We start from the raw sequence: 144,179 nt of genomic DNA on the forward strand, positions 1-144,179 counted from the left end.
AACACCTCTTGAAGCAGCTTCTGGAGTTGTTTTGTGTACCAGATTTTCCATGGTCCTGACTTTTGTGGAAAATGAATGTTCTTTGTTTAAATTGAGGCTCCTGTACTGTTGCCTTCTGTCCCTTTGGATAAACAGTGCTTCTGTGTTGTGAGGGAAGATTCACAACGTCCTATTTGCCTTTTCTTGGTTTTGTTTTACTTCATCTTTCTTTTTTAATTCCTACTGGGAAAACCTCATTACAAATACTATTTCTTTCTTCTGTACTGGTTCAGTGTGTGCAAATTGGACATGAGAGTCCCATTAATGGCAACAGAAAATGTACACCTTAGTGTCCTTTCCCATCAAGCTGCAATTTGTCCTGTCCCTTTCAGTTTTCCTGTTGATAAACTCTGCTTTCATAGCTAGCATTCCAAAGCCCAGCTACCTGAAGCTTAGCAGCTTTATTCACCATAGTTAAACTGAATTTGCAACTATATATGCTTGTAGTTAGCAGAACTGCAGGCATGCACACAGGATTCTGCTCTCTTCCTTTGACATAATATGCTGCTTACATTTCAGGACCCCTGCTGTCATACCACTAGTCATTCTTTCTAGTACTTCTTATTGTCCCCGTCCCCCCTGGTCTTTTTTATCTCCTCCTCTTTCTTCTGAATAAAGCAACATTTGCCCACCAGCAAACTTGATTTAAATGGGCAGTGTATCAGGTTTGCTCACATTTTCAACTACCATTTAAAAGCAATACAAACAGTTCAGTTATTACCTGACTGGAAATGACTGCAATTAGTTCTGCACTGCGTACTGGGTCTCGGGACTTTGCTCACTGCCTTTTCAAGGAGTGCAGCAGTCTCTTCACTGCTTTGGATTACCATCATGAGCAGTATTTGCCTAAATGCAACTCCCTTTCTCTAATCTGGCAGCCAGTGCTGGAAATAGCTTGAAGATCCTTCTATTTCACAGGCTAGCACTGATCTAGCACCTGCTGACTTACACTGACTGTGTGGCTTTCTTTTTGTGCCAGCAATTTCAAGGCACTATAAATTTCCAGTAATATTATGCTTCAGATACAGCCGTGGAGGTTCTCAATGTTGTTCAATAATTCACATTTTAGCAGGTGATAGTGAACAAAGGAGAACTTCATATGTTACACCTCATGTCGGGGGTTGTGGGGAAAGAAACCACAGGTTCACTTTGGTTAAATGGCTGATAAAATATGAACTTGTCTTTGTTAGTCATCAAAATACATCGAGCAAGAATAAAAGGGAAGTGGAAAACCAAAACCAACATCTGTATCTAATTACTCTGTGAAAGCAAGAAGAGTTAAAACAATATTAAAAACAAACTGCACAAGAACAGCAGATCTCTTGGCAGAATGATGCTTTCCTGTCCTTGTTTGCCCTGCAAAGAGACAGTTTCCTGGCAGTTGAAGTCACTGGGGGATTGATACTTCTTGTCAACAGTGAATGGAAAATGCAAACATTGCTTTCAGTCAACCCATATTTTTGTTTGGTTGTATGGGTGACTTACTGCAGTTTCCATATGGCAATGTCCCCTTCATGATGAAGGATTTAGGGGTATTTTTAGCAGGTTGTCCTGCAGCTGTGCTTTCTTCTCTGCTAATTCCAGATGCATCTCCTTAAACGTGATATGCAATATGGAGAAGGAAAGTGTGTGATTTGGAGGGCTTTATTTTCCCCTTTCACTCCCCATCTGTTTCTTTCAGTAGGGAGGATAATGGAAGATGGTATTCTGCATCACGGAACTCCTACATCCCAAATGTATTCCCTGGGGAATACTATTTACCAATAATATTCTATGCTAGCACACACTGAGGGGTCAGCATGACAGATCTGGTAAAGCAACCTGCAGCCATAACTACAAGATAGCTGGAATACAAGCCGCAAATCACTTCTACCTTGTAGCAAGGTGTCCTGGGTTCAGCTGTAACAGTTATTTTCCTTCTTAGCAGCTGGTGCAGTGCTGTGTTTTTGACTTCAGTAGGACAACAGTGCTGATAACACACCAGTGTTTATAGTTGCTGCTCAGTAGCACTTACCCTGACCAAGAACTTTTCAGTCTCATGCTCTGCCGGTGAGGAGGGGCCCAGGAAGCCAGGGGGAAGCAGAAGCAGGACACCTGACCCAAACTAGCCAAAGGGGTATTCCATACCACAGCACATCATGCCCAGTACAGAAACTGGGGGGAGTCATGCAGAAGGCCCAGATCACTTCTCGGGTCAGGCTGGGTATCGGTCAGCGGATGGTGAGCAATTGAATTATCTCCCTTTGTTATTTCCCTTATCATTATTATTACTGGTGGTAGCAGCAGTGGTTTTGTGTTATACCTTAGCTACTGGACTCATCTCAGCCTGTGGAGTTTACTTTCTTTTGATTCTCCTCCCCATCCCTCTGGGAGCAGGGGGGGAAGAAGGTGAGGAGTGAGCAAACGGCTGCGTGGTTCTGAGTTACCGGCTGGGCTTAAACCACAACACATGCTTAGGTTTAAGGGGTTTAAAGAAGAAGAGTGGATGATCACTGTGAGAGGATTTGGGAAGGAAATGTCATCAAGCAACATTCACAGGCAAAATACAAAGTAAAAACAAAAAAGACTACTGAGCATTGCTGATGGCAGATGCTGGTTGAGCAGGATGCAAATTGCAATCAACCCCTTACAAAAATAACTGGAACAGACTTTGTCTTCTATTTGGAGAGTTGTCTTTTTGCATTTGCTGCTCTCTCTTTTTTCCTCCCCCTTCTTCCTAGAGTTTTCAAAAACTCTGTTTTCTTAGCAGCACTTCAGGATGATCCATGCTTGCACAGGGCAATAAATAGGAAAATGTAGGCAAAGATCCTCCATAAATTTGCAAGGAGAAGTGCAAGCAGGGTGACTGTTTCACTCTTCATTTCACTCTGGAGTGAAAGAAACCAAACCCACCTTCTTTCAGCACCAAATACCACTGACCCAATAAATAAGTTTAGAAACACTGAACAAGAGTCAACAAATACTTAACAGGACATGAAAAGCTTAATGCTTCCAATGGAAAAGGTAGAATTTGAAGCTAACGTCTCATTATTTAACTAAAAAAGGAATTCTTGACTTTAGGTGTTTCAGACTCCTGGTTTTATGCATAGAAATGTCTTCAGCTTGCTGACTTAACCCTTGCATCTTGTTTCTTTCTCCCAAAGTATTAATACAGAGGATTAAGAGGGTAGTTAGATTTTGGTTTCAATTATTTAAAAGATTATGATCTAGTGCTGAAGCCTTCTCCTCACATTGCCAGCAAACCTGCCACAGGCTCCAGCTTGGAGTTTATTTGCAGGGAAATTGTGACTATTTCAGGACTCTACCACCAAGAATACAAACAGGGTACTTTCAGCCACAACCCTTGGCAGAACACGTTGGGTCTTAGCCAGCTGCCACCAGGTAGCATCATTTCATTGTAATCATGGATGTTCTAGGCAAGGAGGAGAACTTTCCTTACAGAATAAAGTACAGAGTAAGTTTGGGATGGTGGCATGTGGCACTTGAGAAAGGGGCCAAGTTCAGGTCAGCACTCAAGATAGCTCCCAGCAGAACAGCAGAGGGAATTCAGGCGCTGAGCTTCCCACTGAACCAGCAGTTACAGATCTGGCTGTTGGGCAGATGGTGCTGTCTGGAATAGATATATTTGCATCTGCCTGAGCTCCTCATCATCCCTAGAAGCAGTTCTGCTCTAGCTGTGACCCTGCCACATCTGGCAGAGTACAAGAACTATTAAGAGGCAAGATATTCTATATAGATGATCTGCTTGTTGGTGTTTTGCTCATTTCAAAGCCACTTGTAAGTAAATTTTGCGTGAAATTTGCCAAGTAGATTATTTTCTTCTGCCATGGTTTACAGGAATTGAATCCTGGCAGAGTCCTAATGATTGATTTTTTTACCTTTTTCCAAAGGTTTCAGTTAGAAGCTTTAGTTAGATCTGTAAAGGGTACTTTAAAAGTAAACAAAATTACCTGCCTGGATCCAGAAAATAAATAGCTTGACCCAAACTAGCCTTTGCTGAGTAGTGCAGGTGTGTGGCTCAGAAATGACCTGCAGACTCTGCAAGCCGGTAAGACCTCTTCACATTCAGAATGCTTTATAGAGCAGCTGCTTTATACAGCACCTTTAGATAGCACCAGCTTGGAAGATACTAAATTCTTTTTACTAAAAGCTTTGCAATAGCAAATTTCACTGACTGAAAGCAACTATCTGGTGGGGGGCAAAGGGAAACTGGAACTCAAATTCCCTCCCCACTTTCTGTCTCACTGTGTCTTCCTGCCAGGTCCTGAACAATCCATACTACTATAAACTGGACTACTTATTCTATTTCTTCCTTCTCTCTTGCACTATGTTATGTTACATGGTGGTTCCTTATTGAACAGATGTTTGTCTAAGTATCCATGATATTAAGAACACAGATTGCACTTGCTTTAAATAGGAACTGTGTGTGCCTAAACTTCTTGAGCTTTCTAGGAAAACTTCTTACAATGTAACTTCTGAGTCTGCAAAACAATGTAAGAGTTATGTATTATTTCCAAATGAAATGTGCAGTTAGCTTGGAACTTGAACATTAAGGCTGGTCACAAATGCACTACAAGTAACAATAGGGTAATATTTATATACAGCTTTCTACTGATCTGGGTGTCTTCTGCAGTGTTTCAGTCCCTCAGCACAGTTGATAGGTAGCTGTGTCTGGCTTACCTTCATGTTCTATACAGTCAAATGAGCAAAAAGCTAAGTGATGTGACTAGCAGTTTGTGATGAATAGAGGATAAGGAACTCAAAGGATTAAATCCTGCAAAGCTTATTTATGTGAGTAACTCTAACTGGTCTGGATCCTGATTTCATGCCTTACTGCCTTAATCACAAATGAGCCTTTCTCTGGGTAACAAAGCAGCTCCAGAGAGAAAAGAGAAACATAAAGCCTGTCTCACAGAAGTCATAACTTGCATACTGACAGCCCTCTAAGGGAGAGGGCTTTTAGCCCTCCTTCCCTAAGCAGCCATTTTGGGACCACGGTTGGATTCACTCAGACAGCTACTTCACTCTTCCAGCAGGGAATGTTTTATCTTTTGGCTGTTGATTTTGCTGTGATTGTGCACAGTTTGTTTTCAAATGAAGTTCACAATGTGGAATTAAAATCCAGTGTGTTCAGAATGTAGGACAGAATGGTAATTTAAAGGCAAGAAAAGGTCTGGAAAGCCTGCAAGGGATATCAGAGAGGAGAAGTGGTTTCCATGGCAACAAATCCACCAAAATTTTTGCATTCATATTGATTCTAGTGATGGATGAGCCAATTTGGGAGCAGGGAGGAAAAAAAAAGGGGGGAGAAAAAATATTTAACCCTGATGAAGAATGCATTTTCCTTGGGAAAAGAAAAAAAAGAAAAAGAAAAATAGCTCCAGAATCCTTGCTTCCTGAAGCCCTTACCTCAGATCCCAGCTACAAGAGACTTCCTGCAAAGTATGGCTAGCCTGGCTTCTTTCCCGGGCATCAGGTGCAGTTTGTAGGGTGTTTTGTCCATTTTGCCCCCCAGCTGAGCTAGGCGGGGGAGAATGGCACTGAAACTGCCTGGCTGAAATCCTAGGGGGTGAGGGGACATGGCTTCTCCGGCTGTGAGGGAACTCGACGCTGTGTGGCTCTTCTGAGTAGCGAGTGCTGGCGCAGGCAAGGAGCAGGGTAGGTGCGAGCTGTTTGTGCTGCAGTGAGCGACCTCAGGATGGCTCTCTGCTGTGCTCTGTTGTTGTAGAAGACATCCTTTTTTCACCTGTGGCTTAGCTCACAGCAGGCAGTGATCGATACACTTTGCCTGTGCCACTGTGAGTATTTCTGTGGCTTTCGTGGTGGTGTGAGACAGACACTCGGAAGTGCTCTGGGAGCACAGACTCGCAGCTGTTTACCCATCCTTCAGTTGTTTTTCCTTTTTCATCTTTTCATCCTTTTTCATCCTTCATGCCACTGGAAATGAGCCCCTTGCAGACTGTTCCATCCTTCAGCGCTGCTTAAAAGCTGCACTGTGCATGCTGTCTAAACGTGTGCTCCTGTAGGTCTGAGTTGTGTATAAGAGGAGAAATGAAGAAAGGAAAGTGAACGAACGGGCCTATAGCCTTCAATAAGAAACTTATCAATGGACAAAAAAAAAAGTATGTTGTGCTGTATGAGCTCATCTGGACATCATCTACACTTCAGTTAACACATGCTTCTTGCAGTCACTGACACAAAGCAACCTGAGCTTCACTAACCTGCTTAGCTACTATAGTTATGCTGGAATTTTGTGAACAGCTCCGAAGAGAATCCTTTAATTCTGATCATTTCACATTCTGTGCATGCCTCAATGTCATTGCTCTTTTAAAGAAATGGCCACAGTTTCTTTTTAATGTATTAAATGCTGTTGCAAAGGGACTAAAACCTTCTGGCAGTCAGTGGAGCTTTAGGGAAGACTGCTTGGCTTATCATTTCCACCCCACATAGAAAAGGCAGGAAGAGGTTTATTCTGCCGTAGTGCTGAAAGCAAAAGCAGGAAAGCAGAAAATAGTGCTACTATTGCTCAAGGCATCCAGCAAAAGCCCAGTGCAGAATGCAGCAGCTCACTGCTGAGATCTCTGACAACAGTTTCCAGTGTCGTCAGTGAAATCAGCGCCCTGCACACTAACCTCCAGTTATAATAACTGCCTCTAACAAGGCAATACATGCACAGATTAAGGGAACTAACTTGTGGCTACAGGCTACTGTGTCAGCAAGACAAGGCAAAGGTATAAACAAATGGGTCTTATTAAACTTTTAGGTCCTTCTCAGTCCCTGTGAAAAAGCCAAACATAGCATTGCATAAACAGCCAGCATTACATCTACTCTTTGTAGTACAGCAACAGTTAACATCATTTAGATTTAAGCACAGAATATGTTTTAAGTAGCTGTTTGCAGTATTCTTTCTGTCTTCCTGCAATATTCTTCCAAATCTCTAGACAGTCTCTGTGGATTAACTGAGTTCCACATCATCTCCTGTTACAACAATGGAAAGGTAACAAAGCAGGTAGATGAGGGGACTTGCTGAATACCCTGGTGACAAGTCAATGTCAGTGCCCTGCGTGCACCATTTAGACAACTTTTAGGGGGGAAATGTCTTCCCCATTCAAACAGGGAGAGAGAGATGGAAAAGCAAGTCAGGTCCCAGGTACAAGAGAACTCAATGCCTGGACACCCAGTGTATAAGTAAAGCTGTGAATATGCTTTTTAGTGCCTGCCTGCATACAGAGATGTTCACCTTTAAGTAACAATTTCTCAGTTTCTGATTAAACGGATCAGAGAGCTCATCTGCTGCAACTTGACACAGTTTCCTTGAAGTCAGTGGATTTAACTAGGGGAGAATCTAAACCACAGTAGTTAGCACAGCTTTGATATTCACAAATTATGCTCTTGAAATTGATATAAAAATCACAGTTATCCCTCATGAGAATAAACAAGGGCTCTCAAAACTCAGCAGGCATTATGCAGTGTGTTAGAGTGCTTTCCAGCATGCTGTTGAACCTGAGTCAGTGATGAACTGACTCCAAGTCATTCTTCACAGGAGCTCAGAGATAACTGGGATAGGCTGTTGAGCAGGTTCAGTGGATTTCTCCATGGCTTTGGGTATGGTTTTCCAGTCTCCTCCTAGAGAAGCTGACAAGTGGTCTGTGCGACAGGGGGGACACAAGACACTGGCTGACCATACAACCCCCAGAGATGGTGGTGAACAGCTCCTTGTCAAACTGGTGATCTGTCACTAGTGGGGTCCCTCATGGATCAATACTGGGGCTAACACTGTTTAATATCTTCGTAAGTGATGATGGAATGGATTGATGGGACCAAATGTACCCTGATGAAGTTTGCTGATGACACCAAACTGAGTGGGAAGTGGACACTTTGGAAGGTAGAGCCACCCTGCAGGATGACCTGGATAGGCTTCAGTAGGGGGCTGACAAGAACCTTATGGAGTTCAACAAGGACAAGTGTAAGGTCTTGCACCTGGGAAAACACAATCCAGGAGTGCAGCAGAGGCTGGGATGTGCCCAGCTGAGAGCAGCTCTGTGGGAAGGGACCTAGGGGCACCTGGGGGACACAATCTCGATAGGAGTGAACAGTGTGCACCTGCAGCTGCAGCAAACCAAAAAGGGCAACACCAGCAGAGACAGACATGCCATTGTCCCACTCTACCCAGCACTTGTCAAGTCATCCCTGGCATACTGGGGTCAGTTTTGGTCCCCACTTGTACAAAATAGATGTAGACAAGCTCAAGAGGGTCCAAAGAAGGGCCACAAAGATGATCCAAGGACTGGAAACCATGTGAGGAAAGGCTGAGAAAGCTAGGCTTGTGCAGCCTGAGACATCTAGTCCAGGTTATGCTTTGCCTAGGAAGGCTGGACCAGATGATCCTGGAGTTTCCTTCCGACCTGGGATTATGTGGTTGTTTTGCACCACCATAGTAACCTGATACTGTTAGTGGAGCTGACTCTAGAAAGTGATCATGATATTGCTTCCCACTTACTAGAATTAATACCTTGTAGCACATCTTACCTTTTAAAGCACTCCTGGAAAGTGAGGAATCCCCAAACTTCCCTGTGAGGGAACAGTATTACACCTCCACTTCACAACTCTGAAAACTAGCTCACAACCATACTGACTGGTTTGTCAAAGCCTCTCAGTGCACTCACAACTGAACCCAGATAGGACTGAGAGCAGTTGCTGACCGCTGGGCCCACATGGCCCTGATTCCTCATGCTGTACGACTGTATTCCTTGTCTGTTTGGGCTCCATAGCAGGAACAAATCTTCTGTTACTAGCCAAGCAAACCATCATCTCTTTCCTCCCTATTTTATCTATTCTTTACTAAATTAGTCTTCTGTAGACAGAAAGAGTATATTCTGCCCATTTATTTATCTACAAATAGACATATTACAGGAAGCCTGAAGACAAGACTTTGCCTTAATAGTCAATGTGGGAAAGATTTGGCCCTAGGGAATCCTCTGTTCTCATAAAGACAATACAGCTGTGTCCTTCACTGGCTGCTGTGTGGGAAACAGCATCTGAGGAAGAGGAGCTGGGAGTGTGTGTACAAACAGAATAACTAAAGACAGCCTTAAACTAGTGAAAACCAGACATCAGAATGAGGAGCTGGAAGTGTGACACCCTTCACTAGTCCTAGAATGAAGCAAGGGATGCACATAAATTGTCATCTCTTCTCAGTGACAGTCATGTATGAAACAGGAGGGCTGACTCCAGGCTCTCAGAGGTGTGTGCTCCTTGGCAAATCAGACTCCAGCGAAAGCATTCTCATTGGCACCTGTTGCCTAAACACTGAACAAGAGCATAGCTGGCACACAGACCTTCAAAAATGTCCCAGGATGAGGAAAATACATATATGGAATACCTAAATGAAGGTGTAGCTACGTCAAAAACATATCAATAACAGTATCACTTTTATGTCTGTCATGTGGACTGATCATGCAATACTAATGGTAAAATCTTAGATATCAAACCAATTACTAAATTATATTCCAAAAGCTGAAATACTTGACCCTGAAGAACTTTGTGGGTTTATCATTTAATGTAGATACAGTGTGCCTAATATACATGTTTGGGCTAATATTAACTACTTTCTGTTCAAAATATGGCAGCGGACACTGTGCAAGTATTACCTCAGTAAATCCAAAGCGTAAGCACAATGCCAAGTCCAACCTAATTAAAACATATCAGGAATTAAACCACTTTTTTTAAGCTAAGTGCTAGTGGATTTGGGTTCTTTGCTAGTGGATAATGCTAAATGGATTTTAGTCCACTAAGCTTACTGTTTGTTACTTCAAAACATCTGGCTAAGACAGGCATTAGTGAGCCATGATCTATGCATACGACTGTTCCTGCTGCTTGTGTGCATGTTAAATACAGTGTACTGTGATTTCTTCCCAAAGAGTCAATTCTGATGCCTGCATATAGCTTAGGAAATGCTACCAGTTATGAGAAAAACAATAGGAGGAATAAGTCTAAACATACTGCATTACCAAAAGGAAAGTACTGCACATAAATAGGATTTTAAGATAGAAAGCATTATTGAAAAGTTTGAAATCTACAGAAATAAAGCCGTTATTAGTATTGATGATGAGAGGTTGTCACATTATGATACTTTGAATCACTGTATTTATAAACACTCTGCATTTCCTTTTAAAAGTGGGGTTTGGGTTGGATTAGGTTTTTTGCACATTACTATTGGTATCAGCAGTGTGTGTGTTGGCCATTTGTTTATGATTTCCATGAAGCCATTTGGAGCAAAGTGATTTGTCAATATAAATGTTGACTGAATTAGCCTAGAGCATAATGTATTTATGAGAAAAATAAGCAGGGTTTGTGTTATTTTGAAGTGTTTCTAAATTGCTTACAGGAAAGGAAAAGGGAATAGTAAGTCATAAAATTCCATGGAGTGCTGAAATCAGGAGATGATACCAAAACTGGGGTGATAGTGTTGAGGAAACGGCTGTGCAGCAGTGTGCTTTGCTGCTTTCTGCAATGAGAATTTCTAAAAGCCCCAAGCAATGAGCACCCTGTGAGGGGATGTAATTGCTACCTTCTGTGGTCCCTGAGGTTTTGCTATCAGTTGAGCAGTCATGTGTGGCCTCAGCCTATTGCCAGCACCTCAAAATTACATTAACAGGCTCAGCAATGTGCAGCACTTTGAGTAAATCCACACCCAAACCCCGGAAGACTATTTGAGTGGAAAGGCATTCCAGATGGGAATTTAAATGCTAAATTTCATCTCGTGTTATTTAGCAGGTTAGTTTATCCCTCATTTGTTTGCCATCTGTCATTATCTCAGGAAAAATGCTTGGAACTCATCAGCCTACAAAATCAGGGAAGATTTTTACCTCAAACCAAAAATGAACACTTAGAAGATGCAATTCCAGAACAATTCCAAACGACAATCAGGGAAAATTTTGCTTTGCAGTTATTGTTTGAGTTAGTAAAGGAAGGACCACTACTCCAGCCTGGAGTTGTTCATTGTGTTTCTGCATACACAAGTGATCAGACGTGGATACATCTGTCTGGCAAACCTGTGTTATGGACAGATCTGGACCAATAGACTCAAAACTGGACCAAGATTACAATACATTCTCTCCATTGGCAGAGTGTTTTCAACTACATTTATGGTTTAATTTCTGTCACTACCAATTTGGGAGTGAAATTCTGCACATAAAACCTTAGCATTTTTGGGAAAAAGAAAGCAGCTCTTCATCTGCCAGAGAACAATGAACTGCTCTTTGCTCACCTGAATTTCATTAGGGAGGGAAAAGAGGCTGATGCTTCCAAACAGAAAAAGAATGGCAAAAGCCCAAAATACAGTATAAAAGAAAAGCAGTGAAACAATAGTTTCTATTTAAAGGTATTCTTCTGCTAAAAAAAAAATTAAATATGGTAAACCTCAAAAGGTATCACCCGTTTTGAAAATGTACTTAAATAAGCATTCTTTTCCTCTCCTTGTTTTCTCATGGAATAGGCAGGGAAGAGCACAGTTTCTTAGGTAGCGAGGTCAGCATGTATTTTTACACCTTTCATTCCACCAAGCAAAGGTGAGAATCCTGCTGCGTTACGTTCTTGTCACTGATCAGAGAATTCTGTTAAATGGCTAGGACCAGAGGGACTATTACAATAACTTCACATGCAATTTTAGATTTTATCAGTTGATTCGTATTATTTCATGGACTGCTAGATTAAAAACCAAGTTCTTCTCAAGGCCATGGTGCCACTGCCAGCATCACTGTCCTCTGCTCTGGTGAGGCTCTGCCTTAAATCCTGTGTTTAGCTTTGGGCCCCTCACTATAAGAGAGAAATTGAGGTACTGGAGCAGGGCCAGAGAAGGGCAATGGAGCTGACGCAGAGCCTGGAGCACAAGCATGATGGGGAATGGCTGAAGGACCTGGGGGGTTCAGTCTGGAGAAGAGAAGGCTCAGGGGTGACCTTATCGCTTTCTACAACTGCCTGACAGGAGGATGGAGGTCGGTGGGGAGGGGTCAGTCCCTTCTCTCAAGTTACAAGCAAATAGGAAGAGAGGAAATGGCCTCAAGTTGTGCCAGGGGAGGTTTAGACTGGAGATTAGGGAAAATTTCTTCACTGAAGGTTGTCAAGCACTGGAACAGGGTGCCCAGGGCAGTGGTGGAGTCACCATCCCTGAAGCTATTTAAAAGATGTGTAGATGTGGTGCCTGGGGACACAGTTTAGTGGTGGACTTGGCAGTGTCAGGTTTATGGTTGGGCTCGATGATCTGAAGGGTATTTTCCAACCTAAATGATTCCGTGATTCTATTTGGGAGAACATATTGCAAGTGGCAAAAATGAATTGAGAACTCCTTACAAAATGCAGCTGTAAGGAAAGCAAGAAGCAGAAAAAGAAAGAAACTGTGAGGCTTCATTAGTTGTGTTTGTGGGGGAACATACGTACTGGTTTATCCTTTGAAGTGATCTGTATCCTCAGTGCTACTGGCTGGATACGAGAGCTACGTGCTAGGTGCATTACTTTGAGGTATTTTTGATCTTTGCTCTCGTCTGCCCTAGCTTACTCTGGCTGACTGTCTCCAGTTCCAGTCTGGGAGAATTATATTGTCTAACTTCTGCACTTCTGGCATGTATTTGGAATAGATGTAGTTTACTTTGTGTTGTAAAGTCTGCATATTCATAAGTCCCACAAAGCTGCTGTTAGAATTGAGGGAAGACAAAATGCTGGATCCCTTGCTACCTGCAAGGGATGAAGATGGTGTGCATCAGTCTATGCAAATGTCAAGGGTACAGAGACCTACTGCTTCCAGGGGAATTAATGGATAGAACTAATTCAGTCTCTTCAATTAATGGCCAAATCCTTCTCTGTATAGCACCATTTCAAAGAGGAGGAGAACCCCGAGAACCAGAATTTAGTGTCTTCTCATTTAGCAGAACTGCTTTACTCACTTTCCTCTTATTTGAATCATCTGTTTTGACACTCTGAGAGTTAAAAGGGAAATGAAGGAAGACTTCCTTTTCACACACAAAAAGCAGGCTTTTCCTGGGCCTTTGGATCTCAGACCCACAGATTATAAGCATGGGGCTAACAAGAAAGGGTTGATATTACATTTGCTAGAGAACTCATGTAAGGATATGCCAATTCTGTCACTCCTGTCAAAGCAGAACTCAAATGTGATGTGGTGTCCCTGGGAAAAGAGTACGTCTATGGATAAGGATCTGAACAAGAACTAAGACACAGGGAATCTGCTGGAGACTTGGCCATGTCTTCTTAATTCCTGAGTGCCTTAGTTTCCCAGTCTGTACAACACAAGGTTACACAATTTACCTGTATCAAGACTAAGGAATGGGTAAGACCACACCAAAATAGGTAAAATATAAATCTCTTCCTTGGGGTTCTCGTCTGCCCAGTTATATACATTACAGTAATTTCAAAATTAAGTTATTGAAAATACAGATGCCACTTGATAACAGTAAGACATCCACCCATTATGCAAGTGGCAAAATAAATGAAAGAACTGGAGAACTGAGAAGAACATAAAGTGACTGTGGTTTCGTGAGACTGAGCTATTGCACAGAGGGATGCAGAATTAGGGTGTTGTATTATTGTGCAAATAAAAAGGCAAAGAAGGGGGTCTAAGCTGTAATGGAAACAGTGCTTCAGGGCCAAGGACTGCTGTGACTCCAGATGTCAGTAGTTTGTTAAACATAATACAAAGCAACATAAAATGTAAAAAATGCAAGTGGAACAAAAGGTTAGGCTGTTTCTCTCCATGCCTCTGTGAAAAGAATGAGAAGAACAACAAAGTCACTTGGCAGCTGGAGTTGCTCAAATCTTGCTGGCGCTCCGCAATCTCCTCCATTGCCAAAGCACTTGTCTCACTACACAAGCAGCACCCTGCCACTAAGCAAATAGGGTCTCTCTCATCCCACCACTACATAAACAGCCCCCTACCATGGCAAAAGCATCCTTTCATTACCATGCAGCATCTCTATTTCAAACACAGCATCCCACTACCGCATTACGACTCCATTACACAACAAAGTGTCAGCAAAGTCTCTCATTAAGTGTCATGTTTAAGAAAGCGTTACTGAACTAAAGAGCCAGGCCTGTTACATGTTGTTTTGTTAAAGCTTCTCTAACTGTCTTTCATCTTCAAACTCTCCATCAAAGGGTCAAACTGAGTTTGTGTAACCCCAACGATAGGGGAACAACATTGCAGATGAACTTGGGTCACTTTTTTCAAAGGTCTGATGCCTCAGGTGAAAACAGACTGTGTGGCCTAACTGTCCACTTTGCTTTTCCTAGCTCTCATTTGGGGCCACTCTGATCACCCTGAGTAGGAGCATTCCTTCCAGGAGAAAGAGGGTTATCCCATCTCCATGCTGTACAGCGGGGCTCTTTGAACAGAGCTAGTACTGTTATCTCTAGCCTGGACCACTAGTGTGCACCTACTTTCCGGTAAAGGTACATCAACGACAGTTTTGGAATTCTCCCACTAAGAAATTGGGTAATGAGGTGAAAGGAGCAGGACTTCTCTCCTCTGAAGGATAATGAGGTTGCAGAACTTCAGCTGTACTTCTACATGGAACAAAATCCTCACATTTTGAAAATCATATTTTGAATTTGGCTTTTTAAAAATACCTATTCTCTTCTAATTCAACTAAAAAAAGGCAAAATTCAAACCAGCAAGCTATTGCTAGCTGTGAAATAAAATCTAGGCAAGCTTTGGAATAAACAGCAATGAATTTTATTATACCAGCTGCTGCTATTGGTAAACAAGTCAGGTTTGGGGGCATGCAGCTTCTGCTGCAGGTCTGAACCAGTCTTTGACTCCTTTCCAGATGCATCATCTGGTCTAATAAAAGATATTAAGTCTCCCATGATGCCTTGCCTTATTCGTAAATTTAGGCCTCTTCTGCTACAATAAATAGTAATAATAGGATATTTCTGTAAGAAAATGTCCTTTCAACAGTGTTAGGACTTCTTTCATCAGAACATCATTCAAGAAAAGTGGGCTGGTTTTGTCAAACCATCTTTTTCAGCAGGCACAGACTTTACTATTCTGTGTAACAATTCCGTTTAGCAAAAATTATCAGTGTTCCAAAATAATACATAAACACTGGTAAAATGCAATGATAACTTCCATTTGGGAAAAGCTTGAACAGGCTGGAAAAGAATCAAAAAGGAGAATAAAAATAGATACAGCAAAGGCATTGCACAGTGCCTAAGATCCTATGGCAGTCACAGCCACAGGACATGGCTGAGCAGACGCTATTATAAGAGTCAACTGGCAAGTTTTAATGTGTCAGCAATGGAACCATCTCTGGCTGAATTCAGTCTCATATCTTTGAGCACAAGCGAGTCACCAGCTATGATCAGAGAATGATTGGGCAGCAGTGTATCATAGGGAAGTCCTTTTAGTTTCCCCTTCATGAGGGACTGGGTAAGTCTAGCACAAGGCTATTTTCTGGGACATGTTGCTATGTGCTACATGCACACGGACATTGGCTTCCTGATCTGCTATCTGCCTGCTCCTAAAGGAGGAAGACATCCTCTTTGGACAGTTCTTCTAGTATTTAAGGTCTTTTTTACCAAACATTAGGAAAAACCAAAAACCAAACAGAAACTTTCCAGTTTCTGTTGTGGCCCTCTATACTTTAAAAAGGTCTGCGTTCATTTTTCCTGGGTTTCTCCATGCACATAGCAGGGGATCTCTGTCAGGATCTGTTTGTCCTTCACGACGCTGTTTTTTGCTCCTGCACTAACAGCAGTCACTTCTCATCCCCACCACCAAACCCTTACACCAACAAAACAATCCTGAGGCTGGATTGGGAAAAGAAAATGAGCTCTGAAGAGGGTTATGGGTTCTGCTGGAAAAGCATTACCCATCTACTACTAACAACAGAGCTTTCTCTTGTATAAAGGGCAAAAGGAAATTAAAATTAGCTATTTTCAGCTGATAGTGCTATTAAATCCATGTTCACATCCCAGAACATTTCATAGTAAAACTCTTATTTTCTCTGATTCCTATGACTAGTGTTGGAATGGAAGGATACAGGCTCTTCAGGAAGGACAGGCAGAGAAGATGAGGGAGCAAGTGTTTTTCAAAGGGATTCAGCCCCCATTATTGAGGTGTAGCTTGTATTTAGATTTAAAATGGGATCTTGTAATGGATTTGAAATGACAGACTGACTAGAAGATGCTTGATTGTACATTCAAAGAGATGGCTGAAGCACTACTAACTTTCTTATCTGTGTGATGTGCTCTAGTGAAAACTTCCAAGAAAGCAAGCTATTTCATCTGCTTTAAAGAATTCCATAATTGGAATAGCAGATATCTATCTGGCCTTCTAAGGTGGTTTGGAAAAGTTCCAATTTTTATTTCAGCATTTAGAAGTCACTTTAATGGAAACTGATTTCATGTATCTCCCCAAAGCTGAATCAGAATGTCTCCACTAGTTCTGCAAGATGCCACGCTTAGAAATGGTGTTGCTCTAGCCTGTTTGTGTTATCTAATTGCATTGCTCTCCACTGTCCCAGGAGACACTAACTAGGGAATGACCTCTCCAGTGGAGCCCTGCAAGAACAAAAAGCATCATTTCCAACATTCACTGTAATCAGAATTTTGCCATCTTCCTGAAGAGGTAAGTGCTTTTGGGCACTTCTCCTTTGCTTCAGGAGCACTGTCAAGGTGTCATGGTCAGCACAGATTCTGAGACACCTTTACAAAGGTGATACATGATGTAGCACAGATACTGGCACTACCTTTACATGATTAAAATATCTTCAGTTGTAAAGCTTCTGATTGCTATTGTCTCAAATGACAGTGCCTGTCAGGACTTTACAATCGTTCTTTATTATTATGCTTGTGATTTTGTGTATCCTCCTCCACAAGGTATTTTCTTACAACAGGAATGCAAAGTGTTCTAATGTTCCTGTCCTTTTGCTTGCAGCCCTCTAACAAGCATTTTTACTTGTTACATAGTGGTACTGTTCTTGCAATCTGCTGTTCCAGCCATTGATTTCATTTAAACCATTTCTTACCTGCCAGATTCACTTATATCATGCCTCCAAGTGCCAGGTCACCTGGAGAGGAATTCACAAACTTCTGCCATCCACTAAAAACACTATCAACCTTGACAATGCTGTTTTTAAAACTGACACCTTCTCACATTTGTTCTTCCATCACACATGCATGTCTGAGCGCATCTGTGTGTGCAGCTGCTGAGGTCAGAGAAGGGGAAATACACATTTTTAGAAACTAAGTATCTCCAGTTTCAAATTCCTTAACTAAAGACAGCCAATCTATGTGATGGCAAAATAAAGGAAGATAAAGCAGGAGATCAACATCGCAGCTGCGTTGCTTAATGGTAATAGAAGCAGCAGGACAATGGGAATTCACCTGCTGACATAGAGGGGACTGCCATTCCTTATCACAGCCAGAGGTCTTGGATTGAGCCAGCCTCAGGATAGTTTTCCCTAGGCAGGGGCATTCAGCAGCCTTAACTAAAACCAGGTAATTTCTCTCATCAAAAAGTTTCTTTAATGAAACTTAGGGTTTCAGTCATTCCAAATGATGCCTTAATCTGGGGTGAACTCAGGATATTTTCTACAAAAACAAATTGTATGTGAAAATAAATGAAAACAGTACTTTGATTTTCCTGTCATGAATCCTATTTGACACTTGAAATAGCCTAGTACGCAAGAAGGAGTCTAAATCAGGAGCAGAAATCTTGACTCCCTACCAATAACAGCTGATATTTGCCAAGGTGTCCTCCATCTCTCACCTTCCTCACCTTCAGGTCCAGAACTCACAGCAATATAAAAAACCCCAAACAACTGAAGAGCTCCCTCCCTGACACCTCTCACAAATGAGATGATGACTTACTACTACATTTCTGTTTCAGAAACTGCCATCACCCATATCTTGACAGGCATTTTCCATGTAGTGCTGGCAGGTAGGGAAGTGTACCCTTCTGTACAAAAGCTGCTATGTTATCTTAAATGACATCTTAGTAAGTCTAAGCCCAGAAGTAAAGTGAAGCCATCTGCTAGCAACAGTTCATAAGAGTGGCAAACCCACCACAGGACTGTGAACTGTGTCTGTGCAGAACACGCATTCCCAACAAAGCCACAGGGTAGGAATGCTATAGCCACTAATGCACTCTGAATGGTAGTCTTTGTCTAATGTTGCCACCTTTGAAGTCAGTGAACATTAAAATCTTATGAACACTAAAGTGGAAATATAGTTAGCACTTGTGCTCTGTGAAAACTCCTTGTCCAGAGCACAAAGGAGGACTGCAGTACTTTAGTCTCCTTCTGAACCTACTTTTTACCAAAAGTAAAGGCAGGTTCACAGCTTGGCCCCAGGAAAAGGGGAGGCTGGTTCATTGGCCAAAATTGTTCTGAATTCCAAACATCACTGGATAGCAGAAGCCAGACGTGGAACATAATTTATGTCCACTTTGAATCTGTTCTGTGCTCCCACGTGAAGCAAGAAAGTGTCAGCAGAAACAGCTCTGCTGCCTTTATCCCCTTCACTCATCCTTCTAAAGAAATAACTGCAGTTACAATATCTTTTGGAGTTTCAAGTTTGGGATTACAAGACTTTCGTGTATTCCTGACCATTGGTAAAGGTACAAACAATCACAGTATAAGATAGTCTGTATTTATATAGCTGAGGGATAGGATCAATCCCAAACTATTTGACTTTCAAAACCAGAACCACATTGCTTGTTTTTCTCTTAGTTATTAGTGTTCAAACAAAATGGGCTCATGAGAATTTCGTGCCATCCCATCAAAACTGGAAAACTGTTTGGAATCTCAAGCCTGCTCTTACGTTCAAGTTCTAATTAATATTATCAGCTTAGGCTTCAACTTATCTCTTACCTACAGGACATTTAGTTTAAATGTTCTTATCAGAGCAAGCCAGGAATGATCTTTACATTGGCAATCTCTTTACTATGGTGAAAACACTTCTATTTTCCTACTACAAATAGCTTCTAATAACTGTGCTCTTCCTCAATTTTGACTTTCTCAAATTTGACTTCCTCAAATAAGTCCTAACAACTACCTGGAACCTGAGCTTTTGAAAGTCATCAAAGAAATGCCTTTCTTCAGGAAAGACAGAGGAGGATACTCCACAACCTATGTCAGGCTGCAAGCCTTTCTAAAACAACATGTGAAACCTTCTCAAAAGAACATTGTCATTTTGGGTACTCAGCTTGAGAGTCCAACCAGGTTTTCAGAGCACTGCTGCTCAGCACTTCCTAGAAAGCGATCCTTTTCTGATTTGTTGAGGTTAGACACTAGAAATCACAAACCCCTTTTAACAATCTTAGCTAATTTTATACCTCACTAACAAGCTCAATTTGTATTACAGCTAGTGTCCCACTGATGCTTCTCTGGCAAGCATTACAATAAACGTCCATGACTGTTTGAAATTAGTAGTTTATAAAGAGGAGTAAGTATAGAGTTTTAACCAAGTAGCCAAGCTGCCAAGCAACATAGAGCAGTCCCAGTGTGTCCCATGACACTGGGGCTTCCCATGACCAGCATCAGCGCTGCTAGCTGATCTGGCTGTTGGAGAAGTCAGTTTAAAAGGCATTAACTGGATTGCCTGAAATCTGATTGCCAGAGATGAAATGGGTCTGGGAAGAGCTGGCTGCTCGTACATTGTTATTGGTGATAATCAGAATCCAGTGGTTTAACCTACCCTATTTTTGTGACTGGCTTCCCCATGTATTCAACTGCTGTGATACCTGCATGAAACCTACAGTATTAGCAGTATAACATTTGAACTCTCTAACACACTTGCTATGTGTGTCAGAATTGGACTGCACTGTCGCTACATGCCCATGCAAAACAAAAAGCTTCTGGTGCTTTCCAGAAGCATGGGACAGAATTCCTGTGCATGTGTAAGCCAGCTGCATAGCTGTCAGACAGACAGGCAGTCTGTGTTCCACAAAGTCTGCAAGGCACAGACCCACATGTTTCTGTCTGTGAATTTCATTCCAAATTCCTCTTGCCCTAGAATATGATACTGGTGCCACTTTGGAAGAGCTGCTCACACATCTGCACTGCACATTTCCTTGCTCTTTTTCTGTCATTGGCTTGTTCATGAGTTAGAATGAGAAAGTGGCAGGGAGAAATTTCCTTTTCCAAAAATTGCTGCTGCTGCTTTTGCAGCCACTGCTCCAGCACTGGAGTGTGTGGCTACCAGGAAGTTAGAGCGTAAGGACTGAAGAGGCTTTTAAAAATGAATTTTCTCAGTTTATAGAGAAAACCAGTGCTGGCTTCCAGTGTGCTTTTAACATTGACTGGGATGTGTGTCTGAATGTGGACACATGGTGGGTTTTTTTGTTTTGTTTTGTTTTGTTTCAACATATGAAATCAGTCTTTAATAACTTTATATAGACCTGAATAAACCAGCAAAATGTGGGACACTGTGCTAATAGAACATACAGTCACTATCAGCAGTAGAAAGTAAGTCAAAACAGGAATACATAATACCTGCTGAAAATCAATTCTCTTGTAGCTTCTTAATTGCTTTTCCCCTCTCTTTCCTGTTCTGCCAGCTAAAATTTATTTTAGAACTGCTTTTGCAAGGGGTCTCCCATTTATCAGGCACCCATGGCCAATGGAAAACAACATCAGTAGAACACTCAGGCTGTTCATAAACTGTTTTTCTGGTGGGATACAAATATTAGGTTTGGGGTTAGAGTTAGTTCCCAAAATAAACTGAAATTTCATTATGGAGGACTTGAATGTCATTGCAAGGATACAGCTTTGAGAACTTCAGAAGAGGACAAAAAATACTTGAGCACATTTTTGCCAAATGATAGTTTCTCACCCTCTCCCCAGGAAGTTAATCAGAGTGTAATCAGAATACATTTCCAGCTGCTGAAGTTCACTTCCTCTCTTAGAGATTTTCCTCACATAAACTGAACCCCAGATTCAGAGCCGTGTTAACTGGACAGCTGTTCTCATAAGCTGCATGAAGTCGCAGCATCTGCTTTTACCTCTGCTGTGCGTTCTGCAGTCCTGCTTGATGGAACTTCCTTATACAGAGATCACACATATTGGAGAGAGAAAAAAACATCAGAAATTCTTGGAGCTAATATTGACTACAAATCAAGCAGCAACTTCTGAAGGCACAGTGGAATACATACAGCCCTCACTTACTCTGAATAGTTACTTTTGCTGTGGTACTGCTACCCTGGAAACTAGGATCAATAGAGCTCACCAGTCCCAATCGTAGGTTAAGATAAAGATAGTTTCATAGGCAAAGCAACAGCTGTATGCACAAGGAAAGCAAAATAAGGAATTAATTCCTTGTATCCCTTTGGTAGGCAGTTTTCCAGAAAAGCAGGGCTTCCTGCAACAATGATAGTTGCTTGGGAAGACAAATGCCTTAACTCTGACTGTCTTCCACCCGTCCTCCTTCTCCCTCCCTTTAGCTTTTATTGCTGAGCTTGATGCTGTATGTTCTGAAATATCCCTTGGGTCAGTTGGGGTCCTGGCTGTGTCCTCTCCCAGCTTCTTCTGCACCCGCAGCACACTTGCTGGCAGGGTAAGAACAGCAATGTGAGAAACAAAAAGAGCTTGATGCTGTGTAAACGCTGTTCACCAGTAACAAAAATCTACCTGTGTTATCAAAACTGGTTTGGTCACAAATCCAAAAACCAGCATCGTACAAGGTACTATGAAGAACATTATCTCAGCCAAAACCAGTACCATAGGAAACGAAGAACAATTACAGCTGCAAGGAAAATAGAGGGCAGGCAGAATGTCATTATCCAGGATGGAATATGTCCAGAACACCAGGGCTTAATGTTCCCGCTCTTGTAAAAGGAACAACAAAACCCACTTGCACCACAGCAGCTAGGCTCTCTAGTTTTGCTTTATCTGAAGCACAGCACCTCCCATGGCACTGTTCCCAGCATTCTAGCAGCCATAGGCTAGTATTGCTCCTAGGGAACTAATCCCCATTGCCTTTTATGTTTATTGCCTTAAGTATGAAGACTGAGAAAGAGCCAAATCAATTGAGAGATGAAACCAAAACCCTGGAGGTGATTTAAAGGGCCATGCTGTCAAACCACTGAGCACCACTGGAACAGCTGGCTGCTGGGAATCCAGATTCTGCAGGTGACTTTCAAAGTTATTTGAATATCCTGTTGGAGGGAAAAGCACACTAGAGAGAGAGTAATACAAAGAAGCATCAAAATAGTGAAAATACTGCACTATTGAGCTAGAACTAATTGATTTGCCCAACTATCCTGAACAGGCATTACAAACACGGCACTGAATGTAGTCCCAGCACCAGGAGAAAATGCCAAATATTGGTAGGCTCCTCAAATGGCGCACTAAAATCAGAGTGAGATTTTAATATCTGTATGTTTGAACTGATGTTAATGCCTAACAGATGGATGAGGGTATCCCAACTCCAGAAATAGCATCCTAAATTACCAGAAGAAGATGGCAGATTTTGTTCTGATAATTCAAATTTAAAGCTGGAATTAAATCACTGACAGTTTAAATTTCTTTCAAAACAGATACATTTTTATGTTTGTTTTATAACTGCAAATCTTTTTATCATTCATATGAATGTCTAGTATTGCTTCCAATATTACTCAGTTCTTCACCTCAGCAAGTTCTCACAGCACAGCATATGTGTTCTTTGGAGAAAAAAAGATTGCCCTTTCACAGATTTGAAGATTCCCTTTTCAAAGTTCCTCTTAAACCCTTCTGACATGAGTGATTAAGTTGGTAACCTGTTAGGACGTAAGTGGGGGATGACATTACCTTGAAGCAGTCTGTCCTTGAAGAGAAAGATTGAAGTTTTGTTCTGCTGACTAACACAGATCTCAACAGAGACTCCATTTCTTGTTCTGCTTTCAGCTATCTTGCACTTTCTAGAACATTCCCTCTGAGTTGGTAGCACAAATGTTTCATCTCACTTCTCTTATTCACGTAGTTCCACCAAACAGTGCCACAGTCCCTTGAATGTAGTCCTTAGAAAACGTCCTTGGCTCAGAAAACCAGGTCTTATGCATAGACATGTACTTGGTGATGCTCCCCTTCTTTCAGCAAACTAGTCTGAAATGGAAACTCTTACATTTAAGATTTTGCATTACCTGCCTTATTGCATCGTAACAAAAGATTGAGAGGAGGACTTGATTGCTTTTCTATAGTGAACTTCTTGAGGTGTGAAATCTGAAGGCAGATTTCACTATCAGCTAATAGTCACGCATTGGACAAATAATACCTTTGTCTTCAAGGTACGCTGTAAACTGAGGGCTTGGATATACACAAGTGTTACAAGAATGAGAAGTCTACTTTCATAGGGAACAACATACTTCTTGACAGAGGAAAGTGTTGCTACTTGCAACCTTCAAACCTGTTCAAGAGCATGTGAAGAACGGATCCTGTGCTTAGAGAGTCACCCTTCCAGGGTTTAATTCCCATCTGTATGAGCAAGAAATCAAACCTCATCCATACCAAGCAATCTATATATATGTGGAGCTTAAGATCCTGCCCAGCAAGTCACACTGCCTCAATGCAGCAAGATACCAGTGGCAGACACAGGAGAAACCTGATGATGAGATTTAGTCAAGTGGTATAAAAGAACTCACTTAATGGACTTAGTGCATTTCTAAGCTCATTTCCCACAGACAAGATCCAGTTGCCCTCAAGAGTGCAATGATCAATGAGTTGAGTACAAAGTCCTTTGGATTTCTAAAGTTCTCACAATCTGAAGCAATAAGTTCTGAAAGATTTTTTCTTTTTTTAAGAGAAGGAAAAGAACTGTTTGCTAAAGACTGGAATAGTGTGTACAAGGCCAATTCCTGGCACAAGTGCCCTGCAATCAGAAAACTATATATTTCAAGCAATATGTATTATGTGTACTGTGTGAACCATATATTTTAAGTTTTGTGTGCCTGTATGGAGAAGAAAGCTAGAAGGTCTCATGAATTCCTTTGTGCTGTTCACTGTTAAGAAACAGTTTAAAGGTGAAAAAAACCCTCTGAAGAACTGCTCTCTTTCCTCCAGAACACAGAGAAATGAGTTCACCCTGTGCTCCATCCATCTAGTCCGTGAACTAGCTTCTCTCCCTAGGATTTGTGCTGTTGCAGCACAGTGGTGCTGGGGCGATGTGAAACGTCGCCATGTAGCAAAGCTCTGTAAGATAACATGTTTCTGTGTGAGAAGATGTCTTCCTAGACAGCAAGGTGCTGTTCTTTCCAGAAAAGCACCCAAACACACTGCTCTAGGATGAGGTAAAAATATAGATAGTCCCAGATCAATTTAACATGGCTTGCAGTATGAAAATAATTGCATTTAACCCCAGTCTCTCTCACTAATATCAATCAACTGCATAGATGAGTTAATGCTCCAATCCCATCCAATGCTGGTTTGAAGCACAGTGTGTTGAAGAAGAAAATTCTGAAAACTTTTTTGGATAAGAGGAAGTGTTGGCACTGCCACCATCTTCACAGCTATTGTCCCTGATGAAACTGGCTTTTGCTACTTCCTCAGCCATATAAGACCCTCTATAGTCTCTTTTCTCCTTTAGTTGAATGCTGTGATGAGAGGCTCAAATCTTTTGTCTCTGCTATACTTAGTATCTGTCCTTCTATGCAATAGTTTTCTTTCCCTTCCAGATGTTATCAAAGTCCAACAACTGCTCTTGAGAGCCAAGACAGATGTAAGCTATTTTTTAAATGACAATTCAAGCCAACTTTCTTTGAGATGTAAAAATATAACAAAATGTTATGAATGCCTTTTAATGCTATAGAAATGTAAAAATAAGTGCTGTAATAATCATTAGATTATTTATCATCATCTGTCAAGGCCAAATCCTAGCTCTAATAGCAATCGCCATGGCTAGGCTCCAATGCAATTATTATCAGGGACCTGCTCCAAAGACAATTGTCAAAGTCAATAAGAAACTTTTTCCCACTGAGTTCAGGGTACTTTGGATCAGGCTCCAAACTGTCTAAGCTTGCAGAAGCTGCCTTTGGTCCTCCCAAAGCCAACACTCACAACACAAAGGTTGCTGTTGGTGGAAATACTTCAAGACAGCAATCTCCACAGTGGAAGTTTAGCCAACCAGCTTTAAAAAGTAGCAGTCATTTCCTTGTTACCTCTTGTTGATATATCCCTTACTGCCACCTTAACAGCTGAGGTGGTGATGGTCAGCCTCAGTACTGTTTGTGCTTGAGGATCCTTCAAATGGGCAGTGACCATTAGTTGCCTATACTGACATGGCAGGTCAGAAATGCATTGCAGCTTAGGCTGCAACTTACTGAAAAACGGTAGCAAAACCTTTTATTTTCCCAGCTTCATGCTTGAAGGGGTAAGGTGCTTACATTAAAATGTAACAGCTAAATACTTCCAAACGACACCAAATTTGCCAATCCAATGTAAAGTTTTCATTGCTGTTTGACCCCATGAAAAGGGAGAAATGGATAGTTTTAGTAGTGACACACATTCCTGCTGGTTTTAATCAACAGATAATTAATAGCAAATTATAATCATAATAGCATATTTCATCCCAAAGGCTCCAAGAGCTCTTGATAAAAAGTTGGCCAAATGCTGTGTTTAATTATACTCGTGCAATCGAGTTCAAATGAGGGTGGATATTCTTTAACCTTTGCAGTGCGGCCGCTTCCAAGAGGGAACATAGCACCTGCTCATCAGAACACAGTGCTCTGTGAACTAAAAAAAGGGAGGGCAAGAAGGAAGGACTCTGAAAAAGCCAACTGAACCACCAGGGAATGCTTAGTAAGTATTACTCAGAGACCTGGTGAAGGAAATGTTAGCCTGTCCTAGTCTGTACTTAGCTAGTACACATAGAATGTTACGGGATCTTGTATGAAAAATGCTACCCAGAACCTTAAGATTCCACTGATCCATTTCCAACACTCCATGCAAGCACCCTTCGGCTCAGTACTGTCACACTGTACAGCATCTGTGTGGTGACATCTATTATCTGAGTCCTGGCTAGACATAACCTTGCTGAGCTTCTGAGATCTGATAACTTATACCCACAAGGGTAATGACCAAAAATCTTGACAACTTAGGGAATTCTTGGCAGCAAAGGCTAATTGATACTGCACGGTATGGTGCTTGAGTGTGGTACACTGCTCAGCACATGATCTTTGTTGCCTGTGAGCTAATTCCTACCTGGTATCAACCGTTAAAAGCTGCAGGATCACAAGAACAAAAAGCAAAGAAAAACCCCAAACAAAACCACCAAAACCCAACCAACATCGACCATGGGGCTGTATTTTCCTTTTGACAAAAAAGCAGCTACCTTTTGGAAAGATTACACTCTGGAATAGTTTAAGCAGTTGACAAATACAATGATGAGAACAATAGCCTTTATATTGTGTGATCTAGAATAGCATTAAAAATACAGCAGTGTAGCTTGTAAGATTTATCAGTATTAAAACTAGTGCAAACACAGCGACAGCAATATTTCTTAAACCTGCCAGAGTACTAAGAGTACTAAGAGTACAGAGTACAAAGTTGCTTTGTACTTAACAGTGCATCTGTCTTCTTCCTTCAGGCCTGCAAATAACAGCTTCCAGTTAACACTCCTTTTCTGTTTCCTCAACTGAACTATTACATGTAGGGTTTCAACCCTCAAACCCCTAAGATCACCCTTCTTAGATTGCTAAAACAGTGCCTCAGTAGCATTTGTTGCCTGCACATTGTCAGACTCTCCAGATCAGCCAAGTTACACTAAATTCCTGGAAGTGACAGTTCAGTCCCATTGACAAGCTCGTCTCACAGAGGAATCTCAGGTCTTTTCACAGACCCAATTAAGCAGTGGGGTGCTCCAGACTTACACCCTTTCTTTCTGCCAGAGAAATGCCTGCGTTAGCAATACACCCTCAGGGGAGTCAGTGCACAGTGACACCCCGAGAGAGGCAGGTCTGTGCATCCAGGAACCATACATTCAACAGATTCCCCTAAATATGTGCTTCTGAGTCATCAGCTTGCCAACACAGCAGGCAAAGCCTAGCACATTTATAAATAATCACGGGGGAAACTCGGGAAACCGTAGTTTTCCTCCACTACAGGAGCTTTTTTGAACAGGAGCTCCCTTTTCTTAGATGTTTTTAAGGAATTCAGCAGCATACAACAGCATTACAAATCAGATACTCAGTAAGTTCAGTGAACAGGAAGGGATCTTCACATGTAGCTACCATGAGTAGTGTGTCAAGAGCACCACAAGCTTGTGCTGCTTGTGCTGAAATCCATGCTGTATTGTCATTGCTTTCAGTCTGCAGTTAGCTTGGACATGTCCGCCTGCCTTGTAAGCCAGTATAATGCAGCCCCCCAAGCCTTTGAGTTGTGATGGAACAGCAACAGATCTTTTTCAAGTCAATGAACTGTAGTGTGACATCCAATTTTAAACAGAACTTTCCACTGGACCATGTCACAGCTCTCCTAGCAGTTAAAGCTTAAATAGTTAGAGAACATGACACTGCCTCCAAAATAAATCAGACTCCCTTTCAAGGGGTACAGTCAGAAAAAACCTGTAGGGGGGGAAACTGGGAAGGAGGGCAGAAGGAAGGCAATATGGGCTGGCATTTTGGCTCTGGGATACTACAGCACCAATTCCCAAGAACATATCATTTAGGTTGGAAAAGACCCTTAAGATCAATTTCAGCTGTTAACCCAGTGCTGCCAAGCCCAGCACTAAACCATGTCCCTAACTGCCACACCTGTACATCTTTTAAATACCTCCACCACTGCCCTGGACAGCCTGTCCGTGTGCTTGGCAATGCTTCAGTGAAGAAGTTGTTCTTAATCTCCAGTCCTTACCTCCCTGGACACAATTTGAGGCCATTTCCTCTTGTCCTATCACTTGTAACTTGGGAGAAGAGACTGACCCCACCTTGCTACAACCTCCTTTCAGGTGGTTGTAGAGTGAGAAGGTGTCCCTTGAGCCTCCTTAGTTCTCCGGTTTAAGATGCATCCTCAAGTGAGCTGAACATTCAGTAATACTTTGAGAGCAGGTCTAAACAACTGAATATATCCTGTATTTTAAAAATGTCAAGTCAATCCAAACCAATACTTGGCAGAAACACAAGGACAATAGGACTATGATGAAGACAAGGGCTAATCAAGAGCTAATCAGTAGCAAAATCTATAATCCTGTAATAACAGTAGAGGTGCCAAAGCAGTAGTCATTCATTGCCACTGTATGAATCAGATATCTAGAATATCATTAGCTATTACCTTTTCAAGCCACATGGGCAAAGGAAAATCTTGATTATTGTGGTGTATTACAGGACAATCCAGTTACTGGTCTCAGCATAAATACTCCTTGTAACTAGTGGGCAACAGAGTTAATTTCTGTTAACGTATTTTCTACATGAAAACTCACAAGCAAGTCATTGAAGATTTTGAGCAATCTGGCAATCCCTGCACAATTAGCTGGGTTTCAAAATGTTTCATGAGATGTGTGCTATCTGCATGTCCTGGTAATAAGCTTCAGTGTTTGCATTTCTGTTGTTGTATGATTATCATGTATTAAGCACTAGTTCACACATCATCCTTAAGTTCACATAGAGCAGTGCAGACTTTGAGAGGATGATAGAGAAACATCTGGGGTGGGTTCACAACTAACTGATGGGGTGAATGTTTACCAGAAAACCTCAGCAGACCTTGGGAGGTAAAGAAGGAGGCTGGTCTTCTCCACTCATCAAGTGCATGACGGTGCAGTGCACGTTGCTGGTTTTGTTACCAATTTTGTGTATGATAAGAGATGTTGGTAGAGATGTGAGTGCTCCTTCATCTTCTAAACCACCAAGGTTGTGTGAAACATACAGGTCAAGACATGGGATTGACTCTTCGACTGCAGTGATGGCTACTTTAGTCCTGCCACAAGAGAAACCAGCTTACCTTGGAAAACCCTCAAGAAGGAGTTGCTCTGGTTCAGACCTCTGGCCAGTTGTCACTGCCATTCACTCACTCCATTGCATCCCCTGGGCAGTCGAAGGCACCGCTGTGTTTTCTTCTACCTGTCCGTGTTCCTTGGTGCCTGGATGTGGCTGTACTTGTGAAGCACTGTGTGACGTGCCACCACAGCAGCGAGCTAACCCCGGCTGGGAAGGCGTCCTCTGGAGAGCCGTGGCCAGGGATTTCTGACTGCAAACCCTACACTGAGAAAACGCCAGATCCAAAAGGATCCTGGAAACGGGGCGATCCTGACCGTTTCGTTTCTGACATGTGGACATTTTGAGGGAGTTTGGGAATGTATCTGTGTCCCAGCACCTTCCAAACACAGTTCTAACTCTCCTGCTTGAAGCCATGTCCCGCTTGGAAACACACACTGCCCAGACCCTGCAGAAGCCCCTGGTCTGCCCAGCAGCTCTCGCTCTCGCCGTTCTTAACTTCTTTGTTCCACTTTGGACAGCTTGGGCCCCGCGGGGACCAGCGGCCACCGAACCGCGGCTCAGGGAAGCGGATCTCCGGCACGGGCCCGCCTTTCCCGACCGCCGCACCTCTCCGCAGCAGGGCCCGGGGCTAGAGGCGAGGGGCTAAGGCGGCGAGGCCCGAACCCCCGGCCAGCCGAGGCGAGCCGGGGCCCGGCTGCCGGGGCCGGGCCGTCTCCTCAGGGGCGGGCTGTGGGCGGGGCGCGGCGGGGCGGGGCGCGGCCGCTGCTGCGTGGGGAGGGAGGGCGCGGCGGAGCGGCGGGCGCCGAGCTTTAAATGAACATTACTATCGGCCGGGGCGGGCAGCGCCGGTGCGGCGGGACGGGTCGGTGCGCGGCGGCGGCGTCTCTCCTGCCTCCCGTCCTCTTGCCTCCCGTTCCTCGGCCGCGGCAGCAGGTAGGGTGCGCGCGTTTGAGCGCCAGCTTCGCTGCGTGCCCGCTCCGCGGCACCCTGAGGCGAGGCGAGCCGGTGGCGGGGGGGGGATACCGCGGAGCCCCGCGGGGCGGGTTGCTGCCGGTGAGACCGCGGGGCCACGGCCGCCCTCGGGGGAAGGAGGCTGAGGCGCCGTCTCCTCGGAGGGCGGTGAAGCGCTGTGTGGGGAGAGGAGAGGGGATGTGAGGTGAGGTGAGGCGAGGCGAGGCGGCCCCGCGCGGGTGGGTCGGCCGCGGAGCCGCTGAGGTAAATGGCCCCGGGAATGGCCTGTTGCGGCCGCACTCGCGGGTGGTGCCGGCGCCGGCTCCGCTCCCGACGCGCTGAGGAGTGCTGAGCTTCCCCCCTGCCCGTGAGGCTCGGGTCGGCGGGCGACGGAAGGGAAGGGAGAGCCGCGGCGTGCCGGCGGAGCCCGCCTGCAGCGGCGTCCTGCGGCGCCCGGCATCGCCCTCGGCGGAGTTGTTCCGATTCGTTGGGAATCTCACCCAGCCTCATCCTAATAAAAGTTATTTCCAGAAGATGGAGTGCTTTGTTTCCTTTCGTTTGGTGCTAAATGTGTTGTCGTGCTCTGAGCCGGTAGCAGAGCACGGGTTTGAAAACCTCAAGTGCGAAGCTAGTGCTGTCTGTAGGCGATTGAGAACGGATGTAAAGACTTACTTATGATTTCGGTTCACGTCTTATCTTTGCTTTAGAACTCGTCTAAACTGTGTTTTCAGCAGAGGGGAGTGAACTTTGAAGGAAATCAGGTCAGGCATAGATTGCGGGCATCAAACCCTATTCAGGTCCCAGAAATAGCCTCACAAGTAGCGTGACCAATTCTCTTTTCATGCACAAAGCTCTTTATTTTGTATTTTCGTTGGAATTTCTGACAGATCCTGGAGCATCTCGGCTGGATGTTTTCAGCTTACTGAAATAAACCCGCTTTCTAAGCTCCACTTTTCACACAATTATGTTGGAGCTCCTTAACTGTACGAGGTCTGATGGAGATTGTAGTTCTTAAAATAACAAAGTCTGTTTAGCACAAGCTTTTTCTGTTGGCATTTTTAGGGTTTAATTCTAGGAGAAGGTGAAAAGGAAGATGGGAACGTGGGCATTGGCTGTTACGGGGTAAAAATTATGCCTGAATGTTAATAAAAAGGGCAGAAAATGCTGTATTTGTAATATTCTGCACTCGAAATGGTAGGGTTCTTAAGTTCTGGTATGTCTTACTAATTCTTGAAACAAGAATTGACAAATACTTCTCTTGCAGTAAGTGGGTCAGGTGATAACATCTTCCACTGGATCTCTCACTTATGTATTGGACAGCTTCAGTTGCTAAGTAGCTATGAATTTCTAATCCCAAAGTAAATGATGTCATAATGACATCATCGTGTCCTTTCACTTGATTGATTCTCATAAGAGAACAGTAATGAGATTTGATATACATGTCCCATCTCTTTAATATTCTTCCTCTGCTTCAGGGGATTTCCTGACCTGCCTGGCAAATTCCAGTGAATCACACTGAGCTCTAGTAAAAAGACATTCTTTTTGGAGATGAGGTGGAATATTAAAGGGGCAGTGGCTGATCCTGGCTTCTCCAAAATCTGAGGAATTTAGCAGTTTATGTTTTAAATGTGGAGATCTAGATATGAAGGGCAGTGATTTAACACCTGGAGTTACTAAATTTGCCTGGAGGTGCAAAAGTGACTTGAATTTCAAAGACACTTCAGCACTGTTGAGAATCAAGCCACTTAATATGTGTGAAGCTAAATACTTTAGGTGGGGCAGGGGGAACGGAGAAAACATATGCTGATACCTTCTTTCAGTTGCCAGAATAAATTTTAATCCTAATGTTAGGTGGATGAAATCTTGTCAGGAATTGCCACGTTAATGCTGTGTTAAGCATTGACAGCTCTGTATTTCATTACTTACTTTTTTTTCCTAATAGGTGTAATTTAACCAGTGGTAAGTTTGAAGCATTTTAATATCGACGCTTGCATCATAGGGAACTCTAATTTTTTTAGAGTTTATAGAATGTATAAGAAAACAACATTTTTTTGTTTCTTCTGAGGTAGAAGGCACAAGTGATGTCATTTGGTGATGGTCAGCATGGGTTGCTAGATTTTACAGTTTATTTTGTATTATATGTGTTCATGTGAGCATGGGTGAACAAAAATTTTAGGCAGTTGTTTTCATGATAAATAGTTGTTCTGTGATCATGAATCACTTCATACCCAGTGAGTTGAAATATTCTAGGATAGGGCTGTGTGTGTGTGTTTTAGGTGCCTAAATCTTACTGTTTCATATGCATGTGAAAAAGGGACAAATGAAGCAATTGTCATGTTTGCTTTATTGAACACATGGTTTTGTTTGGTAAAGTTGAAAGCCAAGTCTAGTAGCCTTCAGAGGCTGCATATACCAGTCTCACTGGAGCCATGAGTATCATGGGCTGCTAAAAAGCATTTCAAAAGTACAGGATTTGTTGGGGTGGAGGAGTTGGTGGGTAATGTGTTTACTGAAGATACTGACTGCTGATGTGATGCTTCTATTACTGATAAAGTACTGCAGCATTGATGGCACTATTAGGTGTAACAGAATAGTAATTGAACAGGGAACAAGTAGGAAGGTGGTGCGGGAAGATGTTTTTAACTGTGTGTTTGAACCTATTCATGATGTAAGTGCAATAAGTGCAATTCAAGCCACAGATGCAAAAAGGGAAATTGTAAATAATCTGCAAGAATTCTGCACTCGTGCTATATGCAGTGACAAATTTCCACAAGCTTTAGATGCTTTCTGGGATGACTCAACTACGAACGAGTGATTTGGAAAAAAAATATTGTCTCTGAAGAGAATCCTTGGTGACAATTTCTTTTCAAGTTATCTTAGGATTTGCTGCTTACCATGATTCTTTCTAACTCATGCTTGCTTTGACTGTTGGAAACGAAAAATTAATTTGGACTTGGGGATATATCTGTGCTTTTCAACTGCGTGTTAGACGGTCATCTGTGATATTTGCATGGTTGTGCTTTTAATATGGTGACACATTTGGTTACATAAATTGCAGAAAGCAGTGCACCTCAGAGCCTGTCTGAATGCTTGTGATAGAAGGTTGATGCTGCAGTCCTGACCTCTTTGAACAGGCGACTTGGCCAAGTGGAGAAAGGCAGCAAATGCTTTCACAGTCATGACAGATCTTGCTTAAAAAGCAATGTCAGTTGTTGCAGTAGCTCAGTGAAGCAACAGAAAAGGGAATGAAGTCTTTGTACAAATAGCAATAAGAAATGTAGCCTTGAGATTTTTGTTACTCACCTCAAGACTAAGCTGCATTCAGATGGTGGGCGAATTATCTGATATCTGGCTTAAAACCCCCACAATTGACTGGCTTCATTGCTTTTAGTGACAGATACTTTGTGCCCCCATTTCCAGAACCATGTCCTTTGACTGTAGGAGGGTAGCCAGTGCTTCAGCCCCAGCTTCTGCTTTTATCACAAGCTTCGTGTGAGACTAGAATGGCATACCAAGTGGATTATAAGAGCTTCTTTTTATTTTTTTTCTTTTTTTTTTTTTCTTTTTTCTTTTTTTTTTTTCCTTTTATAAGGGCAACACCAACAGCTGGATATCTGCAATGTGTTCCATTCAGTCAGATTGGACGGTAACCTGATAGATAGATTGATCTACATCTGGATCTTCTTTGCTATTTGCAGAATGCAGACAGGGTTTGGTCCTTCAGGTACTAGGAATTAACATCATTAAAAAATATCATTTGTATATGTACTCTCCTTTCCATCACACAGGCATTTGAAGAAGGGAAGTCACACAGTGTGGCGTGAACAACAAACTGCTACTCTCCAAAAAAACCTTTATTGGTTTTCTAATTTTTGCATGAATGTGTTTTGCAACAATTTTAGTTGTTCAAGATCTGGCCAACATGCAAGCTTGTGCACGCAGGAGATGCTGACCATGTCCACAATAGAGTTGATGTAATCTGCAAACCAAGGACTAAATGCTACTGCCACTCACATGAGCGTTGCTGGAACAATGTCAGCTTGAGAGGTCCTGCCTTGGCTTTCCCCCAAGGAAACAGACCCTGGACATTTACATTAACATTCCGATGTTTCCACGTTGCTGCTTTAGTCAGACATAAATGTGCAGAAAATGCCACTCTTGACAATAATTCTGCTTTGTATTGCGTTAATGACAGTTCGATGACAGACAGACTCCATGGGTTACAGGGAAACCACATGTTCTAACAGGCACAAGTCCTTTGACTTCAGCTGTAATTGGTGCAGGGCAGTAAGTGATCACTTTGGTGTCTCACAAGTCTTCTGTTTGTCTGCTCTGTAGGAATTCCGGTGTGCTACTATTGTCTCATTTTGAAATAAAACAACAAATCACCAGCAAAAAAACCAAGAGAAAAAAGAAACCCATTAGAAGAAATATCAAACTCAGATGTGGGCCATCCACACCAGTAGCTAGCACTCTGTTAGGTATTAAAAGGCTTTCTATTTCAGACTTAAATCCAGCATATTTTGGTATTGATTGTTCAAAAATCACTTTTCCCCTCAAAATCATTTCTGAAAGACTTCATCATCCAAAAATAGAAGTTATTTAAGAATAATTGTGTGTGCGGGGGGGGGGGGGTATTATTATTATTTATTTTTAAGCTGGAAAATTTTTTATTTTATTCCAGTTTTGCTCTTTGTTTTAAAAGCTGTGATATGTTGCCAGCAAACTTATTGCCGATTTTAGTCTGAAGCAGTCTTGGAATAATCTTTGTGCAAATTGAACCTTTTCTGTGTAAAATAACAATTATTTCAAAGTTTAATTAGAATGATGTTATAGTGAATAGTACGCAGTGAAAAATCAGTACTTGGGAATACAGCTGGTATCAAATGCTTATTGAACAATGCCTGCACAGCTGAGGTTCTTTCCGTAACCTTACAAAATTGTGTAACAAAACTGAAATCTAGAAAGAAAATAAGAAAAGGTCCTGTCGGTGGTGAATGAATACATAACAACATTTTCGTGTGAAAAATACCTGCTTTCAGTTATGAATCAATGTATTCCTTTAAATACAAACCTAAAATTCTGAAGAAAGTTGTCCCAGTCTGAGCTTGTATTCTGCTTGTGCAAGAAATCCTGTATTTTATTTTTTCCCTTCCTCTGAAGTAAAATATATAAAACTAAGCCCCAGATGCAGACTGTTTTCCCAGGGAAGTTTGCTCAGTGTTTTCATCACTTCAAGCAGTGTGTGTTGGAGGGGAGTGGGACAGCAAAATATACCCTGTGACATTCACTTGCAGGTAATTCCCTCAGCTCTTCACCAGGCTGAGCCCTAGAACTAGTTAATTTGGTGCTCTGTGGTACAGCTCGGGGGAGCAGAGTTGCTTGTTGGTTGTTCTTTTGCTGTTTGGCTGAAATGGAGTGGGGACTCAGTCTGACAACTGACACAGTGCTCGGAGATTTTTCTCCAATCGAGGTGATACTGCTGTTTAACGTACCTCTTAATTTCAGACTGCAACAGCTATTTCCCCACTCTAAGACTTTTCTCTGTGAAGCTGAGATGAAATGAGGCAACTGTTTTAAAAACAAGTGTTACAGGGATAAAACATGGCCTCCAGTTGTGGATACAACAAGGGGGGCACTGTTTAGTATTCTTCTCTTCCTCAGTTGTTTTTAAAGGCTAATGAAAGCCCAAGGAGACACTCAGACAGTCACACGAGCACAAATCCCTATTATTGCTCTGATGATGAGCCTTGATGCTGGAAATTTTGCATGCTGCATCTTTGTTGCCTTCTGTAAATAGCAGGAAGGGATAGATAAAATGACACAGATGCTTTAATTATGATTTGATTACAGAGCAACCCGAGGAGTCTATTCTGAGGAATATGCAATTACAGAAAATTCTGAGGACTATCTAACCTTCCGAAATTAAAATTAACTGGGATTATTTGCACGGGGTTTTAATATTTCTGAAAGAATATCACTCCTCAAGGATCTTGCTGCTTTTGTGTGACAAATCCTCTCTAGCTTAGCAGATGGATTTCAGGGTAACACAATGTCACCTTCCGCAGCTGCATCTACTGGTTTGCTTCACCTAGCAGTCCTGTCTTAGCATCCTTTGCTGGTCATGTAGAGGAGGGTGATACAGGACCTGAATTTGAACTGGACATAAGCAGCTATACCTGGGTCGAAGGACAAAAAAGGAAAGAGCAGTTTAAGCATTCATGGATCATCCTTCCATATCTTTGCAAAACCACAGTTTTTCAGTATCGCAAGCATGAAAATTAGAGGTGCAAACTTGTTATGCAGGTTCCAAAGGGAAGATGTAGATGAAAAATTTAATTCCTCTTCCTCTTGCAAGCTATTTAATAGCAGAAAGCTATATGATTAAGTATGTTAAGCTTCTTTGAGGGCTTAAGTAGTAAAAATGACTTGAATTTAATTCCATTGATTTCACTAGCTGTCAAACACGAGCAGAATTCAAAATCTGTCCCAGAGCTGAATAGCAGCATGTCTTCAGCCTCAGATGTAAAGGCACTTACATCTTACAGGAGCTGTGTTCTCAGATAGTAATCATACTTTATTCACTGTCCTGGAGTGAGTTGACCTGTTTGAACAAGCAGTCAGCCTGGAGACTGATCCCAGGCATGGAGATGATGCAACAGCGGGTTGTAGCAGCAAGTGAGGGCATGGGCAGGTCAGGAGGCTTCCAGGTGGCAAACAGCACCATGGACCCCGGTGATGCAGGAGCTGTGAGCAAGTAGTGCTCTATTTGCCTTTCCTCAATGCGTAGCACATTCATTTACCAGTAGTAGAAGGGGTGAGGGTTTTTTTAATCTTTTCCTTTTTTTTTTTTCTTTTTTTCTGTAGAACCTAACATTTGAATCTGTATCACCTAGGCTTGAAAATCATACTCCGAGTGTAATGTTGGTTACTCTTTCCTGCACCACTGCTCTCCAGCCTGAAAGAACAGGACCTACTGGGACTCTCCTGGGTGCTAGTGTGGGATGCAGTGCTTGCTCTGCAACTGGAGTGTAGTGGAAATGGAATGGGGAAAAGGCTCCTCTTCCAGCGGGCTTCCTGGGCCCTGTGGTTCCAGCTGTTCACAGGGGCTCTGTGAAACTGGCTTTGTTGATCCACATGCCTGGACGCTCTGTGAATGGACAGGGGCTTGTGAGAATGGCAGCAACTGCTTTCCCTCATCTCCCCAACAGATCTGTTCTGAAGACTGATCTTGCTTTTGACCTTGCCTGCTTTCAACAGCAATGGGTACACCTGACCTGATGCTGAATGAGGTGACCTGATGGTGTTCAAGCCACTTAAAGAATCACTGCTCTTTCTGAACAGGTGCTGAGCACAATGAAGCTTAGGTGTAGCTAAAGATCAGCTGGATGCAGCAGCCTGTCAGTCTCCTCTGTCAATCGTAAGGGCATTTTCCAGTGTAGTGCCTTCCTTTTTTATTCTAGCGTTTCTTTTCAAGAGCCTTCAAACCCTCCAACTTCAAAGCATTTCTGTTCCTACTGACCCATGTGTACTGCACAGGGACAAAACCTCTAGCTAGCAGCTTAGGGATGATTTGTCAAGGGTCGCTTTAATAAGTTAGGTTATTTATTTTCTGCCTGAAATTCCCTGCTTGGTGACTAAGAGAAACTTTGTATTAAGCCGTGCAAAGCATAATGAAGTTGCTGTAATGCTTTGATGTGGAAATGCTTAAATGCTAGTGAAAAAAAAGTGGTGATATTGATAGAAAAAGCTTACTTAATGTATCTGGGGACAGTTTATATAAACCAAGTATAGATTATACTATGAAGATTATAGGTTTTGATAATCACCTTTTAAAGTTTAAACACTGGGCATGATAAAAAGGTCACAATCAGATCATCTTCTTGACCAGTTCTGCAGATAGTTACAAACTCAGTCCTTGTAAGAGATCAAGATACATTTGATATCAGCGATGGAGAAATCAATACTGCAATAAATGTACAGTAAGATTTTTGTTTCCTCATAGCTAATACAAAGTCATTCTTCATCAGCAAACTGGCTGAGGTGACTGTTAAATGTGCTGGAGTGCAAAAGCTGCGGTGAATGTGCACTATGTTCGTCTCCCTTAATGAAGGCAGTTATATAAGAGTCACTTCCCCTTAGCTGATTGAATTATATTTCCCATGCCACCTCTTGCTTTCCATGGTGCTTATAGAGGAGCAAAACCCAGTTTGCTGTATTTTCTCCTTTTCTTGTATCTATTCTTGAGGCTTATTAGCACAAAGTAGCTCTGAGCCGTGGCTTGGACACCAGAGATTCTGAAAGCCTCAAATAGCTGTAATAATGGAGTTGGATGAAGGATGCTGGTTGCCATGGGAACAGTGCATGTGCCACACAAGATAATGTAACTGCTGTAGTGCAGAGATCTGTGCTGCATATTGATTGCAAGAGTTCTTGAATTCCTCATAAACTTTGTGCTTTGTGCTGTGTGTTTCACCTCACAACTGAGAGAAGTTTATCAGCTGGGCTAAATCCAGAGGGATTTTGTTAGTATGAGAGGAGTTGACTTTTGCATGGGAGGGGAGAAGAAGGGGTCGGAGCTGCTTGAAAGTATTGTTAGGTTCACAGCCTTTCCCTATTGGGCTGCCGGTGTCCTAACTGTTGTGTTAATGTGAGTTAATGAAGTATTGGAACTGAAGCATGATGTTGAGTGCCCTGAGTTAAGAGTGACAATAGAAGGAAGGCCTTAGGAAACAGAAATTTCATCTTTGTAATGTTTCGTATGGTGGCTTGTCACCTGGATGGCTGCACAGTACCACATTTCCACGGTATACATCTTCATTGCTGTTGTTGGCATGCCACTGAAAAGTTCATTTTTGTACCAGCTTGGTGAGGATGAACCTAATCAGTGGCATAACTGTGCAAAATATTGCAATTAAGGAATATTGCAGTTACTGATAGGCAAGAGGATGGGTGCAGCACTGGCTATTTCACCAGGCTTGGACAAGATGAAACACGCAGGTCTTAATCTGGGGAGGATTCTGTGTGAGCAGGACCACAGGGGTCTGTTTTTTCAGAGGGGTTTGGCTCCTTTTTCCTTTAGATGTATGAAAATCACACCTTTGAGAATGGCAACATCTGCCAGGTTAGCATGGCACTAGTGTGCTGCTACAATTGTCTGCAATCTTGCATAAAAATGAATGGAGCAGGACTGGTTTTGCTATAATTTGCAGCCAGATTTTTCTGTGTCCTGGAATAATAGCAGAGAAATTCTAGTTATTGTCCCAGTAGCCCAGATCCTCACCAGCATAAACCAACAAAGTGGTCTACTTGGAGAAGTACTGCTTCCTTGCAGGTGAGCCCTGGCTTGTGGTTTCGAGAGAGGCTCATACTCTGCTTTAGGATCTCTTCACTATGAGGAGTCTGTGTCAGAACACAACATTCTGGCAACTATTGAAAGTCCCACACCTCAACAGCAAAACAACCCCATGCTGTTGACCCCTAAGACTTACTGCAAGGTCTCTGGCTGGAAAACTTCTGCTAAAGAACATACTGTGGAATTACTGATCTTACAAGCTTTTTGGAGATTGTGTACGTTGTTTCATACCTACCTCATGCTGGCTGAATTTCTGGGTGTTGTCTAAATCTACCTTAAAAGTATCAGAACTTTAGGAACTGTTAGTGAGTTTTTCCATGTCTGCTCTAAGAAAATACTTCTCTTGAGGGAGAGGTGTTATTGGTCAAAACTGCACCAGAGAGGACATAGAAATGGGAGGCTGTTGTGCCCTCCGGCCGTTATTTGCAGGGTTATGTGACTTTGTTCACTGGGGTGGGTTATCTTGGATGTGGTGCTCAGATATCCATTCTGTTTATTCTTGACTACTATTTCCTGTTCCTCGGTTTAGATCCTGCCACCGCATCCCAGCTGACTACTTGGGTTTATTGCCAATTCAAAAACCAGGATCAGCTTCTCTGGAGTTCTGGGTTTGGATTGGTTTGTACAGCCAAGACAAACTGCAACATCATCTGAGGTGCCTGTTTAGAGCCAAGATGCCTGCTTTGTCATGTATAGACAGTTACGTTTTAGACCACCTGAACGTAATAAGGGACTAGTGGCACTGCACTCTGATATGCTTAAAGCCATTAGTATGTCATTTCATTTGTAACCCTTTAACATTTTCTGGGATTGTGCAATAATTCTTGTGGGAAATCCTTAGTCTTTTTTTAAAACAAAATATATGTTGAATTTAGTAAATGAACGAAATTTGTCATTAGGCATTGCCTTGGATACTAGTGAGACTCCCACCTGAGTGAAACCTGATGGCAGTGCTGTCAGTTATCTACCAGTTTGGCTAAGCCCTTCTGGCTGAACCCAGCTTGAGTAGTGCTTCTTGTGCCCTGTGGTCATTTCGCGTATGGCTGTTGTGTCAGTGGGACCTTCTGCCAGGTGTCCAGGGCTCAAGTTAGGCTTGCATGTGCCTGCCTATGTATACGCATAAATACACACAGATCATTTCACTGTGTGTGCTTGTGAATATATATATAATGTGTGTGTATATACTCTTCAGTTCTTATGTTTTCCTACTGTCAGTTATAATCCTGCTGCCTTTTGATGCTGTTCAAGATGATTGCTTGGGTTAGGAAGTGCTTCAGTTAGGACGAAGTAAACAGTCTGGAGCTAAATGTCAATTCTAACTTTGGTTTTGGCCTACGTGGTGCAGCCAGCTCGAAATGACTTGTCACCATCACAAGGTGGTCATCTGGTTCTCGGTGAGCATGTAGCGGTGGCACAGTTGTGGATTGTCACTTGTTTGTCCTTGTCTATCAGGTACTGTAGCAATTTTTAAGAAATACTCAGGTTTTAACTATGAGCACACGTATGAATGTCTCAACGCAGCAGCCTGGCTTGAAGTGCTCAGGAATGTGCTGACTCTGTAGTGTTATGATTTTGGTATTTTCAAGTGTGTTGCATTGCACCCAGGGATTGTCAATGTCAAAATGGTGCTAAATTCAATAAAGGCAGCAACTGAGTTTATAGGATGATGTCTTTTCAACTTAGGCTTTTTCTGAAGAAGGTAGAGTTTGAGGGGCTGAATAACAGACACAGGTGAAAGCCAGGGAAGCTGGTGCTGTCATTCTGTGTCATCCAGGTTACCAAATGTATTGACTTTCACCTTATTCTTTAGGTGAACTTTCCTGGCTGAACCCTACTGAATCTGAAAGCTGCTGCTGATTGCTAAGATCTTGTGTAGCATCTAGTGCACAGCATTCTGTACAGCTACCTTGTTTACTGTACTAAAGCTGTACGAATCAAGTGATTATAGAGTAATGATTAACACCCTGTTGCTGAATAGATTTTAGGAGTGCAGGTCTGATAGGAAATGCTGCTGCTGCCCCCTGCCTTATCCTGCCAAAACCCCCTAAGCCTACAAAAACTCTGACGTGTAAGATGGTTGCAATACCATTCCAATAAGTTGAATGCACTAACATTCCAATAAGTAGCATGTGTAGTTGAGAAGGGAGCAAGAATGAACATTTCTGAAGAAAACAGCGGGAAAGCAAACCAAATGCTTACCTAGGAAAGGTCGGTGACTTGAGTGGATCAAAAGCAGTTTTTGCTAGTTGTGAAGCAGGCCCTGGGTCCCTTAAGGAGCAGAGGAAAGGTTTTGCTGTTTTTTCTGAACACAACCAAATAGAGATTGTCTGTGTTTTATGGTTCAGAACTCCCTTTTCAAGTGCTCGTAGCAGCCTTTTAGCCTTCATGAAGAAGCAGCACTGCCTGACAGTGCATGGATACATGTGGTAGAATTCCATCTTTGTGGCTGGCTGCAGGAGATTGATGGCTCTGCTTCACAGCAACACTCGGAGGACTCCAAGGAAGATTGTTTTCTTACATTTGCATTCAGGTACTCCAAGTATATCAATTTTCACCAAGCATAAGGATGATTTTTATTTTTCACAACAAGAGTTTCCAAGGAGGTGCTAGATTTACAAAAGTGGTTGCCAAGGGTCTCCAAGGGACTTGACAGATTTACAACATACTACTAGTGGAGTCTCAATGGAAATTGGGTTTGATATAAATGATAAAGAATTGGAGGTGCTCAAGGACGATGTTCAAAAGCAATTTAGAGAGGCTATGGACCATTTTGATTTGTTTCAGTGTAATACCTCCTATGAAAGAGAGCTGAACTGTGACTGGCAGAATTTATTATAGCTTTTTACTGGTTTATATTGAAAATTGAGCTTCAGGATTATATTTCACTTCTGTCTTTATGCAAATTGCCAAAAAAATGAGTAGCATATGTAGGTAAAATCTTCAGGGTGGGGGAAGGTTTTAACAAAGAATTTCTTTTACTTTAAAACAGTATGTATATCTTAGCCTAAGCAGTTTAATAATGGACAAATATGGTTTAGAAAATGCCTAGATGGACCTTTGAGAAACTTCACAGATTTCCTGGATAATTCTTTTAAAGTCTATTTAAAACCCCACACACTATTATTTGCAGATCACATCTGTGCCAGTACTGACAGTACAAGAAAGGAAACCCTGTTTAGTTTGTTCTTCTTTATATAAGAACTTGCTGCCTTGTCTTCTGAGTAACACAAAAGCTATTTTATTTGAGGAACACGTGTTTTCTGAGTGAACCCTGTAAGATACTGGATTTTCTTCCACTATATTTTCTTTTTACCACTAATTTTGAAGTTGTGGCAGATTGCAACAGAGCTGCATTGCAAGGACAGAGCTGCTTACATTGGGATTTGCTTCAGGGAGTCAAAGAAAAGAATTTCTGAGAGGTGCCTAAGATAAGGCAGCTGAAAGCATGCGTGTCCATGTACCTGTTAAGTAAAAGCCATGGGTATGGTGGCTGCAGATGAATTTTTTTCATTTATGGATGTACTGATATTAGAGGTGAGACAGAGGAGCAGGGGGATAACTTCCTTTAAAGGTTATATAGATGTTGTCTTGAAATGTTGTTCAGGCTCCTTCAAAAGCTATTGCAGCTTTTCACCACAACATATTGTGGGGTTTAATCACATTCACATATTTACAGTCAAGATAAGCTGCCTCTTTGCTCCATGCAGACAATCTAAAGATGACACTGATGATGGCTAGTGTTGACAACCAACCAGAAAGAAAAGAAGTGTACAGACTTATGGGCAGTTTTCCTGGGGATGACAAAGGTGTACAGCCTGAGGACAGCTAAGCTGCCAGCGATTGCCCTCCTGTTGTTGGAGCACACAAAAATAGCTGTAATTGCACAAAGATACATACACCACTTCTACTTCCCTTGTGGGTAGAAAGGCATGGAAATAACACTACAAAGGAATGGCGACGGTGAAAAGAGTTCAGCATTATCTTTGGGTGCCCTGTTTGGAAAGCAGCTTCCTGCCTGCTTGGCTGCATCTAGGAGACTTTGGCAACAGTGGCAGAAGTGGTGCTGAAATGATTCCTGTTTGCTGCTGCAAGAGTGGTTGCTCCTGCGTGGACCCTTTAGGATTAAGGAATGGCCAAGGAACATAACTGTGGTCATTTCTTTTATTTTTGGTTTTGTTTTTTCTCCTTCCTGCGCCATTTTATCCAGCTTGGTCTGTTACTTTTTAGCTAGATGGTAACAAGCAGGTCTGGCCTGAGTAATCAGCTTTGCCCAGCAGGAATGGGATTTGGAACTGGGCCCCTTGATGTGAGGTCTGAGAGAAGAGCTTGCAGCTGAAGAGCTTTGAATAGCAGCAGGTAACAACCTCAAATTGCAATACCTCAGACTTCTTGCTTGCTTATGGATCAGGAGTGTAAGCAGGCAGAAAACTGAGGAATGCTGTGCCCATTTAAAAAAAGGGGTGAGGGGCAAACAAAAAAGCCCTAAGAATTGTTTAATAACTAACATAGGGTTAGGCGGAGGAGCACAAGTGATTATGACACTTCATATCCAGCATGTGCATCAGCCTGTCTTGTGACTGAAAGCAAAATGTATGTCTGTCTCCAAAGAATTTTATTCATCAATGCTGTATTCACGCACTTCAGGAGAGAATGGCTGATGTAAAAAGGTTTAAATGGGTACTGTACATTCCACTATACTTATATGATCAATGGCTATGCTAAGAGGGTTTCTGTGTGAAACACATTGTGAGCCTATCTGTAGAGTCACTACCTTCACTTGTCTTTTCTACTGGGCTGGGCTGATGACACTCCTTTGTGTGTTATTTCTTAAGGGCATGTGCTGTGTTTGTGTGTGCAGTAATTGTGTAGCTTTTATCTTCTGCCTGTGTTTGTAACATGATTTATTCTGTAGTCCTGGCTATGAATGTTGTACAGCAGTTTTTCTCCAGGATGTTCCTACCTTAAAGATGGTTCATGGCTGCTAGAAATGAGTGGTGGTGTTTCAGCAGGAAGCTCTTGTAGTGGAATTTGGGGAGCTGGAAGAGAGTTTGGAAGTGCAAATAAGAAAACCCAGGGATCTTTGCAGACAGCTCTATCTCCACTGACCTTAGTGCATTTACAGTAGTGGACAGTGTAGTTCTGTGTGTTTAAACAAGGTTGTGAGGAGCTTGAAATGTTGACTGGATGACAGCACGGCAGCTGTGATATATTGTGGGGGAAAATCCTTATTTTTACCAGGGAAGTGGAATCCACTATTGTTCTGTATGGTGGATGAGTATCACCAAAGAATGCTGCTTCCATTTACTGGTTTTATAAGGTTAATTCAGTCCCAGATACCTCATGTCACTACTGCTTCCACAAATCTACAGTTCTAAAAAAGCAAAGTGAAATAATCTTCATTCAATTTAAAACAAGGCTCTCTTTCATTTGAATAATGATGACTGCTTCCTTAAAATTAGAGGTGAAAATCCATCACTGGTTGGATGTGCAGAGGAATCTGAAATGCATAATATGCTATAGAATGTGTTTTGTTTTGAGGATGTGTAGCTGTCTTGCAAATAAATGTCTCCAACATCATGGTTTATTTCTAAGGAACTCTATTTAGCAGGAGCAAGAGTTATCTCTGCCATGTAGCAGCCAGGATTCACAGCTTTCTTGAAAGATCTACTACTACAGGAATAAAGACTTCCTTTGTTTACAGGAGAGGGAGGGAAAGCACCCTCCAGGCTGTTGTTTATAGCTGCTGACATGTGATAGAACACCAAGATGCCTTTGCTTGCGGAATCTCAGATTGGCATCTTTACAGGGAGGGGGAATCTTCAAGGGTGGCTTAAAGCTGACACTTTGTCATCTTGCAGTGATAAGCCCTAAAAAGAGCTGTTGTATGCACTGGAGTATGTTATGCATAATAAAAATTGAATACTGGAAGAGTTAGAAACGGTAGTTTATATTCAGCAGCTGAATTATGCAAGGTATGGAGTGCTGTCATGTGTGGAACACTCTCTGTTAATGGAAATTTCTTTGCTAATAAAAGGCTTCAAGATTTGGTCCAATGGATCTTAAAAAATGGTAGTGCTATTTGTGGATATGATTGGCAGATGTAGATGAGAGCAGGAAGGGGATTACGTCTTTCCTTTCCTAGTCTATGCCAGCCATTAGACCAAAACATAATTAAATGTAGTATTTCAGAGCCAAAGTAGACATTAATCAGTCAGGGTACTTTTTTTCTCTTCCTTAGAAGTGTAAAGCAGACAGACACCTTAATCCCGCTGAAATGTACACATTTGGCTTTTTGGCTCCTTTGGAAAGATTCAGCCACCTTATTTAATCTATTGGTGATCTTTTATCAGTACTCCCTTAATGATGTATAAAATCTTTGACATAAATTTTTGACATTCCCATTGCAATTATTGTGAATGAATTGGAAACATCATAAATTGTTTAAAATTAAGGCTACTATAGGGTTGGGGTTTTTTCCGTATCAGTTGCAAGAAACAGACAAATTTTACTCTCTTCTGTCTCTTTAATTTTACCACTTGACACCCAAGTTTTTCTGACCAAACCTGAAAAAACAGCCTATAAGCATACGCAAAGTAGCACTGGTCATTCTTAATTGTGACAAGCAAGGAAAAATTTTTAAGGCAAAACAGTGTACCAGCCTTGCCCTGAATGTGGTTACCCCATAAGGTTATTAAGAGTTTGATGCATGTGCTGGTGTCTTCTTTTTCAGAGGTAGCAGTGTAAAAGGTTGTATGGCTTGAAGATATGAATGATGAAAGTCTAAAGTGGATGGTTTCTTCATGTAGTCCATCCTCTCCTGGCTGGAGGTACCTCAGTGAATGTTTACACAAGTAGGAAAAAAATACTTGGAGTTTATTTGCTCTGTTAAAGAAAAAAAAAAAGGCAGAAGAATTTATTCTGCCTTCCTTGATGGAAAGCTTTATCCATAGCAGCTGATGGGCCTGAAACATCTTGTTCTTCTCTCTTCTGAGCAGTGTGCCACCTTTAGAGATGTGGTGAGCATCAGGAAAACTCAAGATACACACTCTTAGAAAAATTATAATCCCAGAATGGTTTGGCCTGGAAGGGAAGCTCATCCAGTTCCACCCCCCTGCCATGGGCAGGGACACCTTCTACTAGATCAGGTAGCTCCAAGTTCTGTCCAGCCTTCTGTCCTTGATTTGAAAGAACATCTGGAGGTCGTCAGGTCCACGCATGTGCGGTGGGTGAGCTGGTTTTATTTGTCTGTGTTTGAACAGCTTGTAGAAAGATGGTTAAGGAATGAAGCAATCCTATGCATGTCACTCAAGTTGCTCACTTTGCTGCTTCGAAGCTGACCACTGAAACCAAATTATGGTAGCTATAGGGAGATGAATATTTTTCTTCTTATTGCCATAGCTTCATGGCATCATGTGCTGTTTGTTTGTTAAAATTGGCTGGATTTTGCCAAATGCCCTTTCTCTTCAAAGCAGCATGAGCTCCCTGTGGAAGCTGAGGATATTCAGCTTAACAGAACCAGGCCCCCATCCACACAGTCCCTCTGCTCTTGACAGTGTATTTAGAGCCAGTCCACTCTGACTGCTTTAGATTGGCTTGGAGCTAAATCACAGGAGAGAACACTTCCCTCTGCCTGGGCTGTGCAGATAAGAATTCCTATTTGTCTGGGAAGAAATCAGTTGTTTTGCCTCTTGTTATTTTATTGCATTCAAAGGGGTATACAGTCGACTTCTGTGCATCATTCTTTAAGCAGGAAATGGGGACTGTTAATACTTGGAAGAGATGGCTTCAAAGGAGCCAGGGTATGTTGCTCATGTTCAGTGTTGTGCAGTACGGAAAGATTTCTGTGGAGAGAAGATGTGAGGAATTGCTTATTGTCTGAATAGGCAGAAACAGATATGATCTTATTTTTACTTTAGGAAAATGAATGCATTTTAGAAAGGAGGTGATTAGTAAAGAATAAAGAAATGGGTAGGGATATAAATCATAGCTTTATTATTTCAATCCAGGTTTTATTTTACTGGGCCCTGTGAAAAATAGAAGCATTTGCTCTGTGTGTGTGTGTTGGTATGAACAGGTGCAGCAATTGCATTTGAAATGAGTCCAAGCAAGTAACATTAAGTCCTCATTTTACACCTCACTGAATGCTGTGCAAAGAGCAGAACTTCCCAGCAGCATAAGCAGATAAATTTCCATTGATAGCTTTGGCACTGAGCCTATTCACTTAAATTAGTGATGTAGTATCTGCTCATGCCTCAGTAAACAAACCCTATTATATTATATAGGTCAGGATTTGTTTTGGGATGGTTCTCAGCCTTTTGAATTCTCTCCCTCCCAAGATTAATGCTGTATTCCGAAAAAGCGCTTGTATTTCTTCAGCCTCCCCTTTCTGAGGCTAGGATTTTGGGACTAATACTGTCTTCCTTCAGTTGAGGCTTTTAAGGCCTATCTAAAGGGAATAGTATTTTACCTCCAAACTTCTGGAGTTTCAGTCATGCTCTTGGTATAAGGGAAAAGGCTCCCAAATGGATGGATGAACCTGAGAGACAGTGTTAGCTCCTTTACAAGTACTGTGACTCTGTAGGACCACAGTGTTCTCAGCTTCAAATCTAGACACAAGGTGGCTAGGGGAACCTTCCTAAAGCCAAATGCTGCTGTAGTGAAATGCAGACAGCTTTGCTTCTGTCTCTGTAGATGAACAAGACCTGCTGGAAATTGTCCTTTCATTGGTAAATAGAAAAGTAATTTAAAAAGCCATCAACACTGAGCTGTAGTTGCTCGCTGTTGATGGGGTAGGCTGATGCTTTGGCCACAAATTCATAACTTCCTCTTATAAATGAAGAGTTGCCTTGGAATTCTCTGTGACAGGTAAGGAGATCCTCTGCCTGCTATCTACTTCTTCCTGTCCTCTTGCTATGCAGGTACCAGGGACAGTGGAGGAAGTGGAAGGGATTTATCTGCTGTATTTTCTATACCTATAACTGTCATGTAGGAACCCTGCAACGAGAAGGGTGCTGCTGCTTAGATCTTGTATTGGGCTCAGCATTTTCTTTCCGAAATCTTGGTACATAAGATCATCTCTTGTTTCATTTCATTTTTAAAATGAATTAAAGTTCATCTTTTAAACATTTCTATAGTTTTCCTAGCCACAGAAACCAGAAAAATTACGTGCCTACTTAAGGGTTCTCTGACTTACTTCCTTGCAGAGCCTTGAACCAGTTGTTAAGCTGGAACTATCTCCTCCCTTGCAGGTCTTTCTTGGAGCTATGCCTCTGCTCTCATGAATGCTTTCCTCCTGGTGTAACCACAGCCTAGATAGAAACTTGAGAGAAGCAGCAGAGGTATATTTGACTTCCTGATGAACAACGGAATGGTCAATTTGCGTACCCAAGAAAAGAAACAATACACAACAGCCCCCAGCTGACATTATTTTCAGCTATACCACATAAATAATATAGCTCTGAAGAGAAAAAAACTCTGTGGGTGTGCTGGGCCATACTTGTCTAAGTACACAGCACAGTCAGACAGCTAATAACAAATAGGAAATAGAATATATCACAGGTTAGAGATGTCACAATGTCTCCATCTTAAGAGACACACAATGGAGATAAATATCCAGCCCACGTCTCCTGACGTTCAGGCTTATTGGCAGGAGCAGCTTTGCCTTGTGTATGCCCTGACTCAGCTCTGTTAAACTTCTTGGGTGTTATCTTAATTTGAATCATGTGCTTAGATCTTTCTAGTTTAAACCAAATATTATTGATTTTAGTTAAAGAAAAAAATGTGCAGAACTAGATTTAGAGAGTAAATACGTAATTCTTGTCATATATTGATAGAAGTTATGAAAAAATACCGTATTTTGCCTGTGCCTTCACTGCTGTATATATTTAATAAAAAGTTATGCTCTACTATAGAAAGCTGTGCTCTCTTAGAGCTTGAAAAGGCAGCAGCTATTTGCTTCACATTTGGAAGGTGACATTCCCAGCTAGATGGCCTAGAAAATTGCTTTCAAAAGTTAGAAGCATTATTTCAGGAGGGCTATTGAACATCCAGCACTCTCCTTGCAATAAATTGCCAAGTATGTGGCAATAGGTGACAGTGTGACAAGTGTTCAGCCTGGGGGGTTGGCGACAAGTGATGAGCTATTCCAAACACCTCTTCCTTTTCAGATCCCGTGCGAGCCACCACTGCAGAATTCCTTTGGTTGGGGCTTGTTTGGAAATGGATAAACTGAGCAAGGATATTCCGTTGGCATATGATAAACATGATACCTCATAATCCTGCTGTCATTGTTTTTCTGCTTTTAAAGAAGTGCTTTCCATAGCATGTTGGACTCCTTTCTAAACTGGTTGTAGTTAACGGACCCTGAGACATAACTCAAGGACAGGAAGATGTTTATGTCATCTGGGGACTTTTTGTAGCAGTTTCTATGTGTGTTGGTTTCTTCATTTTTTTTTTTTTTTACTTTTTCCTGGAGGAAGCTGTTAGGTAATTGGCTTTTGCAAAGAATTTTTATTTTACTTTTGCTCTTAAATATGACAATAAAAACAGTGCAAAGGGAAATGATGCCAAAATCATTAGTCCAAAATACATCAAACTTTTGCTTCCCTTTGGATCTGTTTGTTGGAAGCTGGTAGTTGGCACTACTACCCATGTGGTTCTGGGACTTTCTTTTTAGCTGAGGATTGGAAACTTTTCAGTGGGAGGTAACTGAATGCTACCAAGTGCTGCTGTAGGCTGAAGAAAATGAACTTTAATGTGCCATTGATATTCTCTGGGGTTCTGACCAGCAGTTTAAAGGGAGAGTGTCTGCAGAGATTTATTCCTGGGGTTTCTCTTGAGTCCAGCTATTGTTGTGATGGGTTTCTGGGAGCTGAGAAAGAGCATAAAAATACCTGCAGAGCAGACAACGCGAAAAATGAGGCTTATCATTAGGGTACTCATTGTTAAGTTTGTTCTTTGATTTAATAGCTTCCTGGAACCTGGAATACGCTACCAGTCACATCTGGGTTAGAATTCATCAGCTGTTTGTTAGAAAAGAGCTACAGTGCAATTACCAAAGGTGAAATTTTGCCAAGACTCTGCATTTACTTTTCAAAAAGTGCCAAGGCATTTTTCACAGTCACAAATTGTGACACTTACCTTTTGGATGGGACACAAGGATGGGCTTACCATGAAGAATATAGCTGCAGAAATAATTTGCTTGGCATATAAATAACATCTGCATGTCATAGCATTCCTCAAGAGAGGAGAGAGGCAGACAGTTGAGCTGCCAAGAATACAGATAAATTGTATCTGAAAAGAAAAAGTATTGGTTACTGGAGGATGTAAGTAATTGGTACCATATGTTGTTCCAAGCTTCCCTCTTCAACTGAGCAGTCATGTATTACAGTGTAGATAACTGAAGCTGTTTCAAACTCATCTATGAGTTATTTTTGCATGCTCAGTGATAGCCTGGTGTTCTCTGGGACTGTGAAGACCTTTGTTGAAAAAACTTGGTTGTTCCCATTCTCAGATAGTCACTGCCACTGGTTCCAAGCTAAAGAAATAATAGACAAAGACCAGCTGTACTTGTGAGGCTGTTGAGCATCATGAAGCAAGGAATACTCTGGATGTTGATATCAAATACTATACAGTATTTAGTAGGTGGTCACTGAAAAAGAAGATTTGTGATAGAAAAATTTATTTCCTTCAGGTCTACAGGAGTGTATTCTGCTCCAAGATCTCTGAAGAGTGTGAAAGGGGCTAAAGGCCAGAAATAAGGAATGCTAGAAGCAGCGCAGGAGTCTGTGAAGTGCATAGGGATGGACTGTTCATCTATACTGTAAAGAGCAGTTATTTTCCAGAAAGTTTAGTCAAGAATAAAATGCTTTTTAACAGTAGGTAAGGAATGATCAAATCTGAATGAATATTTAGATTTTTGTATGTAAATTTGACCACTGGCTTTCTGAAGGCCAATGGAACAGGACTTTGCAAACCCCGGAAGGCACATTAGCAGTGAACAATATCTGAACAACATTTCAAACACTACCTACAGTAACTCACTCTTCTTGCTCTTCTCTTGTATCCCATTTATCATGGTTCTGTCTGTCTAGCTGATTTACTGGAGTCTTGTCATATGAGAGTGTATTTATTCTCTTCAAAGACTTATTTTGCTAATCTAAGATTTCCGATTTGGCTGAGTGAAGGAATATTGCTGCACTGTAATTCTCTACTAAGAGATAAGCTTCCAAAATCTCAACATGCTCTCCTGGAGCAGTGAGAGTGGTACCCAGAACCTCATGTACAAACCTTGTTCTTGATCCTGTGCCTTGTCGTTAAAAGCCAAAAAACATCTGTCTTCAGGATTTGAAAACCGATTTTTTTTTTTTTTTTTTTTTTAATCTGCTCTGCTGTGGTAGATGATCCATCTTTGCTAATTCTGGCACCTCTATACCTCTAATCCTGTTAAAATATCATTCTTCTTTGATCATTGCACACTAACTCCTCAATTACTTTTGTTCCTTTTGTTGTTTTGTCACTGCTTCTAGTACATTTTCCCTACTTGGCATCATAAAATGAGCATGTTCTCAGGCTTCACGGGGGGGTGACATGATCCCTCCAGCCTAGGAAGAGCACAGCCAGTGTGAAAGCTGTCTGGTGATGAGTAGTCATTTCTGTTGCATTTTCTACTAGCATACTCAGATGTTGCTCCTCTTTGTGTGGAGAGCTTCCCAGGATCTTCCAGCAAGAACCAGGCACAAGCTAGCACCTTCTCAACAGAACCAATAGGTGAATAACTACATGCAGGCACTGGAAATTCAGAAACTGGTTTCCTACACCACAAACACCAGCTCTTATTACTACCTATAGTAGCCATCTCTGGCTGCTGCCATGGTTGTCCTATCCAAACAAGGAAAGGATATCTGTATGGATATATATACTCTTTGTATTGCTTTTGCTCCCTTTTTCCCATCACTTCAGGATTCCCAAACAGCAAGGGCGGTGAAGAATTGCAATCCCAGCTGTCCCAAGGAGGAGGTAATCTCCTGTGATGTGTTTCAGAATTATGAACTGGAAGAAGGGAAGAATGGGATCTGTCTTTTAGAAATGCTTGTTCTTAGATTTTTTTTCAGTGATGGTCACCTTGGAGAAGAGAAGGCTCAGGGGTGACCTTATAACAGTCTTCCAGTATCTAAAGGGGGCTACAAGAAATCTGGAGAAGGACTTCTGACAAGGGCGTGTAGTTGATAGGACAAGGAGGAATGGCTTTAGCCTACCAAAGCGGTGATTGAGATGAGCTCTTAGGCAGAAGCTCTTCCCTGTGAGGGTGCTGAGGCGCTGGCACAGGGTGCCCAGAGGAGCAGCGGCTGCCCCATCCCTGGCAGTGCTCAAGGCCAGATTGGACACAGGGGCTTGGAGTAACCTGCTCTAGTGGAAGGTGTCTCTGCCTGTGGAGCTGGATGAGCTTTAAGGTCCCTTCTGGCCCAAACCATCCTGTGATTCTTTGTTGGGTGTTTATGTTGTGGTGGTTTGTGGGGGATTTTTGCTGCCTCTCCCTCCCCCAGTACTGCAGGCTGGGAGCCTTTTCATGCTCAGTATCTGTGCTGTTCTCACTGAACTGCTTTATGTTGTGGCAACTGCCATGGTTTCTGTTGGGGTCTGTAATCTCTGTCAGATTAAGTTGTAAATGGAAACTTTGCCTTGGAGTGTTCAAAGCATGTCTGGCAGTAGCCTTTCCATCTTAAATAATGGCCATTTGCCATGATAAAGTCTGAAGATGGCGAGTTTCAGGGGACTGAGGGAAGGAGGCATGTTTGTGCGCACATTTGTTTTCTCCTTCGCTGCTGCTTCAGAGCACTATGCTCCCTAGCTGGGAGATATAATGGTGTATGAATTGCTATTTAATCAGGGATGCTAATTAAGTCTTAGCTTTTTAAAGCTTTCATGGGAGATCTCTATATGATTTGCAGTGGCTGGAATTGCAATTGCAGGCAATTAAGCTGCTTTTTTGCTTGGCAGGACCTGAAAATGTGCTTTTATGAGGGATATTGGGGCTTGGAGAGATCCTGACACCTTCAACATCTTTCTTGGTCTGAAGAAAGAAATTGTTGGTTTTAAAAGGAAATAATCTAAAGGAGTGAAGCAGTGAAGAAATAAATTCTATTCAGGTTTTAAGTAGCCTTTTTGTTGTGTGTATAATTATAGTAGTGCATCCACTTTTATGACACAGTTAATACAATGTAAAGCTTATTCTTAACAGAAATCTTACCCAGTTCTCCAGCATTGCTTTTCTAGTTTTATAATGCCATTGAAAAACTCAGGTTCTCAGTTGTGGCTAACTGCTGTCTTATCAGATGCAACAAAGCGTTCCTACTTACAGGTCTTCACAACAATTTTCAATCAAGTGGGTCAGGTTTAATGCAATGAATTGTCTTAAATGAGAAAATTTTCAGTGACTGGTCTAAAGAATGGTAAGACCTATGAGCTAAAGTGGAAGAAAATGTGTAGACTAGTTGTCAGGCTTATGTAATGCAGACAAGACCAAACCAGGAATGAAATACTGCAACAAATAGCACGCAAGTCTGATTTGTAATTAAGCATAAGCTGTGATTTTTAGGTTTTGGGGTTTTTAATCCCCCAAGCATATCTTCGCAGTTTATCAGTGATGCTTTGTGGTGGTCACCATAATCTTTGGTTCTCTAGGAGCCATGTCAGTAGTCATGTCAGAGCCTTGCATCCAACAGTCTGCTGTTTCTGCGTGGCACAAGGGACACAAAGAAGAAAAATATTGTTCTTTTTTCTTTTTCTCTATCTGAATTCTTCTCCTAAGAATAAAGTAGTTCAGTGAGATTTCAGACACTTGAGAAAAGCAAAAGCACAAGACAGACTTAAGAGGGTTTAGATAAAAATATATGGTATATAATCATAGCCTGTGAGACTTTGTTTTCAGCAGTCATGTTTTCCTTTCCTATCTCTCCCTCACTCCTGTGACAGTCACTTCTCAGCGGGGCAGGAGCTGGTCAGTGTGGAAGTGGGAAAATGAAGATATAAACAATCTGTGAATAAGCTCAGTAATGTCGTAAGGAAGAACATCAGATCTCACTGTGTAAAAGTCAAATAGTTGGTCCTACCTACTCCATAGACATGGGCTGGGAAGCTTCCTTTTCCTTTGGCTCAGTGTATTACTATAGTGCTCTGTGTCATTTTTCAGCTATGCACCACTCAATTGTGTCACTAAAATATGCTGAACTAAAATATGCACTGTGGTGGTAAACTGACAAATATTAATTGAGGGCAACAGAAGCCATATACTGCAGTGATGCAAATAGTGTGGAAATTACCAGTGCCAACACAGTCAAGCAAATAAACCTAACTCAGCACATTAGCTTGGGTACTAGAAATGCTACAGTGGGTAAGTTGATGAGCTTATTCAGCTGGGCTGTGTGCAGTAGCTGAGCTAGCTTTTTCAGAGCCATTTTAACTGGTTTGGTGCTGGGCTGCATTGCTTAGTGTAGCTTGTACTGATTTATGTGACACATGGAATCTTTGTCACTAGCTCTCTGATTTTTTCCTTGTCTGTGCCTAACTACAGTGAAGAAGTCTAAAGTGGTACCATCCTGACTTCAGTTTACTCTGAACTACTTTCAATGAACTACATAAAAGATGTTAGAAATGCAGGAATTATGATTGTAACAGTGGATAAGAAATGGAGGCTCTTTCTGCTTTGCATTTGAAACCTGGAGCTGGCATTAGCTGACTTTGTCCTTCAGGATTCTTCCAGCCTTCTTCTATGCAAAGATTTTACTACATCCCAGTTTGAGTCTTGGCTGGCTCCTGTCACACCCCTCCTGCAACTGAACTCCATGGGAGCAGAGGGAAGTCATTTATGGCAGGGGCAGTCAGAATGCAGATGCTAAAAGCTCCCCAAGAGTCTGGATACCCAATTGCTACTAAAATGCTCATTCAAATATATGGGAATTGGCAAGACAAATCTTTTGGATACTTTGCATGCTGCAAATTGCACTCTGATTTTGAGAGAGGAAAAAGGACAGCATTATGGAAGCTATTCTTTTTAAGCTCATGGACAATAAAATTCGTCACCTTTGAAAACTTGGACATTGTCACAGACTGTCATTCTGATCCATGCATGGGAAGAGGCTGCACTTTGAAATGTTTACAGCCACCCAACCATCTGATCCTCTAGATCCTGAGAACCTGGGTTTTGAATGATGTGAAATCTTTTGTGCTATAGAGTGAGATACGGCCCTAATGAAGAGGGCTGGGTTCCAATGCAGCTTAGTCTGTTGCTGTTAGATGGTTGCGGCCACTTCACCTTGCTGAGTCTCAGTTTATATTTACTGTAAAATAGACAAATTATGCTATCTTGATTCTTATTTTTTGGTTTTTGGTGGTTTTTATTTTTTGTTCAAAAGTTTATAAATTTAACATTCTCACAGGAAGGAATTATTATGGTGGGAGAACTTAGAGGCATCATGCAAGACCAGTATCTCCCTACTTTGTTCCAGTGTGAAAATACATTTTTCTAAGATCTGTTCCACATGTTTACCTGGAAGTCTGCTCCTGCTTTGAAGAGCTGTCTGGGCAGCACTAAGATTTTAAGAGAAGTAGAATGCATTGATCTTGAGGAGCCCCTGCAGTACGATTAAGTGGAATCTTTGAAGGGAAAAGCATGAAGCAGAACATGTACTATGGTGTGGCAGTGGAAGAATTGGTGCTCATCCAGCCTCAATAACATTGGGAGACTGGAAACCTGCTGATGAATAACATTGCTTATCTATTCTCCATAAGCAGCTGAGAATGCAGATTTTCTTGATTGGCAAGAAAATATAACTGTCCTAATTTTCAAGCTGTTTTCTCAAAGAAGCTGAGAGTATTCTTGCATCTGTGATCGCCTGAGGACACTCTCCTCACCTCTCCAATTGAGAGGTTCTAGCACAGTAATCTCACTTGGACAAAATAAGGGGTCATTTGTTAATGCTTGAATGCCAGAACTGTGCTCTGTGGCCTATGTGTGTATGTATGGATTTCTTCAGCGAAGGTCATCTCTGCCAGCTCAGAGCAGAGCTTGGGGAGAGACATGTTTTGCAGGCGGTTAAGTGCAGGATTTCCAGATGTGCTTTACAATCACACCTGAAAAGGAGTTCTTGCTGATATCAATTACAGATCTGACCCAAAGCAATGTTAAAATAAAGAATAGAATACTGCAGAACTGTTGCTGTTCGGTCACAATGGGTTTTTGCCTTTGTTGACCTTACAAACACACCTCACCCACATGTGTGTTTTTATCTGTAGTAGAATTCAAGGGCCTTGAGTAATTTTAGAGCATTAAAAACTGGGATTTCTTGAGTGAATCTGAAGCAGACTCCACTGATCGAGAAGTGGATGGCCTATTACTCTTCCTGTTGTCAGGGGGAGCATGAGTGATTGCTGCCTTAAAACAAAAGTTAGGCTTCAGCTGGAGATCTTGGAGCAGTCCAGTGACAGGAGGAGGTTTGAGCTGTCCTTTTCTCACTGTTAATTTCATTAATAATAGAGCTGTTCTCCAGGAAGAGACTCAACTCTTGAACCAGAAATATGCACAGGCTTTAAGTGCTTCAGTTGAAAAGTGCTTTTATTTACTCTGAGAATGTATCCATCAACATAGCTTGTGTTTCAGATAGTCTAATGTTGGTTTTAGACCTGCTTATAGTCATTACTTTGCAAATGATGGTTGAGCTAGCAAATTAGATTCCTTCACCCTTGGCAAGTGCTACAAACCTTGCAATTGGAAGGCTGTTAAAGTCTGATGGGGAGAAAAAAGCAGCTTCCAAAAAGGGGAAAGGAAACCATTGCAAATTATTTGCTGCAGCAAATAAAGCTTTGTCTGACCTAAGTAAATGAATATAATTTTTTGGATTTTTTTCCTAGACTGTCCAATGGAATTAAAGTGGTATCAGTATGGATGTCCAAAGCCCTGTGTGTGGATCTGCAGAATTGTTTTCTGATGTACTATTGTTCAGGTCAGGCAGGTGAAAATGAAGCTGTCAATCTTGCAGAACAGTGCAGACTCATCCATTGTGAGAGCAAAGCAAGCCACGTGTGCACTCCTACCTGATATGGAAACACATATTCCCTTTTTAAACTTCTTCTGATGATCTGTGTATCTTCAGAAAAGAGCGAGCTTAACCTAATCCTCTCCAGGGAAAAATCAGCAAAGTCGGATGTCCTGTGTAGAATATCCTTACTCAGGTGGCTTGCTATTCAAACAAATGGAGGGATGGTGGAGATAACCCTCTCCTTCGCCTCCTGAGACTTAAGCTTGGACATTACACTGAACAATATGTTCTTGAGACCAGTGACAATTGTGTTTTGTAATGACTGATACTGAATTGCTGCCTGTGAATGAACAGCCACCCTCTTAGAGCATTAATGGTTGGTGGGTTCAAAGCGAAGGTATAACGCTTTCTTGTTGACAAGGCCTCACATATCACTAACAAGGTTTCTCAAGCACCTTTGAGCTGTCTCTTAAAACAGCCCATTTGCCTGGCCCTTGTGAACATGAAATCTGGCACTTCACTTACCATGTGGCATATTTTATTTGGGGTTGCAGGTTTTTCTACTTGTTCATCTGGACTCCTGATCAGCTTGATCATCCCAGTTTGGTGCTGGGCCACTGTGGCATCTGCATCACTGACAGAGGTATTCTGGAACTGGCAAGCACTAGTTCTGGGGCATAGGTGAAGTGGAGAAAATTGTCCTAGATACTGTGGTTTTCAGGTTGCAGCATTAGCCTTTGGTTGTCTTGTGTTCTCCATGATGCACTGGTGTTCAGCAGATAGTGTCTTATTTTACTGTTTAATAACAGTAGTAGGCTTTGATTCATGACAGAAGCCAACATTTGGTGTTATCTGGCTTCATGACCCTATCAGCTGGCTTTCAGCGATGAGTGATGTTGCTGTTGGTACCTAGATACCTGCTGGTAAGTTTACTGTAAATAAAATAACATTTAAAAATCAAGTTCAAATCAAACACCACAAAACAGTTCCTTCATGGGGTAGAAAACTCAGCCTGTGTTTATAATGTAGTAAGTAAAAAGCATATTTTGTCTTGTATTTAAAATCACAAAACCATAGAATGATTTGTGTTGGAAGGGACCTTAAAGCTCATCCAGTTCCAACTCCCTGCCATCGGCAGGGACAGCTTCCACTAGAGCAGCTTGTTCCAAGCCATGCCCAACCTGGCTTTGAACACTGTCAGGGATGGGGCAGCCACAGCTTCTCTGGGCACCCTGTGCCAGCGCCTCAGCTCTCTCACAAGGAAGAGCTTCTGCCCAAGAGCTCATTTCAATCTGTCCTCTTTCAGTTTAAAGCTACCATTCTTATTAGCAAGAAGAGCTATTAGTGGTGTGCAGGGGATGTCTAAGGATATTGTTCAATCTGTGTCTCTTTTAATCAAAGCAGCAAAGCTCTGAAGCCTTTCAGTAGCTCAAAAGCTAGAGACAAACAAAATGAAAATTATAGTGATTGATTGTTTTACAATGCACATCTGCCATACTGGAAACCTTTGTACTACATTTCAGTGTATTTGGAATAATCATAGAATCAATTAAGTTGGAAAAGACCTTTCAGATCATCAAGTCCAACCTTTACTCCAGGACTGCCAGTCCTATGCTAAAAGCTGTTTAGAATCATCACTATGGTTAGAAGGTAAAAAAAACTAATAGTCTTATAAATAAACTGCCCCACCACACAGGTAGGACTGCCCTAGACAGAGGGATCACTCAAGCAAGTGATCCCAAGTTCTCTCAGCCTGATGTGCCAGCAAGATGCTCCAAAGCCGTATGTGAGTAGGGGCTGCATCCAGACCTCAGGCTTGGTACCTTGGCATGTCCAATACAAGCCCCATTGTCACACGTAGAAGACTTGCTACCATGAGTGTATGGAGAATATAAGAGAAGGTTTGCATCTCCTAAAGGATATTTAGTTATAGAAGTTGAATCTCAGGCGCTGCTGACTTGCTGTGAAAAGAACTATGTCTTGGATCCATAGCCGCAAAATACACAAATGCGTTTGTGTTGCATTCAGAGTGATGCCAGTGTTTTAGAGCAGGATCTGACCCCACTGCTTGTGTTGAGACAGGCTTTCAATGGAGGTTTAAAATCATTTGGGACAGGAGTGAAACCTCACCACATTGATATTGTAATGCAGTTGAGCCGTCAGTTAAACCCAGAAAGACTGGATTTATGTATTGTACACTTGCAAAATTCTCCAATTTATCACAAGCTTTTTTCTCCTTTTCCTTTTTAAGTGAAATGAAAGCAAATTGTTCCATTTATCTCCTACCTTCAGACTGAGTTTCTTGACTATTTGTCCTTATCACTTCAAGCCAGAAAGTTTTACAGATTTGCTTGGCACCTCAATATTGCAGCTTCAAAATCATGATTTGGCAGGGGGGGAGGGGTTGGAAATCGTTTCCATTTAAACAGCTTTTAGTTCAAAATTAAATCCCATTTAAACTTAAAGGTTTGGATTGAAGTTTAAGGATCAAAGAAAATAGAACAGAAAGAAAACGTGGCTTCAGCCTGAAGCTGTATCTGAAAAGGGTAACCTCATATTCAGGCTTTTCTTTCTCCCTTCTGCACCCCATTCCAGAAGAGTATGTTTCTTCTAGTTTCTCCTGCAAGAGTCTTAACTGCATTAACATGTGCATGTGCCTGCTGTCTTTTCTTGTTTGGTTTGATTTGCAGAGTATGATAAATGCATGTAAGAATCGCAAATGTAAAGTCTTTTCTTATTCAGAAAATAAGGCTACTTAAGCCATGATCTAAAACGTAGAGGCAGCACCCAAATCAGATCATTTGGAATTAGCAGTGTTGGAAGCTGCTATTGTCAGTCAATAGGCTTGTAAACTAGGAAAGAGAGCATCTGCCATAGCTGCCTCCTCTCTGCTGGGCTTGCGAGAGTTGAGGCCAGTCTTATGTATGGCTGCTAAAATTGGTTAGATTTTTAGTCTTTGTGGGAGTTGGGGTGGGGAATGAGCTGCAATGAAGTGATACAATTGAAGGAAGCTTGACTTGCATGAAGACAGTATACACAGCTTCTAAGGATGGGGCCACCAGCTTTCCATTTGCCCATGTGTATTTCTATCCCTGAATCTGATCCATGGAGCTTTGCTGGATACTCTGGGCGGTTCTCTAAGCTTTAGGCAATGTCTCACTCTAGATGTCATCCAAAGAGACTTGCCTAAAGAACAGAGAAAATGTGATCGCAGGTATAAGAAAATGGCATCCTGCAAAGTCTTGGCCATGGCACTTCTAGGCAGTGTTTTCAGATTTAAGATAAATCTGTATATCCACAAGTTTAGAAGCTGGATGTGGCAAAAGGAGTACATTAAACCAAGGGAAACATCCAGCACAAAAATGCTGTATTTTTGTTGCCCAAACATGTTTTTAAGCCCCATCTTTTGAAACTTTGTCATTTAAGTTTTCTTCATTATCATTTCCCAGAAACAGCTCTTTTTCTAGTCCTTTTGGCTTCATAATGAAGCATGAAATTGAAGCTTTTTTATTTTGAAGGCTAATAAAAAGTACTGTAACTACGGTGTGAGTTTTATTTCTCCACCTTCCTCCCCATAGACTGGTGAAGATACAGCTTTTCCACTGCTGAAAGTTAACAACGGCCTTTTCACATTAGAAATCCATTTTAACATGGTTATCTGGTCTAAACTTGGCCTGATTGTGTACTGGGGAATTACTTTGGAAACTATAGATTGAGAAACACTGTTCAGTTAGTGACTTTCTGGGTGTTTGGATTGGATGCTGTAAATGTTGGCTTTGAAAGCTTGGTTGGGGCATGCAGCTTGCACCACCATAGCACTTCCTTTGCTGCAGTGTGCCAGAAGTCATCCACAGTCAGTTCTTCCGTTAACTGTAGGAAACTTCAGGCTGGAATGATGATCTGTCTGATGTGTTCTGCCATGTGTCTTGCCCAAAACAGTAACACTTAAACCAACAACAAAATAAATAATATTGCACAATGACAGATGGGAGATGCTTACACATCTCAAACAAACTCCCAGGAGACTCCATCAGCCCATACAGAGGGAAGGCAGAGTGTTTTGTCATGTTTTCACATTGTGTTTTCACCAAAGGAACTATGTAGTTCTGCAGGGACACTGAATTAGGCAGTGTGGCCATTTTCATGGGCTCCTAACAGCATTAGTAACCCCAAATGTGATGCCTGCCTCAGAACTGGCTGTGGCAGATTTGGCCTGAGCTAGGGGAAACTGGCCTGGCAGAGCAGTTTCATACAGTTCGTTCTTCTCTCCTGTGTTCACCAGCCTATACAACCTGCATATCTATAGCTTTCTTCAAAGGAGCAGCTTGAGCAGCTTTCTGGTCTCCCTGAGATGGGTGCTGCTGTGCTCTAATCCAGTTCACACTGAGTCACCCTCCCAGCAGTGCTGCAGGACCACGTCCTCCATCTCTTTACCCTAGTAGAAGGCTACCTGCGAGCTAATGTGGCTATAACATGTCAAGGTATGTTCTTATTTCGGAAGAGGACTTACATGGAATTTGCCAGATTGGTGAAAATTGAAAATCAAACACTACCTCCAGTTACTTACACTGAGGTTTTCTTGTCATTTTTCTTGCATAGAGGGAGACTCTGATCTTTGCTGAAGATTTAATGTGCCTTTAATTGCCTTTACCAGGCAAACAGTCTTTCATACCTAATAATTTATACATGCTGGAAAAAGATATTAGAGCAGTGTAACAGTATTATTGTTGAAGGTTAGGGGATGGCATTGGCACTCAGAAACTCTGCTCTGAATTCTGTGCCAGCCTACTGTTTGGGCAAATTGCTTTGCCTTTCTGTTTTACTTGCTGCTCCCTTTTTTTCTGTCCTGGCTTCCTGCATTGGTGTGTCTCCAAGCTCTCCTCTTTGTGCAACTCCCTGAGCCAGCAGAAGCTCAATGCCTCTAGGGCAGGAAGTCAGAACTGCCCAACTCCTGCCCACATCAGCTCAGCGGAACTGCTCTGGCCAAGGCAGAAACTTTTGGGGCAGCTGTATCACAAAGACTGAATAAGGGAGCAAAATGGGAGCCAGTGGGGAAGCAGTGGATGAGCAGGCTGCTTACCATGCTTAGAGAAGAGATTCAGAGCAGCCCTGCAGAGAAGGACTTGGGGGTGCTGGTCAATGACAAAATGAACATGAGCCGGCTGCAGTGTGCGCTTGCAGCCCAGAAAGCCAACCGTATCCTGGGCTGCATCAAAAGGAGCGTGACCAGCAGGGCGAAGGAGGTGATCCTGCCCCTCTGCTCTCCTGAGACCTCACCTGGAGCATTGTGTGCAGTTCTGGTGTCCTCAACATAAAAAGGACATGGAACTGTTGGAACAAGTCCAGAGAAGGGCCACGAGGATGATCAGGGGACTGGAGCACCTCCTGTATGAAGACAGGCTGAGGAAGTTGGGGCTGTTCAGCCTGGAGAAGAGAAGGCTGCGTGGAGACCTCAGAGCAGCCTTCCAGTACCTGAAGGGGGGCTATAGGGATGCTGGGGAGGGACTCTTCATCAGGGACTGTAGTGACAGGACAAGGGGTAACAGGTTAAAACTGAAACAGGGGAAGTTTAGATTGGATATAAGGAAGAAGTTTTTTTCCTATTAGGGTGGTGTGGCACTGGAATGGGTTGCCCAGGGAGGTTGTGAGTGCTCCATCCCTGGCAGTGTTCAAGGCCAGGTAGGATGAAGCCTTGGGTGGGATGGTTTAGTGTGAGGTGTCCCTGCCTGTGGCAGGGGGGTTGGAACTGGATGATCTTGAGGTCTTTTCCAACCCTAACTATTCTATGATTCTATGATCTGCTCCCAGGCAAAGGAGAGAGGAATAGCTGGGGGAAAGGGGTATGTAAGGAAAGCAAATCATGTGATTCGGAGTACCTGTAAGTCAGAACTGTGACTGACTTTTGCAGTTCAGAGCAGGGCAGTAAATCCATGTTCCACTAAACTTGTATTTGGCTTGTTTCTGAGGCCAAGAGGGGGCTGGTATGTTGGGCTGTTTCCTGGGTGTTAGCAAGGGGATACTGGAACCTGCCTGAGCGTCAACCAGGATGCTGATTGTCACCAGTCTTGACCTTTTTTGAACCTCTCCATATTCCCTAGCAGTGACATTTTCCACATTGAAAACCAGTGTGGGCACTGAGGGAAGGCCTTTGGGTTTTCACAACTCAGATGCTTATTAATATCAATTCAGGCTAAAGAATGATACCCACTAATGTGAAAAACAATGGGCAAACCCATTTTATACAGCAGTAGCTTTTAGGTTATTACCCTGCTCTATAAAACTCCAGATGGATGGGAATGCAACCAGTAGACAGGAGTCCAAACAAGTATGGGAATGCTGTCCTTAGTTAGACAGCTTCTCTAGAGCAAGTTTTCTGGCTATCTAAGGGTGGTGAAGCTAGAAGCAGCTGTGTGGTTGCAGTAGTTGGTAATTATTGTATCTTGTGGTAGTCCATGTAGAATCTAATAACAGAAACTGTGACAAAGACCTTATTGCAAAGAACAACTATGGAAACAACAAAGAAAGCCCCACTCAGTATGGTAGGAATAACCAAAGCATCTAAGCAAGCAGGTGCCCCACACTGTAAGAGATACTCGGTTCTGTTGTAAATTGCTAGAAATCCATTCGAAGTTTGGTCCAGATTTATCTTGATGTGTAAATATAGAGTAGTAGGGGAAGGCCGTGCTGAGCAATAGCATACTCAGTGTATAACTACCCACACCCTTGTTAAAGGGGTTGATTGGGAAGTGATGTTAATCACTATAAAAGCCTTGTAAGAGACAGTTATTCAGGTTTGATATAATACCATGATGAGTGGAAAAAGCTTCTCTCTCCTTGATCTCCATGCTCAATTGTCTCTTTTAAACCAAAATGCTACAGGCTCCAGATGGGAGAAATCATTACAGACCTATAAGAAAATATTGCAATATTTGAAAGAGGCTTAAGCAGACTCCCAGAACTGTCAGGATAATTTTGCACTTGTGATGCAAGTGTGTCTTGCTGTATCTTCACCCTGATGTTAACAAGGAGAACAAAATTCAGTGTCTTTCAAAAGTAACCCTGCTCCAGGCTATATGGCCTTCCATGCTTTTGCATCTCCTGTCTCTTGTTTGTTTCTCTTTTTCATATTGCAGTGTGTGTTTTTTCTGGGGAACTACAGGATCTCCTATAATTGCAAAGCATTATAAACGCAAAGTAAAAACCTTTGCTAGTAAGTTCTTTAAAAAGAAATATGAAACATTTGTGGAGCGTTAAGCGCTAAATATTTTTTAAGGATCTGACTATAACATGTCCTGATAGTAACACTAAGAGGAAAGCTTTTTCTGCAGGTTAGACCTTTGTGTCTTTTACAACAAGAGTGAATTTCACAGCAGGAGAGCTCTGCACTACAGAAGATGAATGTGAGTCTCACTGCTGGACTTAGAGAGTAAACACTTGTGGTTTGGGCTCAAAATGATGCATGTATTTCAGCAGGGACTTGGTATGCCACAGAGACATGAGCGGTCCTGGTGGTGTTTTGGCTTTTGGTTTTCATCTTTGTTTCTGAAGTGCTGAATTATTCTTGCGAGTGGCAATAGAAAAATTGAAATTTTTTTTTGGTTTGCTTTATTGGTGGTGGTCTGAACATGACCATAGTTATACACACCATCCTTAGCACTGCTTTGGATTCTTGTGACAATTTCTGCATCCCATGAGAGACAGGTGAGTGCTGTAGAAATGCCAGAACAGAGAGGAAAGGCAAAAATTATTTACTAAACTATTTCTTTCCTTCATATGCAGGCTCTACTGCACAGCTGGAGAGAGAATCTGCTCCTTTAGGGAAGCTAGAACAGGGAGCGAGCAGATGAGTTCTTATGTCATGTCTTGGAGCCTGAAGGAAAGCTGTTGGACTGAAAGGGACCTGAGGGTGTTGGTAAACAGCCAGCTCAATATAAGCCACCAGTGTGCCCAGGTGGCCAGCAGCATCCTAGCCTGTATCAGCACCACTGTGGCAGCAGGGCCAGGGCAGTGACTGTCCTCCTGCACTGGGCACTGGTGAGGCTGCAGTTTGGATCCTGTATTCAGTTCTGGGCCCCTCTGTGCAAAAGAGACATTGAGGTGCTGGAGAAGGGCCAGAAAAGAGCAACAGAGCTGGTCCAGGGCCTGGAGCACAAGTGTGATGGGGAACGGCTGAGGGACCTGGGGTGGGGGGTAGTCGGAGAAATGGAGGTTCAGTGGCTTCTTTCTTGGAAAAGCTGATGTTCAAAATGCACCAGTTCCCTCCGGGCTGACACGCACTCGCTTGGCCCAGGGCTCACCTCGTGCACACTTCTCCTCTCCTCCCCACAGAATTAGTTGCATTAGGAATCAGCTCCTCAGTAGCACCACACAGTTCAGCCGTGTTTCAGCCCTCTGCTATGGTAGACTGAGTCTCCAGCTGCTGCCAAGGTGCAATTGGATTTGTTTCATCTCATTTTCTAGCGTGACCTTGGCCCTGGCCCCTGAGGTACAGGACTCGTCTTGGTTTCTCCAGCTGCCTGGCGAAAATGCTTTCAGAGTGTTTGGAGACCAAGCTAGGAGGAAAATGTCCCCCTGAGCCTAGGAAGGATGTAGTTTCCTCTGTGATTTGATACCTTCCCAATGGGAGAAGTCAGTTACCAAGATCAGAAGAGTTGGCAATAGATGAACATAAGATCACCTCTGCCAGTCTCACATACTGAGCCCGATACTCCTTTGCTGTCCTCTTGTTGTTCTTTGGGCCACCAGTTTACACCAGGGGTCTGGACTTGGGTGGGAGTGTATTCTCCATGTCAATGCAGCGTGTGTTTCAGATATGGAGTATTTGCTAGACAGAGCATGGCTCTGCCATCCTGCTGTACAGAGGGTATTTAAACATGATCAGGTGTTGAAACTTGCAGAGAGATGGGGCATATCTGTTCAGATATGCTAAGTAAAGCAATGAATAAATCTTAAACATGAGCACACAGAAGAAGTGGGCAGTGGTACAGGCTGTAATTCTTGCTAGACTGGCAAAACATAGAATTATAGAATCATGTAATGGTTTGGGTTGGAAAGGACCTTAAGATCATCCAGTTCCAAGCTCCTGACATGGGCAGAGATACCTCACCCTAGACCATGTCACCCAAGGCTCTTTCCAACCTGGCCTTGAACACTGCCAGGGATGGAGCATTTGCCACATTTTCGGGCAAACATGTCCAAGGTGGTCTGATGCCTCCTGTCTGGCATGTGCCTTCTAGCACGGATTTGAGCTCTTCTTATTTATAGTGTGCCTTGTGTGGAGAAAGGCAAAGATGCCTTAGAACTGGTTTTGTGTGTCCCTGTTGGGTTTCTGACCTGTAAAGCATTAATTCAGGTAGGCTTCCTCTACTGCTCAAAACACAATGACTGCTTTCCCCTGATAAATATTGGCTTGGCCAATATTGGTATTGGCAGCTTTTCCTGCAGCATGGAACCACCCTTCAAGTCTACCCTTGACTTCCCTGTTGGGTCCCTTTGGGCAGGACTTGGGAAAAGATGTGTCCAGGGATCTATCTTTGAGGTTCTGATGTCTTTTCTGTCAGAGCAGCTGGATTAAAAGAGCTGTGCCAGAAGAGACAATGTTTTCTCAGGTGTTAATTCTGAGTTCCCAGCACTTGTTTCAGACATGCAGACAGCTGGGAACCTTGTGGGAGCTTTGTCTTAAAGGGGCCTTTGAACCCAACCCACTGGGATTCTCAGAGGTGGGACCCAGATCTGGGCGTTTGAGCCATGCACAAACCCCATAACCAAGGGGAGTGTTCTGCTTTTCTCAGTACCAGCAGGTCACTCGCACAGAGCTGTTAGAAATCCATTTACACAGCCTGCTGCAGGCACCCCAGGCTGGAGACTTCAGCTGCCCCTTTTCCTTCTGCTGCCTGTTACTGAGGTGATCATGAGCAGAGATGTTCCTAAAGCTGTAGTACATTGACAGAGATTTACCTGTGTGCTGCAACAAGCAAGAGCACTTGTGAAAGATGATAGTAATATTGCTGTTCACTTTCATTTTATGCAGCCCATTCTAAACTCTTCAAATCCACTTTTATGCAGACCAGGAGAGAGAAAACTGCTTTTATTAATGAAGTGGCACTCTCTTTGTTCCAGTTTCCCTGGTTGTGCGTATTACCTTGGCTGCTATGTGTGCTTGGCTCTCTGTGGCCATTCTTCCCTAATGTGGTGGTGATGCGGGACAACCAGATGGTATCCAAACCCCTGTTTTAGAGGGCTTTCTCCTTTTGGTTGAGCAACCCTAGTAACTGAAGTCAAGGAAGCTCTATTGTGCACTGAGGAATGTGGTGGGAAGCTGCCGTGCCCTTCCTAGCACACTCTGTGTTGGCATGAGGGAACCGGGGGAGCAAAGACCGACTTATTTAAAAGATCTCTCCATCCTCTTCCCACAAAGCAATAACATTGCATAGCGAGTGTCATACCTGCTCTGCTGGCTGACAGCTACTATGGGTATTTCATTGTGCCCAAGCCAATCCACAGAGCTTACATAAGTGTCTTTCTGTCCTATCCCATGTCAGAGGAATTTTAAATTGAAATCCCAGTGCTGTGGGATATTGCCTGATCCGATTAAAGAGCATCTACCAAGTGTCATTACTGCTGTAGCACCAGTGCTTCTAGACTGTTGTATCTAAGTCATAGTTTTTTACGTATTGTGTGTGAAGGGTATGGATATGAGGTTAGAGGCTATATTTATTGTTGTAATTTTTTATTATTATTAGCTGCTAGGCTTGGGGGAAATGATTTTTCATAGCATGGAAAAAACCTGACTTTCAAGCCTATGGAAGGAAAGCATGTTTTCATCTTCCAGTGTCGATTTGCTGTATCACCATATATGCACAAATGTCCATGCGCTGACATCACTGCCAGTGAAATCTCCAGCATGGTCTCCAAATGGGATAATGGCATCAGCCGTGGTAGGGCAGGTCAGTCTCCACCTCCATCCACTCAAAACCAGCTTTTGGGCTTGCTACAGCCCGAGGTTGTTCAGAACAGAGTGTGTGCAGGGGGGTGTTTGCCAAGGGCTGTGCTGGACGACAGTTAAGCACATCTCCACATGGGATTGTTTGAACTACTGTATTCAGTCTCTTTTTGATATCAAAAGCACCAGACTGCCTGCCAGCCCCCAGTCATAGCCATGTGTGCGCTTGCTGGGGTGTCTGGTGAAGCATCAGCCTTACATTTGGCTTTACAATAGTGTCTAAGCAGGTCTGGGAGCCTTTTCCCAGGAGGACTCACAAAATCCCAGGTTCTTTGCTTTATTCATGAAGGTTTTCTAACTTCCTCTGGTTTGTCTTTGTTGTGGACTCCTACATTGCTCTAAAAGACCCGCTTTGTTTCACAGAGGCTTTAGTGCTCACTGGAAGCTCCCTGAGCCTGCAGGGCTGGAACAAAGAGGGCAGGCTCCATGCCCAGAGCCTGTGTGGAGGTGGGAGGGGGCGAATCCATGTGCCCATTGGCTTGGTTGTTCCATTCTGAGATTCAGCATAGATCCTCTCCTGGAGTGCCAGCAGGGAGGATGAGTTTCTCCCTCATTATGACCCAGACAAGACATAGACATACATATATACATCTCTACGTAGTTTTAGTTTATTTGGGGGTTTTTAATGTTGTTTTGAGTTTCTTTTTCCACTCATCCTCAACCCAGCCTCTTCCAGTACTTGGAAGCTCCTGCTGATGATAAAGCACAGCCCAAATGTAAACTGCAACAACAACAACAATCTAACCTAGTACAGGACCTGTTCGTAAAAGTCCTAGGAGAGGGATGATTCCGCACACGGCCAGTGTTGGCCGAAAGGAACCATTTCAGTTCTGCCTCTTCATCAGGAGGTGGTGCTGGCCAGCTGCACATCTCTTAGCGTTCCTTGGGAGCTCTGCACCAGCCGCTCACAAACGTCTCCATGGGAGGGCAGCGTTTCCACGGGGTCTCAAGCCAGGCTCAAACAGGAGCTGTTTTGCTAGCACGGTGACCAGTACTTCCTCAGACAGGGAAATGCATCACCCGCACTGCTCCAGCTTCTGATTACAGCCACAATTGAGGTTTATGGGCAAAAAAATTGGACAGGTTTGCATCGAAATAGGGAAAACTCAGTCCACGGCTTTAAAATGGGAGGTACCTGTAACAGCAGGACTTGTGAGGATGTGAAAGTACATAGATGGAGTTTCCCTCTCTGAGTCCTGAAAGTGGAACAGAGAGGAAGGTCACAGGTATGATCCTTGTTCCTCTCCTCACCCCAGCATACCTACTGCTGACTCTTCTTCAGCTTCCATCTGAAAGCTTTTCATTGCTGGATGTGGCCTTATAATAAGCATTCTAATCATGCAGTGATCTGAAATGAAAAGTTAAAGAAAAGCACTGTTTATAACAGTCTTTACATGGTTTGGGGTGCAGGCCTTTTTCTTTTAACACAGTTTACAAGTAGAAGGGACTGGTTAATAACCTCGATGTCCCTTTACACAAATCTGTAACTAAAATTGTCCTTCACATAACCTCATGGCCAACATTGCCCCCTTGCTGTAAGGTGGCAGGCACTTCATTTGTTGTAATCTCTGGCGACTGGCTTGTGGTAAAAGGAGTTATGATGAGGAACTAGACAATAAATGGATCGTGAATGGGCGTACAGTAGACATACAATAGACACCAGCTCATTGTGGGGCTCCAGTTGAAGCAGAGCCGTGGGAGTTTGCAGGAGTCACGCGCACTTCAGGGTTGACTGAAATATAGAATCATAGAATTAGAATATAGAATATATTAGACTATAGAGTATAGAATCATAGAATCATAGAATAGTTCAGGTTGGAAAGGACCTCAAGATCATCCAGTTCCACCCCCCCCCTGCCATGGGCAGGGACACCTCACACTAAACCATCCCACACAAGGCTTCATCCAACCTGGCCTTGAACACTGCCAGGGATGGAGCACTCACAACCTCCCTGGGCAACCCATTCCAGTGCCTCAGCACCCTAACAGGAAAGAACTTTCTCCTTATATCCAATCTAAACTTCCCCTGTTTCAGTTTTAACCCATTACCCCTTGTCCTGTCATTACAGTCCCTGATGAAGAGTCCCTCCCCAGCATCCCTATGGCCCCCCTGCAGATACTGGAAGGCTGCTATGAGGTCTATCCCAGGTCATTTTTCGTAATGCATATTTGCTTCCTGGAATTTTCCTACCTTTCTTTAGATTTTGAATATTTGTATAGTACCAATAATGGTTTTTAAAAGGTGCAAGTATGCAACCCACAGTAGGAAACAGAAATGAGGGAATTTTGCAGCCTGTCATCTTACAGTGTTATAAGCTGAACGAAACATTTATCTTATATTAATAGCAAATTATAACCTCGTAAAACTTAACATCATCACCCAGGATAAAGTCCTGTTGCTTGATCTGCTTTATTAATTCCTTCAGAAGTATCTAGAGTGAGGTGTTTTAGATAAATGCATGCTGTTCAGAACTTTTTAAATTCAGTGTAAGAGGTGGCAAGTGCTGTTTCTTGATAGCCACAACTTCTTGTCAATAAAGGAACTTTACAAGCATGGGAATTCACTTTTATGTTTCTAAATGAAGAATGATTGAATGGAATAGTTACATTGCCCAAGTTCTGGGCTGTTATATTTATACTGGGCCATTAGATAGAAACCTCCATACTGACTTAACTTATACACATATATGTATTTATATATATAAAAAAATCTGGGCTCTACGCACAGAGCTGCATTTTAGAATTATTCTTTTCTGTAGACATATAAGAGATCTATAGGGGAAAAAACATAGATTCCCAGAATGGTTTGGGTTAGGAGGGAGCTTAAATCTCATCCAGATCCAACCCCTGCCATGGGCAAGGACACCTTCCACTAGAGCAGGTTGCTCCAAGCCCCATTCAACCTGGCCTTGAGCACTGCCAGTGATGGGACAGTGACAGCTTCTCTGGGCACTAGTGTATAACTATGGGTTGTAGATTGTTTTGGGCAACTGTGTTAGCTCTACTCTGCTTTCCTATGGAACCAGTAAGAAAAATTCAAAGGGCAGAGCCAAGCTCTTTGATGATGCCCCAGCAATGCAGAGCTCTGTGGGCAGCGAGGTCCCCGGTCACTGTCAGTTTTTAAGCTGGCTCAAGTCCTGCTGAAGGGTTCTGAATTCTGTGGCTTGTGTTTTCCAGGTGGGGCCAGCAGCGGGTGCAGGACTGCAGACTAGCTCTCAAGTCATCCAGACCACTGTGGGGCTCGAGGGCACCGTGCTGTCCCTGCCCACTGGGGTGACTGCCAGCCGCAAAGCTGCTGTCCACGTGGACTGGGGCCGAAGTCTCTCGCCCGGCTGCTGCCAGAGCCTCGCCAGCCAAACCCAGAGACATGGCGACAAATGGGACCAAAGTGGCAGATGGACAGATCTCCACGGAAGTCGATGCTTCCATCACCAATGACAAGCCTAAAACCTTGGTAGTAAAAGTGCAGAAGAAGAAGACGGATCTTCCAGACCGAGACACTTGGAAAGGAAAATTTGACTTTCTTATGTCCTGTGTAGGTTATGCCATTGGCTTAGGGAACGTGTGGCGGTTTCCGTATCTTTGTGGCAAGAATGGTGGAGGTATGTTCGCTGTTTTGTTCTTACAACCTCTGATGTATCTGTGCATTAGAATTCACTATAAGATTTACCAGTAAAACAGAACTTGGCTTTAATAGCTTTTTCAGGTCTATAGGTGGAATTTGGGTTGGGTTTCTTTGTTTTACACTTGCCCAGGAAGGTTGGAGCCATTTTGGAGTGTGGTGCTCCACTTTGAGGTCTGCTCTAGAGTGTACTCTAAATTGTAGTTGGCAGGCACCCTTCAAAGACCATAAAGGATTAAACCAGAACTAAAGCACATTGCCCTCTAACCCTTCAGAGTCCTCTCTTTTGGATTAAGTTCTTGAGAGGATTGCATACGGCTTGTCATGCTGACTCTGAGCTCCCCATGAAAAGCTAACTCCAGCTGGAAAGCAGCCAGTTCTTCTTAAAGCCTTTATGCTATCTGCATGCTCCTGGGATAGATGAAGGCAACAAAATACTCAGTCTTTGGGATTTTAGCTTCTTACTTAAACAGAAAATATTTACATTATAGGAGATGCATTTTTCCCCTTATTTTCACCTTTTGGGATACTGGTTCAGAAATGTACACGTGCTTTCCACTAACTCTTGAAAAGTTACGCTTAAGAGTAAAGAAAACGTGGGTTTCTTTTCACGTATGAAAGGGATAAAAACAGTGGAAACAGTTGTGTTTTTCTTCACTGGAACAGACCTTTTCTTGTTTCTTTTTAGGTGCATTCCTGATTCCCTATTTCCTTACTTTAATTTTTGCTGGAGTGCCACTGTTTCTTTTGGAGTGTTCCCTTGGTCAGTATACATCCATAGGAGGCCTTGGAGTGTGGAAGCTTGCTCCCATGTTCAAAGGTACAGTGGGATTTGGATAATTTCCTGTTGTTTTCAAGTTGCAGAAGTTGCACAAAGTCACGGACGGGGCAAGGATGTTACTTTAGGCTGTCATAGTTCTACTTACGCCATAATTTTCTACAGAAAACCCTAATTTTCTGAGGTGTGACTGACAGTTTGGAACCATGTTAGGGTATTGTTCATTCCCAATTACAAAGAGCAAAAATTAGGTGTTAGAAACTCAACAAACTTATTTTTGACCTTCAAAAACTTGTATTCCTGTATTTTTTTGTTAGAAGCATACAAAGACTGTTCAAAGTAGCATTTAAATCTAGTAATCATTGTCTGAGCAGGTGGAGAACTCTGTTCACAGCAATCTGGTAAACACTGGCTTTGTTTGAGGTCACCAAGGTTTGTATCTCCTATTCTTTATTGAAATTCAAAAGGCAGACACTTCAAAGATGGCAGTTTCATGCTGAATTGCTTAAGACTTTATACTTAGAATTTTAGCTAGTTTGAGGTTTCTCATTGCTGGAACTTCAAGGTTTTAATCTAGGTTCTGCACAGTCTTACAAACCTTCCAGACTCTGCTTTTCATCCTCTAATGCCAAATCCTTTGACACGAAAGAGTTCCTGAGCTGACTCCTGGACCAGTGGAGGAGCGAGTTACACATTGAGTTACAAATGACTCCACATTCTGTGAGTGATGGTTAGCATAGCGCGAGCTAAGTCTGTTTAGAGTGGATTTTGTTCTAGAAAACTTATTATTGGGAAAACCCAGAGAGATAAAAGGGTTTCTGTAGATAACTGCTCGAGTGACTGCTGTTGGCAGGTGGCACGATGCAAAGTATAGCCCCTGCTTTGCATTATGCTGATTGTTTTGAGCACTTCCTCCTGCAAAGTGTCATGTGTCGACTGACACCAGCCTGAATATTTAAAGTCCCCCTGAAGTCTCCGCATGGAGTAGCAGACCAGGCATTCTCACTGTGGAACCCTGATGTTTCTTTAGTCTGAGATGGCAGAATAGCATTACAGTAAGCATCAAGCCCTGTGATCAGTGTAGCAAATGGCTACTGGTCTTATCACACACACTCAATTTGCCTGCATCTGCCAGAAGTTTCTGTGCACTGCTCTTTGAGGCAATAAGGTTGTTAACTTGGGTGGTGGTTCAGTCATCCATAAATTTAATCTTAGTGTCCAGTGTGTTGCAGTGAACAGTCAGAGCTGCTGCTGCTGCTGAGGTTTTACAGGCATTTTTTACTTCCACAGTTTTAACTCAGCATCTACAGAATGTGGTAAATAGTATCTGCCCCATTTGTTGTATTTGCCCTTCTGAACTGCAGCTCTTCAGTTGACCCTTGTACAGACATTACTAAAAGCTACCTTTTCTTGTTCCTTTTTGTTTTCTTTACAGGTGTGGGACTAGCTGCTGCAGTCCTTTCCTTTTGGCTAAATATTTACTACATTGTGATTATTTCGTGGGCCATATACTACCTGTATAATTCCTTCACCACTGTAAGTGTGTGTGGTGGACGGGGGTTGGAATTGTTTGTTGAATGTAAAGCAAGGTCATGTATAGATAGCTGATCAGTCTGTCTCACCATGAAGGTGCGACATTAACACAACACCCATAGAAATTAGTAGAATACGGCATTTTTTACCAAAATAAATAGAAAACTATGAGAAAAATATTCTTTTCCAAGAAGGTCAGTGGAGAAACGTAATAAAATGTTGCTTTGGAGCCACAGGCTTCTCCTTCTTACCCATTTATTTGAATTTTCTCATCTTGGTCTTCAGAGCCACAGATCTTTCTTTTAGTTTCCCTTTTAGTTTCATTTCTGCCCTGTAATGACAAGCAGGCCTGCTTGCTTCTCTGCTTTCCTGCCAGGCTGCAACTCCCTGTGCTGGCAGCACTGACAATGGTGCTAGTACCCCTTTGCCTTTGAGGCTACAGGCCAGTCATTCCCGTGAGAGATATTCTAGTGTATAACTAGTTTAATTTTGTCTTCAATAGCAGCCATACAAATGTCAGCTCTTTAGGAATTAGTATCATTGTGATCTGTGTTAATAGTGGAGGGCTTTATTAAAAAAGCCACATTGAAGAGCTAATTTCATTAGCTCTGAACTTCCATTCATTGCTGTTATTTTTTGCCTTTTTTTAGCCTTATTTTTAGCTGCCTTTTCTTTTCCCTTCAAGGATGATTCATCAGCTGAGTCGGACTCATCTGATGTGGGGGTTTGGCCATCTGAAGAAGCATTCTTACTTAAACCTCAATAATTAATGCATTATTGTTCAATTGTTGCCTTTTCTACCAGTTTTGTGCATGCTTGCGTGCTCCTGGCTTTAAAGAATTGTCTCTTGACCAGATTTGCATTAATTACTGCCTGGGAGTGACATGGCCATTTCTTTTTGTTCAGCATCAGATTTGTTATCCATATGAAAGGTCAGGCCTAGTCTGGCAGGGGTGTGCTGACTCATGTCAGATGAATATTAACTTCTAATTCCCTTAAAGCCTCTTATCCCTGTATTTAAAACATGCAGTACCCCGATACAACATTTTCTGTGAGAGGAGTTTCCAAGATTAGCCATCAGAAGAATACCTATGTTGTATCTAAGCGAAATGAGAGTCATTCCAATGGCTATCATGTGGAAGCAGGTTCTACTTCTCAGAGCTTCTGAAAGATATTGTAATGGACACATGCAGAAAATAAGTTTTCATTTTTCTGATTGTCCCCTAGCCTGGCAGGGAAATGGAAATCTCTGATCAAGAACTATCACCCTTCATCACTTCTAGTGCAAGAAGAGGTAACAGGACCTCCAGGAGGTCCTTTCTGTTGCCCTTGTTTCTTGCCATGCACTCAATGTACTTTCATGTGCTCAGAGGTGTATCAAACATGTGGGCTGATATATTAAAGAGAGGAAGAGAAATTTCCACATCTGATTCACCCAGCTGATATCATATTCAGTAACTTCAGTGACAGACATGCACCCCAGGGAGATCAGTGCACTGCAGACCTCAAAGTGTGGTAGTTCCCCACTCAACTCTCATTTCTAGGAAAGAGAAACCCGAGGTAATGCTTACTTAAGAAGTGTTTGAATCTTCAGGCTTTTCTCTCTCCCTTTCTTGAACAGACTCTTCCTTGGAAACACTGTGAGAACCCCTGGAACACTGACCGCTGCTTCTCCAACTACACCTTAGCGAATACCACCAACATGACAAGTGCCGTGGTTGAGTTCTGGGAGTAAGCTGACACTTTTTCTCCCTATCATTCTTGCACACATGTGAGGATGACCTTGTTGTTGTTCATGCACTATCTTCTGAATTAGTTGTCAAGTACGCCATTCTGTTGGCTTGTTCTAGACGCAACATGCACCAAATGACGGATGGATTGGAAAAGCCAGGACAAATCCGATGGCCACTAGCAATTACTCTAGCTATTGCCTGGATTCTGGTGTATTTTTGTATCTGGAAGGGGGTAGGCTGGACTGGAAAGGTAAGATTAAGAAGTACTGTAAATGCCTTTCAATTAAGAATGCCCATTTTACTCATATAGTCTGAAAATGCGTGAGGTAAGAGCCACTGGGACAGTTTTGCTGGAACAGCTTTGGAGTGTTTAATTTCTATCTGTCTTGAATTGATACAGCACCATGGTTTTGGAAAGCTGGCTCCTCTGTAGCTAGGTCTGGCCACAGTCTTAGATCTTGCTCACTTACAGACTGCCAGGCTGCGCCAGGTATAAAATTGCCTGAACATATGTCTCCTTGTTCCCGGGACGGATATTCCAGCTAGTTTGGATAGCAGTGGAGTGAGGATGCAGTATTTTGGCTTCAGTGAGAAGCATGAATTTACTGCACAGCTCTTGTTGGACTCAGATACGTAAGTGCTGAAGCTGTATTGCGTATAAGAGCTACTCCCTTCCTTTCCTTACGCAGACCGAGAGCTGTAGATGGTCCTTGCCACAGGCGTACTTGCATGCTGTGCTTCTTGGAGTTTGGCTGGCTTCTGAGTGCAAAATAGATTCTACTAATGAATTAAAGGAAATTATGCTGCTGACAAATCTTTCCCTAGGAATGAAAGGGCAACAGCATCTGCCGTTGGCACATGCTCTTCCTTCTCCCCAAAATGGCAGGGAAATGACAAGCTGCAGCCATGTTTCATTGGAATCTGACCTCAGAGTGTCTTTTTTATATGGCTTTTGAAAAGGGGAGAGAGTAGGACCCTGTTTATCATAACACAGATGAGGAGTGCATGTGGAAAACACAAAAGCAGCTGTCTGAGAGGTGGAGAAATACATTAACTGACGTTGTTCTACAAGTAGGGTACTGGTGCCATGAACCATGGGCTTTTGAGAGCTCCCCTTGCTGACTACAAAGAATGAAGAGCAAGAGCCCCTTATGCAAAAATCCCTTTGTCCCCTCTATTCCACCTTCGGGGAAGTCGGCAACAGCCACCTGCTTTATAGCCATGGTGTTAGGGAATGTTGCAGTAAGCACTCCCCTTTCCACACCAAGCCTTTCCACTGAGAAATGCTTCCATTTGAGAAGTCAGCCTCAGTTGCTGCTATGATACTTTTAAGGAACAAATGTTTTCTGAAGTGTTGACAAGCACAGGTCATTCTTCCTTCCACACTCACAATGTCTTTGTTTCTTCCCATCAGGTGGTATATTTCTCTGCTACTTATCCCTATGTTATGCTGCTTATCTTGTTCTTCCGTGGTGTAACACTGCCTGGAGCAAAGGAAGGCATTTTATTCTATATAACTCCTAACTTCAGTAAACTTTCAGACTCTGAGGTAAATATTGCACCTGTGGTTCAGAAGTTTCACTGCTACCTGTGCCCCTTGCAGATATCTGACCTGCTCCTCAGGTGCAGGCACAGACTTTTAAAACCATTGTTTCCTGCCATCAGGTTTGGCTGGATGCTGCCACACAGATTTTCTTCTCCTACGGTTTGGGTCTTGGTTCACTGATTGCCCTTGGAAGTTACAACCCTTTCCACAACAACGTTTACAGGTAAGCAGATGACTGCACTTATTACCATGGCACCTTCCTGTCTCAGCTGGAGCTGGATTCTGTCTTTCTGTGACCTGTATCATTGAAATAAAGTGTAGGCTCAGATCGGAATATTAAATGTTACATCTAACTAGGAATGGGATGTATAACCACGGTTACACTAAAGGGAGAGACAGTATGAAATGAAACCCAAACAGAAATCCTAAAAGCATGAAATCTTTCCAGAGGAATATACTGATAAATGGTAGCACTGCTTTACCTGCTGCTTAAAGCACCTTACCTTTGTTTCAGGGACTCCATCATAGTGTGCTGCATAAACTCATGCACAAGCATGTTTGCTGGCTTTGTCATCTTCTCCATTGTTGGATTCATGGCTAATGTCACAAAGAGGCCTATTGCAGATGTCGCAGCATCAGGTATCCAATGTATTTTTCTCTAAGTTGTTTGGTGGCATCAGTTGGTTTTGCTTTGTCTGTTGTATCCAACTGCTTCATGTAATGGTTCAAAACCCCTCCCTCGAAACACTCCTCAGCTCCCTGTCAGTTCAGTCACCCTGACTGCGGAAGAGAGAGCATCATTTCAGCCCTCTCCAGGCCCCACCAGCAGAATCACTTCACACAGAGCAGAGCTCTGCCTGCCTGCCTCGTGCTCTCAAAGCTTTGGTGTGGAGAGTGCTCAGCCAGAAACTCATCTGGGCTGCAAAATGAACACTAATGACTGCTAATGACAGGCGTGCGTTCACAAGAGGTGGCAGCACTGTTTGTGACTTCCGTACTCAGCTCAACATCAGGGTGACCCTCACACTACTGGAATTCTTAAAAGCAAACTGAAAGGAGGAATGATGGTCAGGAGGGTTTTAGAGCCTGTGTTTTCAAATTCATATGGGGTTTTAAATTCCTTTTACTGTTTCTTGTGGTTGAGCCCTTGGAGGTGGATCCATTTCTCACCTCCTCACACTTACAGCTATCACCAGATTTAATGGCACTTTTACTGTGAAAGTCATTTTGCTCAGGGCAGTAAGATGTCCGTGCAGGAATTCTGCTATTCTTTGCAGTTCCTTGTCTTTCTTGCAGATGAAAAAGCTTAAAGGAGGAGAGCAGATGGCTGCCCTAACCCAGCTGGTGTACCAGATACTCACTTAGCAATTTTGGCCACAGGGAGCGATCTGATAACTGGAAGCTTGGTTGGAAGTCACTGGTGGACAAAACATGCCCTACTATACCAGCAAACATATCCCCTTGGTGAGGTACTTCCTTTGTTAGAAAAGGAGAGAATCAGAGACCTAAAAAATAATCTTCAGTAAAGGACACATACAAAGACAGCAGAAGAAACAATTTGGATGGCACACACTGTTGTCAAAAACTGCTCTGGCAAGTCAGTGGTGTGTGAAATAAGCCTCTTGGATATCTGACACAGATAGAACTATAACGACTACACCTGCAAACAGAACAATGTTTTTATATCCTATTAAGCTCCTAAATACTTAGGAAGGTACCAAAGATAACAGAGATGCACATCACCTCCTGTGGCCACGAATTGCAAAGGATGTTTGGAAACCTGACCTTTTCATTAAGGCTTCTATTTCTCTGTGTAAGCTCAGAAACTGATGCTTCATTTTTGCACCATGAGATGTTGCTTTGTGATCTTCTACACAGCTTTGTAAGACAACAATATTATTAAAAGCTGTAGCTGCATTCTGGTGGAATGTGTAACAGAGTCAAGCCAAGAACGTATTTGTCTCAGGTTGAATTTGCTCTCATCACTGCCACTGGAAGGCATTCCAATCAGAGGTGCAAGTGCTTCAAAGTCTGTATTGCATTTGCTTTGACAGTTGAGGTGTGTAAGGCCAACCTTTCACTGGTCTGAGAGCTCCGTATGTCCAACCAATGCTCACAGGCAAACCTGCCTTTAATGAAAGGAATGGGATGCCCCTTCGGTGAGGCACGCTGATTTTCCTTCTGTGATTAGCTAGTTTGCTACAGGTTTCCCTCTTAACCTGAAATCAGCTGGTTTCCAGCTATGCTATGACAGCAAAAACAGCTCCTTCTTTCTCAATAAGGATTTCTGTTCTTCCAACACCACGCCCCCAACAGCACTTAGTAAAAACACAAATGACAAGGTTTGCCTGGTCACAACTCGGTAGTTTATTCAAATGTGTATTTTAAGGTAATTAATGGAACAGCAAATGGGAATGCTATAAATGCTGGTAGTGTCTTCTCCATTTCTGAGATATCTTTGTTTCTCTTCTGAGCTACTTGGTGCCAAGCAGTAGATTACAGCTCTCAATTACTGCTTGAGGGAGAAGGCTGATCAGCACCTGAAGATGTATTGCCACAGGATAACATTCCCTGCCTTTGCTATACAAAAGTTGTCTCTCAGAAGCAGTTTCTGAACTGCATCAAGTCTTTTGGTTGGTGGGTTTGGGTTTTTTGCTTGTTTTGGATGGTTCATTTTAAAAGCAAGATGCATGCACTGACTTCTTGGTCAGTGAACACTGATGAAGCTGAAATCCTTGATCAGATGATGCATTCATGGCTGAGTCATTCAAATACGCCAAAACATTGACAGAGCACATCATCACACTGCTGGTCAGTCACACTGACATCTCCTCTCCTGTTTCTCCCCCAGGCCCTGGACTGGCATTTCTGGCTTATCCAGAAGCAGTGACGCAGTTACCCATTTCTCCTCTGTGGGCAATACTGTTCTTCTCCATGTTGCTTATGCTCGGGATTGACAGTCAGGTAAAACTGGTGTAGTAACTGTTAACAGAGACACATTTTCTGCAGCTGCATGGTACAAGGTTGGTGCCTCTCTGCATTCTGCACTGCCAGCTCTAAGTGGTGCGCGATGGCTTCAGGAATCATCACATAAATGATAGGAGGTATTAAGGAAAGGAGAGACTAAGTGGTTCCAGGAGCCTGGCATAGTGAAAGGCTGATACTGATAAACTTTTGCTCTTTCATGAACTGTTGGAAGCCTATAGAAAAAGTTTAATAAATTTCTTCTTTGAACTCTTCCTAGTTCAATCACAGTATTAAGAATACCTTTACGATGTTCATCAGTGTAGGAGACACTGGGATAAGCTCGACAAGATTCAGATGCCACAGAAGCGACTTCAGAACTTACCACATGGAGCAAAATGATGCAGCACACATTTCATTTTAAGCATATGAATGTCAGGAGCAAATTCAGCGGGCATTAGGCTCATTACTGAGGACATTCTGCATCTTAGTGTGTTCTGAAATCACTTTCCGGGGTAAGGATCAAGAGTTCCTTGGTCCAGGCCCTAACTGAGTTCTAGATGGTATCTGACAACTGAAGATGAGTGGGAGGGCACAACCTGGAGGTTTCACAAATCCAGATAAGCTGCTGTTCAGAGTCACTGTTTAGATTAAATGGAACAATGAAATAATTCAGTCATGCAATCATACAAAAAACACTTACTGCAAAATGAACAAAAACATCACGCAGCACAAGAGAAAGCAATTTACACACTCAAATGGACTATGTCCAACAAAACCTTCATTAATCAGTAATACTTTCAACCCAGAGAGCAGCTGTATTGTGAGCACCAGGAAAGCACTCTGTCTTATCTTGCACAGTGTTCTTGGAGGGCTCTGTCAGGGAAGTCCCTTCTGCTGCTGCAGTGTTCGGTGATCTGTGTATGACCCATCACAGGCAGAAGTGTTCAAACCATCTACAGCTGCCGCTACCAAACCAGCACCTCACAGTTGTTGGCACAGCCCTCAGAGCACAGGAAGAAACAGGGGCCTGGCTGGAATTCCTTAACTTTCAGCACAGAAAATCCATCATTGTCTATAAATCCACACTGACTTCAGCCTGTGAACCAAAATACACGAAGACCGAGAGGGCATTTCATCCTGCAACATGAAAGGGAGCCGAACATTTGTTTTCTGTTTCTTTGTTTTTCCATAAGCTTCAGGCTTGACATTCAAACCTATTGCTCGATTTGGGGGGAAACTACTGTGAAATTAATTGGGTCAAAAATATTCTTGAAAGACCTTGTCTCTAGGCAACTAACAGCCGAGGAAGGGAGCCTGATATTATTAAAGAGAATCTGTATCTCCAGGCTGTCATGCTTGCTTCATTTCTGTCTGTCAGTGAAACATTTCATACACTGTCATTTACAGCAACTGTAACTATTGGTTAAGTTCTGATTGCACTGCTGGAAATGAATAGAACTTTACCTACATCAGGGTTTCATCATTTGAGCCATCATAATGGTAACATTCCTTTTGAATATATACATGCAGAAAAGACCTGCAGCATGGCCATGCTCTGTGTGTGCAGGCGCCCGCCCTCAGCAGAAATCCCCTCTGGGGAATACAAAAATACCTGATTTATTACATGTGAGGATCAATCTTGCGTCTTCAAGCTTCACCCACTAATCCGATTACACTGTTCCTGTCTATTGCCTTTCATGTATGTGAGTAAATCACAGGAAGGAGAAGAGTAAGTTTGCAAAGGATCTAGGGGTCAAACCTTCAACTGTAGGTCTATCGTCTTCTACCACAACAACGAGCACTTTATGCTCATAAAGATCGTGCTGTAGTTCACAGTTAGGAATTCTGAGTATTTTTCTATCTGGAAATGTAACTGGAGATCTTTGTAGACAGAAACAAAGATATTCAGAATCAGTGCTCCCACTGAAGTGCATGTTCATTTATCATTTAATGACTGCAGCCTTATGCCAGTGATGAAAGCTCCTCCCCTAGATGTAATCCTGCGGCTGTAGTGCATTGCATTGTATTCTATTTGTGACTTTTCTTGCAGTTCTGCACTGTGGAAGGATTCATAACAGCTTTGGTGGATGAGTTTCCGAAGTTACTGCGGAATCGGAGAGAAATCTTCATTGCTCTTGTGTGCATTGTTTCCTATCTGATAGGGCTGTCCAACATCACTCAGGTATGTTCTGCAGAAGAAGGTTATCTTACCTCCAATGGACAGCATCTGTTTTATTTCTCCCATCCCCTCCTCCAACCAGGAATCATGTAAAAAAGTTAAAGTGGCAGGGATCTATCAATCATCAACACTATCTAAAGTCTTCAGGCAGTAACTTTGAAGTGTGAAATGCCTGAAGTCCATGGTTGCAGTTTGTCCTACTTCATGGTTTAGGTGCCAAGAAAATACACATCTCTCCAGTGTGCCTTACAGCGCAAGAAAGGGTCGCCAGGGATATTCTCCATTGCTGCCTCCCACCTACTGCACTGCAAACTACTTTGAGAGAAATAATTGAATTCTTGAACAAAAATGAGTGAAGTGGAATTAAACCAGTTAACTGAATTCTAGCCGTAATCTAATGTTTGTCAGTATTGAACTCAAGTGTCACAAGCTTTCAGCATGTTCACTTTCATATACATTGATACGTCCCCAACCTATTTGCCACTGGTAGTTTGTAGCTTGCATTTTAATCTGTCTTGAAACTGGAGCTCTTGCTACTTATTTTAACACTTCCTTCTTATGTTCTAGGGTGGAATCTATGTGTTTAAGCTTTTTGACTACTACTCTGCCAGTGGAATGAGTCTCTTGTTCCTTGTATTCTTTGAGTGCATCTCGATATCCTGGTGCTATGGTAAACAATGTTTATAATTTTTGCACATCATAAGGATAATTCATCTATTGATTTGTTCTCGTGTGTGTGTTGCCACGCTGAGGGTGGAACTGAGGGTGCCTTTGTTTCATATGCATGAAATTCCACTCAAAGTTGCCTTGTGGAAGGTCCTTCTGCCTCTTTAAAACACCCCATATATAAGCCTAGAAGTCATTAGGTACTAAGTTTTTCAGGAATACTAAATAGGTGACATCTCTCTCTTTTTTTCCCGTCCCCCTTCCTTGGAAAGCCTGGACATTCTGAGGTGTCAGCTACTGCTGTTCTTGACATAGTGACTTGGGTCTTTTGAGCTCTGTAATGTTCAGCTACCAGAAATGACTCAGTCACTCTAGGACCTTGTAGTGAGAGCCAAGCTCCTTCATCACTTGTATCTTCATAATTGCCCTAAAATATCCAGAAGTCTGGACTGGCAAGCTCTGGGTGCAAAGATTGATGAATAATGTATCACATTCTTGCCAGAGTATTTGTGCATTTGACCTTAGTTCTGTGTTAGCTCATCCAAGGACCTACTCCATGATTACTAAGGCACTTCAGTTTATACGACAAAACTGACTCAGAGCTAGATAAGTGAAGTCCTTCTGCTTAAGAGGCTGGAACAGCATTTTTTAGCTTAGAGATACCACATGTGAATCCAGCAAATACGAATGGAAAAATACACCAGCTAAATAATGAAGAAATCAAAGCTAAAAATAAAACCATCATTTATTTTTAGAAGATGCCGGAGTGCTGGTGGGTAACAGCAGCAGCAGAAGGGCCACTCCGATTTCATACACAGCTCTGGTGTATGTACAGCCACACGGGAAAGCTGCTTAGCACAAGGAGGGGTTTGTTTTATTTTTAATTGAATTGGTAAAATATCATTCTAAATCTCTTGTTCTAAGAAGACTTAGAGTTGAAATGAAACAAGTGTGTTTGCTGCATCTGACCTTCACATGTACGGACTTCCTCATGGGAAGAAGTTTGCTGGTCAGTAATTACGATGTGCTGGAATGAGAGCAAATGATTCTCAGTGCTTTCGAGCTGCACTTTTCTTTCCCATTCAGACCAGTGAAAAGTTATGTTGGGGTCTGTAGAGACCTTCCAAATACACCTCATCATTTATGAGAGTGCCTCTCAAAACCACTAAGCCGTCAACTGTCTCAGTTACCTGACATGTTTCTTTACTGTTTCTTACCTCTCTCTTTAGGTGTTAACAGATTTTACGACAACATCCAAGAGATGGTGGGATACAGACCCTGCATCTGGTGGAAACTCTGCTGGTCATTTTTCACTCCTATCATTGTGGCAGTAAGGAACCAACTTTTATTACATGATTCAAAGGATGTGAATAAGGTGGCCTGAGTACTACAGTGCGGTCATTCCCATCCCCACAGGTTCAGATTAGCTCTGACCTCATTCCCTTTTGAAGGGTTTGAGCAATTCCACTGAAGGCAATTGGCAAAACCCAGTGTCACTAAAGGAAACCTGTGCCCTAAGACAAGAAGCCTGTGCAATTGCAAGACTTGTATTAGTCCCCCGGAAATGGTAACGAGTCAAGAGTTTGATTGGTAGAGATAGAAGAATGTAACAAACAAACATGGCCTATTTCTCGTATTCTTAGACAAAATTTAGCAATCTCTCTGAAGTCTGAATTTTCCATCTGCACAAAAATGCCCACACTTTGTAAACTGGATTCCTCCACAGGCACTATTGTGGTAACAGACTGGGGTTATGCACTGATGTTCTTCTCTCATGGGATTCAGCTCAAACAACGTTGCTACTGGGTTTTCCGGCAAACCTTGCAAGGATTTCGTGCACTGGAAACAACAGTACAGGCTCTTCCTGATTCCAGTCTTTGTCCAGTTAAGCCCATACAGTACATTTTGAAATAATCAGTTTACTACACATAATTTTAATGCAGTACTGAAAACCTGTAATCAGGTAGTCACTATTGCCCACAACACAATGCTTCCCACTCACTGACATGTCTCTGGTAGCCCCATGTAATAGCCATAGCAAAGCAAACAAAAGCGAGGCACAGAAATGAGTTTATACAGAGGGCTCCTTGATTCATCTCTACCCAGGTGAAGGCAGCTTTCATGGTTCTGAAAACTAGCATTCAGGAAGGCAAAAACCTGCATTCTGTTGATTTTAGATGATTTTTTATTTTATCAAAGACGGCTGTGCAGAACAGCAGGCAGACGACCAACACTGTGTGTAAAAACTTACCACATCTCTTCTGTCTTTTAAAGACTGCAACAGAATTTGGTGTCCAGTGTAGTGATGTGCCAGTAAAATCCACCTCTCTGCATTCTCCTCTATGGGAATGGGTTCTGCACAATGCCTGAACCTGGGATCAGAATGAGCTTCCTCTTTCGCTGGTTCAGCTCGGCAGGTTTCCCTGACGGAACGGGCCAGGATAGGAGCCTTGCTTGGGAACTTAGAGTTAAAAATACCATGTTTGCAGGTCATCTGTGTGAAACCAACACAAACACAACCCACGGGTGCTGCTCAGTGGTGCAGTGTACATGGGTGTGCAGTGTTATTCCCCAGGACCCCATCTTTCCCAATAGCCCCCTTCCCTCTGATTTTGTGCAGGTGATCTGAAGACTCTACTAGTACCAGTGGATTCCCCCTACCAGCGTACCTGGATAATCTGAGATGCAGGTTATGTATGTGAAAATAGAGTTGTTAACTTAAAACATGAAGATTAATTCTGTTAAGACGCTTCCTGGGAAAACTGTCCCCTCATTGCTGAACAATTCAGAGTGCTTTTTGAGTTGCACAGGCTAGGATCTGTTACACAAACAAACCTGCAAGCACTTACTGAACCGCAGGTTCCATTCCAACTGCCCTTGTTTTCCAGTATGAGTTGGTTCAGAGGATCTGAGCATTATCAAAGCCTCTGCGCCAAGCACTCTTAGGTGTTGATATTAGAGACATGAATGCAGAGCCAGGCTTGAAAGAGCCTCCAGGAGTGCATTGCTGGCCAGTACAGTAGAGCTGTACTGATACCATTATTCCAGTAAGAAAGTTATTTGAAACGGACAAACAGTTCCATCCCGTGTACACGTTCCCAGACTCAAGGTTAACTGAGCAGGGAAGTGGTCAGTGCAGAGGACTGATGTTTGCCTATTTTCTGCAACCTCCACTTGGAAGAGTGACCTGCAGGCCCCACCTACAAGCCAGTGCCCAGCGACCATCACCAGGGATCAGAGGATCCTTGCCTCAATGGAAAAGTCAATCCAGAAAAACTCTTGAACAGAACACTGTGGAAATCTCATCCAAATCTTCTTTTCCACTGTATTTTGCAGGGAGTCTTTCTCTTCAGTGCTGTCCAAATGACTCCACTCACAATGGGAAGTTACGTTTTCCCAAAATGGGGCCAAGGGGTTGGCTGGTTCATGGCTTTGTCTTCCATGGTGCTGATCCCAGGCTATATGGCATACATGTTTCTAACCCTGAAAGGCTCCTTAAAACAGGTAAGTCTCTTTTTTTCCTGACTGCATGATTTCACCTGGCAAGACCTGTGCACACTGACCAGAGGTTGCTGGGCAGGTCTTTCCTACTATTTCCTGTGGGCTCATTTGCTTAGCCCAGTTAAATTTACATTGAGCTGAGAAACATAAAACCAAGGACCAAACAGACCAAAGACAAGGCAGTGTCTGTACCATCTGTTGTTAAACACAACTCGTAGCATCAAGTGTCCTTATCTTTGGGCTTTGAGAGTTCCAGATGCTTTGCAACCCAGCTCCTTACACCCAGAAACCAAAGCAGCAGTTTACCAAGTATGTAAATTTGTCCTTACTAATACAAGCCACGCTGTCATGTGTCAAGGCAGGTGATGCTTTAAGGAATTGGAATCAAGCTGAAAAGTGGACTAAACCCACATAACTCACATTTCCATGAGTCTGCTCACAGTGATCCTAATTAGCATCTCCCTGCAATGTGTTGTAAGTTACACCTGGTTTAAGTTACACCCCCCGCGTTGCTCTGCTGCAACTCAGAGGAAGTACATATAAAATCTCAGGAGCCTATTTTATGACTACGCTGTCCTTCTCTTTAGTCTTTATTTGAGGGATTTCTGTGAACAGTTATTTCTGAAGAGCACTAGAGACCTTCTTCCACGGCACTGTGCTTTTAGCCTCTCCCGGATTCCTTATTCCATCTGTAAAAAGGAGACAACACTTCCCACGTAAGAGATGCGTAGTATGGCTTAAATCTGTTTTGGAGTCCTTGGAGAAATGCTGCTCAAGGAATGTGAGCTGGTCACACTGCCCAGAGCCCGCACACTGCCCAGTAACCACTTTGGTTTCTTTAAGCTCGGTGCATCCTCAGTTTTCCCTCTCAGCCAAAAATCTCTCTGAAACAGGCCCTTTTCCAGCACAAGGGTTGAAACGCGCATCCCTGTCCTCTGTGGCTGTGGGAACCAAAGATTGTCAGACTGAATCTGTCACAGTTTCTGGAACATTCTGAAGTCAGCTGACAGAGCCCTCTTTGCAAAGGGACAGGTGATCCTAAGCAGAATTGACGAGCAATGCTCAGACCTTGAGCCAAATGTTTGTCTTCAGCAGATTTTAAAAGACTCGGTGTCTTTTTCTTTCCCCTGCTTGTCCTCAGCCCCTGCACTTTGAGCAGCTTTCCTTTAGTTTGATGGAAACATTTACATGCAAACAGAATTGCTGCCCTAAGATACAGCTGCTTCTTGGGCAGAGCTGTGCAAGACCACAGTAAAAATTCCTCATCTCAGTCTTGCTGTGGGTTAAGGTCTCATTTTTGAAGCACTGAGAAATGATCATTAGATAACAGAAGGAACCTACAACATGATGATAAAAGCTGGGCTCTAGATACAAGTGTAAGCTAGGCAGGTACTCTTCCTGAGTGGAGAGCACAAAAGGACTAGGAAAGACAGAACCAAGTAAAGCAATCTTAACTGCAAGTCTACTTCACTTGTATCCTTGGAGGTAACTCCCAGAACCTGCTGCCAACACTCTCTAGTCCCCTCTGCTCCCTGGGGCGGTCACCATCACGTCTGCAGTCCAGCTTTGAGTCCCTGCTGCAGCCTCTGTGCTGTGCCTGCAGCTCATTGTGGTCCCTCCTCTGTCCCACATGGCCTCTCCTTGATTCTGTTCCCCAGGCATGCTCAGCTGGGAGTGCCAGGGGCATAGACTGCTTTGCAGGTGGTCTCCAAACTCACTGTCATGTCCAGAACATAGCTAAGACTGGTTCTAGTACCTGTGGCTCACTGCCTTTTTGGTCCCTTGGGAGAGACAGTTTTTTCGTTCTCATAGAATCACAGAATGGGTTGGGTTGGAAAGGACCTTAAGATCACCCAGTTCCAACTCCCTGCCATGGGCAGGGACACCTCACACTAGACCACGTCACCCAAGGCTCTGTCCAGCCTGGCCTTGAACACTGCCAGAGATGGAGCATTCACAACTTCTCTGGGCAACCTTTTCCAGCGCCTCACCACCCTCACAACAAAGAACTTCTCCCTTATATCTATCTTGAAATTAGCTCTAATTCCTGGGCAGAAGTGGTTCGGGTTGCCCTTAAAAACCAACCACCCAAACCCCTTAGTTTTTTGCCTGCCTCACGTTTATTGTTCTTTCAGCGCATCCAAGTGATGATTCAGCCAAGTGAAGACATCACTCACCCTGAAAACGGGCCAGACCAGGCCCAGCAGAGCAACTCTGCAAACAAAGAAGCCTACATCTAAACTTCTCTATTGTCGAAGCACCAAGACAACTCCAGAACAACAAAAAATATGGTTGAATATGACCACAAATTCATGTCCGAGAATATAATTACCTACCTCTAGTGGCAAAAAAAAAGAAAAAAAAAAAGAAAAAAAAAGACAAAAGGTCATCTCCACCACAAGGGAATAGCCATGGGCATGATCCACCACTGCGCGAGCTCACACGTTGAGTGTTCTGTGTTCTCTGGCAACCCATAGACTGTTAATGTTTTTATCCTTTCACAATAATAGTTGCATATCTTGGAATTTGTAAATTGATGTGCCAAGACCTTTTTAATCTACCTTTTAGCAGGACTATTTGAAGTTTCGTGCTGCTGATTTTTAGTAGTTTATCACTATTTCTTACCGCTCAATCCCAAGACTGTTATTTCTGACTTTACAGGAGTAAAAATTCAGTTTGGAGTTGTTTTGTACAAAAGAATGAAGTATTTTGTAAACAAGTGATTTCCAGTGAAAGTCTGCCCTTAAACTTGGTTCCAGTCGAGGCCATTTGAAGGGGAAGAGTCTTCCTTCAGTTAACAGCAGACACATTCCTCTATACACATTCCTTTATGCACTTTCCTAGTGCAGTTGAGTCCCGTGGCTGTTTGGCCGCCCAGCACAACACTGCTCTAAGTGCTACCTGCACTTGTTCTTTCAGGATACCTTTCGAGTAAGATTAGAAATGTCTTTTAAAATCCATATACCGTTTCTGATGAAAAAGAGCGTGTCTTTGTGAATCGATGCGACACAAGCCGCAGATGCTAGAGGCAAAAATATGTCTTTTATAGCAATATCAGAAATAATATCCAAGAGCTCTTAAAGATTCCCAGGAGTAAAAGAAATCCCAAGTACTTGCAACTCGAGCTCAGAGTACTTGAGTCTCTATCATGCTGTTACGATTCTACTATTATTGCATTGCCACCAAAATAGAAACCAAACCAATGGCCTCAAGAGTGAAGCTCGTCCTTGCAGCTCTAACGTAGGGCTTGATCCACAACTGGTCTTTTGAACCTGTTCAAGGACTTTAACAGTTTCTAATAAGCAAATTATGAGATATGGCTCGATAGCACTTTGAAAACAGTTCTATTTTTATTTACCTTTTATTTGTGGTGATGAAGGTGTGAGGGAAGTTGGTTCCATGCTACAAGAGTCTGCAGCGTGGGCTCGGTTGGCATTTGCCACACAGGGAGAAGGGCCTTGGGGTGCTCCCAGTGAATCCCTGTGTGTTAAACGCCACGGCCAGCCCCGTGTGGTGTTTCTCGTTTGGCAGCTATATGACAGACACAACGGATTCTGGAAACTGCAGTAGTTGGTGTTTGATTGTAAATGACTGTGACAGAACTGTGCAATGAAACATGCTTTTCAGCAGATTTTTGTGCAACGTACAATGTTAGATAGCACAATTTATGTAGAACTACTACGTGAAAAACATGTTAACTGTGAATGTTGGGTTTTTCGTTGTTTTTGTCTGAAGGTGACAACCATATTCTTGCAATAAGGTATTATTCTCAGAATGTCAAGCACATCATTGTAGAAATACTATATATATATAATACACATGTATTTCAAACGGCATCATAAAATCTCCGAGTATGTTTGGTAGATTCTAAACTCTTTCATACATAGATCAACTGTAAAATACGATGAGACCTAAGCTACATCCTAAACAGCTATAGCTGAAATGCAAAAGTCCTGTAAGTCTTTGGGATTTAGAGGAAACCTGTCCATCCCACACCAACATCCCAGATGATCCATACGCATCCTAATTGTGACTTCCATTAGACTAAGGATAAAAACTCCAACTTCCTCTTTCTTGTTTAATGTAACCAAGTCCCATGTTGTTCTAAGACAAATGCAGTATTTAATGTTTGATTGTAAACAATTATGACCGATGTTTGACAGACCTGCTCTTTAGCAAAAAGCTGTACAAACGTATCATATAGCACAAACTAGTGTGGTAGAACTACTGTGTGTAAACTGTGAATAGCTGTATCTTTTTTGTAGTACTTGCCCTGAAAGAAAAGATTATTGTATGATCATGTAAGCTTTTTGCAATAAGGAAATATCTGAACACCAAGCAAATCTATCTCTATATAAAAATATATATGTAATATATACATATTCAAAAACTATATACAGAGCCTGTTTAAAAGAGTACAGTATTATTTAGTAAATTGCAACCTGTTCTATGGACCAAATGTAAAATATTTATAAATTAAGATGCATTTTAAATGTCTATAAACGGTGTCATAATTAAAGCACGATTGTTATGTAAGTTTCCAAGAGTTTAGAGGACAAAGAATAAAGGTTATATTATACATTAAATGCTGAATTTTGTGGTGTTTCATTGGGCAGAGCCAAGGTATGGCATCCTCTGTTTCATGCATTTATATAGAAGTACATCTATTTATATAAATTTATACATTTAGACATATGCATATATGAATCCATACTATTTCTGTAGTTAGTACCTGCACTCCTTGTACAGAAGCTGCAGAGGCGGCAGTTACAGCTCTGCCTGCATCCTGCTGCGTGAGCACTCCTGCAGGGCAACGCAGAGCAGGGCCTCGAGCAGCCCTAGGGAACAACGTGGATTTGGAACGCTCTTGGGGTAGGTTTCTGGGCATACTTTGTGGTACGGCAGCGTCCAAAGCCACTGGTTTTGAAGCTGTTACTGAGGAGCTGAAGCCAGTGGACTCACGAAACAGAGGCCTGATAGTAAATGGACAGATTATACGCTTATAAAGGTCATTGCTCTCTGTATCAGCTGCCACTACAGAGTGAGAAGATGTCGAGCGAGTTGCACAGCAGTCAGCCTTACATCTGCGCTGTGCAGTGCCGCTGAGGAGCCGGGTGCTCCTGTGCTCTGAATTCCGTTATCGAACGACAGAACTGGAGCAGGACATCATGCTGGGGAAGAACTGACGCCATCCAGGGAACTTGGTTAGAATTGAAAATGCTCCTGATAGAAGAGTCTAAAATCATAGACTTCAAAATGCTGACCTTAGAACAGAGCACTCCAGTGTACAGGAGAGGTCAGATCCTGCTGCTGCTTATCCAACAGGCTGGGGAGGAAGGGCAGCAGCACGTAGGGATCCCAGACTGTCCTGGAAATGGAGGAAGGAGAGACTTTGATGCTGTCGAAATACAGAGGAACATTTAAACCATCTTTAATGTTTAGTTCATGGACATTGTGGTTTGTATTCATGTCCTGCCGCTTTCACGCTATACTGGAAGACAGCGGAAGAGAGCCCAGTGCCTAAAGGGGGCAAGAAGAAACCTGGAGAGGGGCTCTTGACGAGGGGCTTTTGACAAGGGCCTGTAGGGACAGCCCAAGGGGAATGGCTTGAACCTGCCCGAGGGGAGACTGAGCTGAGCTCTTAGGCAGAAGCTCTTCCCTGTGAGGGTGCTGAGGCGCTGGCACAGGGTGCCCAGAGAAGCTGTGGCTGCCCCATCCCTGGCAGTGCTCAAGGGCAGGTTGGACACAGGGGCTTGGAGCAAGCTGCTCCAGTGGAAGGGGTCCCTGCCCGTGGCAGGGGTTGGGACGGGGTGGGCTTTAAGGTCCCTTCCAACCCAAACCAGGCTGGGATTCCATGAGCACTGCAGCAGCACGAGGCAGCCCCAGTTGGGTGCTGGTGCCAGGCAGTTGGCGCAGCACGAGGGGTCCCGCTCAGCTGAGGAGAAGGGCCGCTGTTGAAGGATATTGCGTTAGTGCTGTGATATTTCCGTGTGCTCCTGGAGGAATTTTCCCTTGCTGTGCTGCAGAAATCCCAGCAGCGATTCAACAAGAAAAATGCAAATAAGGTCACTTCTTCCCTGCGGGGCTGCAGGATGCCCTGCGAGAAAGCCACGTCCTTGCTCGTCAGGGGTATTAGTTCAGCTACATGTGCTTTTATTCTAAAATAACACTGTGTTGCTTTGGGGTTTTTTGTTTGTTTTAAGCCTGATTATTATTTGTTCTGCTCAGGCCACGGAGGCATCACAATTAACTGTTAGAATGACTCCCACTGCTGGCTGGTTCCCGGCACGCTGGGTCATCCCCAGAGGCATGGCTATGCGTTCCAGGGCAGACGGGCTCATGCTCAGCACAGGCTGGAAGTAAGCATGGAGTAGCATCTCCTTCCTGCCAGCACCCCTCCTTGGCCACAACCTCATCTGGCAGCTGCCATTGCACGCAGCGGGGAACAGCAGCAATGGGTTGCGCTGAAACATTTGGACATTCACGTCTTGGTCCTTTCCAGCTCAGGCCAGACTCCCAGTGCAGAGGAGTCTCGAATCCGGTGCATAGCTGCCTACAGAGGAACACGCGCAGGCAGCGTGGGGAGGAAAGCAGTGCCACAAAAGCCTCATTTCCCAGGAATCCAAACTGACCAACTCCAAGTGAGCATGAGCTGCAGCGGCTGCCAACCCGCTGTAGCTGCTGCGCTTACCTTAGTGTGGGTGGGTGCCACACTACCATGAATCAACCAGTTTCACCCCTCACTCATCAGAGCGAGAAGGCAGGCACCAGGTTTTACAACCTAAAGGCTTAAGAGCTTGAAGAGCTTAAATAAAACTGATGAGACCGAGGCCGAGGGAGGGGGTTACCCATATTACCATGTTTCCTGCATCTTCTTCCAGGCTAAAGCTTCCGTAGTTCCTCTCTTCTTCCTATGAAGTCAAACAAAAGAAAAGGGTCAGAGCAGAAGGGGAATTACATGGGGTAAAGTGAGACATGATATTAGTCCTGCCACAGAGCTCAGGCTTCTTACGAAGCTGATGTGAGTACTGCCACTTGTCAGCCCTGCCTCTACAAGCTGAGGCGAGGCAATAATTCTGCCACTCTTTTCCTGCTGACAGTGCTGGGCAATGAGCAATTATTCCCCTCTGTTAGCACAGGAATCCAACTGATTTTTAGGGCTACGGAGCTGCATCGGTGCCTTGTGCAATATTCTGAGCAAACACGTGGCATTCAGTGAACAGCTCAAGCTGACCCCTGTGCACATGAAGAGGCACAGTTGTGAGCATGTGCTCACACGTACGAGCGCACACACACACACACGAGCACACAACCATGCAAGCACACACACACACTCTTAATTTACCAATGCATTCATTCAAGATACCCTATTTTAAAGTTCATGAGTTGATGGGGGCACCTTGACACTATTTTGCAACTGAAGAGCTGACTATTGCTTCCCCCAGGCTTGCAAATGGTCTCGCATTAAAATCAGTGGCAAATATTCCGTTATTTCTGAATATCACACAGGCTGGAGCAACCCTGTGAGCTACTTGTGCGTCATAAGTACACGATGGTGCTAAATGTGCCCAACACCGCCGAAAAGAGCAGGACAGGATGGCTCAGGCATTATCACGAGGGCAAAACCTGCTGCGTTTTGCCAGCAGTGGTGCTTTAGTCATGTCGGCATGGCTGCTTTACATGTCTTGGGATATAAATAGCTGGAAAGTGTTTATAAACACTTCGAAGTAACAGGGGGAACGGAAATAGCCAGAATGTGCACGTCACGTTTTCGCCTGGACCCTCTTCTACACTTTACCAACCTGGACACCCACTTAGTGATGGGAGGGCAGTGAAGACGACTGGAACACATCACTGTCCTTTTACCTCCAGTCAGTGCTCGTTATTCTAAAGCAACCTGGGAACACCTAAACAAGTTTAACATGAAGAGAAGGATAAGAAAGAGGCGAGTTTTCATCTACTAAATGGTTTTCCAGACATCCCTGGCAATACCATGTGCAAACACACTTTAACAGCCCGGCCCTCCCTGCAGGTAAGTACCCATTGCTCTCCCCACAGACACAGTCACAGAATCACAGAATCACAGAATCCCAAGGGTTGGAAGGGACCTAAAAAGATCATCTAGTCCAACCCCCCTGCAAGAGCAGGGTAACCTACAGTACATCACACAGGAACTTGTCCAGGCGGGCCTTGAATATCTCCAGTGTAGGAGACTCCACAACCCCCCTGGGCAACCTGTTCCAGTGCTCTGTCACTCTTACAGTAAAGAAGTTCTTCCTGATGTTAACGTGGAACTTCCTATGCTCCAGTTTACACCCATTGCCCCTTGTCCTATCACTGGATATCACTGAAAAAAGCCTAGCTCCATCATCCTGACACCTACCCTTTACATATTTGTAAACATTGATGAGGTCACCCCTCAGTCTCCTCTTCTCCAAGCTAAAGAGACCCAGCTCCCTCAGCCTCTCCTCATAAGGGAGATGTTCCACTCCCTTAATCATCTTTGTGGCTCTGCGCTGGACTCCTTCAAGCAATTCCCTGTCCTTCTTGAATTGAGGGGCCCAGAACTGGACACAATATTCCAGATGCGGCCTCACCAAGGCTGAGTAGAGGGGGAGGAGAACCTCTCTTGACCTACTAACCACTCCCTTTCTAATGCACCCTAAGATGCCATTTGCCTTCTTGGCCACAAGAGCACATTGCTGGCTCATGGTCATCCTCCTATCCACCAGGACCCCCAGGTCCCTTTCCCCTTCGCTACTTTCCAGCAGGTCACCCCCCAACCTGTACTGGTACATGGGGTTGTTCTTCCCCAGATGCAAGACTCTACACTTGCCCTTGTTAAATTTCATCAAGTTTCTCCCCGCCCAACTCTCCAGCCTGTCCAGGTCTCGCTGAATGGCAGCACAGTCCTCTGGTGTGTCAGCCACTCCTCCCAGTTTTGTGTCATCAGCGAACTTGCTGAGGGTGCACTCAGTTCCCTCATCCAGGTCATTGATGAAAATATTAAACAGCACCGCTCCCAGCACCGACCCCTGAGGAACTCCACTAGTCACAGACCTCCAGCTAGATTCTGCGCCATTGACCACAACTCTCTGCCTTCTTCCTTTCAACCAGTTCTCGATCCACCTCACTACTTGATCGTCAAGCCCACACTTCCTTAGCTTATCTATGAGGATGCTGTGGGAGACAGTATCAAATGCCTTACTGAAATCAAGAAAAACTACATCTACCGCTCTACCATCATCCCTCCACCTAGTCACTTCCTCATAGAAGGCTATAAGGTTGGTCATACATGACTTCCCCCTCATAAAACCATGTTGGCTGTTCTTAATGACCCCCTCATCCTTGATATGCCTAGTGATGGAGTCAAGAATAAGTTGTTCCATCACCTTTCCAGGGATGGAGGTAAGGCTGACCGGTCTATAATTACCCGGGTCCTCCTTCTTGCCCTTCTTATAGACTGCTGTGACCTTTGCCATCCGCCAATCCTCAGGCACCTCGCCCGTTTCCCACGACTTACCAAAGATGATGGAAAGTGGCCTAGCAATGACCTCCGCCAGCTCCCTCAGCACCCGTGGGTGCATTCCATCCGGACCCATCGATTTACAGATGTCCAGATTGCATAGCTGATCCCTAACCCAATCCTCATCTACCAAAGCAAACTCCTCCTTTGTCCTGACTCCTTCTGGGGCTATAGAAATCCGGGGCCCTCGGGGAGAGTCTGCAGGAGTAAAGACAGAGGCAAAGAAGGCATTCAGCACCTCTGCCTTCTTTATATCCTCTGTCTCCAGGGTACCCACTTCGTTCAGCAGTGGGCCTATATTGCCTCTTGTGTTAGTTTTATTTGCTATGTATTTGAAGAAGCCCTTTCTATTGTCTTTAACCCGACTAGCAAGATTGAGTTCCAAGGAGGCCTTAGCTGTCCTAATTGCCTCCCTACATCCTCTAACAACTGTCCTATATTCCTCCCAAGCGGCCAGCCCCTCCTTCCATAATCCATAGATTCTCCTTTTCCACTTGAGTTTGCCCAGCAGCTCCTTGTTTAACCACGCCGGTCTCCTAGATCCCTTACTTGACTTCCTACTTATTGGGACGCTCCGATCCTGAGCTTGGAAGAAGCGGTCCTTGAATGCTAACCAACTATCTTGAGCCCCTTTACCGCCTAGTACACTTTCCCATGAGACTTCCCTTAGCAGTTGACTGAAGAGGCCAAAGTTGGCCCTTCGGAAGTCCAGAACTGTGGCTTTGCTAGGTATTCTATTCCTCCCACACAGGATCCTAAACTCCACCATCTCATGGTCACTGCAGCCAAGGCTGCCATTGACCGTCACCACTTCGACCAAACCCTCCTTGTTGGCGAGTACTAAATCTAGCAGCGCTGCTCCCCTAGTTGGTACGTCCACCATTTGCATTAAGAAATTATCATCAATGCACTCGAGGAACCTCCTAGACTGTGAATGACTGGCTGTGTGAGTCTTCCAGCAAATATCGGGGTAATTAAAGTCCCCCACGACGACTAAGGCATGTAGTCGCGAGGCTACTTCCAGTTGCCTGTAGAAAGCCTCATCAACTCCTTCGTCCTGATCAGGAGGTCTGTAATAGACCCCCACAACTGTATCACCCGTGCCAGTCAGCCCCTTGATTCGTACCCACAGACATTCCACTTGCTCCTCATCCGACCCCGGACAGAACTCAATACATTCTAGTTGCTCTCTCACGTAAAGAGCCACTCCACCACCTCGCTTTGCTGACCTATCTTTCCTAAAAAGGACATAGCCATCCATGACCACATTCCAGTCATGTGAACTGTCCCACCATGTCTCTGTAATCGCCACTAGATCATAACCTTTAGCCCGCACACAGACTTCTAACTCCTCCTGTTTATTCCCCATGCTGCGTGCATTGGTGTACAGACATTTCAGGGAGCCAGTCCTAGTACCCTTTTTCCCCTGCGGGACAGGGTCTAAAAAGCTATCCTTTCCCACAAGTGAAACAAGAGATTGATAGTCCTCCTTAGCCCGCCATCCTTCAATCCCTAGCATGTTCCTCTTGGGCTTGTCCCCAACAGGCCCTGTTAAATCCCCTCCCCCCTTCATAACTAGTTTAAAGCCCTGTCAATAAGCCCTGCTAACTCCTGCCCCAAAACCCTTTTTCTTCTCTGGGACTGGTGTATCCCGCCTGTCACCAGCAAACCAGGTGTCCCATACAGCAGCCCGTGACTGAAAAACCCAAACCCCTGCCTTTGGCACCAGTCACGTAGCCATACATTAACATTAACTACAGCCAGTACAGCTGGTAGGTGACCCCTGCTCAGCCGCCTGGGCTGGCACTGGGGCAGGACCAGTAACACCAGTTGAGGCAATGGCTTGGAAGCAGCCGGTCCCACAGCATGGTGAGGCATGGCTCTGCCCCAGGGCTCAGTCCTGAGACACAGCTGAGATTCCTGCTGCCAGCACGCACCCCTGGGCATCTCTGGAGCTCCACCGGCAAAATCCCTGTCCCAGCACACTCAGTTGCTGAAATAGGAAGTTGCTAACTTACCGTGGGTACACACAGCTACCTGGTAGTGCAGGAGGGGAATCAGCTACCCTGGAATGAGGAGTGCTTTGATGAAGATCTTCTCTGCGGAAAACAATAAATCTCCCTGGGAATGTAAGCCAGAGCGTCAGGTTGTGTTAGGGAATTAGTTCTAGGTCGCTTGAGTTCACTGCGCTGCACTGCAAATCCCTCACTGAGGGATGACCAGAGCAATTAATCACAGCACTGGAGAGAAGCACCAACCTGCACTGCAGGCACTCGCTTTGCCCTCGAAGTGGCAGAGCTCAGCGGCTTTTAACCTGCTCTTTACCAGCTGCCAACGCATGACCTTTCCTGCTGAGCTACCCCCAGACTTAGGCTCAGGCTGGGGGGGATAAGGGTGACCTTTCCCAGCCTGGTTGCTCCTGCTGGGATCCTGTCAGGATTTGCTTCAAAATCAGGCTTGGATTTGGGTTAAAACCCACTCCACCCCCGTCCTCCAGCACTGCTTGGGGTAAATGAACCCCTCGTTCTGTTCCTCTTGCTCCTGAAGACACTGAGCTTCCAGCAGCTGACCCCCGTCACTGACCAGGTCCAAGCTGGGAACAAGCTAGACCAGAAAGACTGTTCAGCCTGGAGAAGAGAAGCTGCGTGGAGACCTCAGAGCAGCCTTCCAGTACCTGAAGGGGGCTATAGGGATGCTGGGGAGGGACTCTTCATCAGGGACTGTAGTGACAGGACAAGGGGTAACGGGTTCAAACTGAAACAGGGGAAGTTTAGATTGGATATAAGGAGGAAATTCTTTCCTGTTAGGGTGGTGAGGCACTGGAATGGGTTGCCCAGGGAGGTTGTGAGTGCTCCATCCCTAGCAGTGTTCAAGGCCAGGTTGGATGAAGCCTTGGGTGCCATGGTTTAGTGTGAGGTGTCCCTGCCCATGGCAGGGGGTTGGAACTGGATGATCTTGAGGTCCTTTCCAACCCGAACTGTTCTGTGATTCCTGCACGACTGAATCCCCACTGGTACAGCTTACCCCTGAGTGAGGTCTGCAGGGGATCACTGGGGAGACTTCACAACACAGAGGAACAGCCGGACTCGTGCTCATGGGGAATTACTCTATGTTGAGCTCTTTCTCTTCCATCATTAACTTACAGAAGAACTACCTGAGGCATGGCTTGAGCAGTCACCGCTGCACTGCACACTGGGTACCCCAGGTAAGAAAGGCTGCAGTAATTCAGACGTGCCAACAACATGCACCAGCTTTTCCTTCTTCCGGTGCCCCATGTTGGCCCAGCCCACACAGACCAGGGCAGCAATGAGCTCCCCCGCTTCCGAGCAGCCTGGTCTGGCTGAGATTGTCCCTGTGCACTGCCAGCAGTTGGAACTGGATGAGCTTTAAGGTCCCTTCCAAGGCAACCAGGCTGTGGCTCTATGAAATACACCCGCACACCACCCCAGCCTGAAACACCCGAAGGCTCTAACACCCCGCCGTGAACACGTCCATGCTTTACATGATCGAATCAACTCTATTCAGCCCTGTCCAATCTGTCATTCAAGAAGGATATATTAGAAAAGCCCGTTCAAGTTTTCCAGCTCTGATCAAACACGAGTGAGGGAGATACTGGTAATCTCCGGCAGCAAGTGAAATGCCGGGAGATACTCCTTTTACAATGAGAAAATAAAGGGGGAAGGTCTCACCCAGCTACCAAACGCGTTAGCAGAGGTTTGTCCCAGACCTGCAGTATTAATCTATGACACTGGCCTTTCTTCTTCTTCTCTTTTTTACTTTCTTTGGACTAGTCAAGGTAAGGCAAAGAAAACCAGAGTGACTGTGACAGGGATTAAGTCCCCAAAGCATGGCTTTATAGCACCACTGGTTGGGGTTTGGAGGGGAAAAAAGCCATACTTTGGAATGTCTGCAACTGAACAATAAACCACAAGCTTATAAGCAAATGGTGCAACAAAACAAGTCTGGAGACATGAGGGTTTTGCTGTTGGAGCGGGGTGATGGTACTTGGTTCCGTCATTCAACTGCCAGCATGGAACACTGTGTGTGTGCTGCTTTTAAGCTTCTCCTGTTCGCAAAATGCTCCCACAGATATGCTAAGGATTTTTTCTTAGCGCTTTACAAGCTGTGCGTTAGTTCACATTCAATATTTAATGATCTGTTTTCAGCTCATCCTTTCCTTTTGTAAGTGACAAGGCTTCCCCAGGGGTTTCTGGCATGCTCGGTTTGTATTTCCGCATTCTGCTGCGGTTGTCTTTGTGTTAGGAAGGTAAACTCGCCAGGATTACAAAACCAGGACTAGGGATGGGGGCTGGTTTTATTTACTGCTGGCTTTTCAGGAAACACTGAATTTAAAATTTCCAGGATTACTGCTATAGGAAAAGCCTCATGAGTAGCTTGCATTAACATAAAAACACAAATCCAAGGAATGCTATTGCACCATCACGCTGCTGTCAAAGTGTGATCCCTTTGAAAAAGCCCTTTCTGCACCAGGAGTACACATTGGTGAGCCCTGCCCCGTCCTTGCCTCTTTGTTAGCATCGATTGATAGCATGGTTTCTGCAAGAGCCACTTTTCCCTGTTCCGAGCCTGTGTGCTGCCACATGCAGAGCTCCCCTGTTGAAGCAGAGCCAGAAGGAGCAGAGCCCCTTGCGCACCGGGTGCTGCGAGGAGGGTCCTGGAGCCAGCAGTGAGCAGAGCCCCTTGTGCACTGGGTGCTGTGAGGAGGGTCCTGGAGCCAGCAGTGAGCAGAGCCCCTTGCGCACCGGGTGCTGCGAGGAGGGTCCTGGAGCCAGCAGTGAGCAGAGCCCCTTGCGCACCGGGTGCTGCGAGGAGGGTCCTTGGGCACATCGCCGGCAGCGAGCAGCTCAGGGGCTGTGACATCAGCGCAGGCAGGGAGCAGAGCGCAGCCCATGGTACATTAACCAGGGAAGTTGGGAAATGTACAACTCAATGGGCTGTCAGAACAATGTTCCTCCAATGCTCTGCACAGACCAGCATTTTGTCAGTGTAAGTACAAATGCCAACACTGGCTAAGCCTTCAAACAAGCCGTGTACATTTTATTAGTGACTGATGTAAGTAAGGGCAGGAAGGAAGAGGAGGAAAATTCATTTTCCTTCAAACCACTAATAAACAGATCCGCCGGAGAGCTGGGTGGCCTGCAGCCTGCAGCTCCCATCCCAGGGCCAGCTGGTCTCTTCGGTGCAGTGAGAGGAACAGTTTCAGCTCAGCTCTCATGGACAATGTTCACCATTTAAACTGACCTCATTTAAGTCTTCTGGGGCAGATGCTGCTCTCGCGGGCCCTGGCACCATCCTCATGAATTTTAAAGCCAAAAACTGTAGCTTCTGTGGTTGTTTTAGACCTCAATTAGTCGTACACAATTTAACTTTGAAAGCCATTCTTGTCACCAAGGCAGCTGTCTGTATCTGCTCAATGCAGTTTGTCATTATTGCTGCTCCTGAAGCGACCGTGAGTGGCTTGGCTGGGCCAAAATCTCACTAGTTTGAACACTGCACAAACACAAACCCAAGAGCAGCATTTGTATTACTGTAGCTTTCAAGATAGGGCAAAAGGTTTATTCACTAATCTCCACTTACCTGCTTGCTGCTGCTGTGAATAACACATCCAAGTCCAAAGTACGGCAATGACCAGTCGACCCGTGCCAGTGCAAGATGCTCATCTGGGGAAGGGGAGGTTAAGGTCACATTTTTAAATTCCATGAGCCTGCGTTGCAAGTTAATCACAGAATCCCAGCCTGGTTTGGGTTGGGAAGGACATTAAAGCTCACCCAGTCCCAATCCCCCGCCATGGGCAGGGATACCTCCCAGCTTGAGGTTGCTCAAGGCCCTGTCCAACCTGGCCTTGAAGTCGCTCCTCAAAAGCTTCCAGTAATTCCTCACATGCCTCTAGAAGGTGTGCTAACCTACAGGACCCCAGAGCAGGCTCAGTGCCAGAAGATCCCCCTGGTACATTGGTGCAACTCAGTAGAACCACCCCACAGCTCTAATGGGAACCAGATGAGAACCCACCTCTCCGCCTACAGCTCTTCCACAGAGCGTTCAGGGACTTGCTCCTAACAGCCAAGACAGCCACCTCTGCCTGCGTGCAGCCGCCCTTTCCCAGCCTGCTGGGGATGCCCAGGCAGTGGGGGAGCACTCAGAGGAGCAGCTCGGCTGGCGAAGATCAGGGACTGAAAAGTTCCAGCTGTGCAGCATGCAGCTGCAGAGCAGACCCTGGGTGGTAACGCTTCCCCCTGCTCCTCTGCCTGCACCCTTAGATGCTGACGTGGTTTCCAGCCCACCAGACGGTGCACCGGGAATGCATCGGCTTCCCAAGAAAACGCGTCTTAAACCTTCCCGTGAAAGACACTGTCAGTGTACTGAAAGTACTTAAACTGTCAGTGCGGGCCAGCACTTAAACCCACCACCCACCATCACCTGCTGCCTTAGATTCGCCTCCAGGACAATGTTCCCCCAGCTGCAGACGCAGCGAGGAAAGCAGAGGCAGGAGTCAACGCACTGGCTACACCTCCTGCAAGGCCACATCCTAACCAAGAAGGAAAAGAATATCCTTAGCATGGGAGGTGCTCAGCACCCACTAACGATGGGCCCCTCCAGTTCTGTTTTCATGGGACTCTTCCCCAGAAGGTCCAATCCTGCAAATTTGCAGACAACAAAAAAAAAAATAGATCAACTTCTTGCCCCCTCCCCCAGCGAATGCTGTAAAATCCATCGGGATTGTGCCAACCCTGTGTAGTAAATACCTAGTAGTACGGCACCTCTCACATTCAAAGTAATGTGCCCTTTCTGGGGAAGTCTCTGAAGTACATCCACCTGTGGAAAATCAACTCAAATTAGTTCCCTTTTCCTTCCTATGATCATGCTGAAAGGAACATCTATTTTTCTCTGCAAAAGCAGCTATTTACCCACTCATGCTGCCTGGCAGACTTCATTAAAAAGGTGCCAACATCTGGCTCCTAAATCCAGCAATTAATTGTGATGCTACAGCCTGATTAATATACACACAACATGAGAAAAGAACAACATTGCTTTAGGAACTGCTCTGGGCGTTCTGCTAAAGGAAATACAGGTGTCGCATGTCTGTTTGGAGGATGTCAGACTCCTCCAGCAGAGATGATTTGTAAGCGGTCTTATTGAACAGATAACAGCTAAAACACTTCTCTGAATGCCAAAGACTGGTGTAATCACTCTATCCATTCCTTCTCTGAAAAATACATCATGGAGAGGTGTGGTAGCACCCAACCATACCTTCATTTTTAAGGCAGATACTGCTTTGTTCATGGGGAAGCTGAGAAACTGAAGCAAAGAAAGAATCCACACCAGGAATTGTCAGCCCATGATAAATAAATTAGGAGTGTGATGTTCTCCCATCAAACAAGCAAGGAAAGCTCACTAAACATTAACACATACTGAAAACACTACTATGGCTTTTAGCACTCCTACGCTCTCTCCCACCCATCACACACCAGGTGTATCTGATTAGGCCATGATTTTACCATGTTAAATTTACTTGGGCTGCTGAACATTAAGCACAGTTGCCTTGAGACACAAGAGAGGTTACGTTCAAAGGAACATTCTGTGGTACTTATAAAAATTAACAGGCTAAAGAAAGCTTTTCTAGAGTTGAAAGACATCAACTCCCTTTTTTAGAGTCCAAGATTATCTGGTTTTGGAGCAGAATTGTGCTTAACAGCAAGAGTATGTTAGAAACCATTTATTCAGATTACAAATGAGTTTTAGCTAGAAGCAAAGCCAGTGCCAGATTTGTTGCTACACTTTTATTACTAGTAGTATTAGTATTGGTATATTAATAATAATAATTGCTATTACTATATATTAATAACAACAACGATAATACTTTTCTTAAATAAGTGCTTGGCCGAGCTTTTAATAAACATGTGTGGGGGACAAAATTCAGCTGCTATAAACTGCCATAGGAAGTGGCTAAAGCAAAGCCATGTGAAACATGGGACTTTAGATTTGTATTAGCTAAGACATATACATACCAGAAATTCTCGAAAGGACAGGCATCAAAGAAAGGCAGATATCACATCATATATCTCCAGACATCAGTTATACTTCCTAACATTTGGAACCTCTAGAGAGGTATAAGACTGAAACGCGAAACGCCTACATGGAGAGAAAATGGCTCAACTCAGAAAGGTTATAATTTAATATAGTACATATTTGTCATTTTACTGTCTGAGGCTTCCACTTGTCTCTTACCATCTCAACACCAGCACCTCTATCACCATAACTGGAAGGACACAAAACACTGACGCAAAGTACTCAACAGCCTTTAAAAAGAATATGGCACTGGAAAAAAAGGACAAAATTTTGCAGCAGCCACCTAAAGGTAAAGTTTGGAGCAGGTCCGGAAGGGAGATTTTTATGGAAATATTCTCTGTGTGCAGTTCAGAACTTGAAAAGGTTAAAATTGTAAGGTAAAGGTTTCTTATTTACCTGCACCTTGGAGGCACCAAGCTCACTTCTGTAAGTGATCTGGTCCTGAAAACAGTAAAACTAGAGGACATGACACTTCCCAAAAGGACTAGTTCCGCCTGCCAAACAGTAGGTAGTAGTAGATATTCCTGATGTGCAGAACTATCACCTCTGGCAGGATGTTAATAGCACATTAAAAGTCAAAGAAAGAAGAATCTGTATTAAAATACCAACTGCCCTTTCTAGAAGAGCAAAGTTAACATGAGAGTTTGCATTTAGAGCTAGAAATAATAAACTTTGAACACATCCTTCCTTCACATCCTCCTTTTTGCCTCAATGTCTTCAGTAAGTGCTTACAAGAAAACCAGGGTGGAATGGTCTGGGGTGGGGGTTATGGGTAAGAAACTCAGCTATCAAACATCATGAGCAGGCACATTTATTCTGGTGGACACATATTCTCTAGTGTGTTGTCATTAGCCGGTGAATGTTGTTAGCAATAGCTGTAAATCCACTGTGGTGATTTCTAACCTGTGGGCACCTCTTGAAGTTATGATGATGGAATGAGCTCATGCATCTGCAAGAGTAATAAGAATTTACTACTCATGTAGCTAATGATACAGATGTACAGCACATGTTCCTGTTTCCTAAAGATGAATGTTCATCTGAAGAACTGAACACGCCAGGGACTTCTTCAGGACTTCAAAGTGTGTAGTTTTGCATATACAGGGCTGGAGGGGAAAAAAAGAGAATAAATGGCTTTTTTCATATCGTTAGCCATACCTACCTCTTAGTTCTAAAACCCAGTTACTGATAACAAGTTGATGATGAAGATCAACTTCCAAGTAAACCCTGGCTCTACTTCCTCAGTATCCTGAACTGAATAGCAGCGTTCAACTATACTGCTGGTGCATGTGCCTTGAAAATTTCACAATGCGAATACTGACAAAGTAATTACATTTCTAGCTCTTGCATCAAATGCTGCTGTCCATCTTGTTTGAATTCTTTATTTGTCTGCATGTCAGAGGTCTGGCAAGGAGGCTGAAAAGCCCCCTTCACTTCTTCAGTGAGCGGGTGCCCCATAATAGCTGTCAATAGCCTCAGAAGGATGCAAAATTGAGATGCCAAAGACATAGGGTGAAGTGCTGCTGCATTCGTGTGATGAGGATCTCACACCTTTCCTACTACAGGTGCAAGTCTTGGTCTGGCCTTCGAAAAGAGAACAAAGAAGCGACTTGTTTTCCATCTCCCAAGGCTGAGTACATCCCCTAGGCAGCTTGATGTAAACTTAACTATTCAAAAGCTCAGACTGGCAGCATTGATGATTAAAAATGAAAGCCGGTTTGATGCAGAAGAATGGGCATTAGATCACTTTGTACTTCTTACTCATTATTACATCACGAATGGGTGATTTCATTTTTAAAGAAGTTAAAACTACAAAGGTTTTCTCATGCAAATATTTCCTAACACTTTAGAAATTAATTAGAATGACAGTATTGTCAATACATTATTGTAGATGACATACATTGTTTTTTAGATGTATTCACAGTTAAAACCCCCATATTTTCTTTTCTTCCGAAGAACCAGAGTAAAATATGATTTTGCTCCCCACTAAGACATCACAGAATTACTTTAGGGACAAAGAAACCTTCTGATTGCTAAACCCACTAGTGCAAGATCCCTTGGGACAAAGCTTCTCTTTGCCACTTGTGTGTGTGGAGAACAGATCATGCTCTGAGGTGACTGTAGGTGCTAATGTGAAGCCCCTTTTCCTTCAACAGGATCAAGCTGTTAAGGCCTTTGTTGTTAAGAACCTGCTAATGCTTTGCAGCAATCTCTGCTATGCCCAGCACAATCCCTCAGATCACAGAACCCCAGACTGGTTTGGGTTGGAAGGGACCTTAAAGCTCCTCCAGCTCCAACCCCTGCCACGGGCAGGGACCCCTTCCACTGGAGCAGCTTGCTCCAAGCCCCTGTGTCCAACCTGGCCTTGAGCACTGCCAGGGATGGGGCAGCCACAGCTTCTCTGGGCACCCTGTGCCAGCGCCTCAGCACCCTCACAGGGAAGAGCTTCTGCCTAAGAGCTCAGCTCAGCCTCCCCTCGGGCAGGTTCAAGCCATTCCCCTTGGGCTGTCCCTACAGGCCCTTGTCCCAAGCCCCTCTCCAGGTTCCCTGCAGCCCCTTTAGGCACTGGAGCTGCTCTCAGGTCTCCCCTTCAGGAGCCTTCTCTTCTCCAGGCTGCCCCAGCCCAGCTCTATGTTTCTATTCACAGCTTTTCAAGAAACCAAAACCCACCTTCGACAAAACCCAGTCTGGTTTTGTGGCCCTAACTGGCACAGACATTCCCAGTCAGGGAAGCACAGCCCCAGCCAGCGGGACCCACGAGGGGCTCCCACCATGCCTGCCTCCAAGGCAGTGACCAAGCAGAGCCTCACAATGCTCCAGTCTTGAACTCTGCCAAACCTCTTGGCTCTTCCTGCCAGCCCACTGCACTCAGCGGTGTCCGGAGGGGGCTCAGTGCACACACAGGGAGCTTGACAAGGCTGACTGAAAGAGTGGTTCTATCTCTGTTAGACTGTGAACGTGTGCTGGGGACAAAACCAGTCTGCTAGTGATGGAGTGGTGGGATTTCCTCTCCTCTCCGCTCAGAAATGAGGTGCATTATGAAATTATTAATTAAAAAGCATTCTTAATTCCAAGCACTATCTAATGGAGCATTGTCTCTCTCTGGGGATACAAATTACCTTAGCAGTGCTTAAAGAAAAGAGGCTAAAGGAAAAATGCAATTACAGAGTGTAAAGAAAGAGATAAGGCTCAGTGCAGAAGTTTGTAGCAATCTTTCCCTTGACAAAGCTGAAAACTGGCAGCATTCACCTATGCTATACAGAGCTGAGGATACCACAAGGAGCAGCAATTCAAAAGGACCTTCATCCCAAAACTACCCCATTGAGGGAAAGAGCTTTTTCTCTGCCAAATGAAAAAGATCCATCGTGTGGGCAGGTGATGACAGTTACATACAAACACAGGGGAGCATCATCTCTTCAAAAGCCACTTGAAAAACAAGAAAGCAATGGAGTAGGAGGGAAATCTGTTCAAGGATTCTCCTGTCTAGCAATAACACTGTGGAAATGTTACTCATTCATATAAACGATCTTGTACCTAGAGACCATAAGCAAGCCGTACTGGGTTACGGGTTTCTTTAGGCTGGATTATGTCTAAATCAAAAAGATTGTTTTGAACTTTATTTTTTCTTGATCCATTTTTTCCTCTAAATTTTGAAAGAAACAGTTTTGTTTCTGTTTGGTCTCACTTCACACCAGAAGTAGTATTGGTTGACCACATCCTTGAAGTCCCTCCTCCTCTGGGCATAGGACGGGATAGTGCTTGCTCAAATACACAGGCAGTAGCCAAGATATGTTTGAGCTCTCTGGGCCATGCATGTTCCAATTTTGACCACTAATGGTGATATGCTATCCCATGCATGTGATAGCACTCAGCCTGGTGGGAGAGCTCTGCTTGAATTGCGTCCTAAAAAGGCACTGTTGGCAAGGACTCATCTGATCAAGACTCTTTTCCTACCTGAAAAGTGGCACATAGTGCTGCAAGGCACCACTGTGCAGTGCCTGTCATCTCAGGGCTTTTTTACAGGGCTTGACTAAGATGCTTCTGATCATTTCAAGTCAGGCATCTTCAGGAGTTAGGAGTGTCTTGTTAGAAAAACTATACTGATTTGCTCCTTGCTCAAGTGCTGACAACCCTAAACCACCTGCACAAATGCAATGTGCAAGTGAGGAATATGGGGAACGTGTGCATGAAAACACCATACGCATGGAAAGCCTCTTCTAGAACGGATTTAAAAGGAACTTGTGAAAATGCACTGGCAGTTTTGCCCATGTAAATCACAGAATCATTAGGGTTGGAAGGGACCTCTGGAGACCATCTAGTCCAACCTCCAAATGGTGGTCATCTTCACCAGCAGGAAGAGGAGCAGGTTTTTGGGTAGTTAGCTGTGCTAGCACTAGGCTGTAAGTTTTGTAGAGGGTCTGCAGACCTCAGAGCTGCAGGCTGGCAGGGCTGCTCTGTCTGAACTTCTCCTGACCTGCTCCAGCTGTTTTACTTGGTTTAGCCATGGCAGCAATTTCTCTAAATGGCCAGTTATCTATGGACAATCCGGTTTACTTCTGTTATCTCTGTATGCTATAACCATAGCTTGATAGTGCAGCAGTAACAAGCAGTAATTCTGTGTGAAATGGGCAATAATATAATGCAGAGAAACACAGGCCTGGTACTACAGCAGAGACCTTGAGTACTGGAGACATAGGATGGGGCATGCAGGAATATAGACATGGGATGGAAATATCTGGGGTACAAGAGACCCCCAAGGCTATAAACAAATCAATGGTGAGTTAAAGAAATGCAGACCTAGAGATGGACAAAGCTGGGATTAAGGGAAACAGAGAACACAGAAAAGCTATTTAAAGTATGTGAAAGGCATCATATACAGTAAATCCACATGTAATGTGAAGCTGCAGGGGATGGAGGGAGGGAGACAGGGAAGGAGAAAAGGAGGAATGACAGGAAGGAAGGAGGGGAGGAAGGAAACGAGCAAGGAATAAAAGAAGGAAAATACAAAAGCATGCCAGCAAACATATAAAACCACAAATGAATCCTAGAGCGAGAAGGAAGAAATCATCAAGGTCAATTCCATCTAGACTACTAATGAATCTTGAACTGGATCATTAAGGTTTCAATTGCACTAACAGTACATTCCTGGCTTTCTATGAAAGTTATGTATGTGTCCTCTTTGCCCATAAGCAAATTTACAGTGCAAGAGTTCCACCAATCCCCTCTCACCACTGCAAAATTGCCAACCAAGGCCAGTACTTCCCAGGCACTGACTCCCCCGAGGGTCTCAATATGTGACTCCCTTCCCAGTTCACACTAAGCAATAGTCATCACGTCCCTGCCTGAAGGACATGGATGGAAAATTCCTTTCCTCAGACAAAGCACCTAGATACTCCTTTCCATGCTTACCCTTCCTAATGAAAAGTGAAGGGTGCCTGGATTTTATTATTTCCAAGTGTATTACGGTTCCAAATAGGATTAAAGTTCAGAATGAATTCTGGGGTTGGGAGGTAGCAATTTTAGGGAAGTACAGATCTTTTCAGATCACAGTCCTCTCCAGATGAATCCATTGAATCCAGTGAATGCAGATGAATCCAGTGAATCCATTTCTCACAATACGTGTTAAACTCGCCTCTGCAACATCACCATTTACTTCATTAATCTCTCTTGGAGTCATCTTGTTTTGCCTCCCAATCAAGCTAACAGCCATGTCTTATGAGCTTTGCAGCTGGGACAGATTTGAGGTCTTGGGAAGCAGCTGGAGTTGAAAACCCAACACTATAAAAGGTTTCTTAGGGTATATGCCTCCAGCAGTTTTGTCCTGGAGTTTAAAATAAAGTCCAAAGGGTGAAGAATTTTCATTTCCTTCTAATTTCTCCCAGCCTGCTACAGATGGTTACTATTTGCACTTGTATTCATCCCATGTCTTGAGAGGAACAGAGAATTGTGCTTTGACCATCAGATATTTTCAATCCCAGTCAGTCATGTAATTGTTCCCCCCAGTCCTTCTGCCCTGGATCAAAGGAGAGACGCAGGAGTTAAGATACCTTCTGAGCAAGGTATGGTAATCAGTTCCAGCAGAACATCTGGACTTCAGCATTTGAAAGATATGAGGGTATTATCCATAACAACATTTTGCTCCAAGCTTTCTCAGACACACAAGATGAAAGTCACAGTCCATGTAGAGAGCAGAGTGGGAGTCCTGCTGTAGACAACACTACCCATTTCTTTCTATGCATCTACTCACTGGAACTTCTGGAGTAGCAACTGGTTCACACAAACCACTGATGCTGCTTTACCCATTCCTACAAGAGAAGCTTGCCCAGCGCTCAAACCAGGTGCTGTAGCAGCTCTAATACATCAATGAGAAGCCACTCATTGATTATCTTGGCTTTATCTTTTCCTCTGTCAAAAGCTGTCACATGCTTTTCATCTAAATTAGGTAGTCCTTTCTCCTGGTGCAGCTGCAGTTATTCAGCTAGATGACAGTGCTTTGCTGTGTTGCATTGCATTTTGTATTTATAAAGCTGAGCAATGTGCAATACAAATACGAAACATAAAAACAGTTTTTTGAGGGAGGTCAAAACTACTGAGGTGCTTAAGGACCAACTTTTAAATCTAGATACATAAGAAAGATTTCTGTCTCTATGAATAGGTGTTTTCTATGTGCTTCTGAGAGCAAATATCAAATGAGGTAATCACTAAAACTAGGCAGTGGCAATTAGTTCTGCTTACATGAATATTTTCCTTACCTTTAAAGCACCTCCCTTTCTCATTAAAGCATGATCATGAGCACTTGGAATCTCACCTTTCTTCAGAGCCTCACCACCCTCACAGGTAAGAACTTCTGCCTAACACCTAATACCCTCATATCATATCAAGTAGCAATTTTTAATGTAAAATACTCAGCTTACGGTGACCTGCAAGGGTACATAAAGGAAGCCACTGCAGCTACAGGACTCTTCAGGCATTTTCCAAATCCCACATTCATTAATGTTCATTTATTTCAGCAATATTTCCCTATGTTTTATTAGAACATCAACTCAGTACTTTCAGAACACAAGGTCATGGTGTTATCCTATAGAGAAACTGTTGCAGCGCACCAGTAGAGGACTAAAGTGAATGGACACGTAATTCAGAGTACAGAATCACAGGATCATAGAATGGTTAGGGTCGGAAAGGACCTTAAGAACATCTAGTTCCAACCCCCTTTTCCAAGATCCACTGTGGATAATGGCACCATGCTGCATACTCAGAAATCTATCACAGCTACACAGAAACATCAGGCTGGACAGGGCCACTGAAGGACAGATTGCCCCACCTTCTCAAGGCAGCCTGACTTCAAAGCTAGATCATTGCCTGGGCTCTTATCCAGGTTTTAAAATCTCCATGGATGGAGATGCCACAGCACTGAATGAGTTGCTCCAGTGTTACCCACTCTCATTGTGAACACTAATGGGTTCTCAAGTGTATACCAGGACAGGTTTTGCCTTACATCTCACCATTTATTTAAAGGTTTTCGACATTGGGCTGGTGTTCCTAATTACACAGTCCTCACCAAGCTGTGTCGGAGCAAGTGGGTAGGTCTAGCTGCCCAGCTACACAGACTGAGGCACTATCCTACCAGAATATGGTCCATTTAAATGATACATTTCAAACCAATGTCTCGAATTAGGAAGTGCATTACCATTGCGGTCAGCGGAAACTAGACTGTAGAATGAATTTCGTGGAAGATAACCTTACAAAGCATCATCTGGCATCACAGCTCAGCTCCCAGGGCCTCAGTCTGAAAGAAACCTTCTTGTCCTCTCCCCAGCAGATGGGTTTCTGCTTCAGCTGCACGTCACCCCAGACCCACTGAGCTGTCTATGTGCATCACAGCACGGCTCCGCATGCGAGCAGCGTGTCCAAGCAATGACTTTAAACCACATGTACCCCGAGTTTCTCTGCAAATATGCACACTGTGCCCTCAGTATTCCTTCTTTTTGCAGTAGCCCTGGAATCACACCAATGAAACACTGTGTTTGCTTCTGCTAGTAGCCAGGGCAGCAAAGGTGCATGTTAGAGAAGAACTTTTCTGTTCAGTTTGATGCTCTTGCCAGCTCTGCAGAATCCAGACACATGAACTCTTTCTCACTGTCATCTCTGGTCTTGCTCATGAATAGGTAACTTCACACAGTTCATCACAAATTAAGGTTTTCACATTATCAGAATTTGTCTGATGTTGAAAGGAAAATATCAAATTCAGTAGAAGCTCAGCAGAACTGAGACCGTGGAGTCAAGCATTAATACGCACACCCTCCACCTGAACCGAACTGAAACTCCCTAAAGCTTTCCTTGAAAGCTTAAGGACAAGGAGGATGCTGCCCATCAAAGTGATCTCTGAGGGATGAGAAATTCCACCTGATCACAGACCACAGGCAGCCTTCATATGGAATATATAAAATTTACTGACTTACAGCTCATGTTCATGCCTTTGATTTTAAGCCAAATTATTCTGTTTTTCCTGACAACCCTTTTTGTTTTAGGTAGAAACCTTAATATGATGTGACGTATTTAAATAAAGGACAGATTTAATTAATCCAAGGTAGGTTTAGGAGCAGAGCAGATCACACTCTGTAGCTCTCACTATTTGATCAGTCAACTTAATCTCAAATAACAACACTGGCAGCCTCTTACTGCATCTCTTTTCATCTTTCTATTTATTTATTTTTAATCACAAGCATTTGTGGTTTATACCCTCTTCTGCCAAGCAAACCATAAATACACTGGGGAGTCATTTCAAACCCTTCCTTACCAATCTTTTCTCTCACTGTTCCCGTTTTGCCACTGACCTCCTCCTTCCTCTCCAAAAAACCTTCAGCCAAACCCAAACCCCAGCGACAGAACTGAACATTTCCCAGAGAGTCTTCCAGAGCAAGAGGCAGTGAGGCTGCTCCACCTCACGAGCCTGCTGGCATGGAGCTGACATCACACATGCACGGGGTTCTCTGCTGAGACTGGCCTCCAAGCAATGCAGCATCATCACCGGCAAAGCTGAAGGACACACCAAGGTCAAAAGAAAGGAAAAAGGACCCAAACAAAATAGTACCACTGAAGCACTCTCTGTTCAGAGACCTCACTGTAGACAAACAATTCTGAAAGCTGGACAAAAATACAACGCATTGGATGTTATCAATTATGCCCTCTGAGATGAATTTGTGATGCGCAATTGTTTAAAATGAAAGAAGCAGTTTAGATAAAACAGAAAATGACATCACTCAACCAAATCTTTTAATAACATCAGCTTCAACGATAAAATCCATCTTTTTAAGCAGAGCATACTGAGGATTAAGCTGATACACTGAAATTATTCCTGAGAATACACTGGTTGAACGGAAATCTAAATTGCTTATATGTAAATCCAGCAAAAATACCTCAACAACAAAGATTTGCAACATTAGACACTAATGGAATTTGATATCATGTCACAGCTTTTTGATAGCCCAGAGCTAATGACTCAGTGCCCTTCTGCATGTGCTGCTTTATGGTTTTACGTTGAGATAACAGGATTTAAAGGAAAAACATCACACTAACGATGAAGCAAACTATTCAGGTAAAGTTCCCTAGAAATGGCAGTCAGGTACAAATAGCTTTCCTCCACTCCTCACAGCTTTTCAACGCTCTACCATGACCCCCGCTCAGCAAACCAAACGGCTGGTAATGACAGGTCCCTCTCCAGCCTCGCACCTCTGCTGCTCCTCACACCAAACATACAGACACCAGAGTCTCCTTTTAACTGCTTAGATTGTACAGAAAAGCCAATTGAGAACTAAACACCACTGTCTTACTATTTTCACTGCAGCAATTCCCAAATCAAACGGTCCCCATCAGTGAGAATTTCCTGGTGCCAGCTGGGTTTCACAAATCAATCTGTAGGGGGAACGGAGAGGGAAGGGAAAGCTGCCTTGGTGCTGACATCTGGTTGACATGCTACTTGGTGCTCTGCCACAGCTCTCCCACTGTCTTAAAAGGGAAGTCTTAAAAGTAGAAAGAGTTTCTTTATCTCCATTTTCCTGTCCAATCTTCCAGCACCAAAGCAGAAGTAGAGGCTGCCTCAATAAAGTCTCGATTTAGCATTTAGCACAACATCATCCTAACCTTCCGTTCCCTGTAGTTTTTAGACATTATTTACGATGTCAGAATTCTACTCCCCTCCCTTCCTCCATGCCAACAAAGTACAACACAAGCAACTCCAGCAGTTCTCTTCTCAGGAAGTGGAGCTTTGTACAAAATTCTTTGAAGTATTTTGGTGTGGATTTCACCTCATTTTGGGATCATTCACCCATAGGCACTAGCCTCCCTGTTTAGAAGCCATTCTGAGCTTCTCACAAAAGCTAGCACAGAGCTTTGCACACATGAAGATTAAAATAACATGCAGCCCATCTTCCTAATTGCAGGACTATTCCTGGGAAACAAACAAACAGAATTCAGTATTTCTGCTCCGTTACACCTAGTATCATACAGCAGCACGAGCTTTCGGGACACACAGGCCCTGGAAGTGTTCACACACTGTGTAGACGAGGCCCTCAGTGCCATGGGTTAGTGGTGGCCTTAGCAATGCTGGGGAACAGTTGGACTTGATGATCTTAAAGGTCTTTTCCAACCCGGTTGATTCTACGATTCTATTCTACTAAAGGTGCTCTCAACTCTTCCTGAATGGCAAAGTCCAGCACCGGCAGCAATGCAATGCGCAAAATCAATACATGGTTTAGAAGGAATTGTAAGAATATCTACTGAGCATTTAAATTGACAGAAGTCACACAATTCCCCCAGGGACCAATAACAAGGTAAAGTTTCCACGTGTCCTTTGCAGAGCTCCTAGCAGAAGGTTCTCTGGCTCAGATCACCAGAATTGTGTAGATACCCAAGCTCTACTGGAATCAAGGAGAATTAGGAAACTACCTACTTTTGTGGATCTAAATCTTAGGAATCCTGTGGAAGAAAAATTCATCTGGCTGCTTAGGTGGCAGTGATCCCTGTATAGAATGACTGACACTAGCAAGTTACAGCTTTGCCCTGTATTTGATAGAGTGTTTTGGTGTCAGTTCATTTCAGATTTAATTTACAAAGCCACCATGAGATTCTACTTTAGGAACCATTCCTTCCCAGATTCCCACCTGAACAGTGGAGTTCAGTGAGGACTTTGGGGAGCCAAGGCTGGAGTACCTCATCTCAGGAGCATGCACCCCTGACATCTCATATTACTCAAGCTTGTTGCATTTTCTAGGCCCACTAGAAAAAGACAAGTATTTATTCTGACATTTTCTATCAGGCAAGAAAGTAACAGGGCCAATGCCATGGGCTGGGTAAGTATTTCGATCTAGCATGAGGTCATCTTGCTTTACATCCACTATATGCCCAGCCAGAGCTAATTGTTGATGTGTTCAGGGCTCCATCACAAGCTCCGTCAGCACTGTTTGGCATACAGATCCTATTCACAGCCTCTTCTTCCATCTCCCATTCCTGTGTATTGAGGCAAAGCACCTGTATTTCAGCAGATGCATTTAAAAATGGGCATGAATTTCCACATCATCGTTAAAGTTACCTGGCAATAAAGTTAGCCTGAACAGATACCTTCTCTGGCTCTTCTAACATTTGCGAGGGAGACTCTAGCAGAGTGACACCAGCTTTCTACTTGGTTCTTAACACAGCCAGATCTTGAGACCAGACTTTGTTAATGAGCTCTGTCTCCTCTGGTATTTGCAGCCATTAAAAGGGCTTGTTCCAAAGTACATCACCGACCTTCGGATGGGAGGGAGCTCCTTCTCTCATTACACCAGTTCATTCCAGACTTTGCAGAGTTCAGCCCAAGCAACTCAACCTTTTGCATTCCTGCAATCAGAATTTCCCCCGGTGCATTTTTGCATTGTATTCACTCTGGGGATCCCTGATTTTTATGTTTTCCCGATGACCGCGGTCCTTTACCACACTAATACCTCAGCTGGGTGCGTCCTGTGCGGTGAGAAAGGCACTTGTTTGGGAAAAGAAATGCAGAAGAAAATTGCTTTGGCAAAAGATTCTCCATCTCATTTCCAAAAGGAGCAGCTGAAACCAGGGCTGTAAGTATCCCTGCTCCCTCCCCTTGCCCGGCTGTTCTTCCCCTGCACAGGTTGCTCACCTCATGTTGCTAAGCAACATGCTTGTCTCACACACTTTGCATCCCAGTGCAGAAGAAAAGAGGGCAAAAAAAGATGCTGCAGGGACAAAATGATGCTGACAAGTAGGGAGCATAAACTTTTTCCTCTCCTCCATCCCTTTTCTCTCATGCTCAATGTCTTTCACGCTACATTAAATCTCATCTTGCTGTTCTCCACCAAAGCAAGCAGCACAATCCCTGGTAACCGGAGCATATTCCCAGGATGACTATTAAAAAGAAAGCAGAAGGAAGGAGATCAGCTCATGAACCATATTCTTTTCTGCTGAAAACTATTGAGATTTCCTCTGAACAAATAGCAGGACTCCCAAAGCACTGTTACAAACACTTAAATCCTGCACATGCCACAGGAACCTAGGAGAGGTTATAGACACAGATCATTATGTATTGTGCAGCAATGTAAAATCCATTTTCCTTACATCTCTCATCATCAATGGTTTTAAAATTTGACCATAAAGCATAACTCCCCCAGGCAGCAATTTGTTTCCAATGCAAGGTCTCCGTGGTTCCCGAACTCTTTTTTTTCTCCCGTTCACTCACACTATGAACGTTTGGAAGAAATAATAAAAAGAAAACTGACTTCAGCTATTGTATGAATCTGAAGGTAACATTTCCATATGCTACACTACTCCTGTGCAGCCCAGTGAGTAGAGACCAATCTCACAGGACTATGTTTTGAAAATAAACAAAAGTTTACCCCCTTATACGTGGCCATGTTTGATCTAGGCAAACCCCCTTCCTCTGGCAGATCAAGTGCAATGTTCTTTCCTTTAGCAATACTGATTCCCACTCTTTTTGGTCTACAGCCCCTACTTCCCATGAACCACCATAGCATCAAGCTTCCATTAAACAGACCATAAATGCAATACAGAAGTGTGCTCCAGTTCATGCCTTCATTTGCAATACTAATCCATTAGCAGAACATGATTGTTGGACTCAAACCAACAGTGGTAAACTGATCCCATCTTGGAAAGAGATTGGAACATGGGTCTGGTTCTGAGCCTCAGTTTACCATCAGTAAAATAGATGAAAATAGTCCTTTGCTTCTGTACTTTAAATATACAGTGCTCAGCACAGAGGATGACTTTTGCTGCTACAACAGCTACACTTCAAACAGATAATACATATTTGCCACCCAAACTACCTATAAAACAGTCAAACTTGGTGACAAGATTTTGCCAAATCAAAAACAAGATTCAGAAGACCCAAAGATTTTATTACAGAATGAAACCAACCGAGCATCAAAGACAAATTTATCTAATTCAAGCTGTAATTTTCCAATTCAACTGGAAGATTTTCACATCTTCTGAAAATTCCAGGCTGAGGCACTCAAGATTGAATGAAACACTTTGCTCGGCTCTACATTACTTTCTGAAGAAAGAGCAGAAGAGGGCACGGCACAGCAATGGCAGTCGATGCATCAATACCCCAGCTGTTTCACAACCTGGGTTTCTGTGATCCTACAATGATCAGACACAATTAGTAATGCAGCATTCAAAACAAAAGACATGTCCCCCACTCTGTGCCCTTCCCTATGGCCTAGCATGACCATGGTACACTTTCTATCAGTCAATCACTCTTGTCTCCTCCTACAGCTTAATCGTAAAAGCTCTCTTTCCTGAGTGAGGAAAGACCCTAAAAAGATTATGAAGGGGTGGGAAGTCTCTGCCATGGTCATCAGTACATACCTTCTCCAGCCAGAAAGTGTGAGTCCCTGCACCTGAGTAAGCATCCTACGGGCTGAAGTTGTCAGGAGTTCACCTCTCCCAACTTCACTTTGCCTCATAGGTTTCTTCAGTCCAAAGTTCCTCTGAAGCAAGGCCCAAGACCAGGTATCTAATTCCACTCTGTCTATGCGCTGTCTGCCATACAAGCCATAAATGGATTTACAGTTCATGAGACCTACAGCTACTGCTGTGTTCCAAGAGACTTCAGTTAGTTTATTCATAAGCAATCCTCTGCGGCAAGGGAGGTTTCTATCTTGTAACATGGTGGCATCTTCACATCAAAACAGAGTAAATATAACCTGTACTGACTCACAGTATCAAAAATAAAAATACATACATAAGTAAGAGGAAATAAGGTTGTGCAGAAAATACACAACTGTGACTGAATCATAGAGGACACTTGATTTTCTGAGTAACACGAACAATGGGGAAAACAGAAACAGGATAACATTGAGGGTGTTTTGCCCACAGTCGTAGAAGTAATATATTTGGTTTCCAGTTCTAGCTCCTGCTCTCAGCCTGCAGGCCCAGAAAAACGTTTAGCTATATATTAGTCATTGTCCTTCAGTACCACACTACTCTGTTTCACCTGCTCATTCACTGAGAGAGTAACACAAATCTCACCTAAGAGGACAGCCATAGGCGTTCAGTTCTGACACACTAGTGGTTAAAATGGATGTGTGCAGGAAAAATGTGTTTTCACAGCCAGTCTTTCAAAATAGCAGTGCAATCCATCGTGCAATCCTGTTAGAATGCTCTTCATAAGCATCAAAAGAGCTCAGTGGAGAGCCAAGACCTTTCGAGCTAATTTAAGGTGATTAGAGGATTAGTGGGTTTAGGTTGACAGAACTGTGAAATACAAAAAGCAGATTTTGAGGAGGCGAAAATATATCTTAAAACTATCGCCCATATGAGTGTAACAGAAAATGGAAATCTCTCCGAACTGCTCTGGAAATTCTTGGAGAGAGCTGTTCCTCACACACACCTCTCACTAGGAAGGGAAGAAACGCAGACGGCAGCACAACTGCTCACTGCTGAATTCCTGAGGAAAGGCATTCCTAGAGCATCTAACCCCTAAGAGATTTTTCTGTAAGGGTGCACCTTCAGTAAGAGACACATTGAAAATTAATGATCCGAAAGGACGCAAGCGGGTCTGCTGACACCATCCACATCACAAGACAGTCATTGTACATGCCAAAGAGGTCAAGCCAGAAGGTGTCTTCCACCTTGTATCCTATATCAAAAAAAAAGACCATTGAAGGAAGGCACCTTTACTTACATCTGAAATTGCCTTCTCTCTACTCAATTCTGTGGCACAGTCCATTTTAGCCATATCTTCCCTAGCAAAGCATCTATTGTGCTCAAAATCTGTGACCTTAGATTGAAGCCAAGAGTTCTTGTAGCCAGCCACCAACAGCTGCTGGTTAAAAGCCAGGAAGCCAAAAAGAAGCAGAAGAAAACTAGTACCAGCCAAGCCTTCCAAACCCAGGCCTGCATTTTCACTTCTGGAAACAGCAGCGGAGAACAGAGCAGGATGTCTTCAGGGGTGCAGCAGAAGCCCCCAAATGCAGGGGTGTGAGGAGGTGTGCTAGCAGCAGCACATCACCCTCTCATTAGCAAGTGCCTCAGCACTTGTGGGCAGCACCAGAAGACTGAAGACAAGAGTGGAAAAGATACCTAAAACCCTCCATTTTTTATAATGGAAAAAAAGCAGTAGCAGGTCAAAGTCTACTGTGCAGTACATGCAGGTATGGGTACTGCATAATGCTATAAACATGCTAATTGGATGTTAACCTTACAGCCCATTTTAGCTGTAACCAGTTCTGCTTCCAAAGACAAACTCCTGAGAAGCCCCCCATGACCTGGCTTCAGAGTGCGCTTGAGCCCAGAACCCCCCATGTGCTGGGCTGCACCCCCAGAGCGTGAGCAGCAGCTCCGGGAGGGGATCCTGCCCCTCTGCTGCGCTCTGGGGAGACCCCCCCCCTGCAGCCCTGATCCAGCTCTGGGGCAGCAGCACAAGAGGGACGTGGAGCTGCTGGAGAGAGGCCAGAGGAGGCCATGGAGATGCTGCGAGGGCTGGAGCAGCTCTGCTCTGGAGCCAGGCTGAGAGAGCTGGGCTGGGGCAGCCTGGACAAGAGAAGGCTCCTGAAGGGGAGACCTGAGAGCAGCTCCAGGGCCTAAAGGGGAATTATTAGAAAGATGGATTCAGTTTTTAGTAGGGCCTGATTTGATGGGACAAGGGGAAATTGTTTTAAACTGACAGAGAGTAGATTTAGCCTAGATATAAGGAAGACATTTTTTACACTGTGGGGGATCAAACACTGGCACAGGGTGCCCAGAGAAGCTGTGGCTGCCCCATCCCTGGCAGTGCTCAAGGCCAGGTTGGACACAGGGGCTTGGAGCAAGCTGCTCCAGTGGAAGGGGTCCCTGCCCGTGGCAGGGGTTGGGACTGGATGAGCTTTAAGGGCCCTTCCAACCACAACCATTCTATAATGATTCTATTTTACTGTTGCATCTATTAGTGGATTTACTCCATTACACAGGGACACAGAGAGAATGTTTGTGTGTAAAAAAGACGTATAGTTTCCTAAGGACTGTCAAGCAACGAATGTAGACAAAGCAGAAGTGTCACAAGAAGCGTTGTTAACAAATGAATGCCCAGATACAAAACAGGGAAGGTAAAAATACTCTAAAAATAATTAAGGCTTGGAAGGCTGGCCAAGACAATTAACAGTCAAAATACTCACAGGCCTTTGATGTACTGGCCTGCAGGGTTTAAGACTCTCTTTCAGCTCTCACCTTCTTACCTTCCCTGTACTCATGTTCCAGTGAGTTCCAGCAGTGTGGGAGACTGCTATGCAGCTTTTCAGTCCCTTGGCCTACAACCAGGCAGTACTGAGCAAGGCAAGGAAAACCTTTGGAATAAAATATGGTAACAATCAGCACAAGCTCCAAGCATCAATATGTTTTCCTCCCAAGAGAACATGTTGAATTAGAGCTTTCATTGTCCCAGTGAGGGATGTCATAGCCCAGTCGAGGCTGGGCGATGGTGGTGAAGCACCTAATGGGCAAGGATTGCCCTTTCGTTCACTGGTGACACTTTAACACCAGCTATTAATACATGATGGCATTTTCTATCAAGGGTGTCATAAAAAGGTCAGAGTCTATTACTGCAACTTGCATATATGAAGACAGGCTCATCCCTTAAGCAACACTAATATCCTACTACTTCCAGCCAGCTTACTCCACATACAGCTTCATTCTGGCAAGATGGAGGCATCAGAAGCACCAGCCACCAGGAGTCAGCCACAGAGATGATTTCAACAGCATTTCCTTCTTCCTTTCATCACCTCTTCCGTAAACAAACATTCACAACTACAGCACATCTTCTGCTTCCAGAACAGGTCCTGTCAAGGCCCATCAAGGCCAGGCAAACTGGTTTTTAGGACTGCTGGTTATAATACAATCTCTTCTTAGGTAAAGCATTATTGAATAGCTCCTGATTTTGCTTGTTATACTGATCTGAAAAGTCTTTAGGTGACTAATCCCCAGCCTAAAGGTTGTGTACTCTGTGTTCTTTTCATCTCCTCATTTACTATGAGTTGTTCGGCTGATCATTTGAAATCCCACCGGATTAGTCTTGTTCTCTTGGTGGAATGCTGCTTTTCAAACAGCAACTTGGAATACCCAAAGATGGTTGAAATTAGTAGTGGTTTAGGACTATTACTCGTACTAAGGTTGACAAAATGTAACTGGGATTGAATGCCAAGTATGTTTTAATATGCAAATCAGAACACTGTAGAACAGAAATTGAGCTCAACCCTTCCACGCCCACAAATATCCACCAAGTTTTTCACTTCCAACTAAATAATTTCATTTGTCAATAAACTTTATGAAGACTTCGTCTGACACTTCCCATATTCTTCTGTGAACTCCACAGCAGTTTTTTCTCAGCTCTTTCCCATCCCTTGCAGTTTCTCACTTTGAAGAGGTCCCACTGAGAAAAGACAATTTTGTACACAAATATTCAATAATAAAGTCAAGACATTGTGACCTTTTTTGATAATTAGAGAGCAACTGGAAAATGAAGAGCTTGCTAAAGCAAAATAAAGCACTTCAATGTTGATATGGACTAAACTGCAACTGACTTCATATATACTGTAGGCAAATGTATTGTACTGCACGGCTGATGACCCTCCATTTATGGCACAGCTAGTTATATGTATTTCCCAACAGCATCACTACAAAGCTCATTTTCCTCCTTTAACCCAGCCCTCAAAGCAGGCATCCATAAAATGGCACAGGTGAAGCAGCTGTGAGTGCAGATGTGGCAGCTTTCCCTCTTCAGAGGCAGCGATGAATCGGGGTAGGCTCGCACAACCTCTGACCCTGCAGTGCAAAAACCAGGATCCAGACACCACGGGTCCTGCTGTGCTTGACAGTGCCATGCAGGAATGTTACCCTCTCCATCTTGCTGGAGAAAAAGGGCCAGTGCTTGCTCAACCCTGCCTGAAGCAGCTTCATTTTTATCACTGCAGAAATAGGTAAGGATCATATAGGAAACTAAACCAAACACATAACAAACAAGCATTAAGTACACTTGTTAGTTAGAAAGACTGCTGAACAAGACTATTGTACACACTGTCAAGCTCCTCTAGTAGCTGACAAATTTAGAGTTGAAAAAGCAACCCGCTATAAAGGATTGGATGGGGCTTGGAGCAACCTACTCTAGTGGAAGGTGTCCGTGTCCATGGTAGCGGTTGGAACTGGATACGCTTTAAGGTCCCTTCCAACTCAAACCAGTCTGGGCTTCTATGATAAGATTCTATGATCATTTCTCATGACGCAGCGGCACTACACAACCAGAGCAGTGTGCTGAGGGGAGGCATGCTCTAGGACACTAAAATTCAGAGGCAGATTTTTTCTTTTTGTCCAAATATACCTTGGTTTGTGAACCCTTCCAGGCAGCACAGGAAGGGCTCTGCAGCTCTGCACCAGCTCAAATACACATCAAGAAAGTGGCATGTGCCACTTTGAAGGGAGACTCTGGGAGAAGGGCTGGGACTTGAGCAAACAGCAGCAGGGAAGCTTCAGGAGAGGCAGGCTTGACAGCACTTCACTTCTGATCTGTTTGTTCTGCCCTCCTCTCTCAATGACATTTACCCAGGCACTGAAAAGAACAAAACCCACCAGGGAACAAACTGCCTACTCTACTCTGAAAAGACATTACATTGGTAAAATGGCAGCTGCACCAACAGGTGAAAATGAGCCCTATTTGCTACATTAAAGCTCTAATTTAATTTAGCAGAAAATCACTTGCAAATCAAGCAAACGTATCACAAGCATTTTCCCTTGTGTCTGGCCATGTCCAGAAACCACAGCTACTCTGTTTGCCATGCACCACTTTAACACAGTACCAGTGAAAAACAAAACACATTTTCCACTGCTGCACTAGCTGCCCCTTAAGACTTATTTTGCATTTTCTATTCAGGCTTGGTCTTCCCTGTCATAATAATACTCCTGATAAGCACCTTCACTACAGACTTGCTGCATGTCTTCTTGTACGACACAAACTTTGTTCTTTACAACCTCAGGTATTTCATTTCAAGCTGCGCTCATTTGAAAAGACCTCAATTTGCATAGCCCAGGAGCACAGCATGCTGTGAAAGGATGCCACTACCACTGTCCTCAGCTCATGATTAAGAAATGCTTTGTGAAGTGAGGGCTCCCAAAGGCCTCCTGCAGCTTCCCAGGTTTCAGACAAACCTTTAACACCATAGAAAATCTGTTGCCCATATGCATACACAACATTCAAGCCACTGATATCCCCCAAATCACTTGCCAGATGCAAGCTGTAGTGAGATGACTGGGCAGATTTACTAGTAAGTAATGATTTTATACGTATCTATGTTTTAAATAAATGTATTTGAAATATCAGCCCTTATCTAGATTCTTCTGCTTTGCGTGTTGCCTTGCCTTTGAACTCTCTTCTGTACTGCTTTTGTTTAGCTCGGCGCTGCAAGTTGATCTTTTATTGCAATGAGAAACAAGGTCTTGGGCAAGGGAGGTACAAGACAACTGGACCAAAGTAAAATATGATGGATTGCTTGAGTTATAACATCAAACTGCTATTGCAGGCGTTATTCCTCATAAAGCACTCTCCTAAACTGTCTCCATGTAAAAGCAGCCTTTACATGTCATAGCATTATATTGCCTGACAATTTACACATTCTAAAACACAATTCCAACCTGAATCTTATAAAGGATGGTCTAATTCCTCCAGAGAAATTGTGAAAGTATTAAACTGTACTTCAAATACGTGCTATGCCCTCTCTCCATGGCCCCAAAAGAACAACCCAGAGCTACATGTCCCTGACGTGCGTGCGTGAGGTTTAGCTACAAAGCGGCCACCGCGAAGTGGGTACTGCTGAATGCTGCTAACTCTCCAAAGAAAATCGAATCAAGTGATATGACCAGTGGATTTGTTTATGAATCAGTGAATAAAACCACCCTTGCTGTAACTGTCCCTCCACACTGCCTCCCAGGGGTTACAGAAGCACTGTGCCAGACAGCATTGTTCAGAGGGTTTAGGCATGACTTCATTCCTTTGAGATGTCATTTGACAAAACTAGCAGGACAGGTCCAAGCTGGCAGGAGCACCCACAGAGAAGATTGTATGGCAGGACCCCAACGAGGCATCCAATTCCTTCATACACTGATCCAAACACTACGGGGGAGCAGGGGCAAGTCCTGCTGCTGCAAGTTCCATCAGCCAACTCATTCTCCACATCAGCAAGTGCTGAACGAAGCAGCAACAGTCTTCACTAACTATGCAGAAACAGTAAGTTAGGCACCACCTTTTATGCTTTGCTAAATTGTGATCAGGGAGGACAGAAAGTACATCACTATTATGCATAGCATACCAGGAAATTCCCTGCAGGCAATTCAGCTGCAGGCAATTCAGCAAAATCTAAGGAGTACTTAAGGGGAGCATCCCCCTAGTCAGACCCTGAAAAAGCCATTTTAATCATGCTAAAAATCATACTATGTTCATAGAGGAGTTCTATGAACAGGATTCTCCGGAGGACTCTGCTCCATTCCCTTTGAAGGATTTAACAGAAATGAATCTGGAGTCTTCTTCTAGGATCACAACAGCTCCCTTTACAGCCAGCAGAATTTGTCACCTGGGAGCCTTTGAGTTCAAGAAGCAGGTCTCTAGCAGATCCAGCCTTGCAAGAATGAATCTTCTTGATCTCAAGAGAGACAGCTTAATAATTACATCCATTTGTGTGTACAAGAATCCAATCATTACTACCACCAATTACTCAGTGCTATGCCCACTGATCAGAATCCTGCCTCAAAGACTTTGCCATCCAGATGCGAAACTGCCATTTTCCTCTTAATGCCGCGTGGAATTTTGTACTCATAGGCCAGCCTGTTGTTCTGAACAACTCTGGCTGCTTTGTCTTGCTCCCAAGACAGAAACATTTCTGGGAGCTGGTGTACGCAGGTAATAGGGCTTTTTCCAGGGACTCTTCTTGTAGGGCCGTTAGAGTAAGTTGCAGTTTGTAGAGTGCCAATCCCCCACATAGCCATTGCTCTCTCACCCTTCTGAGGGGCCGTTTCAGCCACCACTGGGTGACATCTATTCCTGCACTGGGGTGATAGCAGCATTCTAGCAATTGTCAGCCTTATTATACAACAGGCTTCTACAACCCCATAGCTGTGCAGTTATAATTTACACTCAGGAGCAGCGCAATGATTTATGAGCTGTGGAAGGTAATTGCAGCATTGTAATTGTTCTTCCTCTAAATTTACTCAGAACAATGAAAACACTAATGGTCTCATTAACCTAATATTTCCTTAATGCCTATATTATGTTTTTGGCAGACCATGCTTCATTACTTACCCAATTGACCTCTCTTTCTATGACAAACAAATAGCTTCTTGCTTGCCATCATGTTACCAGTGCTTGGGGTGAATACTGAGAAGAGACGAGAAGAAGGGAAACCACTGTTGAACCACAGGGAAAAGAAGTTCTAGTGAAGTGTTCAAAACCCTCAGAAAGCTGGAGACTCAGAATAAGACAAAAATTGTATCCATTTTTTTCTGGGTTACTGTTCAAACAACTTTCCCTAATTATATTTTAATCAGTGTGTGAGTCTCTCTCCCTTTCTACGTACAAAGAGGCATATACATAAAGTGTGCTCACAGGTAGGCATAAATGAGAATATCCATTCTGAAGTTTTAAGGGATTCAACTAACACCATAAACACGCAAAAGACATAAAACGGCCTGGAAATCACTTCTGGGAAATAACAAGCTAGCTGACTGCTCACTACAGGTACAACTCCATAGAGTGTAAAATAAGTGATTATTCTATGATTCTGTGATTTACAGACATTGAATTATCAGCTGATGCCAGAGTTGGTAGTTGAGGTAAAATCTTTCAAAACTCTAATTCATTCTCAGATGATGCTCAGTCAGGAAGTTTTCCCTGATACCGGAAAACCAAAGTGCAAAGCTCACCAGCAGCTAAATGAATAACAGTTTATACTCCAAATCAGACTGATAACATGTGAGTCTCTGCAGAAAGCACAAGTGCTGACATAATACAAGTTGTTCCATCCATCATGATTTAAGGATTTAATGAAAGTAAGGATTTTTAGGGAGAGGTACAGTTTTGGTTGGGTTTAGAGCAATAACATTGGGATGAAGAAAAATGCTCATTTTGTTCACATAAAAGCTTTCTCTAAGAGTGAAGAAGTCTTCAAAGTTGAATGCAAGTTGAGAATGCTTGCTGAACTTCCTAACAGCCAAAACAATCAGCTCTCTTCTTGTAAAACAAACCTCTTCTTTTCCTACTAAAGAGAAGAGGTGCAAGTAATGCACCAGTGCCACCAGGAGCCACCAAAAGAAGTTTCTCCTCTACTCTGCTTATAAAGCCAGGAAAACAACAACATCTCATTTATGTTAGTCCCTTTGGGACTACTGCAGGAAGCCCAACGGGCTGAGGTGTTCTGCAACACCTCACTCTCCTGTTCACTCCTAGGCATGCTGTACCAGTTCAGTGATTCTTTCTTCTTTTGGTGCTATTCAATGGATAGGTTCTTTCAATCAATTACTTTTACATGGTCTTCCAAATTCCACATCATTCTAAACATGTCTCAGGCTATTTCCATCTGTTCTCTGGATAGCTTTGGACTCTGACAAGTCCTGGCATAGACAAGAAATTTATTTCCTCTAATCTTCGAAATTTTCCTGAAGCAATTACTTCCAAAGGCGTTCAGATGTCTGCTTCTATCTTTGGCGAATTCTTAGCTTATTAAGGTAGAAAAGCACATGGGCTGCTTTCAGGGAACAGTAAAGTTGGGCCGGCCCTTAAATTGCAGATTTTCAATGACCAGAGTCTATTGTAGCTGCTGAATTGTTTTGTCAAGTGTATACATTACTTCCATTGGCCTCCTGTGTGGCTTTGCCTTGTAAAGTAATGCTACAGTTGAGGCTTTAGAGATCTGATTAGATTTATTATTTTCAAGTGCTAAATAATTTCGCTCTCACTGTATATTGTTTAAGCTGTGGCATTAACAGCTGCCTTATACTATAAATCAGGCTTCCAGTAATCCTCAGCAGAGTCATGCGAAGTACAGACTGGATGTACCTACTCTTTTCCTCATATGAAGTCAATGGCAATGCCAAAACAAAAGTGAGATAATGCGTATAATGTAAATACAGATTGAATGTGTGTTAAGTGTGAAAGATGCCCCTTGATACACAGCCCTGGTGTAAACCATTCCCTGACTTATCACAATGTCACAGCATTAACCGCAGCTGATATTGTCAAAACTCCTTAATGTCTACAAAGTTCACGACAAGACTCCTTTTGCCATTCAAAGGTCTTGATTATACTTCTCAAAGGAAAACAAAACTGCTCTACAAGCATTCTGTACTGAACCACAGCCTGTTTTGTTCCCTAAGCTTCACCTGACTCTTTCCTTCCCCCTTCTCCTGCTCCCCCAAGATCCCCCCTGTGACCTTTCAGGTTTTTGTGCAAATGCACTTAATGAAATCTAGAGAGTTTAATTCTACCTACGTCCTCTTTTATATTATTAGCTGTAAAGACTGAACTTAACACTCTGCAAAGCAACACAATCAAAGATGTGTGAAGTAGTCACTCCTGGAATGACATGAATGTATGCTGTCAACAGACAAAGTATGGAGGCATCTGGGGAGAAAAAGACCAAGAATTAAACTTCAACTAAGAAAGCAGAATATGTGAAAAGAGCAAGACATCTGCTTGCAGCCAAGATGGAACAATCATGAGCAATCTTCTATGAGAGAGGGATAAGCAGAAGGTAAGAAAAGAGGATTATATTGCCCCACTAGATCTTAACATCACCTTGGAATAAGTCATCATAACCTAAGAAGCAAATACTATATTCCAGCTGACTAATAAATCCTGGTTTGCTTTGATAAGGAAGACATGATACCACAGCATCTGTTTCTTGAAGAAAACTGCTAAATTAATAAAGTTACAAAAAGCTACAGCATCATTTTTCACTAGCTAAGTGAGCTATGGAGTAATGCAGTAGTACTGCTGCAGCGTTCACTTTTGGGTAACGGAGAAGGAAACCACTTTGAGTACACTAGTGCTGCATATAAATGCATACTGCTTGTCTCCGAATGGGAGCAAAAAGCAAATTCGTATCTATAAGGAATGTTTTTTGTGTGCAATATTGCTACCAAAAATGCATGCAGAGTACTTCTTTGCAAAATAAGGTTCACATTCCTTACTGGTAAACCATCTACTGCACAGCAGGTCTATAGTGTGAGAAAAAGTCCACACCAGTAATATCTCAAGACGGATAGTTCTCACAAACTGCATTCTGCAGTCCTCATCCATGAAAAATTCAACTGATAGTGCTCCCGCGGGGTGTAACAAGAGAAGGCTGGGGGCTTGAATGGCTTAGCTGAAGAAGCAAGGTGAGATCTGGTTAGTGATGATTTTACACCAATCCGGAGGCACTGGGGACACGTAACAAATAGCCTGGCTAACATCTCACAACACTGATGCATCTTGTTGCAGTACACCCCCTATAGAGCTAACAGCACACTATTGCTGTATTAGACCGGGTATCTGTGGAGAAGAAGTTGTTGCCTGTCATGTTTATCTGTGATAGACAAGCACACCCGTACATGCTTGGAATTAACATAGCAGCACAGGGCAGATTAATCAGGGATTTAGGGCTTCACCTGGGAGAGGGAGGTTGCCCTCACTGGAGTTGGATAGACTTTGCTGTTCTGCACAGATGTTAATGTTATATGGCTCTAATCAAGCAGACCTCTGGCACTAAGGGGAGCAGATTCCAATGTGCTCCTGGGCTTGCCAGTGGTAATTCAAAACCCCCAAATTTCAGGACAACTGTATTCTGCTTTCTGGTCTCCCACCTGCACAGGTTCTACTAATCCATTTCCACCTTGCGTTCCCTGTCTATTAAGCAAGAGCAATTCTTACCCACTGGTGAAGAGTAAAGTTTAATTAACATTTATAAACTGCTGCCTAATACTCATGTGGAATTAAACAGAGAAAGAATGAATATTGAAGCAAACACAACTCAGAACAAAGCTGAATGGAAAATGTAGGGCATATAGACATGGATCTCATTTTCCGCTTATGTGCAGAATAGTTTGAGGTACATTTTTAACCTTCCATTTGTTTAGAGGAGGAAAAATAGCACAAAATTTAAAATAAATGCCAGTTTTTAAAATAGGTATGTGTGAGACCAGCTGGCACTTTGTCCAACAGAGAATAGAGTGGCCCTCTTTACTTTGTGGTGTCACTTCTCCATCTCCTGCTTCCATACCACGGCATTTTCTGTTTCTTGTCCCCACAGACTATACTGGCATATCTGCTTGACCAGCTCAGAAAGCTTTGCCGAAGTCCTCCACATTCCAGAGGCTAGGGCCAAATGGGTTTGACTGCTTCTGGTGACCTCATATGAGGAATGTGCACAATGACTAACCAGTGTTCCCAGGTTTGGAGCATGAGCCTGTCAGGTTTGATACAAACCACAAAAATCAAAGGAACTAAATGCGGGATGCAAGTTGCTAACTGTTGCTTAGCAACACTACACTGATGTCACACAAATTATGACCTTAGCAACAGAGTCAACACCGTTCACACTGCTATCTGCAAACACATCATCTGGTGTGGCAGAGTACAAAATAACCCAATCCACAACCAGTTTATGCTGGCTTGAACATGCACTGCAGATGTTTGAACACCACTCATGGGCAAAGAGCATGTCTGCCTCCTGATAAGCTCTAGGAATGCACATGGTAATTAAAGCAATAATCTTCTTTAATAAATTCTGACCTTAAAGAAACAAACAGTGGCACAAGTGAAATAATTAGGCCATGACTCAATCAGATTTGCATGGCAGATATTAGAATTCTATTGAGAAGGAAATTTGGACTAGGGAGACAATAAATTGTTTTATCTCCTCATGCATCAAGCCTACTTTTTTTTCTGTTTCTCATGCAACATTTATGTTCCATCATTTTCTCCTTCAATTACTTTTATGAACATACTAAGTTAGAGTGCAAACATTTTTCCTGTCCTTTCAAGAGAATTCCATAGTCCTTCACTAAATAGCAAAACTAAAAAAGCTTCGAGATATAAAATCCAAACTAAGTTTCTCAGTATGATGAAAAAAGCTTAAATATTTCCTATCAAATGTTCTACATATATATATTCAACTTTTTTCAACAAACATTAAATCACATTAAGTTTTGCCTTTTTTCCCTTTAACTGAAAATAATTATTTCACTTAATGTCAGCGTCTTATTTGGTGTGAAAAAGAGAACAGAAGGCCAGATTTCACCTCTTCTTGCAGACCTCTGAGTGTGGAAAGCACTTGAGACAGCTGCTTGCTCAAGACACCCCTCAACAAAGAGTATTCTTGCCATTAGGCTAAAGCAATTCAAGGATGCTGCTGAGTAGACCTTAACACCACAAGCTACAGAAGATTCCTGAATACAAAATGTTCTCCATCTCTGGGTTTGCTAAATTAAACCCTCAACTTTCTCCTCCACATCCTTCAGAGATCCAGACCAAAACCTGGAAATCTGGTCTCTTCCCACCTGCTTGCTCCCACTCCTAGTAATAATAATAACGAATTCCTGATTTCCCGAGCACTAAAAAACTAAGCCCAACCCATTGGCCTACACTAAGCCTAAGCTTCAGTCTAGCCATCTGCATCCAAAAAGCTTACAGCAATAATAATTGGTCTTCCATCCTCCCACAAGTCCTACTGATTACACAGATAGTAGCATACCTGATTGCAGAGTTTTGTCAGGGAACCTAAATGATCCCTTCGAATCTTGGAATTTTTCCTCGTTTTGCAGCCTATGTAGAATCCAATAATAAAGTCCTCTGATAAATGCTTACTTAGATATTTACTTCCTGAACTTTAACACTGACCCAGCCTGACTCTTCCTTGTACCTACTTCAGCCAAGTAAAAGCAGTCAAGTAAGAATGTCTCACATTAAGCACATAGCAGAAGTCAACTCTTTAGTGGACATAATATATAAAAGGAAAAATTGGAGTAGCTGGTCCCTAGCTGGAACACGAGCTTCAGCAGATATTAATGACAAAACGGCCATGTTGGAGTAGTGGTAGCTGGAGTCTGCCAGATGGAAAAGGCTATCCTTAGGATGGCAGCTCAGGAAAAAAGGAGCTATCCATGACAGCCCTGCAAGAGGAAAAATACTGTAAGCTTGAATGGCTATTTCAAGTAACATCATTATTTCAGCATAATAGTTTAAGGGATTTTCATGGAGCCTACTGCTAAAAAGACACATTAACATTTGCCAGCAGATCCTCAAAGTATCACAGGAGACTAAGTTACACCAAGATAACTCATGTTAAATGCCATAACTGTGGTTAGATCAAAGCATGTTAGTCCTCAAGAAAACCAGCACTTATGTTCCACAGCACTGTGACAGACCACAACTCCACCCGGGCCCAAGACAAGAAACTGATTTGATGAGACACCCTGTGTCTCCTTTATTGGAGAAGCAGCCCATTCCCAAGGGTCTGCCAAACTGATCACAGAAAAAACCCACATCAGTAAAATCAAACTACCTCCTTCCCTATCTTCCAGCCCAGAAGTCATAGTTATCTGAGGGCATGCTTCAAGGACCTCCAGCCACAGAGACAATCCACACCAGCGATTCACCTATTCCTTTTCTTCCTCTGCACATGAAATGAAAACAAAATCTTACCTATTTCTGCAGGGTACACCTTCCCAAGAGAAATGGCAAAAAGAACAAAAGAGTGTTGCCAGTACCAATGGTTCTACAGTGGCTAACACAGTACCTGGTGGTCTGCAGAAAGTTCAGGCTCCTGAAGTCCGGATTCTGATAGAAAAAACCCTAACTTGAAACAAGGTTTAGCTTCAAGCTACTGATGTGGAGAGTGCTTGAAAATCTATTTTGAGCATATCTTCATGGCTTAAACACAGGAATAAGTAAAACAATATTATAATTTTAATGAGAATCTTGGTATTGATTCTCAAGTCATGACACTTGGACTTGGAATCTGTTAGGCTATTTTTACTGTTCATACAGAAAGGAAGCCTGAATGTGCCCTGAAAAGCACCTTTCAAAGACCTAAGTACTTTTATGCGCAACTCCTGTACCCTCAGGCAGTCAGCTCATACTAACAGTTCTGGCTCTTCATAAATCTCAGGGAAGTGAGGCCTGCTGGCAGCATTATTCTTGGGCCTGGCTTCCTGCTGATGACATCTCTTTTCTGACTCCACTGCCTAGCTGAGCTGCCTGCTTAACTGGTGATTTACTGCTCTCTAGTCTGTGGCTCGATCATATTAAATCAGCACTGTCACCTTCCATGTCGCCCTGTGCTTATTGTCATGAGAGCTGATATTACCACTGAAGGTCTGGCATACCTTCTTATAACTTCAAGAGTTCTTCAATGCTCTGATTGGTTTTCCTTCCCTACCTTTTCATTACTTCTTCTTGCAGCTTACATTCTGCACATAGTCTAAGCAGCCTTACTGCATTTACTATCGCATCACTGGAAGGTATTCTGCTCTCACAAGTATATTGACACAGGTAGAAGCCAGTATGGTGAGGAATTTACCCCAAAGTACTACTGGTATTACACAGAGTGCTGCCACAAGACTGAAGGTATGGGCAACCTCTTGTCTTGCCAGTCAACTTCTAAATGACATAAGAACAAACTGGAGGACTGCAGTCTCTGATCAAATTTAAACAGACTGCTGGGATAAATACTAGAGGCAGTGATAGCAGTTTAAATCATCAAACCATCAAAGCTATCTAAAAATAACCAACTGCAGCTTGCAGCCACTTGATTCCAATTTATACTTTAAACAATTGAGGATTCAATTATTTTCAGGTTGCATGTTTGATTTCCTGCTTTTTATACAATTGTAGCTCTTGGGACATTTTATGCCATAAGAAAGGAACACTGCCCATCTCTCACTTCTTTGAAGGACCAGTCAAAAGAGTGCTTCAGATGTTGAAAACTACCAAAGTGATGGCTTGTTCTGCTGCAGCAGGCAGAGGTTTTGGGAAAGGGGGCAGGAAAGAAGGATTCTTACATTCTCTGCGACCTGCCATTTTTTGATACAACAGTACAATGTCTCAGCTCTGCAGTGGGAAGTGCTGGGCTTTGAAAACATGTCATTACAGATGTCTAGTCCTGCTTAAACAGCTCCAGCAGTTTAAAGCAAAGATAGGCAGCAGTCAAAATGCCTGCCTGTGACTTAGAACAAGCCTACTGTCCCATACAGCTCTTTTGAGCCCTAAGACACATCTACAGTAACAACCCATAGAAGCAACTGGGTTAGCATTGAATAATACGTAAGCATGCACATGAATAAAAGCGATATTATCAGTTCATAGGCTATGTCCCAAGTGCCCTAAACCACCATCAACTAATCCTATTGAGGAAAAAAAAACCAATCATACCTCATATACAGAAGTTCCATAACTTGTATATCAGTTTGTCCACTACTGGCTTCTCAAGAGAGAAAGAAACTCTTAAGCTAGCCTGTCTCTGCAGATCCAGCAAGGTGCTCTTTGCATTTCCCCCACAGCTACAGTGGTTGTTATCAGAAGCAGGCACCACACAGACATTGAAGCATACCAGCAGAGAACAGGGATGCAACAGGTGGAACACGAGGCATTCCAAAGGCTTTCAATGCTCTATATTGCAAACAATGCATCCTATAGGTACTGCTTTACATTCTTTTTAGCAACAGAGTCTGGTTTTCTGATCACATTGCTGATGCCCAACAGTGATGTTTTCCATGCTAGTATGTCTCTCACCTGTCATTATCAGAGAGGAGAACTTGCTCTTCTCAGTTGCCTGCCCTTGAACAGGGATGGCAGCCACAGCCTCATCAGGAATTCAGCTGAAGATATGAATATCTCTCTTCTCAGGGCTCCTGACAGCTACTGATAAGCTGTCTTGTTCCTCTTGTCTACAGCACAGCTCTTAATTTTGCATTATTTTTCCCCTGCACTATCAAGTACAAAACAAGAACTTTCTGAGCTTTCAGTTGTGCCTTTTGGCATCATATTAGCACACCTGCCTTTTGCCTCTCCAAGTATCAGGTGACTACAGTAGAATTCAGAGTTGAAACTTCATGCAAAAGAAAACATTTTTCTCTTTCCTTGTAACTGGCTCCTCGTGTCAATATTTAGATCACTAGGGACCTCCTTTTGTTGCATTCAGTAGTATCCTATTTAAACACTTCTTGGTGGGATACGAAGCCTTCCTGTCACCCTAGGATTTTCACAGGCAAAGAAAAAGTAAGTGGCTGAAGGTTACCTAGATCTTAACAGCTTCAGAGCGATCACTGGTGTGCTGGTGACTCTCCTCCCTGCTCCTGCAGGTTGTTAAAGCTGCCGGACTGAGGTAGGCACTTACTCATATTCAGTAAAGAAGCTGATTTAAGTCCCACTAAAATGCTGCAACCGTTTTCTACAGACCTTTAAGTCAAACTTTCTGTATAGATGCTTTTCTACACTTCAGTTCTGCAACAGCTTCTACCTCTTCCAATTAAGGCAGTACCAAAGCCATTAATTCTCTTTTTCCTGAAATATAGCACAGTGTATCTGCTGCAACATTAAAGTCAGAACACTTCCCTACAGTGGTATACCCATCATTGCCCTATACCTTCCCAATTTATTATCATCATCATTTCACCGACTCTGCTCTTTCCTTTGCATGCATAACTCACACTAATGTAATATGTCACATTGCACAGCCAAGGTTTTGTACACTTAGTATCTGCACAAATAAGAAATGCACCAAAAAGGCACTGAATCAGGACACAGCTGCAGGGCCAGCATAGATGTGTTTCAAAACCACTGCTCTGTCAGAGACTGAAGGAACATCAAGGAGATGGCTCACTTTAACAGCAACGGACAAGCCATTTTCTAGCGGCTCCCTAAGTCATCCATCATCGGGCTGTCATGTCATAACTAAATCAGAACTGATCCTATGAAGATTTTGAGCCCTTTGAGCTATTATAATCTCTAACATGTGCAGACTGCACATAGGATAGCAAGTGTTGGGGCTGGGATTCTTTGTTAAAGGTGCAGGTGAATGAACACAACCCGAGAGCATGTTTGTAATAGAAGACCTCTAAGTACAGGCAAATGTGACCTTGCCTTCAGCTGCACCTGGCTTTATATATTCAAAATAAACCTTGGTCTGATGAGTTATTCCCAAAAGCTTTGCCCCAAGGAAAAACAGTCTTCCAAGAACTCCGAATTCTGACATGAACTCCTAGAAATTACATCTTCAGGAACTCTCCTTCTGGGAGCACTGGTGAGGGGATGACATTTGCAGTAACTCTGGCCCATAAGCAACAGCAAGAACAGAACAGCGAGTAACTGATTTCTTTCTCTAGACTAGCAGGCACGCTGCAAGCAAGCAAAATGACTAAAAAATTTGTCAGATCCTTCACTCTTTAAAAATTCGAGTTATCAATTGTGCAATGCTTACATCTGTGTAAACCTGTGTTAATGACTTAGGATACTAGTACCTACCCAGAGCTCATTAGCTCCATAAAGGGTAGCAGTCTGTCAGCACTGTGTCACACACTGAGATCTTGCACTTCAGAAGAGGCTGATTAACAGAGGAGATACAGTTGGGTTTGGAGACTGGTAAATCACAGGCTGGTTGTTTAGTTTATTGCCTCATTCAAGACATTCAATTAGAATATATGACACAGATGTGCCGAATGATGTCTACTTTTGTAGAGTCTGACAATTATAATACTCCACCAAAGAATGCAACAGTGATTTCTGTGTGATGCTGCTGGAACAGACTCACCTCAGAATGAAATGTTCACTGCCCAGATCGACTGAAACAGGTATGTGCTGCCCAAAGGAAATTTCAGACTCTACTGCAAATACAGAGCACATAAAATGAACATCTACAGTAGAACAAGATTCTTCCAAGCAGCTGAAGTATGGATCTCCATCAGAAAAAAAGAAGAAAGAGAAGCAAGCAAAAAATATAATACATTGTATAATAATATAATGGTGCAAAATAGCATGCAAGAAGAGAACTCTGTCTTTATTCATAACTATGAATTGAAGATGCAGATGAAAAAGGTATCTAAAGGACAGAACTGGTTGCAAGACTAATCTTTCCTGAAAGCCTTTTTCCTGGTCATTTTCTGTGGTCTATTTCCCCTCCTCTAGAGCAACTCTTTCCCAAAAGCACAATTTCTGGGGAGAATATGAGATTTGAAACAGCTGTATTTGACTTACAGAAGACCAAAAGTATTTATGCATCCTTGAAAGTGTGACGCTTATTTGGATACAGGGGGTTTGTTTTCAGGTCCGTGTCCCAAAAGCAGCATAAGTGCCCTGTGATCAAAAGCAGTCATAGAGAGGGGCTCAAATGCTTGCCTGGAAAAAGTCCAAGCAGTGATTGTTTTGCCTGCCTTTGTGCAAAAGATTACGGTTCAACCCCTTTAAAAAATGTTTTCAACCCTGTTATAAACAGTCTCCAGAAACAATATGTACAGTTGTTCCCATTGGAAAGTTAGAGATGTGTCAGAGAAAATTACTCGGGGGTAGGGGGGGGAAACGACACGACACAACAACCATTTCCCACTCAGGAAAGTTACCTTGACACATACAGACTAAACCACGCTGGCAGAGCTGCTTAATAACAGTTGTACATTTACTTGCAATGAGGGCTGCAACCCACTGTGGTGCAGTTAAAGAGAAGTGAAGGGGCTGGAGAACTAGCACACCCAGGTTTTATGGACGGAAGCTGTGCAGTCATTTCCTACCAAGTCTTCACAAATGAAAAGAGCAAAGTAAAAGCCACGTAAGAATTCCCCCCATACTTGCTGGGTGTTGATTTTCAAAGGTGTTCGGCTGTTCTTCTGGTTTTGAGGCAAGATTCACCCTAGCAAGGGCAGTGAAAAAAAAGCACAGGGGCATTGAGGAAGCTGCTCAAGCCCAGACTCTGCTGCTGTCCCTTATGACACATTTCAGATCTGCAGCTGGAAGCAGCAGTGAATGACAATGAAGGTGGCGATGGTGGAGACTGGAGAAAAGGCCAGAGCAGCAACTCCAAGACAGGACAAAACCAAATTGGCAAGACACTGGTAGGTACCAAGCACTTTGGGAATCTCACCTCCTTCAGCAGGTATCCGAGTAGGAGCTGAGGCCTCTGGAATATAAGGCCCAATGGTGTACAACATGTACCAGTTGTACACAGCTGGTGGCTACTTCAGAACAAACGCAAAACAGCCATGAATTTCAGGTACTACTGAGACATCGGTCCCTGAACACTTGCACACTGTCCTAGAGGGACTTGGAGCACTGCAAAATTATTATTGGACTCACATTGACCTGTCTTTATGTTTGCATGCCCCCTTTTTGCAGCAGTTGTCTCCAAAGGATCACACTGTACACAGTGAATACATCTATAGGAGCTGTGTTTTCCTGGAAGCAAGCCAGGCAGATATGATCCAAAATGGTAATGTTTCAGAATTATTATTATTTCGTTGCTCCTTTCAGTTCTAGCTCCCTCCAGACTGTAAAAGCAATGCTTATCTAACCAGGCAGCAGGCAACTGCTCCAGACGATTCCTCTTCACCAATAGACTTGATTATTAAGTAGAGATCATCAGATGCTCTTTGTGAAGCATTCATCCCCATAGAAAAAAAGCAAGCTCATCTCAGCTGAAATAGGCAAAGTTCAATCAAGTTCTTTGTTGCTGATGGGTTCCACAATAACGTGGTCAAGTCCAGTACCAAAGGCCTCTGAAGTAAGGATTCCAGTAATACTGACACAGTCATGAAGTCAGGCACGAGGGTAGTGAAATGCCAGTACCTTCCACACACCCCTGCAAAGGCACTTTCCAACACCAAAGTGGTCAAATTCAAATCCATAATGAAGCTACAGTCTGCCAAGAGAGCATCTTAGTCCCAGGGCTCTCTGTGGCTTATACAAAGTGGAACAGCATTAAGAAGAGAGAACAGTCTGTCAGCTAAGCTGTTTCCTTGATGGCTGGGAGATACACATCGATTGACATGCCCTCAGACAGAAGCAGGAACTCAATCCAGGTCTCCCACATTATGGAAAACATGAGCCAAGAGTTAGATTAGGCCAAGTATAAGGAAAAATAAATATATAAAAAATAGAGAAGGAGAGCTACAAAGTTTTGTACATGATACTGCAGTCTGGCTTGTTCATTTCTTTCCGAGGTTCCTCCTCAGATTTAAATGGAAATGTCCATTTCAGGATTCCAATTTTTTTCTTATTTCCCCCCTGCATAATATGTTAAATTCAGCCTTCCCCCAAAAAAGTTAAAAATCAATAATTCGCACACTATTCTTACAGCTGAAGGCCAATGCTGCTGGCGAGCGGGAATTGCACTGAGCCCAGAGGATGCAACACCAAAGCATTCCTGGATTACACATTACCTCCTAAAAGCATTAATTTTATAGGCAGGAATGGTCCCATGGGGATGGAATATACCAACAACAGATCTCTATTCCATTGGCTTTTAGAAAGCTACATAAAGAAAGTGACTGTCAGACCCCACAAAACACAGAACCCAAACTCCCCAAATAAAAAGCCTAGTCAGATAACTCACTTACTTGCTTTTTAATGGCAACAATATCCCCCTAACACAGGCTTTGCACCATGTGCTGCATCGCATGGGACAATGGCTTAGAACAGGCAGACACAACAGTCAGGTAAGGAGTTCTGACACCTCTCTCCCACCGAAATGGACAGCCCACAAGTTCATTTGTATGACTGACACAAAGCATGTCTCACCACACTTCAGCACACACTCTTTTGCAGCATCTCAGCATTCATCCTCTTAGCCAGCCATCAGAGATTTTAATCAAGGGTGGCAGAGCTCCCAAGATATTACCCACATCCTTTCCAAGTGGCCCTACAAACACGACTATGCTGCCAGCTGAAAGATCAGGAAGTCTCCATTCAGCATGGACAAAGGAAGGAAATGAGCTCACTGCTCCTGGCATAGATGGGTTCATGTCTGAAGTCCAGAGCCGTGATTAGCGACACCACTCTGCCCAGTCAGAACTAGCAGCCTGAGTTTTCCTCCCACAGGAGGTGGAAATTCACTGGTTTCCCTGCATGTGACAAGAAAAGCAGAGTGAAGCAAGCTTTCCTTATGATGGGCAAGAGCCTTGCTGTTCAAACAGACTTAAACAGCACTACCATATTTAAATAGAAAGGTGCAGATTCTCAGATAATGTATTCTATCAGAGCTTCACTAGGTCCATAAAGTTATGTCCCTTTATCCAAAATAACTACCTTCCCCAAACACTTTCAAGATCCTGAAAAACATCAGCAGGAGGCAGGAACTGCTGGTGGAACCAGGGTTTGACCCAGCATTACTCTAATGTACAGCAAAACAGAGCAGTTTCAGAGAGAGGATCAGTTCAATAAGGCTTAATGCAGATTCGTCAAAAGGCAGTTGCTGGGACATAATTCTCTGCTGCTTTATTCATCTAGTAAAGTTCAATAATTAGAAATGTTGTAAATCTAATTTGTCTTAATAATATTCTTGTACTATTGGCACAAATTACTCTTTTTATAAAGAAAGTCATCAACCAAGTGAAATTAAAATCCTTCCCCTAAAACAGGAAGATACACCAGATATTTTAACATATTGGTTTGCAACACAGAGCACGATTGCCAAGACAAACACTCCCAAACATCTTCTGTTAAAGGGACATTATTTAGTTAGTTATTCTATGAAGGGCAGCACAGCTTTGGACCTGCCTGACCTCCAGTGTAGCAGAGACCATACACACCAACCAGTTACAGCCACGTAGAATCCTGTAGTTTTCGTATCTGATACCTAATACATGTTTATCTGCATTCAGCTTCTATTCACTGACCTATATGTTCCTTCAGTAAAGAATCTTCATATCATCTCCTTGACATCACTGTAAATTCTTCTGTAAAATCACCACTGTAAAATCAGAGTAAATTACACATTAGCAATGAAATCCAGAGGTTTGGAGGTTTTAATGTACATGCATGCTTCAAGTTAATGCACTCCAGGTGATCCTTGCTACTTCACCAGGCAAAGCTGAGCCTGTGAAATAAGCTATGCAGATTTTGGCAGGGTCAGAGCCATGGAATTCTATAGTGGTAGAAGCAGGACACACATGTTCCATTCTCTTGCATGAAATGTAAATATTTTTGAGTTTTGTGCCTTGCTGAATAATTGCTCCATTTGGTACTTTTTATAAGGGAGTAGGAGAGCATGTGCAGGAGAAAAGATATGGACATTTGTGGACATTTGTATCCTATAATCAAGCTACCATAGAATCAGAATCACAGAATGGTTTGGGTTGGAAAGGACCTTAAGATCATCCTGTTCCAACACCCTGCCATGTGCAGGAACACCTCACACTAGACCATGTTGCCCAAGGTTCTGTCCAACCTGGCCTTGAACCCTGTCAGGGATGGGGCAGCCACAGCTTCTTTGGGCAACCTGTTCCAGTGCCTCACCACCCTCATAGGGAAGAACTTCTTCCTTATATCCAAGCTGAGCTTCCTCTGTTTCAGTTTAAACCCATACCATGGGGAAGAAAATTAAAAATCTGAAGGAGCAGATCTCCTAAAGGCAATTTTGGAAGATGAAAGACTACTTGCAGTGTCAGTTCCTGGGCAGCCAAAGCCTTCAGTTCAGCATTAATCAGGTTATATTTTAATCGAGAAGAAATAAGTGACTAAAAAATTTGAAAATTAAGCAAAAGCAGAGGATTTAGAAGTAAATTGTTTCATTAAAGTAAACTTTTAAGTGTGTTGGATGTGTTTGGGCATGAACTAGTTTTAGAGGGGATTTGGTGAATAATAGAATCATAGAATCATAGAATAGTTAGGGTTGGGAAGGACCTAAAGATCATCCAGTTCCAATCCCCCTGCCATGGGCAGGGACACCTCACACTAAATCATCCCACCCAAGGCTTCACCCAGCCTGGCCTTGAACACTGCCACTGTATGGCACTGTGTGTTGCACTCACAACCTCCCTGGGCAACCCATTCCAATAAACCAAATAAACCAAAGGCTTTATCCTTGGTAAAGCAGCTCGGCAAATAGACACTATATTGTTTTACAATTCCACTTATGATCACTTGATGAAAATTAACAATGTGCATTATTTTTAATTAATGTGTATAATTGATCTGTAAAATATTTATTATTCTCAAGTTCAGGGTGAAATTAAACTGAAAGGTGCCTGATGGAATGAACTTGAGTACGCACCATTTCTGGACTACACTGCAGACACCCCATGATCATGAGGAGGCTGGTTCAACACCCTTGGGTAGGAGTAGTCTGTTTCATTGACAGAAAACATGCATTTGACATTGTACTTTTGCTTCTGTAAGAGTTCCGTACTGTACACCTAAACTTGGAGCAGAAATAAGAGCAGAAATGATGTAGAACAAGACAACATGAACACATCACAACAATTACAGCCCTATGGACTGAAGAGCTATTGCGATGGGTGAAATTAGAGCTTGCAATGGATTAGTGCAACAAGACCAAGTGCAAGGTCCTGCACCAGAGTCCGAGCAATCCCAAGCACAAATACAGGCTGGGGGAGACTGGATTGACAGCAGCCCAGAGGAGAAGGGCTTGTGGGGTGTTGGTCAATGAGAAGTTCACCAAGACCCAGCAGTTTGCACTTGCAGCCCAGAAACCAACCGTCTCCTGGGCTGCATCCCCAGCAGCATGAGCAGCAAATCCCCTCAAGGGAGGGGATTTTCTTACAGTTCCCTGCTACTTAAGACTTAAAATATGATGGAATTAGATCTTCTTTATGCATTTCTGAATTCCTTCACTGATCTGGAGAGTTGCTGGGACTCATAGATGACTCCACGTTAACTCTTCCAGTCCTGAAATACCTTCATAGCCTTTTACGTACTGCCTTATGAATTCTCTTCCAACAATTTATAGTAATTCAGATAGGTGGAAGCACCTTACACCACATTACACACTAATCCACTTACACTCCTGTTCAAATAATATTCAATGACTGCAATGTATATATCAACTGCTCCACATTGTTAATTCTATTCTATTCTATTCAATTTCTATTTTTATTAACATTCCACATCCCAGAGGACTAACCATCCTTGCAAGTACTAAAGCCAACCACAGCTCCCCTCGTGTCACCTTTAGAGTTACTTTTGTCTAGACCAGCTGCTCAGCTAAGCTGTATCATGGAGAGGGACTCTTCATCATGGACTGTAAATGACAGGACAAGGGGTGATGGATTTAAAGTGAAACAGGGGAAGTTCAGCTTAGATATAAGGAAGAAGTTCTTTACTGTGAGGGTGATGAGGCACCTGCACAGGTTGCCCAGAGAAGTTGTGGCTGCCCCATCCCTGGCAGGGTTCAAGGCCAGGCTGGACAGAACCTTGGGCAACATGGTCTAGTGTGAGATGTTCCTGCCCATGGCAGGGAGCTGGAACAGGATGATCTTAAAGTCCTTTCCAACCCAAACTATTCTATGACTCTATGTGTATGCTACTTCTCTCTACTAGATATAGTATACATACATATTTATTTTCAGGAGTTATTAGATCTTTACTAGAGTTACTTGGTTGCTATCATTTGAAGTTAAATATCTCTGTTTTTTGAAAACTACACCCTTAAAAATTCGTATATATGCTCAAAATGAAATTCTAAATTTAGAAGCTTGAGTAGTAACCCAGAACTCTGGATCCTACTCAGAATTATTTCACAGGCCAGAATCACTACAGAAGACCAAAAATTTAGGCTGCATTTTAATATCCACGACACTAGAGGACACACGACAATTGTTGGTTTGATATAAGAGTAAAATAAACCACAAACATTACACAGTAGAAGTAATCTTGTTAGTGGGAAGTGTGCAATCATATGCATAGCATTGTCACATGGGTGAGCTGACCTGAATGACTGGCTTACTGGTATCTTTCTGCAGATACAGGTACTAAATAACAGTCCTTCTCTCACTTTGACTGTATATGTCAGTCAGATACACCATTCTGAGCTTGCAGATAGATTCTATCACAGAAAATGATGCAGCAGGAGGCATCAACAGGTTAATGACAGAGAATCCCAAAGCACTGCTACCTTCTTTACCAGTTTCAAACACCTTCTTGTTGAGCTCCTTCAATGCTTATAACATCCGCAGAGCTTTGCTCTCAGCCCAGACTGAATGGTATTGTGTAACAGAGCAGTTTGGTATCACAGAGAATA

The 144,179-nt window shown here is 43.2% G+C and overlaps 1 protein-coding gene and 1 long non-coding RNA gene across 3 annotated transcripts in view; one reads left to right on the forward strand and one right to left on the reverse strand.

Moving 5' to 3' along the window:
- The first annotated feature begins 29,784 nt into the window (after nucleotides 1-29,784).
- On the forward strand, nucleotides 29,785-91,382 carry SLC6A1 (solute carrier family 6 member 1). The gene is made up of 15 exons (XM_065687006.1): nucleotides 29,785-29,884; nucleotides 71,472-71,896; nucleotides 72,605-72,736; nucleotides 74,130-74,230; nucleotides 75,849-75,958; nucleotides 76,078-76,210; nucleotides 77,375-77,509; nucleotides 77,626-77,729; nucleotides 78,021-78,145; nucleotides 80,358-80,470; nucleotides 82,524-82,655; nucleotides 83,220-83,322; nucleotides 84,548-84,648; nucleotides 86,655-86,822; nucleotides 88,955-91,382. The coding sequence occupies exons 2-15, from the start codon at nucleotides 71,662-71,664 to the stop codon at nucleotides 89,057-89,059; spliced, it is 1,797 nt and encodes a 598-aa protein (XP_065543078.1). The 5' UTR covers nucleotides 29,785-29,884; nucleotides 71,472-71,661; the 3' UTR covers nucleotides 89,060-91,382.
- A 10,035-nt stretch (nucleotides 91,383-101,417) lies between these two features.
- The window catches only part of LOC136018099 (uncharacterized), a 79,600-nt gene continuing 36,838 nt past the window's right edge, over nucleotides 101,418-144,179 (reverse strand). Inside the window, exons 1-3 of one of the 2 annotated variants that reach the window (XR_010614238.1) lie at nucleotides 102,376-102,449; nucleotides 101,944-102,026; nucleotides 101,418-101,856 (exon numbers count right to left, since the gene is read on the reverse strand). This is a non-coding gene — a long non-coding RNA (uncharacterized LOC136018099). Of the gene's footprint in view, nucleotides 101,857-101,943; nucleotides 102,027-102,375; nucleotides 102,450-144,179 lie in introns of those variants that run through there. The other variant, XR_010614237.1, reaches the window with a different exon arrangement.

This window comes from Lathamus discolor, chromosome 7 (genome assembly GCF_037157495.1).
Source record: "Lathamus discolor isolate bLatDis1 chromosome 7, bLatDis1.hap1, whole genome shotgun sequence".
Classification (NCBI taxonomy): Eukaryota; Metazoa; Chordata; class Aves; order Psittaciformes; family Psittacidae; genus Lathamus; species Lathamus discolor.

Coding starts and splice junctions, on each gene's coding strand:
- SLC6A1 (XM_065687006.1), top strand. CDS start 71,662: ATGGCGACAAATGGGACCAAAGTGGCAGATGGACAGATCTCCACGGAA. Junction 76,211..77,374: donor GGGTAGGCTGGACTGGAAAG/GTAAGATTAAGA, acceptor TCTTCCCATCAG/GTGGTATATTTCTCTGCTAC. Junction 77,510..77,625: donor GTAAACTTTCAGACTCTGAG/GTAAATATTGCA, acceptor TCCTGCCATCAG/GTTTGGCTGGATGCTGCCAC.